Source organism: Camellia sinensis, chromosome 2 (assembly GCF_055761805.1).
Source record: "Camellia sinensis isolate YWXY chromosome 2, ASM5576180v1, whole genome shotgun sequence".
Classification (NCBI taxonomy): domain Eukaryota; kingdom Viridiplantae; phylum Streptophyta; class Magnoliopsida; order Ericales; family Theaceae; genus Camellia; species Camellia sinensis.
In genome coordinates, this window is record NC_138962.1 from 38485267 (window position 1) to 38629445 (window position 144179).

A 144179-nucleotide genomic window follows, 5' to 3' on the forward strand; every position below is an offset into this window, starting at 1 on the left:
GTATGGGGTGTCATAACGTTGTAGAGGACACTGTATGGTGGTGTCAGACCGATGTAGAAGACAGTTTATGGGGTCATGTCGGACCGTTGTAGAAGACAATGTTGTGACAGTTTACGGAGTCTTGCTGGACCCTTGTAGAAACTAACCGGAATCAATGTCGGGACAGTTTACAGAGTCTTGTCGGACCCATAAAGGAGCTAACCGGAATCAATGTCGGGACAGTTTACAGAGTCTTGTCGGACACTTGTAAAAACTAACCGGAATCAATGTCGGGACAGTTTACAGAGTCTTGTCGGACTCTTAAAAAGTTGCACCCTCAAAAGGTGTGCCCAATTTTGTCAAAAGGCGTGCCATCAAAAGGCGTGCCCAATTCATCAAAAGGCGTGCCATCAAAAGGCGTGTCCACTTTGTCAAAAGATGTGCCATGAAAAGGCGTGTCAGTTTGTCGGGCGGTAAGAGGCGCGCGATACGCGTGGCTGCCTCGGCTATTTAACCAAGACGAAGGCTGAGGCTGAGGCATACCATTCTGAAACCTCTGAAACCAACCCTTCGCTGAAAAAAACTCTGCCTCTGCGGAGAGAGAAACTGTGGAACACTTTGTTGCCATTCTGTCACCAACCCTTCCGAACATTACCAGTCTGAAATTGCTATTTCGCTGAAACACTTAGCAACCCAAAAACATGGCCTCTTCTTCCCGTCCAGCTACCCAGAACCTGCTCACGCTCTTTCCAGAACTGAACGAGCCCACAAGAGAAATAACTGGTGCGGTGGCCAGTGAACCTCAACCAAACACCTCTGGTTTTGCTCCATTGAACTTTCCGATGCGGTCGGTGGAGCAAAAAATGGCGGTGCAAACTGATATTGAGGCTAATCAGTATACTCTGAAGTCATGCGTGGAAACCATGACGGCGGTCACAAATTTGTCGAACCGGCTGCAGAGTAGGACAAATGAGGTGCAGCATTTAAATTCCCAGCTGGCTCTGCTCCAACGCATGTATAAGGATGCGCGAGCAGAGATAAGTGTGCTGAAAGCAGAAAATAAGGAGCTGAAGCGGAAGGCCACTGTGATGTTCCGATTTGGAGGTCCGCCGTATGCTGCAGTGGAGGAGTATGGAGGAGTGAACGTGCTCGGCGGCGTAGGAAACACGGAGGCAGCACCGTCAAGGGCCGCCCAGGACGGAGGAAAGAAGAAGAGATCTGCAGCAGAGTAGAGAAGAAAAATCCCACTGTGGGTGTTGGGTGTGTTATGGTGGTTTTTTTTTTTTTTTTTTTTTTTTTTTTTTTTTTTCGTGTAAAATTATGATCGGGGTTGATCCTGACATGAATAAAATAAGTGTGTTTGGCAAACTCGAATGGTAGGTGTGGTAAGGCAGAAAAATCAACTGGAATGAATTTTTTTTTTTTTTTTTTTTTTTTTTTTGTGAAAATAATAATAATAATAATAATATTAATATGGAAATCATGGAGTGGGCGGTGGTACAAAAATATTGTGTAGAAAAAGAGGGAGATGGTGGAAAAGAGAGGCCACTCATGTTATTAAAATAAATTAAGGAATTAAAAAAAGTGATATTGGTTTTGTTTTCAAAAAAGATGGATTAAAATAAATATAAAAAAAGAAAAAGAAAGTGGAGACCATGATGAAAGGTGGGAACAAGTGTGCTGGTGCTGTGTTGTAATGGTCAGAAAGAGAGATAAGAAAATAAAATAAAATAAATTTCAAGGTGCTGTGTTGTAATGGCATTGAAATATCCACCATCATAAAGAGTATCAGTGGTGCTGCATATGTTTATGAGCATTATTTGAGGCCTTTCTTTCTTAACCCACAGCAGACTGTTAACGTCTAGTATGTCCCAAGGAAGAAGGACATCTTCAGTAAGCCAGATGACATTCTAACTGCTGCTGAGAAGTACATAGAAGAACATGGCCCGGAAGCATTTGAGAAGCTTGTTAGCAAGGATAGGGAAACCAAGTTCAGGAGTAGCAATTACACGTATTTTGATGAGGACCACAGCTATTGAGCCTTGTTTGGCTGAGGGAAACACCTTTTTTCCGCTGCTGTTAGGAGTATCTTTCCGGTGGAGAAGCTGCTATGGACTATTTGGGGAGAGTGATGTCGAAAGCCGGAGCCTTGGATCTCGCCACCGGCGTCGGCGGAAAGATCGAGAAAGACGATGTTCTCTCCGCTGTCCAGAAGTATGAGCAGTATCACGGCTACTATGATGCCGAGAGAGAATGAGATGTTATGAAGATATGATGAGGAGGTAGGTATGTAGTAGACAATTCTAGCGGACTAGGTTGAGGTCCGGCGGGCGGCCAAGGCGAGGTTGCCGCCCGCCGGTGAAGCGAAAAAATATTAAATTCTTAACCTTGCTCTGATACCATGTAAGAATTTATGTATTATTGATTGATGTCTTGATTGATAGATTACAAGATGCATTAATTACAATTCCTATACAATCTATATATAGAAGAAAATGTGGTAGTAGGTGTAGTGGAGGTGATAGTGGGTTAGGTGAAGTGGAGTGTGTAGTGGAGTAGAGGTAGGTGAAGTGGAGTGTGTAGTGGAGTAGGTGAAGGTAATGTGGTAGTAGGTGTAGTGGAGGTGATAGTGGGTTAGGTGAAGTGGAGTGTGTAGTGGAGTAGAGGTAGGTGAAGTGGAGTGTGTAGTGGAGTAGGTGAAGGTAAAGATGGGAAATTCTAACAGCCCCCCGCAAACTCAAGGAGGAGAGAAACTAACCAACTTGAGTTTGGAGAGAGTAACAAAACAAGAAAATACATAAAAATAAAAAAGGATAGGAGACACTGTATGGTCGTGTCAGACCGTTGGTGAAGACACTGTATGGGGTGTCATAACGTTGTAGAGGACACTGTATGGTGGTGTCAGACCGATGTAGAAGACAGTTTATGGGGTCATGTCGGACCGTTGTAGAAGACAATGTTGTGACAGTTTACGGAGTCTTGCTGGACCCTTGTAGAAACTAACCGGAATCAATGTCGGGACAGTTTACAGAGTCTTGTCGGACCCATAAAGGAGCTAACCGGAATCAATGTCGGGACAGTTTACAGAGAAATAGATGCTATATCCAATGCAATTGGGTACAGCAGGGATATACCTACCAGTCCTCCACCAATGATGCCAAGGAGATGAATTCTATAAGGGAAATGTGTTCTTTATTATCTATAAATTAACTGCTTGATTTGTCTTATTTACTCACTATGCTGGATGACTTTGATGCACAGATCCGACCACATAATGCAATTTAATTGTTAATCCTTATACAGAGACAACTTTCTCGCTAGCATCAATATTTCAATTAGATGCACTCGGGAATTTTCTCCTCATGTTTCTGACATTCCCTGGTTTTCAAGAAGTGCATTGCTGGAACTGGGCTGGAACGCCGTGTCTTCTCCTTTAGGTTGCATAAACATACTAAATTATCCTGGGGTCTTTTGTTTCTGTGCCAACTTCTTACATGAACCCCTTTTAAAAAGTATATTAACAAACAGATTAAAGTCTATGGTTATGCATGACACCATGTTTGCATGACAATAAAAAAATTTAAAAAAAAAAAAAAAAAAAGCGTTTAATGCACAACCAAAAAAATAGGAGAAAATTAGTCCGAGAACTAGTGCCTAAAAGCCATGAAATATTAAGTGCCAACAAGGGTTGTAAAACATTGAGAAGAAGCATGCAGAATATTTGCACTAATTACCATGCTTAAAGAGAAAATATGTGCTTGGGATGAATATAACTGAGGCAATAACTCCATGTCTGACACAAATCACACACTAATGCAAAAATAAACTTTGAGCTAAAAAAGTTAGAAAAATAATTTAGAGAGAGAGTGTGTGTCAACCTCAAGGCCTTCACTGTTCAGTGCTATGGAACGTTCCCTTTGATTAGATAAGGCCTTTTCATAATCTGTTGACACTGCATTTCTTTTTGAATACCCTCCCTCTTCTTCCTTTAATTTTATCTCCTCGTCTCCATAGATGCTCCTATTGCTTTCCTCCAACAATGAAGTGGGAGTCATACCCCGTCTCCTTAATTCTTTCATAAACAATGACTCTGGAGGTTCTTCACCTGAAATTCAAAAGAAATATAAAACCCGGGGATTTAGATGCACCTTTCTTCCCACCCACACAGCCTTGCCTTTCTTCCTTTTCTTATGAGCAGAAAGAAAGATGTACACATAAATGTCTGAATTTGATGACATCAATGAGAATCACAGATTCCTTCTTTTAGATGAATGCAACAAAAATATTTTATGAATTTACCCACAAGCAACTACAAAAGAGATCTTTTCAACATCAACACTCGTAAAGGGATCAGTTTCTTGTAAGTAATACACTCAATATGCTTCAAATTCGACACCAAACATTTTCTACGAATGTCAATTTTTCAACTACTCAACTAGAACAAGAATGTGCATGTGTGCCATCTATGCAAGCACAACTAAAACCAGCTCACTTTTCTAAACAGATTATCGTAGCCTTTCCATTTTTTCAATTGGGTTCATAAGTCAAATGATTTTAAAATAAATAAAAATTTGCATAGAGTGAGACAGCTATCATGAACCAGAAGTGCAACAAAATCTTCTAGGCTGTCTTCACATTCCCTTATTCTATGTCATCAGCCGAAGAAGTTGAAGACGGTGACAATGACAATGAAAACAACAGTAACCTCTCTTTTGTTTATACAAGTGTCAATGATGTGTTCCAGAACAGTCAAATCAAGCCAGTATTTTGGTTGTTCAACCAAAATCTCTTCCTCACCACCAACGATTTGCTGAAGGTCTTTGTCAACCTCCGGTAAGAAAAACGGACATGGTGACTTCAAAAAACATGAGGACACTGACACGAAAATAAAAATATATATTTTTATTTGTTATGTAAATTAATGTTACGTTTACAACCAATCGAAATTAACAAAAAATAAAATTAATTCAATATATATATAATATAAAATAAAATAAACCACCAAGTATTTTGTCTATGAAACTATCACTCTATAGAATTTTGTCTCCAGTATTCATTCTTGAATCAATAGTTTCAAAATCATCATCCAAAATCTACGATTTTAGTTCACTTTCTATCACCTAGGTAGTTCCTCTCAAACCAACCCACAAACATAAAGCACAAATACATGTATATGCCTATTCGAATAACCCATTTCATGTTCAAGCTCTACAATCTCAGCATCCCATAGATTCCACAAACACGATTAAAAATAAAAAAATAATAATAATAATAAATAAAATGAAAAGATCGAGACAAACTTACCATTGGTTTGATTGTCACCTTCTTGAAGCTTGGAAGAAAGCTTAAGGCCTCGTCTGTAAATGGAAATTTGAGAGCTGCGATGGCTCTGAAACTTGAGAAACTTTCTACAGCGAAGATGGAAATTGAATTCCGAAGAATTGGAGTGAGAGAGTGAGAAAGGAGATGAGGTGGATTTGAGAAAATGGAGAGAAGCCATGACTGGGTTTTTCTTGGAATGGGTTCTGGGGAATTCAATTGGAATCAGTCAGAATGGGAAATCCATTTTTACGGAAGACAGTGGAGAGAGAGAGAGAGAGAGAGAAGCAACGGGGCGAGTGGCGACGAAGCGGCGGAATTTAGCCTTAATATGGGGCGTATTGTAGTGTTATTGGGTGTGGTGGTGTCTATCGTACGCGCAAGATTTTGTGGTTGCTTTTGTGGCTAAAACTACTAGCTCAAGAAAATACACGTGAAAATAACATTCTAGAAACATATCTACTTTTATATATTTTTTTTAAAAGAAAATGTGTATACATCATTCTTTTACATGTGTATAATTGAGTATAGATTGGTTGCGCTTCTCTAGATCTCAACGTAACAAAATTTGAGTGGTCTATAGGGTTTAACACAAATAAAGTTTTAATGATTTAAATTATTTATTTTATAAAATTTATTATGTATATTATCTATGAAAAAATTAATTGGATCCAACAATCACAACTTTTTTATTTTATTACATTTATATCCAAAAAATAAATGATAAATATATATTTGAAATATATTATTCATTTTTTTAGAAATAAATGTAATAAAATAAAAAAGTTATGGTTATCATATCACTCTTGTGGAGACGTAAAAAATTGACTCACATTCCATAAGTGTTAACCAAAGGCCCAACGTTCAAGTTCAACCAAACAACCCGAATCAAGAGAAAGGTTCAAGTCATTGATAGGTCTAACAGAAGAAGGGGTAGTGTCACTTGACCAAAGCTCGGGTAAAACTACTTTTTAGAAGGAGATTTGCAAAATACATGGATGCCCTTAAATTTATTCACAATTGACGATAAGGATCACAATCATTAGGTATAGATACATAGGCCTAATCCACGTAAGCGAAATAACCATCCGATAAATCTAATCGGACGAATGGAGCAATCGACAAGTTGGCCATTAAACGCCTGACATAATTTAAGCTGCACACAGCAAGGTAATCCAACGGCAAATGATCAAAACAACCTGGCCACTTGCCCGACCAAAGTCTGGTAGTAACCAGAGTCCTTAGATAAAGATGTCAATCTAACAGTCAAGGCAAGGACAATAACACCATAAAAAGAAGAATAAGGAAAAGTGAAAGAGGTAGCAAAAGGAAAATAGAAAATCTTACTTCCTAAACAAATACTATATGGCCGATCATATTTCTAACTTGATCGTTGGAGGGTTTTTCCAACCATATCTGGTCTGGAGCGATCACTAACTAGTTGGTTTCTTTTTGCAGATTAAAGAAAGAATCATCTCGTCTTGTATTCTTTGTGGAGAATCTTTTTGCCTTCCAGAACTCTAAATTTTTTACGAGCCTCATAAAATGAATAATTCAGATCATCAAAACAAGACTCATGTTGGGCCCTACGAGCAATGGCGGAACTAGGATTTTGGCGCAGAAAGGGTGTCATTAAATTAAAATTTTAATAAAAACCGCAATCACAATCCAACTTAACTTAATATTTAAATTTTTATTCGATGGTACGATTAAAAGTTAGTGTGATACAAAAATTATATTTAAATATAAGCTCAAGTTAACCGTTCATTATTTTTATTGTTATTAATTTGATTTTGTATATGACGATCATCATAATTTAAAAGATAGTCACATGTCCTCTTAAAATAAGAGAAGAAATTTATATCAAGATGTAGATACAAAAAGAGATATATTAGGTAGACAGAGAAAAAAATGAGAGAAAAGTGAATAAATAAATGGGATTTTTTGTGAAACCCCTATTTTGGGCCTTTTTATTAGGGTAAAGGATAACCCAATCAATTTTCTTTTCAAAAAGCCCCTGAGTAGGAAATGCCTACCTTAATAAGGACATTTTATAATTTCTATTTTTTTTAATCACAATATTGCCCTTCTATATATACATATCATACATTTGAAATATTTGAAATCTGAGCTGAAGATCTCGCAGGAGCGAAATCGATGAAGACGATCTCCAAATCTATAGATCTCGCAGCCAAAGATCTCTCACTTGGTCAACAATAGACGATCTTGCCGCTGACGATCGAACACTCTCAATTAAACGAGAGTTTCATTAAGATTTGTAATTGTTGATCGAGTTTTAGAAGTTTTTCTTCTCAATTAGATATGTTGATTTGTTGATTAATTTGTTTTGTTTTTGTTTATTATTTTTTTTAAAATTTTTTTTTGTAGTTTTTTATCTGATTTCATTTGACAGAACCAGAGTAAAATTTTACTCTAGTTCTATTGCTCTGTTTTTTATTTCAGATAATGAGAGTAAAATTTTACTCTGGTTCTATTGCTCTGTTTTTTGTTTCAGATAATGAGAGTAAAATTTTACTCTGGTTCTATTGCTCTATTTTTTGTTTGAGAGAATTAGAGTAAAATTTTACTCTGGTGTTAGAATGACAGTAAAATTTTACTGTCAAGAGGTGATCATTGCCAAACACTTCAACCGCCACAAACTCTGCCTTCGCTTTTTTACTTTTGTGCAGAGTAACATTTTACTTTTAAATTCAGTGTCTAACATTTTACTCGTTTTTCAGAGTAAAATTTTACTTTTGTGCAGAGTCTAACATTTTACTAGTTTTTCAGAGTAAAATTTTACTTTTATACTGAGTAAAATTTTACTTTTAGTTTCAGAATGTAACATTTTACTCTTATTTAGAGTAAAATTTTACTTTTATGCAGAGTAAAATTTTACTTTTAAATTCAGGGGATAACATTTTACTCTTAGATTCAGAGTGTAACATTTTATTCTTATTTCAGAGTAAAATTTTACTTTTATGCAGAGTAAAATTTTACTTTTACATTCATGTCTCAAGTTGTGTTTGTGACACACTGTATGAGTTGTCAATCTTTGGCAAACCAAATAGTAAAAGTTAACTCTAAAATATAGTATAATGTTACACTAAACCACAGTAAAATTTTATCAACACAAATTGACTTTTGGACTTGTGATGACAGTAAAACTTTATTTTGATAGTGATAGTAAAATTTTACTTTGATAGTGACAGTAAAATTTACTTTGATTGATAGTAAATTTTTACTGTTAATTGTTTCATATTTTCCTACTTATATGGAAGGACATTTTAGTCAATTCATGACAATTTTTTTAATTGAGGGGCTTTTTGAGTCATTGTTTAATTCTCTGGGCTTCACACAAAATAGGCCCAATGGGAGGGGCTTTTCACAAAAAATCCCTAAATAAATAGGCTTCATTTGGGAAGTGGGTTGGCTTTTTGGCTTTTTGGCTTTTTGAGTTATTTTAGTGTGACAACCCTCACCACTGATTAGTGCTAATCTATGATTAAGCATGTTAAGTGACTGATTGACTGAAATTCTGACTGATTGATTGAGTGTATTAGTTTGAATGCATGTCTATCTGTTTGACTGCTAATGATCTGTTCATGTTTTATGTTTTAAACTGCAAATTGAAAGCCTTATCGACGGCCGAATCTGGAACTGATTAGTGTTTTGTGTTAATTAGAATAAATGTGATTTTATGGTAAATTTAGTTGAAATTTGATTTGGTATGATTAAATTGGATAGGTGGTGTTTGGCAAGTGGTTTTGAAGCTAAAATAGCCACAAAAAACAAAATAGGCTATTTTAGCCATATCAAACAAAATATCACATCCAACCCGTAATCATTACACTCTTCTCTCACAAAAAAAGTCAAAAAAGCCAAAAAGCCCTTCCCAAACCAAACTTTTCAGCCCAGGCTAAAATAACCAAAAAAGTCAAAAAGTCAACCCACTTCCCAAACGGAGGCTAAATAAGCTAAATTACATTAGTTGGATTTATCTACCATTTTGCCACTTAGTAGGTCACTACCTAAGACAATGTTGAAGCTTTATTACACTTGATCACACATCACTCTTCAGCCATATTGAGGCCATTTCGAGAGAAAGAGTGAGAATAAGGAGAATTGGTTTCAACTAGGAGATTACTTGGAGAATTGGAAGATTTGAAGGAACTTGCAAAATTTGAGCTTCTATACCTTGAATTAGAGACTTGAGGTAGGAGACTCACCCTTTTAATTGTGAGTTTGAGTTGTTCTTGCATGATTCATGGTAAGGTTAGTGATTTAAGGCATGAATTAGCTTAATATGTTGAATTGAGTTGGAATTCATGCATTCATGTATACATTGTTGAGTTTTAAGGTTGATTTCATGGAAATCCTCACATGCATGTCCATATTCTAGCTTTGGTCCATGAATTCAGCATGTTTTTGGAAGGATTGACTCATTTGTTCTTGTATTAGAAGCTTTGAAGTTGGTTAAATTCATACATGTTATGTTTGAGCTTTGTTCTTGAAGTTTATTTAAAAATGGTGTTCAATTGACTCACCATTGGGCTTTGATTTTACAAATTGATCTGCAAAACATGTTATATTATGGGTTTAAAGTGTTTTTCCAGAAAATGGGCCCAAGAGGTTGAGTTTTGATGTGTTGAATGCTTGGTTTGAGCTTGGGAGGCAAATCTGGAAATTCCAGATTTTGGCTTCCACGTTCGAGCGAAGGATTCCACGCTCGAGCGACCGTCTTTTGTTCAGAGCTTCGCTCGAGCGAAAGAATGGTGGCTCGAGCGTAAATTGAAAACTCTCAGGTTTTTGGTGCACGCAGATGCACGCTCGAGCGTCTGCTCGAGCGAGGGAACCTACGCTCGAGCGAGGACTGTGTCTTACGCTCGAGCGAGCGCGAACATCGAGCGAGGATTTTCAACATCCAGTACTTTTTTCATTTTTACAGACCGCTCGAGCGAGGAAGTCCACGCTCGAGCAACCCCACTATTTTGACAAGCTCGCTCGAGCAAAGAAAGCCATGCTCGAGCGAGACCCCTGTTTTCTGAAAATTCTGAAAAGTGTTTTAAAGTGCATCTTTGCATCCTCTTTCCATCCTAGGCATTCCTAGGCCATGTTTAAGGCATCTTAATGAGGTTATTGATGTAGAACCACATCGAGTCAAGATAGGGACTAAGTCATTGATTCCCAAGTGTGTAACTTAGTGTGTGTTCATTCTGTAACTGTGTAGGGTTGGCATCCGATGACGCTCATTAGCTGCTTATGGCCCAGTGCTCTATGAGTAACAATGTTGTAAAGATATGTTTAATCATGAATATTTTCTGAATGATCAACTGTACTGCTTTCTGAAATGATATTTCTTACTGAATGAATGTTTGTCCTATTTGTAAACTGTATCCGTGGCATCCATAGCAATTTACTGTTACTGCTACTGTCACAGAGATCTTTGTCGGTCCCATGTTGAAACCACTACTGTTTACTGTTATGATGGCCATCAACTGACTGTTCGGTCTGTTAAGACCTACTGTACTGTTTGCTATCGGATGTACCACATATAACTGCTATGGTTTCTAAATGACTGATATGACTGTTTATTGACTGAAAGGACATTCATTCTTAGCCTCTTTACATAACTGTTATTCACTGAGTTTTAGCTTATTGTTTATGTATATATGTAGGTGTCCAAGCACCGGATCGGAGCTAGGAGCGTTGGGTTAAACTCCCTTTTTATCAAGCCAACCATTGTGCCTCGCTTCGAGGTTCCGAGTGCGTCAAGCCAAGGCTGCTTCGGGATGTTTTAGATTCCCCCTCTCTGTCTCTGTTTTGTATAGATTGTATGAGACTGGCACTGTACTGTTATGGTAGGGACTTGGTCCCCAACTTGAATGTCTGTATATGATGTGTGTATGTACATACTGTTTTGCTTATGAATGTGAATATGTTCAGGAAAGTCTTTTTGCATACAGATTGTCACAGCTCATTGGACATCTTTTATTACTGTTTTGACTTCCGCCAGCCCCTGTACTGTGTATTACCGTCTTTACTGTTAAGCAGGCCTTCGGTAATCACGGATTACTGGCCGGTTACGGTGCTAAACCCATAGGGGTGGATTTGGGTCGTGACATTTAGCCTCGGGCTAAAAAGCCTGGTTTGGGAAGGGTTTTTGGCTTTTTTGACTTTTTTGTGAGAAAAAGAATGTAATGATTATAGGTTGGATGTGATATTTTGTCTTATTGGGTTAAAAAACCTATTTTGTTTTTTGTGGCTATTTTAGCAAAAAAAACCCAAGGTTTGGCTTCCCAAACGAAGCCATAGAGGCTACTGTATATATATATTTTTTTCATTGTTTTTAATAACTAAATTACATTATAATATTTTATTAGTTGTTATTAATCGTGTAATAATTATCTGTAAACAAATGAACAAATTATGAGTATTCATATAAAAAGGTGATATAAAACAATGACAAAAATTAGTAACATATAACATTTCTCTAATATAAAATTTATAAGTTTTTTTTTAGTATAATTAAATATTTAAAGTGACAAATTACACAGATTTTCTTGAAAAAAACAAAAAAAAAAAGATAAAGAAAAAAGCGATACAAAAAATTTAAGAAGTTACTTTAAAAAATTACTAATCTTTTTTTTTGTTTTTTTTTTTTTTTTGTTAGAGAGATAATTGTAATTTTTGAAAAGTTGAAGGGGGAGGGGGGCACGTGACCTCATTGGCCTCAAGTGCATCCGTCTTTACTTTTGAACTCCTTAAATTCTGTCATATTAAGATCTCAACATAAAAGAAGCCTAATCCAAAATATAAATGGGTCAGGCGAATTGTAGGCCATCTGTCATCCAATTAATTGAGGTTCGGGTTGAGAAAATTTTATTTTCATCTAATTATTCTTTGTTTCAAAAAAGTCGAGTTCCGTTTAGCGAATTAAAACTTGTCTATCCCCACTTGATCAAAACTTGACTTTTATATTTAAATTATTAAACCTGCATCTATGCGTCTGTTGCATTAAAATTGTTCCGTTTAAGATTGTATTGAGCCGTCTTTTAAAAAGTGATTTATAAATTTTTATTTTTTTATTTTTTTACTTATTTCGATCATATCATCTTTTACAAGTCTTTTCATAATAAAAAAATGAATTTTGATAAAGACTTCCTTCAATCACCATCCAACACACACGTGACAGGTGGTGATTGGAGGAGAAAAAAAAAATTAAATAAATAAATAAAAATTTGACCAGTCAGAGAGAGAGAGGGGGGCCAAGGGGTGGGGGAAAAGGGGGTCCAAATCTTTTTTTTAAAAAATATATAAATAAACTTATTTGACTCTTCTCAAAGTAAGCCTAAGTCAGATTAGGTGAGTTGGGATGTGTTTTTACTCAGCCTTCATGTTATCACAAGTAACACTCACTTCAAAGTTATGTTTGGTCGTAAATTATTAGTTAAATTTTTTATTTTATCAAAAATATATTAATGTATTTGGCAAATTCGTTTCTTGTTAAAAATTCACCCCATCACCAAAAAAATTATAAAAATGATGTGGGGGGGAATGGGCCGTGCTACATCCCCCGAATTTGGGGAGCCCTAATCCCCCGAAAATTGAGACCAAGGCAAAAAATAAATAAATAAATAAATTTCGGGGATTAGGGGGATTAGGGGGGGCTTTTTTAGGGTTCCAAATCATTTCCTGGGGGGAATTAGTTAAATGAAGTAGTTTATTAGTTAAAATAAAATTTTAAAAAGGAAATAGTAACAAATTAGTTTGTTTGGCATTTTTTTATTTTTTTATGCCTTTTAACTAGTTAAATTGAGATTTTTTTATCATAAATAAATTTGTTAAATGAATTAAGATTTTTATAACAAAATAAATATTTTTTCAATAAATTAATTTTTAAGTCACATTCAAAGGACTTATCTAAAAAAAAAAAAGTCACAATCAAAGGAAACTTAGCAAGAGGAAGATGCAATGATCGTAATAATAGCTCCAATAATGAGGGTGTGAAATAGTGGACCTACCAGTGACAATGTTATTTGAGTCTTTTGTCCATGAAAAAATTGTGAGTAAATTTGCTACTTGTAATTTAATATAGGAATAATTTTATAGATATTTGCAAAGGTAATTTATATGAAAATTAGGTTGAGGTGGGTAAAGGGCCGTTATGGGCCACAGTGCGAAGGGCTGAGTAAAAAGGCCATGAAGTTACTCCGGCCCAAGAGAGATGTAAAGTTACTCCGGTCCTGAGGAGGTTAGCTCAGTCACCGTACTAAAACTTATACCGGTTATGGCACAGTACGGTTAGCTCAGTCTAAACCTTGCTAAAAGTTAGTTCGGTTTAGACTTACCACGGTTTGTACAGGAGGAACTGAGGTAAGGGCAGTAAAAGAATGAACCGAACTAAGGATAGTTCGGTCTGTTCTACGGCTAAGCATAGCCATACGTACCTCGGCCACATTGGAGTCCGACCATGGTAAAACCATCTCACTTGGTTTAAACAGTGAGGGGGTGTTGAAGGATAGGCATTATCTTTCAGGAGTATGAATCCTAGGAGGACTCTACATGGAGGAGTAAGAGTCCTACTTGGATTGTGCCACACGGAACCTATAAAAGCTCACAAACATCACCTATGGAGAGGTAACACAACTTTGATACACAGAGCTTCTTGTCTTTGTCTATTTTTCTGACTTAGGCATCGGAGGGGTTTCCGGCACACACCCGCCGGCTAGCTCACGTTTGTGTTTTCAAGGAGTAAAGCGACGACGTTTAGAGAAGCGCAGACTTGATCAACAGGATTATACGAGAAGGTTTATTTCTTTCCCTTACAATTGGCGCCGTCTGTGGGAATTACAGACTAGAACAAGACCTCTTGATCAAGTTTTTTCTCTTTAAAAGCAATGGCGCACAACGAAGATTTGCCACAGTCTGCCATCGACGGACAAACACCAGTGGGAGGTGTAAGACGCGATGACCTACCTTCTATCCCTCCCATGGCGGACTTAGAGCCACAGCGACAAAATCCCAGGAGGGATGCAAGGGGGAGGAGGCGAACTAACAGCTCCCGTCACTCTCATTCACAAAGTCCTGACAGACAAAGGCAAAGGATTGATCCTCAAGTTTTGGAGGACCGTGTAAAGGAGCAGGACGAATTAATACGACGGATGGCAGCGGACATGGAGATTATGAAACGCGAGATGAAGGGAAAAGGAGTGGCGACAGGAGAGGGGCGCAAAAACAAGACGCCCCCTCGCCGCTCGGAAGACCGTGGAAGGCATTCCACACCATCACAAGCAGAGAGTAGAAGCCTCAGGACAGGTGATACTCAGTCCAGAACCTCCAGAACTCGTTACTCCAGGTCTGAGAGAACGAGATCATTGAGGTCTTACACTGAAGGAAGTACCTATCGACCCTCACACTCGCACCAAACATCATCCAAGCAGACGGAGTTGCCAAGATCATCCGATTTGCGGATCATGCTGGAAGAAAAGGCACGATGGAATGAGAATACTAGGGCGCGCAACCCTCACAGGGTATCTGCCCTTCAGCAGTTGGCTCCTCGGACGCATGGAAGTGTCGAGGTCGAAATGTCGTTACCACGCCCTGCCTACGAACCAACGGACAAAGCGTTAGCAAGGCTACAGACCTCGCCGTTCGTTCCGGCAATTGAAAATGCGCCCCTTCCTTCAGGATTCCTTCAACTCAAATTCACCACGTACGAGGGGAAGACGGACCCCTACATACACCTAAGCCACTTCCGCCAGGTTATGGCGGTATATCGGTGAAACGAGGCTTTGATGTGCATCCTCTTCCCATCAAGCCTTGGTGACCTAGGCTTGACTTGGTTCGAAAAACTTCCAGAAGACAGCATAGCCTCCTGGGCACAATTGGCGGAGGCGTTCATCACGAGGTTCAGAACGAACACCAAAACCCCGGTGGAGATTGACCAGTTACTCTCCATCAACATGGGCGAAAAGGAGACACTAAAATCCTATAATAGTCGCTACTGGGAGACATTCAACCAGATTGGGGACTGCCCCACCAATCTCGCCATTGCACAGTACAAAAGAGGCCTTCTAGTCGGAAATAGGCTAAGGGACTCAATCACCATGACACCCCCCTCACCATGGAGGCCTTGATGGAAAGAGTGCATCAGTACATCAGGGTGGAAGAGGATGGCGCCCGTGCCAAAACAAAATCTGGCACGACCGCAGTACCAGATAAAAAAACCACAGCAAAGATCAACGCAGTAGAACGTCCGAACAAAAACGGACGAGGCAGGTGAGACAACGGAGAAGACCAGGATAAAAGATGGTTGAGAATCCGTACTGCCATAACCACGGTATTCAAGAAACCGATCTATCGGATTTTGAGCGAAATACGCGATGAGCCTTTCGTCAGATGGCCAGCTAAGCTAGGAGAAGCACAGAAAGACTACGACGAAAGATCGCGATGCACCTTCCACAAAGAAAAGGGGCACCGCACTGAAAATTGTATGCCATTATGACAGCATCTGGAGGAGTTGGTGGCAGCCGGTCACCTGGATAAATACATTGAAGGAGGGACGTAACCAGCTCCCCAGGACCACAATAACCCCAATGGAATGCTAATCGACGTCCCACCTCAAGGTGTGATTAATGTGATACATGGAGTATTCGAACCTGAGCGTGTATGCGAGCTCAGAGGATCGATCAAGAAGGCTGAGCACTTAAGAGAAGTACTAAGCGCTCAACCTACAATCAAAAAGGGGAGAACAGACCCTACGAACGTCATGTCTTTTTCAGACAAGGACTTGGAAAGAATATATTGCCCTCACAACGATGCACTGGTCGTCACCCTCCGCGTCAAAGATTACGATGTCAAGCGAATTTTGATAGACCAAGGTAGCTCATGTGAGATAATGTACTACAACACCTTCAAACAACTGAAATTGGAGGACAAGGACTTGGCACCGGCTGTATCCCCCCTGATCGGATTCAACTCAATGCCAGAATGGCCAGTCGGCAAAATTATCCTGCCAGTCAAGGCAGGAAGCGTGACGAAACAAGTGGAATTTTGGGTATTGAAGGTCCCTTCCACTTACAACATAACCTTGGGAAAAACATGGCTCCATGCCATGAAATTAGTAGCGTCATCCTATCATCAAGTAATGCGGTTCCCCAACGGAGCCGGAGTAATTGAAGAGGTCTTTGGAGACCAGATTATGTCCAAGCAATGCTTTGTCACGGTTAATGGCAGCCGCGCTGCCAAGGGATATGTTCATTCGGTGGAAGAACCTGAGAGCAATGAATTGTTCGCAAACGTTGGCAAAGTAGCTGACCAAAAAGCAGTGGAAGACTTGGTAAAGGTAGGAATAGATGATAAGAACCCGGATAAGTTCTTTTTGCTCGGTTCGTCGTTGTCTAGCACTGAGAGATTAGAGGTCTTGGAATTCCTGACCTCTAACATCAAAGTGTTCGCCTGGACGCCGTACGACATGCCAGGCATCGATCCAAACTTCATCTGTACCAACTCAATGTCCACCCATCCGCCAGACCAATCATTCAGCGCACTCGCAGATCGGCACTCTACCACGCCGAAATAGTGGCAGAAGAAGTGGGAAATCTACTAGAGGTAGGAGCTATCAGAGAGGTGCACTACCCCAGATGGATTTCCAACACGGTCGTGGTGCCAAAAAAGAATGGCAAATGGCATGTTTGCGTCGATTATAAGACAGTCAACAAAGCATGCCCAAAGGACAGCTTCCCCCTACCACGGATAGATCAACTGGTAGACCTGACGGCGGGGCACAACCGACTTAGCTTTCTGGATGCGTACAAAGGCTACCATCAGATTGCCATGTACGAACCAGACCAGGAGGTCACGTCCTTTACCACTCCAAGAGGACTGTATTGCTATAAGGTCATGCCCTTTGGCCTAAAGAACACAGGGGCAACATTCCAGAGAATGGTCACCAAGATGTTTGAGCCGTTGTTAGGAAGAACAATGGAGGCTTACATCGACGACATGATGGTCAAGAGTAAGGATGAGAATGACCATCTAAGGGACCTAGGTGAGATGTTCCAGATTCTGAAGAAGCACAAGTTGTGCCTTAATGCATCCAAGTGCGTGTTCGGTATAGGATCTGGCAAATTCCTAGGCTTCCTAGTAACCAACCGGGGTATTGAGGCAGACCCCTCCCAGATCAAAGCTACTCAGAATCTAGAGAGGCCTAACTCAGTACAAGAAGTGCAGCATCTCACCGGCATGGCAGCTGCACTCAACCGATTCATTAGCCGGTCGTCAGACAGACTACGACCATTTTTTCAAGCGTTAAAAGCCAAGTTCAAATGGGACGAAGAATGCGACAGCGCTCTGGAAAGCTTGAAAGAATATATGTCTTCTCCACCACTACTGGTCACCCCAATACCTGGAGAAGAACTCTTCCTATACCTGGCGGTCTCTCAGCACGCAATTAGCGCGGTGTTGGTCCGTACGGAAGGAATCCAACATCTGCCCATATATTATGTCAGCAAGACATTGCTGGATGCCGAAACAAGGTATTTGCCACTAGAAAAGCTGGCCTTAGACTTAATGATGGCATCAAGGAAGTTGTCGCACTACTTTCACGCCCACACCATAGTTGTCCTCACAGCTTTCCCATTAAAAGCTCTGTTTGAAAGAGCGAACTTTTCTGGGAGAATCTTGAAGTGGGCAGTAAAGTTGGGACAATTCGACATCAAGTTCCAACTCAGAACCGCGATAAAGGCCCAAGCCTTGGCAAACTTTGTCGCAAAATTTACTCCAGGAAGTCATCATATCTGCCCGGTCGACCTGACTGACATAACCGAACTAGGGGTAGAAATTGACGCCAGAATAGCTCAACCCCTGGTACAGGATACTCAATCAGACCCCATGGCAGACCAGAGTAAAAACAACAAGGAAGAAGCGAACCAAGCTACACCAAGCCAAGACTCACCAACAAATAAAGACTTGGTACAATCAGATAGCGAGGGGCAAACAGCAAACATGGACCTTGAAGAAAATACCAGCAACATTCTTGACCCCACGACATCATCTGACCCCTCCACTTGCTGGAAATTATTCGTTGGTGAGATGTGGAAGCTCTTTGTGGATGGAGCATCCAACCGGCATGGTGCAGGACTTGGCATAGTCTTCATCTCACCAGACGGCCTGGTTGTAGAGCAAGCAATCAACCTTGGCTTCCCAGGATCAAACAACGAAGCGGAGTATGAAGCACTTCTTGCAGGACTCAAATCAGTATTCTACATGAAGGCCACCGAACTAATGGTCTACAGCGACTCACAGCTAGTGGTAAACCATATTTCTAGCAACTATGAAGCAAAGGATGACAGGATGGCCAAGTACTAAGAATTGGTCATAACAGAAATCAAGAAATTTGAAGTAATAAGGATAGAACAGATTGGCAGGGAGGAAAACAGCAGAGCAGACGAACTAGTAGGTTTTGCGTCAATGGCAGATACATCCATCCCTCGCCCACTACTAATTGATTACCTACCAAGACCAAGCATTGAGGACCCCAAAGTAGAAGAGGTATGTTGCGCCGAATTAGGCCTCTCATGGATGGATCCCATCATACTGTTCTTAAAAGACGGCGTCTTACCGGAAGACAAAAAAGAAGCCAACAAAATTAGAGCAAAGTCACAACGATTTTGGCTCTCCCCATCTATGGCATTGTACAAAAAGTCATTCTCAGGACCTTATCTAAAGTGTGTCCACCCCAGTAAAGTAGAAGCATTCTTGTTCGAAATACATGACGGGGTGTGCGGAAGCCACCAATGAGGGAGATCGTTAGCCTACAGAGCCATTTCACAAGGATACTGGTGGCCATACATGCAAGCAAACTCAGAAAAATATGTGAAGAAGTGCGAGAAATGTCAGAAGTTCGCACATCAAATACATCAGCCGGCCAGAGAACTCCTACCATTGACCAGCCCATGGCCCTTTGCAATGTGGGGCTTGGACATAGTAGGACCACTTCCAACAGCGCCCGAAAACAAGAAGTTCTTTCTCGCAATAACAGACTGCTTCACAAAGTGGGTGGAAGCAGAAGCATTGGCATCAATCAAGGAAAAAGATGTGAAGAAGTTCGTCTGGCAGAATATCATTACTCGATTCGGCATACCTAAAGCCCTAATATCAGACAACGGCACCCAGTTTGATGGCAGAATCTTTAGAGGCTTTTGTGAAGAATACAAAATAGAGTTCTACAATTCTACACCAGCATATCCCCAAGCCAACGGCCAGGCAGAAGCATCAAACAAGGTCATCTTGGATGGACTGAAGAAAAGGTTAGAGAAGGCAAAAAGCAAATGGGCGGAGGAACTTCCTCATGTTTTATGGGCTTACCGCACCACACCTCGACGATCAACAGGAGAAACACCATTCTCCTTAGCCTACGGCATGGAAGCAGTAATCCTACTGGAAGTTGGCTTCCCCACAATTAGAAGCGAAAATTTTGATCCAGACTTGAATGGAGAGGCCATAGCATTAGAACTCGACCTCGCCGAAGAAAGAAGAGAAAAAGCATTGGTTCACATTGCCTCATACCAACAAGAGTTATCTAGGAAATACAACAAAACAGTACATCCAAGGCAATTCAAGATCGGAGATTGGGTGCTGCGCAAAGTGATGGGAAACACCTTAGTACTAGAAGATGGCAAGTTAGGGCCTAATTGGGAAGGACCTTACAAAGTGGTCGGGTTAGCTGGTAAAGGGGCATACCACCTAGAAGACGAGGACAGCAAAGCCATTCCTAGGCCATGGAACACTGACAATCTCAAACTATTTTATTTTTAGCTTTTCTTCAAAATGCTTGTAATTTTCTTTTTTTCCCAATAAAACAAGTAGTTTTCTTTTCAACATAAGAAGTTTTATTCTGTAAAAATTGTTTTAGTGAGTTAAGGGTATTGAAAACATGGTTGGCTGGAAAAACCAACACTCTTCCTAAGCCTAGGATAAGGATCCAGGCTGCAGGACGTTTTGGTCGGAATAACCAAACACTTTACTTTAGGTTGGCCGGAAAAACCAATCTAAAGGTTGGCTGGAAAAACCAACACTCTTCCTAAGCCTAGGATAAGGATCCAAGCTGCATGACGTTTTGGTCAGAATAACCAAACACTTTACTTTAGGTTGGCCGGAAAAACCAATCTAAAGGTTGGCTAGAAAAACCAACACTCTTCCTAAGCCTAGGATAAGGATCCAAGCTGCAGGATGTTTGGTCGGAACAACCAAACACTTTACTTTAGGTTGGCTGGAAAAACCAATCTAAAGGTTGGCTGGAAAAATCAACACCCCTCCTAAGCCCAGGATAAGGATCCAGGCTGCAGGACGTTTGGTCGGAATAACCAAACATTTTATTCTAAATTGGCAGAAATAACCAATTTAGAGGTTAGCTGGATTAAACTAACTATTGTACTCTTTAGCCGAAGAACAGGACATCGGCTAAAGAGTGGTTGGCTGGATTAAACTAACTCTTAGTACTCTTTAGCCGAAGAAGAGGACATTGGCTAAAAAGTAGTTGGCTAGACTAAACTAACTCTTGTACTCTATAGCCGAAGAAAAGGACATTGGCTAAAGAGTGGTTGGCTGGATTAAACCAACTCTTAGTACTCTTTAGCCGAAGTAAGGACATCAGCTAAAGAGTGGTTGGTTGGATTAAACCAACTCTTAGTACTCTTTAGCCGAAGTAAGGACATCGGCTAAGGCTGGACTAAACCAATTCCTAGTACTCTTTAGCCGAAGTAAGGACATCGGCTAAAGAGTGGTTGGCTGGACTAAATCAACTCCTACTACTCTTTAGCCGAAGTAAGGACATCGGCTAAAGAGTAGTTGGTTGGAAAAAAACCAACTTAGAGGTTGGCTGAATTAAACTCTTATTACTCTTCAGCCAAAGTAAGGGTATAGGCTAGTGGTTGACTGGATTAAACCACTCTTGGTACTCTTCAGCCGAAGTGAGTATATCGGCAAAAGAGTGGTTGGCTAGTAAGCTCAGTCAGATTGCTCAGCTAAGGCCGGAATAAAATATCTCGGCCGAAAAATATTATGTTTCGTTCAAGTTGCAGTTAGAAAGCAAGCATAAACAGGAAAGTAAACCGAGATAACAGTTGGAGCAAAAGAATTCATTGAAAAACACATTACAAGTGCAAGCATACAAATCAAACCAGAATAAGTGTTGAAAACAAAAGATGATTTTCATTGATCAAATTCAAAGCAAAATACAAAGGAGGGGCCTCAACCCAGTTACAAGACCAAAAGGAAAGAAGAAAATACTGAAAACCAACAACAAGAAAAGAAAGTACAGAATCAGTTGAACAGATCATCAAGATCAGCATCAATGTCAACACGAAGACCGGTTTCAGAGAATAGATCGATCGTGGTTGGGAGCTCGGTGTCTATTGGAAGCACGGTTTCAGCCATCAGGTCTTCAACCGTTGGCTCCAACTGAGCTGATTGATCGTTGGCCTGATCATTGACGACCGGGGTATTATTGGTCTCGGTGTCTTCATCATCATCTGAACCCTCAAGAAACTGTTGTTGGACGGATGCAGCATACTCCGCCAGTGAGCTCGGTATGAAGTACTGAGGAGGATTGTAGACCTCGGTCTCAGGTCCACAACCGAGCTGCACCACGGCTGCCCTCCAACCGCATTTAAAGAAAAGATCTTTAGCAGCCTCACATTGTCGCATGTAGAGGGCCTCCCCCTCCTTGAAACCTTCAGCATTTGCATTAGCCGCCTTTTTCTTTAGCTCGGCGATCTCTGCGTTTTTCTTACCTTCGAGCTTGGCTAGCTCACGCAGATATTTGTCTTTGATCAAGGCTGTAGCTTTTTGTTTTTCTGCTTCAACCGCGCTAACAAGACCGGCCAGACGACCGTTCTCGGATTTTAGCTCGGCTAGCTGCTTCCTAGCCTCTTCTAGCTCTGCAGTTTTTTCTGTCACTTCGGCCAGCGCTTGCCTTGTAGTCTTGCGAAGTTCAAGCACTCGCTTGTGAGCGATATGGCTCTTCTGCATAGCCTGCAAAAAGAGGGGGAGACTTGTAATCAAACCGAGATAAAAGTCATGCAAATTAAAAAGATCAATAGAAAAAGCTACTTACAAGCACCATGGACTTCGTGGCCGAACGAATGGCCCTTAGTTCAGTCAGGTGCTGGTGGTGCTCCATGTCTGCTGGAAGGCAGACACTCTTGGCAAGGTTAAATGCCATTAAGTGATCTTTTTCAGTGACCACTGAGTCTGTGTCCTGAATATCACGGTTTTGAAAAGTAAGTTTGGGTGCCCACTTGGAGGAGCTGGCTTGGTCGGAGTGCTCTGGCTGAGGGCTCAGTGGAAGAGTGATTTCATCTTCATCAACAGGGCTCGGTTTGGGTAGTCCGGGCACTCTTGCTGGGGCGAGATGAGAAAGGTTGTTGAGATGGAAGAGCCACCACGGTCTCTTGAGTCTGGGTGGTTGGTGGTACTTCGGCTGGATGTGTTTCGGTTAGGAGGGCCCTCACTCTGTTCCTCTTCGCCATTTCTTCTTCAACTGTAGTACGGACTAGGATGATTTGTGGCAAGGTCGGGTCCAGTTCAGGAGAGGCCTCTAGCAAAAAATCTGTTACTCTGGCTTTTCGACGGCTGCTATATCTATACGTCGGCTCAAAATTCAGTAACTTGGCCCAATTTCTTTTAGGGTATCGTAGTGCGGCGCGAAGTGTGTTTAAGTTAGGGTAACTATATAGTGACTTGAGGTGGGCTGAGTCTGCATAAAGAAGACAACTGTCAGTTCGATTCAAGAACACAAAACCGAAATAAAAAGAAGCATGCAATAGAGCCGAGGTAATTATACCGGTGGTCCCTTTATTCCAGTTTATTCGGTCACCAGGAATCTGGGCTTCTTGGTCTTCAAAGTTGCCAGAAACCCAGAAGAAATCATTATCGTTCAAGTCTTTATCCGGTGTGTCCGTTATTATTTTCTCTCGACGACGGCGTATCCTTAGATAATAGACCCAGCCATCTTCTTTTGATCCTATTGAATATTGATGAAAGAGTTCGGCTAAGCCGAGGTTAATGCCAGCTCGGCGGTTTAGCTCGGCTATACCATTTATTATGCAGTATGAGTTTGTGGAAAGCTGAGTTGGGCATATCCTAGTTTGCCTAAGGAATTCACAAAGTAAGGGATGTACAGGGAATCTTAGGCCGGTTTCTACAATGGAAAAGAGGGTGAAGGGAACAAAACCAGGGTTTCTCCAAGGTACGATGTCTTGTTCAGCTAAGGTGAGTTGGACGTCGTCAGGAATGTTATATTCCCTTCGGAATTCGGCCAGGCCACCAGGTGTTTCTACTAAAAACCTATATTTACCTATTTACTCTTAAGTTATGTATAATTTTACTGTGATAGCTCGGTTAAAAAATGACGCTGAGTAGCTCGGTTGAGCGTGCAAAGGAGTGTCTGGCAACCTAAGTCTGCAAAGTGAAAAAAGAAAGGGGTTATGCACAGATCGATGGACCGTGCGAAAAAGAAATCAAGGTAAAATAAATGAAGTCCTATCTCGGTTATACGGGTGTTAGCTCGGTTTCAGCAAGGGGTCTGTTAGCTCGATTTGAGCAAGGCATTTGTTAGCCCAGTTGAGCCTCAAGGGGCAGCTTTCTTAGTTCGGTCTGAACTTGGAAGGCTGGTTTAGCCCCTAAGTTCAGCTCGAGCGTAGTTAAGATTTTCAAGGCTTGACTTGTTAGAACTACAAATATAGCAAGTTAGCTCGGTTGGTTGGTCCGGCTAGATTAACATCAACTACAAACGACTTTTTAGTTCGGTTATACTATGATTTTGGATCAAAATCAGTATTTTTTCGGTTTATTCGTGACAAGCTAGAAGTTTTATTACACGAAATAAGGGAATATGTTTTGAAAAAACACACAAAATACATGTATTGTGAAAGCAAATACGACAAACAACAAAAACAAGGTAGGTTTGAGTAAGCTTACCAGGACAAGGAAAGATGAGAGTAACGGCAGCACAACCACAAAGCTTCTTCGAAAACAGATCGAAGAACTCAGCAAGCTCAGAAGCTCAGGAACGAGAGGGAGAGAAGAGGAAGTGAATAAGTGCAGTGCTTTGATCCAAAATGAAGAGTTTTTGTTTTGATACAATGGGATAAAGGCGGGAACTGTTTAAATTACGCGAGGTACGAGGGCGGCGTGACAGCTGCCTTTAGCCAATCAGAGCGTGCCACGTGTCATTGAAATGAGAATTGATTCAGTTGCTGTGATTGAAATGACGTTTTGACCGGACAAGCTGAGCCCGGTATGGAATTTAGTTCGGCTGAAGAGCTTAAGAGTTTTTAACTCGGCTGGAAGGACTAAAGGGGTTTAGTTCGGCTGAAAATGCATAAACTTTTTTAGCTCGGCTGAAAATGCAGAAACTTTTTTAGCTCGGCTGGGTACAGGTAATCCCTATCATGCTCTGCAGATGGAATTAAGGGGCAATTGAGAAGGTAATTTATATGAAAATTGGGCCGAGCTGGGTAATGGGCCGTTATGGGCCATAGTGCGAAGGGCTGAGTAAAAAGGCCATGAAGTTACTCCGGCCCAAGAGAGGTGTAAAGTTACTCCGGCCCAAGAGAGGCGTAAAGTTACTCCGGTCCCGAGGAGGTTAGCTCGGTCACCGTACTAAAACTTATACCGGTTATGGCACAGTACGGTTAGCTCGGTCTAAACCTTGCTAAAAGTTAGTTCGGTTTAGACTTACCACGGTTTGTACAGGAGGAACTGAGGTAAGGGCAATAAAAGAATGAACCGAACTAAGGATAGTTCGGTCTGTTCTACAGCTAAGCATAGCCATGCGTACCTCGGCCACATTGGAGTCCGACCATGGTAAAACCATCTCACTTGGTTTAAACAGTGAGGGGGTGTTGAAGGATAGGCATTATCTTTCAGGAGTATGAATCCTAGGAGGACTCTACATGAAGGAGTAAGAGTCCTACTTGAATTGTGCCACATGGAACCTATAAAAGCTCACAAACATCACTTATGGAGAGGTAACACAACTTTGATACACAGAGCTTCTTGTCTTTGTCTATTTTTCTGACTTAGGCATCGGAGGGGTTTCCGGCACACACCCGCCGACTAGCTCACGTTTGTGTTTTCAGGGAGTAAAGCGACGACGTTTGGAGGAGCGCAGACTCGATCAACAGGATTATACGAGAAGGTTTATTTCTTTTCCGTACAATATTAATAATCTTATTATAAAGAGTGGTGTTACATGCACCACTTAGTATATTAACTAATGTACAACATTGGTTATGACTTTATTATTGACTCAACTCATTATACAAATTATAAATATCAAAAATATCTTAAATTGTGTCACATCATCAATTGACACATTAATTAGTGCATTAGCCTATTACAAATCTTATTATAAGATTTTTAATACAAAGAATTTAAATTTTAAATTTTTATTTTTATTACACAATGGGTTGCTAAATGTATATGATTATGATCTAATGTATTGCAATTGGGAGGAGAAAATCAAAATAAAACTAAACTCAAATATGTGTCACGTCAGCTTTACAATATAGAGCCAGAAAATTATATCGTAATTCAAAGGCACAACGTGACTTTATTCTTGGCCAATCACAATTTATTATATCTCTTGTTGTTCTTCAATCATCTAACATGAAATTATAAATCTTACATCTTCTACCAATCACAACTCACTCAAAATATCACGTGACCGCACCCTAAAACCACCAAATAACTTCCCCATAGAGTCGCAATCAATTAGGTATATATAGCTGTAACAAATTTGTATAAATTGGCAATCACAACAATTAACACATTTGTAAGTCATTGAGAAGGCATCTGCTTACAAAACGACAGTATATTAGGTTTTAATTGTCATCAATCATAGTCAAAGTCTGCACATTTTAACAAACTTGTCAAAAATTAGTAATAATTTTTTGTTCTTTATTTCCACAAAATAATAATAATTTGTTTCTATAAAATGTTTACTTTGTTACAAAATCTGTTTTTTAAATGTTCATTTAATCTCCTTTTTTTAATAAAAAATATTTTACAAGCTAACAACTATTTTTTACTAACAGAGTCATGCAAAAATAAAGATTCACTTGAATAATATAATTTTAGCAACTCATATTATTGAGAAAATTTTATAAATTTTATTTATTTATGTAACTTTTTTTTGTGTGTGTGTGCGCACATAACTTGTGAATCTACTCTTACTTACAATTTACTCTTGCTATATATAAAATTTATTTATATAACATTTTTTTTGTTTAACTTGTGAATCTACTATTGCTTAAGTTTTACTCTTGATGAGAAAAAAAACACACAATAAATATTACTCATAAACAATAAAACACAACATACAAATTTATATGATTTGATAAGATTGTTTACATTTGTGGCTCTTATCAGTTTTATTATACTAATGCTGTGTTTGGTTGGGAAATTTAGAAAGAAAAATAAAAAAAATAGGTAAAATGAGAATAAAATATGCCTAAATTTCACATAATTTCACACATATTTTCTCTTTTCCTTTCCAAATCCCTTCTCAAATCCTCTAACCAAACATAACATAAAAGAAGAGAATAGTACGGCTCAGGCCCGAATGCTGACCTTCAAAGTTGGATTTGCGACTGTGTAATGAAGTGTAAAGTACTAATCAAGTTAAACCCAATTCTAACAACAAACTTATCTAATTGGTACTTTTTTTTTCCCTTCCTTCTGATAGATTTAAAATAACTAAAACATCCATTACAGGAGAAATAAATGAAAGCAAAATCTGATAAATAAATTATACAGTGGCTAAGGGACCAGTTTACTGCGGAACAATATTATATTATCTACTGAGAAAATGCAAACTCACTCACACACTGCAATAGGGACTCAAAGGTCCAAAGTATCACTTTGCCTCTTCTTTAAAAAATCTTACATGGATAACTATCTACCATGTCGAAGTGAATTTACTTCCTAAACAATGGTTTTCACCTGGATAGATTGGAAAACAGTAGGGGTTTCACAACTTGGAATAACATCCGATACCACCAAAACAGCACCGCCTTCCTCCACCATCCCCTTTGTTTTCATAAGATCAACAGTTTTTGAGATGTTAACTTCGATATCATCTGATAAATCAACTAGGACAGGCATAACTCCCCATTGCAAAGTCAGGGCCATTCGCGTGCTTTCATTGTTTGTGAATGCAAATATGGGAGGGTTTGGACGGTTGCGTGAGAAGAGGGATGCCATATGTCCACGCTTCGTGTACACAAAAATAGCGTCCAAGCCGAGGTTGTTAGCTGCAGACAAAACAAACAGTTATGCTTCTTTTGGATGGATATGGATCTCAAATCAAGGAATTTGATATTAAAATTCTATGGAAGTATAGGAGAGTTTGTTATTATAGATAAATTGATAAATTATTAAAATTAATAGGGAAGGTAGATTATTATAACTAGAATTCCTTTGTATGAAAGATTTCAAGTAACTACTAGTACATTATTATTTTCAAATCCATCATGGTGAAGCTCTCAAATTTGTTATTGAAATACATATCTAAATTATCAAATCCAAATGTGAGCTATTCTCCTTGAAAAATAAGCACCAAATCCTTTCATTTTAAATCAATAAATCTAAACACAAACTTTGTAAACATGAATTTACAAAAAAAAAAAAAAGGGCTCTTGAGATGGTATTGTATGAAATGACCAGATGGCTTATGTACATTTCCTTCATTTAGACTAGTTTGAAACACCAAAAGTGATGCAATTGCTTGTGAACTAGTCAAGACTGCATTGGATAACTTGATTCATGAGAGGATAATATTCTACAAAATATTAAACCCTTACCCGGAATTACCCTCTATTTTTAAACAACCAATGCATTTACTCTACTGCAATGCTATGTAGTTAATGAAGGCATGCCGAGAAAAGTTTAAATACCCATTTCCACTGCACAATTGCAAATCTGCTCAGCAATCCTGTCAGGCAGAGATTGTCCAAGTTGACGCTGATAGAGACCATTCTGTCGGTTCTCCTCACGACTCCATAGTTCCATCCGACTGCTGGTTGTCCGCAAGACAGAAAGAGCCTTCTGGCCATATGATCCAATTGCTGACTCACCAGATAACATCAGGGCATCAGCAAACTGCCGAACTGCTTCGGAAACATCTGCAACCTTATAACATCAAGGAAAATTGTCAATGAGAGAAAGGTTCGGCAAGGAGAGTCAATCAAGAAGCCCAAAGACAATTATTCACCCTATTTGGCACAAGAAATGAAATTTCGCATAGCTATTAAGTATTGTGAGGTTTTATGCCTCTTGGTTGAGAGGAAATCCTAGATTAAGTAAAAAAAGCTTAAGAATGGTACCGAGTTGATTCTGAACTGGAATCAAGAAGTTAGGAGGAAAGATTTCTTGAATATTTTTTTAACCAATCTATATTTTTAAGAAGGTAATTAAGGCCTCGTTTGGCAAGAGGCTATTTTAGCCAATTAGCCAAAAAGTTACTAAATTAGCCAAAAAGCCAACAACCTATACCAAAAAGTCAAAGATTCTCTTTTCTCTCTACTTTTTGCACATCTTTTCGTAATTAGCCAAAAAGTCATCCCAAACATACAAGTTTTTTTTACCTACCTTTTTAGCCAAATAGCCAAAAAGTTACTAAATTAGCCTGTTCCCAAACGAGGCCTAACTGTAGTACCTCAGCACGTGTTGGTGTAGGATATTCAATCATTGACTCCAGAAGTTGAGAAGCTACAATCACAGGCTTGTTGAGCTGCCTGCAAACATGAGTAATGGTCTCTTGCACTGTTGGTATCTGCTCGAGTGGAATTTCAACCCCAAGATCACCTCGTGCCACCATTATTCCATCAGAAGCCTCTACGATTTCTTCCAGTTTGTGGAGAGACTCCATGCTCTCTATTTTCGCTAGAACTTTAATGGATCTGTCAAATGAAGAATTGGGCTCTCAGTTTTTGTATATTCCAGAAGATAGGATCTAGCTAAGAACCTTGTGAAAAATGCATCCTGTTACTGTATAATTGAATGTTATGCACAATGTAAATATATTTCTCATGGAGTGTCGAAAAGCATATGCCAGTGGATGAGGCTTAAGATAGCAACAGTTGCTATGAAGCTCTTGATGATATCCAAAAATGGAAGAATCAACTTCCGTGACTATAGCACACATCAAGTGAAATAGTCAAAAGATTATTGCATGCTAAGAAAAGAAATTTTAGTGTAAAGGTGACATACGCTGATGTTTTGGTTGATAGGTGGTTCTTTAAATGGTTGACAGCATCGGCATCATTTACAAATGACATGGCAATAAAATCAACGCCTTCAGAAATTCCAAACTCGATGTCAGACCAATCCTGCAGATCATATAATACCAATTCAATGATGAGCAAAGGAGTGAAATTTTCAAAATATATCACAATATATCCTCCAAAAAAGCAATTTTTTTTATTGATTTCCACCATTTAATAAACGATTTAAAATACAATCTAAAAAAATACTAATAATAAACCATTTAAAATAGCTACGGCACGAGAGAGAATATTGAAGATCACAGAGTTCAGTACTACTCAATGCCAATGGTTGTCCAAACAAACACTATAAACGGTCTGTAATGTCAACTCATCAAAACTAAGCAACTATAATATGCACCGTGGAGATAACCAAAATTCAGAAAACAAGTGTCTGAAAATCAACCTTAGTTGATAGAGTTGGGAGCTCATGATTTTTCTCAACAAGCTTCCCTTCTCTCCAAAACCTCAATTTGGCTCGAGGCAGGAGTAATCCAGGGTCTGTGCACTTACAGCGCAAATCATTCCCAATCTTTTCTAGGACTTCAAAACTTGCCATTCCTCCATCAATAACAAGTTCATCGCCCACTATGATACCTGAGAGAGAAAGCAAGATTTAACAAGAATTTCCATCTTTTGTTTGCATTAAACTAATTTTGAACTTGCATTATTTCTATTATATACTACCTTCCGAAAAGCCTTCATAGTTTGCTTGAAGAGTGAATGGACGAGAACCCTCAAATTTCTCGGTAGTAAAAAGCCAGATTGAGCCATCCTGATTATTATACAATTATCAAAATTACATCTTTATCCCAAATTGACAATTGAAAGAGTTTAAGAGTCTATATCTACTATTTTTCCTAATTAATAACTACTTCTATATTTGTTCAATTCATATAACAAAACCAATCTGTGAGTGTTAGTCGTTTACCTCTGCTTTGACAGAGGAGGGAGCCCCATGATCAACCACATGAATCTGACTACCTTCTGTATCAATCATCACAGACACACAAAACCCTTTTTCCACATTCAATTTCTTGATCTTCCATATCACATCCCGGTGCCATTCCCTCGAGTTATGACACATATTTAGCCTCGCAACATTCATTCCACCCAAAGCCAACCTCTCCAAATCCTCCAAAGAAGAACACGCCGGCCCAATCGTGCAAACAAGCTTCGTCTTCCTCAACCCCAAAAAACCCTTCTCTCTCAACTCTCCCCCAGTCACTGCATCAAACCCTGAAAAACCCTCTAAACTCTTCGAAATCTCTACACTCTCCACACTCTGTAACGCAGCTCTGACTCCGATCTTCACCTCACAACCCTTCAATTTATCCCCATTGAAGCAAAACCTGAGAGGACTAATCGGAACACTAAAACCCCGATTCGGGAAATTCAAACCAGTGATCTTGGTGATGATTTGACGGCACAAAAGAGCTGAATCTCCAGCAAAAGCCATGGATCTGATAATGGGTCAAGGTCAAAAGGGTTGTCAAAACAGAGTGTGGTGAAGAGGTGGGTGATATTGATGCAATATAGGATGTTTGGGATTGAAAACTCCGTCGATTTTTGTGGAGTTTGAGGACGGAGTTTACGAGGGAGAGACAAGAACTAGGGTTTTAGAGGAGAGAGAGAATATTCTATTGGGAAAAAAGCGGGGCAGCCTTTGGCATTAAATTAATTTGAAACCAAATTCAAAAGGACTGCTGGAAAGGCGGTACCACCGATCTGTCCGAATTTAACGGTCAACTACCTTTTGGGTGGCTTGTTAACGTGAACCGCGTGCCGTTATAAGTCACCGATTCGTCCTGCCTACTATTTAAACAAGAATGATAGAGACCACTAATTTTGGAACTCTAAAAAGATCACTAATGACATGGTACTCAATAAAAAAAGAAAAAAATTACAACACCAAGGTCAAAACATCAAATCATTTCTGATGAGGCCCACTGCCACATCATTAGTGATAGCACTAATTAGTGCTCTCACTCATTTTCCTTATATTATTACTAGCGATCCCCACACGTTATGCATATGCACCTCGAAAAAAAAATGACACTGCGTTGGCATTTGGAAAGTTGTTATTTTAGTAGATTATTTTAATTTTTAATCATTTTAGTAGGTTTAAATTTTTGTATTTGAGAAGATGATTGAATTTTTTTATAGTTGAATATGATGTTTGTGAGAGAAAAAATGAAATGATTATAGATTTGATGTGATATTTTGTCTTATTAATTATTTTAATTTATTTTGTCTTTTTATAAATTTTAGTCTAAAAAAAACTAAAATCTTTCTTTTCGAACACCCCCTATAAAAATAATATATATATATATATATATATATATATAATATGTGTTATTTAGATAGTAAGAGTTTCCATTATTAAATCCTGTCACATATTCGAGCCCTACCTCGTCCTTCTCTTTGCCAAACCTTCACTTGATGGCCTTTTTTAATTAGGATTTTTCAAATCGACAATGCTACGTAGCTCAAATTTTGTGGTTCAAAAGTGGTTTAAATGGCCAAAACGACGTCGTTTTGAGTACAGAACAACATAAAAATGGCCAAAACGACGTCGTTTTGAGTACAGAACAACATAAAAATGGCCAAAACGACGTCGTTTTGGCCATTTGAGCCACTTTTGAGCCACAAAATTTGAGTTACGAGACATTTTTCTTTTCAAATTTTAGACTGAAGGAATCTTCCACTTTGTGAAAAATACTTTTGTGACATATTTGATTCGGTGGATTAGAGCATGCGATTGAGATTATTAATCCGTGAACCCATTTATTCTATGCTTATTTTAATATTTTGGTTTAGGATTATTAATCCAACAAATTTGTAGGATTATTAGTAATAGAAGGAGTGGGATTATTAATCCAATGAATATTAATCTAATTAGATAATGAATACCATACTAATTTAATAGGATTATTAATACTTCACTATTAATCTTGTGAATCAAACATGACCTAAGAGTAAAGTATCTTTAAATACGATGCGCTCCTTCCATAATTTTAAATTTAAAACATTTTAAATGTAAATAATTTGTTGGAGTCAATTTAGGATTTAATTGGGGCCCTCACTAATAGACAATGGGATTAATTCCTCATATTAATCAATCTTTAAGACTGGATACTGAATTGTTAAAAAAAAAATGTATTTCATATCATTTTGATATTTCAAATTTTAGGCGGTGTTTGGTGGCGTTTTCAAATCACATTTCTATCTCTTGGTTTGAGTGCTACGTTTGGTTTTAGTTTTCAAAAATTATTTTCACACCCGTGTTTGAAAATTCGTCTATCGGGTCATCCCCCAGACGTCTAGCCAGTTGATCGGAATAGTGTTTGTTTGTTTTTTTTTTTTGTATATTTTAAATAAAAAAATACTTTTTAAATTTTTTTAAATTTTTTTATGAACTTTGAATAGAATTTTGGATTGTGTCTTTGATTATGAGTTATAAGTTTTTGAATCAAATATCATATATCACATCAATTATTCCAAACTCAATTCAAAACTCTCTTCAAAACTCATAACCAAACAAATTTTCCTCACTCAAATCATAATTTCAAAACTCACAAACTCAAAATGCAACTCTATTCTCAAATCATAATTATAAAACTCTGCCAAACACTACCAAACAAATTTTCCTCATTCTCCAAAACTCACAAACTCAAAATACAACTCTATTATCAAATCATAATTCTAAAATTATAATAGAGTTGTATTTTGAGTTTGTGAGTTTTTGAATTACGATTCGAGTAAGGAAAATTTGTTTGATTATGAGTTTTGAATTGAGTTTGGAATAATTGATGTGACATATGATATTTGATTCAAAAAATTTACAACTCATAACCAAACACACAAACCAAAATTCTATTCAAAACTCATAAAAAATTTTAAAAAATTCGGAACATATTTTTTATTTAATACATAAAAAATAACATGTGCCAACTGCCAAAAAAAATAAAATAAAATTGCACTGTTCTAGTCAACCGGCTAGACTATCACGACCCGCTCCCCGTACCCAAGGGTTAAGCACCGTGATGGCCAGTAACTGAAGTTACTTTTGGCCAATTCTTGAACAAATTAATAAACACAAGCGGAAATAATATTTAAGTAAGAGTACCAAAATAATCATCTGAGCTTCTATTTTTATTACAAAATTTATTGACCAAAAAGGCTGATATTTACATAGAAAAATATCATAAAAGTGTTGTGTGTGTCTATTCCACAACCCCATGTCTAAGATTTTTCAAAAACTATTTCTGAATTGTATTGTTTCCTGAAAATTCGTAAACAGCTATAAGCACATGGCAGAGTGATAAATATTATACTGAGAGCACACGGACATAAAATTTACCATGGATAATTATTGGCTAAACAGAACTTGATATTAGAAAACAGAATATATAATACGGAAATCATTTAACATATAATACAAAATAATCATAACCACGGTACAGAACAGAACAGAACAAATGTATGGACTCAAAAGGTGGCTCATACAAACTCTAGAGGTAGCTCTCACAATAGTGTAGCACTTAGCTCCGTACAGCACTTTGCTCCACATCAGAAATCAGAGTGCTAGTGGATCTATGACAGACAAAGGGTCACAAAGTGACTAATCAGAAGCCCAATGGTTATTTAAGTCCCCCAAGGCATAGGACTTCCATGGTAGTACTTATAAAATAATTATTCAAAATACATTTTAATAAACAATTATATCCATAAGTTTTCCTTATTATATAAAATAAGGTTCATAAACTAGAAATGCTAATATAATTTATAAAACACAATTTACATAAAATAAATTATGATAATTCAAAACATACATAAAACATATAATGGTAACTCAATGTATAATATAACTCACCTTAAAATTAATATCTCACTCTTTCTTTCCACTACCAAAGACTCTTTCATCTTCCTATATTTTCTTTCCCTTTTCTTAGTTTTTTTCCCTTTTCCTTTTTTTGTTTCTTCCCTTAACTTGAACATCTCCTCCCTATTTATAGATATTTAATTTGTGAGTCTCAAGTCACCGCTCATACATGTGGCTTATCCACATGCTTCTCCATCAACTCATGCTTATTCAACATATGGGACTCACCACACTTACGTTGCCTAATCATCATCCTAAGCTACATGTTGCTTTAGGTTGTTATTTTTTATTTATTTATTTTTTTTTCTTTTCCATAAAATGACCCTAATGTAAATAAATTACACTATATTTTATTTTTCTCTTACAAAATATTTAATTAAACATTTAAGATTTTTCTCATTTATAATTAAATAATACTAATATAAAATTTAAGGAACAATTTAAATTTTCGGATTGTTACCTGGACGACTAGACGAATGTCCGAGAGGACGACCGAGTAAGCCAAATTTCAAAATTCAAATCCCGCCTGAAACGAGTTTTCAAAAGTGGTGTGGAATTAATTTTTGAAAGTTATAATCAAACACCATACTCAAATATAGGTATGGAGTCATGATTATAACTCCACACCAAATACAGCCTTTTTCTCAATGTCTTTTTTAGAATTTTCAATTTCAATCAAATTATGCATCTCACTAGGGAAATTAGAATAAAATAGGGTACTGCTAAAAGAGTGTGCAATATATGCAAGTTATGATATTTGTGAGATTGATTATCACAATGAGAGTCATAATTAAAATAAAATAAAAAATTATAACTAAATATTACATAAGGTATAATCAATGAGCTTCATAATCAAAATAATATCATAATTAATATTACAATAAATCATAACTAATACCATAATGTATATAACTAAGTAATAACTAACACTTTAATATATCATAATAAAAAATCACAAACGTTGTAACTAGATACATGATACACAAACCAATCAAATTTCCCAATAAAGGGTGTAAGGATAATCATGGGTTGAGTTTGGGACAAGTTTATAGTAATTTGCCTCCACCCTATATTATATCAAGGACAGGGCAGATTGAGAGATGTCAGTGGTAGGGTGGAAGACAAGTTAATTTTGTAACTTTTCTTTAAATTTTTTTTAATATACAATGAATTTTATAATTTTAACATAATTGCACTGACCTTTATTTTGGTAAGATCAAATAGATTAAAATTAATGCCGATACTATAAAAACACAAAGAGACACAATATAAAATATACATTTCAACGTAAAAGAGACAGATGGTAATAATATTTTTTATTTATTTATATGACTAATAAATTTCTAATGAAAAGTAGAGTAAGTGTTACATAAATTAAAACATTAAGAGAGTCCAATATAATTATATTAAATTTGTATGTTTTCTTCCAAAAACAAGGGAAATCAATGCAATTTATCTAATTTATTATTATGTCATTAATGATTTAGATAGATGTTTAAAATTAAAGCAATTTGATTCAATTTAAAAAATTTAAGGACAACACTGACAAATTGAAATTTTTAATCAAATTTCAAAAAGTCACTATCCTATTTAAATCACATCATCTTATTTAAGTCACATCACCTTTCCACCATATCACTTCAAACCCAACCCATATCTAACCCATATTTCATAAAAAGTTAAAAAATACACTTAGGTCTCGTTTGGGAACATTCTAATTTAGTAATTTTTTGGCTATTTAACTAAAAAGGTAAGTAAAAAAAACTTGTATGTTTGGGATGACTTTTTGGCTAATTACGAAAAGATGTGCAAAAAGTAGAGAGAAAAGAGAATCTTTGATTTTTTGGTATGGGTTGTTGGCTTTTTGGCTAATTTAGTAACTTTTTGGCTAATTGGCTAAAATAGCCTCTTGCCAAACGAGGCCTTATTTAGAACATCTCAAACCACCCATTACTTCAAATGCATACTTTCATGGCCATGCATATTTATTTGGAATATTTAGTTTATCATCTCTCTAACTTTTAATAATTGAAGAGGTCCATAATATATATATTTTTTATAACCTAAGATCCCTTACCCCCACACCCTTAAATCACACCCGCACTCTCTCTCTCTCTCTCGCTATTCTAGGATTTTAGATCTCTCCATAACAATCATTTCTATCATTCTCTACAACCATTGGTAGCGGTCTCAAGATCCCTTAATGTGTACCACCACCCCTACCCTAGATACAATACCTTGGGCATTGAACTGTCGCCTCTAAATGATACCATGTCGGTGCCGTTTGTAGTTCGGCTCTCACCGTTGGACGCTCAATCTCAGAACACGACCCTGTGTTCAACCTTGTTGATGTCGATCTAGATCTCCACCACGACGATTAGGCGATGATTTGGTGTGGCATCGTGGACAATGATGCAGAGAAAGAGGAGGAAGATGATGATGACAATGATTGCTCTGACAAAAATTCCGATCACTACCCATAAATTGGAGGTCGAATATCGAGGTTAGCTTTGAAAGCTCGTTGTTCACGAACACTAAATTGTATACTGTTATCTTAGAGTGAGAATACTATATATGTGTATGTCACGCTCCAAAATTTGGACAATTAAATATTAAATTAGGACTAAACCCCAATCAATATTCCATCATCCAAATCCTAGGGGTGAAACAAAAAAGCTAAAACGCCAACTAAACCATCCACCATAATCTCATTACTAACAAATACCTCAACATTAAGTGCTAATAACTAGTCAAAACAACTTAAATAAAGTACGGTTACAAACCATTCTAAATTATTCCAATATTAAAGTCATAAAGAGAATAATAAATACATAGACTAACATCAATCCTAAGCTCAATAAAACAAAAGAAGTCCAAACGACAGGTCCAACACTATCGTAAATCCACGTCACCACCGTAGCCCTAACTAATCCTGCAAAGGAAGCTCAGCTGCGCTCAAACAGAATGCACCCGAGTTGCCAAGAGACAAAACGGGTCAGTATACAGGTATACTGGTATGAGTACAAGATTTAACACCCATGTGTCTACCAGACACAAACCAAAATACATTAAATTCTTACTATGGAACAAGACAAGTAGTTCCAACCGCACCGAGACGAATGGGTAGTTTCCCGAGATATGGTGGCATTTAGTTTCTTGTCCGTACACAACGAAATATAAATTGATTATAAAATAAACAAAATAGAAATAAAAATATGGTGGGTCAGCCCTGCATAAAAAGTTAGTAAGACCCACCATCCTGCAAAACAAATAAAGTTAGTATAATTTAATCATAAGTAACTTGTTGAAAAAAATATAAAATTACACCGGTTCATACTTAAATAATTCGAATTGATCAAAACTCAAAGAACGAAAGTTGTGCAGAATTAAATTTCCTAAAAGACAACGCGCACGAATTTAACATAAACTGAACAGGTTGAGAGAAAAACTTGATATAAAAACCTAGACGGATTTTAACCGAAAAATATGAAATTGAAAACGAACAGAAACTATCATAAGATGATTTTTTTCAGAAAAGTTCAAAACATGAAAAGTGTGCAGAATAATGTTTTACTTCAGTTTATACAAAACCAATAAAAATGAGCTCGTTTCATGGGTTAAAACAGCCTATAAAATCTGCATTACCAAAATGAATCAAACCGACAATAACCAAGGTCATCCGATTTTAAGTTCTAATCGATCTTTTTAATAAAAAGCTACAATACAAAAGTTATCCAAAATCACGTATACATGCCTCTCCTCAAATTTCATAATTTATCAAAATCGTTTACTATATTTCAAAATGTACAAATCAATAAACTCATAATTAAATTTTTGTACCTTAACTCCACCACCTCGCCCCTCCTCTTCCGGCCTACACATATATCCCATGTGCCTCCCGTATACCTAACACCGCTCCGAAGCTAAACTTGCACGGGGATATCGTCCCGAGTTTGACTTACACTCCCTGGATGGTTAGCATATACGTACGTGCGCAAATCAAAGCACTCGTCTATTCATGAGAACGAGGCAACAATATATATATACACAACATCTCACACATGAGAATAAACATAACAATGCCGAACCTAAGGCATTCAAATAAATCTCATAATCCTCACTTTTTGTTATACACTCTTTCTCACAACACTCAAATACAACAACAATCCATCGAGTCATAGTGGAGTATAATGAATTTATCTATGAGTTCTTAATTAATTTTAAATTTCATATAACCATGAGTGTGATTACAACAATAAAATAAATCCATATAAAAATCCTAAATTTGACATACCCAACTAATCAAAATAATTAAATTCAATCAATAAAAACCCTAAACCTTACATACACAACTAAACAAAATAATTAAAATCAGTCAATTATCTAAGAACCCTAAACTTTACATACACCACTAGTCAAAATAATTAAAATTAATCTATCATCTTTATGTAAACATAAAATCAAACTAATATCAAACAAATAGATAAAAACAAGAATTAAACATAAATCAAGGGAAGTGAGTTTGTACTCACAATACTTTATTGAAGATCAAAGAATATTTAGAAACTACTAAAGTCACCAAAACAAAACTCTAATCTTTCCTTTTCTTCCCTCTCCTCTTTTTTCCTTGTTGCCGCCTCTTTCATTGTCTTCTTTGATTTCTCTCTCTCTCTCTCTCTGTCTCACAACTTGGTCTCTCTCTTATCCTTATGATCTCCTAAACCTAGTTGAATATTTCTATGTTATTATATATATAATAATCTAAGAGCTAGTATAACCTAATAATCTTATACTATAAACCTAAATCTCAATATATAATAGCTTAATAAACTATAATGTGCAGTAAATTTAATATTTACAACCTTAAATGCCTTAAATATCACATTAAACCTTATGTAACCACCCAATTAATAATTACATCATTAAATCCATTAAATATCACATAAAATCTCATGTAACCACCCAATTAATAATTACAACATTAAATCCATTAAATATCACATTAACTCTCATGTAACCACACAATTAATAAAGTCAAAAATAAAATAAGATAATAATAACCATAATAATAATAAATACTGACTAAAAAAAATTAAGGTCGCTACAGTGTATATATGTATATTCAATTTGTTCGTATGAGTTTGTCATTATACTCAATTTGACTACTCAATGGATAAACTTAGATTTAGACATAAATTTGAGTAGGAACATTTTTAATTCTCAATCTATTTTTGTGTATATGTTTGTTGAAGGTTGCTTGATACTTCTGTTGGAAAATTTGGTTTTATAAGGCTTATTTTGGGCCAATTTTGAGCCCAAAATTGAGTGGGTCCAAAACGTCTTTTGGGGTGGGTCCGAAGAGGTGACGTGTTCTTTGTTGCATGACAAGTCACACGGTGAAGATGGTTCATCAAAACCATTTATGAGTGAATGAGAAGTTGACGCCGTTTTTGGGTTCGTGGAATGAACAATTAAAGAAGTAAATGTGGGCTTCCTTGAAATGAGTTGTCCCACATTAAAACTTTAAGAGAGTTTTTTTGTGGGTATATAAGCTCTTGGTGTACTAACTTGGATTGGGCCCCAAGAGGCACCCTAAGTTTGTAAAAGGGAGGGGTTATGGACAAATGAAACCTTAGCTCAAACCACCACACACACCCACGCTGGCGCTGCGGGTGTAGGTTATGTGTCAGGTCGGTTCTAATATTAATTTTTGGACAAAATTTATTTGAATTTTTTCCCAAATTTCTTGCGGGAAAAATTAATTTAAATTTTGCACTTTTGAAGTTTGAATTTGAATTCAATTTTTTTGTCCAAAAATTTGTGTCTCTTTTCAGAGCCAAATTCCACAACAAGTTTAAACAGTCCAAACAGGTTGCCAATCTGTTGAACCCCGGACAGATTCAATTTCTGCTCAGACAGATTCAAATCTGTTGCAGTTTTTCGAAAAGATATAAACTGTCCAACAGTTATCTGTTTAAACTGTTATACACCTGTTAGATTCAAATTCCACCTGTTCAGTTTGAATAATTGAACCTGTTCAGGTCTATAAATAACAGGCCATTTTCCAGCAGTCACTCATTCCGAAAATTCATTTTTTTTGCCTTCATTTTGCTCTCTAGCATCCATTGTTCTTCATATTATTTTAGGAAAAATTCAAAGAGTTATAGAACACAGGGTCTAGTTCGCTGAATAAATTTGTTTGGAGTACTACTACAAATTTGTGAAGATCATTGTATCTTTGAAGATAGACGCCATTAGTCCGTAAGCATTGTAGCGGAGCGAATCTGTCTTAAGGACAGAGTGTCACACACTCGACTTAATCTTTTTATTTTTCATTCAGTTCGATAAAATAAAATATGTAAGTTATTTATTTTATTTATTTAATTTTGTTTTAATTTATTTATTGTACACAGAAAATTATTCCAATACTTCTCTGTGAAAATACACAATTTTCTCTAGTTTGATTGAAACACAGAGAAAATTGGTTAAAACATAGAGAAAATTGTGAGCAAAATCACAGAGAAATTTTTGAACAAATCAAAGAAAATTAAACCTAGAGAAATTTCAAAATACAAAGAAAATTTCAATACACAGAGAAAATCAGCGAAATTGAGCAAAAATTTCTCTATATTTTGAAATTTCTCTGGATGAAAATTTATTTAGATTGAAATTTCTTTGGAAAAATGTTGAGGGACTCCAACTCTTATGAAAATATTGTACGTCATTTATCCTATAAAATCTTAATACCAAGTACCTTAAAAAAAAAATTCCCCTATCTATTTGATCATTGTAATGCTTTACCCTTTTTTATTATAATTTTTGGGTTATTTAACTTTAATTCTAAATATTTATATGCTTTAACAATTTAATTGTGTATTTTACTTTTTCTATATTTTATTATTATATTTTTTTGCTAGCCTATACTTATCAATTTAAAAATAACAAATAAGACAAGTTTTTTATTTTTTTATTATTTTAGTATTTTTATTTTTTTTTAAAAAACGAGACAATTGAGTTAAAATGGTACCTTGGTAGTTCCGCTCTTCACCCATCAGAATAGAAAATATTTGGTGATCCGAATTTTTGTAACTCGAATGTGTTAAAACGACGTTGTTTTGAGTGTTTCGAACCATTCGAGTCATGATTTTTCAGGCCACCTAACATTGTTGCATCATAATTTCCATAAAAATAAGCTAGTAAATTTTGTTTTAAAGATTTAATTGTTCTTATTACATTCCTATTTTTAAAATTTTTTTTTTTAAAATCTCTCACTTCTTCAAAATTCAATATTTTTTCAATTTTGTTTAATTTGCAATAGAGATTATGGTATTGTGATGGGTCCCACAATTAAAACTTCCTCCATTAAGTGGGACCTATTTGAACTAGATTGTAAGTAATTTACAACTTAAAAAAAAGTTTGGTGCTTGAGACACTAAAATAAAAGAATTTGTTATTTCAGGATAAGGTGTAGATTATCCTTACTTTTTAGGATGAATAGCAACAATTATCCTAACAAAATTTCATATAATTTTTTTATGAGCATCTTGTTAGTATACAATTTTATGAATATCTTTAATCAAGGTTATTTTTTATTCGCATCCACATAAACACGATAACAATATTAATTAATAGAAGTGGTTGCAGTATCGTTATAATGAAAAAAAATCATACTAATGATAGTTTAGTGGACCGCCAATAATAAAAAATTAGAACATTAGACCAACTTCACATATTTTTATATAGATATTTTTCATATATTTATTTATTTTTATTATTTATTATGTTAAAAAAAAAAGCCAAACATTTGTAGATAGGTCTACGAAAGCCACTTTGCTTGATTACAGTTTTTCAAAAACACTTTTCAGGAAATTATATTTTTTTGTTTTTCGTGTTTTTTTTATTTTTACTGATATTTTTAATATTTTAAGTAATATTTTTTTATTTTTTAGACATACTTAACATAAATATACCTAAAAAATAAAAAATTTGTGAATTTTTTTTTAAATTCACTAAATACTAAAAATATAAAAAATGCAAAAATTCAGTATATTTTTTATATTTTTATATATTTATTAATTTTTTAAAATATTTTTTCACAAATTTTTTATTTTTTAAATACATCTAAATAAGATACATTTAAAAAAATAAAAAAATATATTTATTAAAAATAAAAATTAAAAAAATTTAATCCAAAACACTCCATCCAAATAGACTGAACGACATCATGGATGGAAGCATCACCACCAACAATTTTCTAATCAAAATGGCATTCACGTGAATAAATAAATCCACATGGCAAGGGTACATCAGTAAAATCAACCAGCACCACCTCCAAGCGGAGTTTCTAATAAATCTGCTTCCATTCCATTAATACACTCAGTTGATCACATTCCATTACACACTCTCTCTCTCTCTCTCTCTCTCTCTCAATCCTATCCAACTCATTTCATATTTCTCTGCTCCAAAATCTACAGAGAAGACTCAACTTCTAGAGAGAATCACACATAAACACAAACATATATATATATATATATATATACACAGAGTGTGTGAGAAAGAGGAAAAAATCGAATTTGTTGATTGATTTGGGAAGAAGCGTGATAAAAAACCCTAGGGAGTTGAGTGATCTGTAAACTAGGGTTATGAGGTTGAACGGAGAGATCTCGGACATTGATGAAGAAGATGAAGAGAGAGAAGCCGATGTGAACTCAATCGGTGTTGCCTTCCCACTCCCGCAGAAACTGGTTGTCGGTTACGCTCTCACCTCCAAGAAGAAGAAGAGCTTCTTACAGCCCAAACTCCTTTGCTTGGCTCGGTAGGTATTTTATTCATTCATTCATTCCTCCTCTTCCATCATTCACCTATCCATGTATGATCTATATCTGTATATCTCAAATCATCAAGTTCTGAAAATTGTAATTTTGTCTCTCATCTTCAATTTTTTGTATATAGATGTATGCAAATGCAATTTTTTATATATCTATGTTTGGTGTGTGAAATTATTTTTAGTTTTGTTAGCATCCAGTAGTAACTTAAAAAGAAAAAAAAATTACAAATACATGGAAAAGTTTAAGATTTTCATTATTAATATTGATAAAGTTTTCATTAATTTATAAAGTTTTGCCTGTGAGTTTCAAATGTGTTTTTTTTATCATTTATTTTTTTAAACTTGTGAGTAACAGTAGAGAATCTACAGTGGTAGGGGTTATGGTGTCCTTATCCAATTGTGGTTAAATATTTGGGAATTTGTCATTGATAAACTGTTTGCTTGACTTATCACTCCACTTACATTTTAATATCTTGGTATCTGGAATCTTGGGCGTTTCTTCTACTTGATTAATGAGAATATTCCATCATATATACCCCTTAAGACTAAGTTAACAGTGACAAATTAAAAATCTATTTCTTCTCTAGTTATAAACTACACTACCAATCCTTGTCCTTGCTGACTTGCTTATAATATGTAAAATTCTCAAAATTTATCTGATTACTGTTTCTTTTGTGGTTATTTGGAAATTACAAATTAGACCGCAATGATCCGGTAGATGTGCAGTTTGACTTCTGGTTCATTTTGGCATTGTTAACATATGAGAGAGAGAGTGAGAGAGAGACTTTTCAGATACAAGTAAACAAAATGTATATTACAAATTTAGTCCGATTCTAAATTTGCATTATTATTCATATGATAGAATTACGTGCCCAGTTAGTCATTCTCTCGTTCGTTCTTTCTTTCATTTGTTTGTTATTTTTTTTGCCTTCCTATGTATTACCAAAATTCACTTGCCAATTACTTAGTTCATGTATTATGATTTATTAGATTTGTGTCATATGTATGTTTATATTAATAATTTATTATGCAACCATGTACATGGTGCAAATTTTGTATGCACCCATATACGGGTTTTTTTTTTTTTTTTTTGTTTATAAAAAAAGAAAGAGAATGGTCTGTGCCCAAGATTATTGTTTCTTCTCTGACTATGTTTTGTTATACATCATTGCAGAAATAAAGGAATATTATTTGTTGACATTGACAGAAACAGGCCACTGTCAGATCAAGGTCCTTTTGACGTTGTTTTACATAAGGTTAGTGTTGATTTCTTCTAAAAAAGGGAAAAAAACCTCAGACTAATTGTTAAGAACTTCTTCTTTCTAAAACCTTGTGGTGATATACCATTTTTTTTTTTGGTGCCCTTTTTCTGATGTTAACACATCCTTTCTATCTCTTGCTTTTTTATTTTTTGCTTCTCTTTCCTAAATTTTTTTTTAGTTATTGTCTTCCCTTATAGTGGGAATAAGTTATTTTGTAATTTTTCATGTTTGACAAGTCTTATTTTCATTCCAGCTGGCAGGAAAGGAGTGGTGCCAGGTTGTCGAGGTTCGCGCAATTTAAACCCTATGATCCTCCTTTTTTTTGAATACCCCCGTATGATCCTTTGTTCTACTATCTCATTTGATGAACAGACTGTATTATTTTGTGCTATGGATTCTCTTACATGGCATTCATTTTTTAATTCACATTATTTCATGCCACTAGTGAAATGAAATTTATCCTATCTTATTCATGTCGGAGATTAGATGTCAAGTTTGTCAACTGACAATCATTGGTCAAACAACCAGATCTCTTGGGGCTTTAAAACTCATTTTTGTCGGACATAATCTGCAGAATCTTTGCTCTCTATCATGAATCATGATCAGTTCAGTCTCTCAAGAAATCAAACAAGTGAGGATTTTACTTTCTTTGATACATCTAGATGTTCGCGTGTTGCTAAGCATAGTTGCAAAAAGTATGGAATCTTTCAATAATTTTTAGGGAGCTTTTTCTTTATTTCTTTGTATCATATACTTGTTGGTTGCTTGGATTAGTTGTAAAATTGGGCTTCAGGGTGAATGAGTCCATGGTTTTTGACACTGTTATATGTATATTTTTTAGGGCGTATTATAATTTTCACCCTCCAACTTTTACCTGAAGTCCACTTTGGTCCCTAATGTTCTAACTACAACAACGTTGTCCTCGTACCTTATGGCGAATTTTAATTGCAAAAATGGATGAAACTTGACCATGCAAAGGGCGCATGGCCTGTATTATGGGACATTGGAGGGAAACATGAAATTCCTACAAAAAAAATAAAGACACGGGAAAGGTTGGAGGGAAGAGAGAGGGAAATCCAGGAAGAGAGACGGGACGAGAAGAGAAGAGAAGAGAAGAGAAGAGAAGAGTCCATACAGAAAGAGATAGCAAGAATGGAGTGTTTAAATATATATACAAATACAAAACTCTTGTATATAAACTTTTTCTCAAATTTTGACGCTCTATATGTACTCTTCAGTAATATCCTTTCTCTCACTTCAATAATAGTTCCAGTTCATTTGTTCCATACTGAAACTGCACCCCTCTGGTCATGGACCATGTCACTAGCTACACAGTAATGCAAGTTATATGAAGATCCAAGCTCCACCTGCATTTGTGAATGCAATGGGGAGAAGATTTTGCCATGACCATCTGGTGGTTCCAGAATTGAGTCAAATAGAGGTGGGCATCAATTGATTGATCCATTGGCTCTTTTGGTGGGCGGCATCTGACAAAATATATGTACAATTCTAAAGTGTACCTTATGGAATTCACAACACTGCAAGTGATTGAGATTTCATAAAATTTTCTTTTGAGCTCTCTCTATTCACTCCCTCCCTTTGATCAGCATTCATTTAAACTGATATTTCTTTTCTGAGTTGGTGCAGGCCGTCTAATATATAAAAGGGTACTAAGCTTGCAGTTATTCTGAAAATGTCACATATGTTTCATTTTCTTGACTTTCTAGCATTGCATTCGAAGGAATATTGTTCACTACAGAACCCATTTTAACAATTGATGTGTTGGTGTGTTTGTGACTTCGTATCCGTGTTCTGTGTCTGTCTCCGTGCTTTTTAGATTTTGATATCTGGAGTTTATGTGCTCACAGCTTGAGCTCGATTTTTAGGCTCGTTTTGTAATCGAGCCAAGCTTAAGTAGACCCAAGCTCGGCTCGATAAAGCTCGTGAATATAAAGAAAATGAATTAATATTTATTTTTAATAATATATCAAATAATTTTTCATTAATTTATTTTATTTTTGTGTTTGGTGTTTGTGTAAATTTACATATTTGATTGATGAAATTTATTATTAATATAAGCATTCTTTTATATTTTGCTCATAATTTTTTTTTTGTTGTTTTTTTTAATATCTTGATAAGGAAATAATTTAATTTTTTTTTAAAAACTTGAGCTCGTTTATTTAATCTAGCTTACTCAAGCCAAGCTCAAGTTTCTCAAATACTTGACGAGCCAAGCTCAAGCTTGATTATCTAAACTCAACTTGAGCTTGAGCTCAACTAATTCTGAGTAAATGAGGTTGAACTCCAAAAAGTTCAACTCAGCTCAGTTTGTTTGCAACCCTAAGGAAGTCTAGAAAGTTTCACATTGTTGTCCAACAATTGCTGTATTTGGCTTGAGCAAGTAACCCATGTTAGAAGCAAAGATATTAATAAAACATTGGTGGTAAATTATGATATCATTAAGCCTATATGATGATCATTTCACTTGCAGAATTTGCCCTTGTGTAACTGCCTAAAGTTACTACATCTTTTACTTCCAAAAAAAAAAAGAAAGATTTTGTGACTTGATATGAGTGTTCCTTTTGTTGGTGTAGTAGTTCATCCTTCTATAAATGCTTCTGCTAGTTACTACATCTTTAGTTTGAAAAAAAGAAGAAAGTGTTTTGCAACTTAATATGAGTGTTTTTTTTTTCTTCTTCCGTTTTGGTGTGATAGCTGACTCACACAAACAATTTTAACATGCAACTCCTGCTAATATAATTAGTACTCTATTTCATTTCTATACTGGATCAGACGATAAATTTAGACGGAAAAAATTTGTGTTACGGAAGTTCTTGGCAACAGCCTTACTCCCCCCTCTAGCTCAAAGTTCTTGGTTGGCTGCTGCACTATTCACTTTTAAATCCGTATCTGCTTAATTAGGGTTTTATTTGCAGTAGTATTGCTGTTGGCTTACCTCAAGCTCAGATTATATGCCTTTGTTGGGTTTGATTTCTTTATAAGATTCTGGGAGGGCCTTTGGTGAGAGAGTCTTCATTGTTCTCTTCTCTTACATTTCATGCTTAGTCCTTTTTGGAGGACCCCGGAGTGGTGTCCTTGGAACCTCATGGCTCCAATTTAGCTACCATTCTCTGTTTGTTTCATATCTTAAAGTTACTGTTGTTCCTCCCACCCTTCTAGTTCCTTTCTTCTCTTCTTTCTAATAAGCTAATTTGATTGTTCAAATTGCTCCCTAAAGTTAGTCCCTTTGTTTGGCTTGTGGATCTCAAAGGGTTAACTGTTGATTGGCCCAAGAGAACAAAAGAATCTTTGATATTTAGATTGATACTTTTGGTTGGGGCAAGGTTGGCACTGGATGGCTTTAAGGAAGGTCTTCAAGGTCTACTTAGAATATATATCGCTACGGGTTGGAGAATTTTTGTTGCTACAGGTTTGAGTGATTGAAGAATGAACGGTGTTCTGCTTATGAAATTAAACTTTTTGGCACTATAAAGGGGTTAACAAAGGCTTTTTTAATCTCAAAGGCTTTTAAAGATCAGAAAATTGAAGATAGGAAAACAAGAGGAAAAGAAGATCTTGTAGAACTGTTACTTAGCTACATCATGTAACCATTTAGGGCTTTGAAAGGTTGTTTGAAAACTCCTCTCCATCTAATAGAATGTTGCATACATACATAAAAGCAGTGGCAAAGTCATCCTTCCTGTGGTCAGAATAAGACTTTTGGATTTCAATCAAACCTTACCAAGGAAAGGGATCAGGGATACCAAATATAGCTCAAGCAGTTCCTGTATGTGATAGATTTCTGGGTACTTTGACCTTCTTATGGCCCAAGTATTGCATTCTGCAAACCCCCTTTTTGTACCTAATGGAGTCATACCTCCATTTTTTTAATCCTATTGATGTTGCTAATCTAGAGACAGACTTATGGAGAGATTCATTAAAATTTAGGCGCCATAGTAAATTTCTTTTTGTCTTAAGAACTCATAATTTGCTTTCTATATCTTCTATGCAAGGCTACTGTTGAAAATTTGAGCAATGATCACAGATCAAGAGAAATAACAATGAGAACATAACCCATGATGGGTTAGTACCCTCATTTTTATTACTGCTACCAAAAATAGTTAATTACATATTTGCTCCTTTATACATATAAATATTCTCAACACTGCACCTTAAGTTGAATTATAGATTATCTATCATACCTAGCTTGTTACTTAACTTAGACAACCTAGGACAGAAAAAAGAAGATAGAAGAGAAAAGAGGGAAAGGAAGGGAAGAACAGTCCATCAATTTTAATCCTTTCCTTCATCGATTCGATGCTCAGATGCTGTGTGGAGAGAGAGATTACATCTTTATACCAGCAATATTCTCAACAGCTACTTTTCAGTCTCAATTGGAGAATATAAGAGTTTGACTATTAACTCATTGCTTATATCTTAATTTGGCTTCTGCTAACTTCATACTAACCCCTACTGATTTTTATTTTATTTAATTTTATTTCTTACATCTTCATAAGAAGGCTACTTTGCTGTCTCAATTTGATAATGAGAGTTATGACTAGTAGCTCATTGCTTATATCTTAAATTGGCTTGTGCTTTTATACTAACCCCTGCTACATAGACCATGTTGAAGGGCTCTTTGTGATCTTGAGTGTCCCATGTTATATCCTCATAGGTGTTTGTAATTGCTCACTTGCATTTTGATGTCAAAATCTCATTATTCTTGGCGAGTATGCAGCAGCATAATATTGATGTTAGTAAGTCTGATATTCCATTGAGTAGAAATTCAAAACTAACTCACAATTTGGCCTTGCTTGTAAGATCTTTTATAGCATTTATGCAACAATTAAACTGTTTCCCTAAAGAGCTTTTAAAATGACAAGGATGAAACTTATCATGATTATTGTGAAGGAAAAAAAAAAAAAAAAACAGTTCTGATTTTAATGAATAAGTGCAATGCTATTTCATCCAATCTAGAATAGAACTTTGGAATTTTTATGGCATTGTTATATAGATTCATGCTATAGACAATCAGAGCTGGAATTTAATCTACTTAAATTATTCCTTATGGTTTGTGGTTCAAAATTTTTCATGCCTTGACAGCATACTTCTCCTATTTTTCTTTTATTTTGAAGGATTACAGGCTAAAACATCCAGAAGTTATTGTTCTTGATCCTCCGCATGCCATACAACATGTATACAACCGTGAGTCCATGCTTGAGGATGTGGCTGATCTCAACTTGCCCGAGTGCTATGGTAGTGTCTGTACCATCTTTGCTGATTTCTGATCTATTCTTATATCACTGTCTCCTCTTTATTATTTTACTTTTTCTTGGAAATAGATTATATGCGGGACTAATCGTTGTTTGCTGGAAGATGTATTCATAAGATTCAAACTAATTCTGTTGCTCATGTAAGGGAGCTTTTATGTGGTAACTTTTGCTCCATTGACCAGTACTTGAATATATGATCAATTTGTTTGGGCTTTCAACTATTGTTGTAGGAAAAGTTGATGTCCCAAGGCAACTGGTTGTCGCTGAAGATCCATTATCCATCCCTGTTGACGTTACTAAAGCTGGGTTAAAGCTACCTCTAGGTATTCCTTCTTAGTTCCTGTGCTTTCTCATTTACCGTGTAAACCTGCTGATTCAAGCTTCGAACAACTTGACTCCTAATGAAGTATAATATCCCTTAAAATTCTATATTTGTGTCACTAATCCCAATGCTGGTATACATGTGACAACCCTTAGGGGCCATAAGAACAGACCATTATGATTTGGTATTATGCAAATTTAATCCTTCTGGTAACCTGCCCCAAACTGAGATTGTTAATTGCTCTTTTGCTTCTACTTTTCCAGTCGCGAAACCACTGTTCGTGGATGGAAGTGCAAAGTCCCATGAACTATTTATTGCTTATGACGAATACTCCCTCTCAAAACTTGAACCTCCTTTTGTTGTTCAGGAGTTCATCAATCATGGTATTTTGGTTGCAGAAATGCACGAGCAGCCCTTTTTTTTTTACCCCATCCATAGCCAAAATAGCATCTTTCTAACTAGAATCCATCTTCTACTTGCCTCGTTGTAGGTGGTGTTCTCTTTAAGGTTTACGTTATTGGGGAAACAATAAAGGTAGTTAGGCGCTTCTCTCTACCAGATGTAAGTAAACCTGAGCTATCTAAAATTGCTGGTGTATTCCGTTTCCCGAGGGTTTCATGTGCTGCAGCTTCTGCTGAAGATGCTAACCTAGACCCTGCTGTTGCTGGTGAGTTTTATGACTCTCTCTCTCTCTCTCTCTCTCTCTCTCTCTCATTTCCTTTTTTCTTCTTGCTAAGCTTCTCTCTCAATTATTTTGGTATTTTATTTGAGGTTTATTGCTCATAGCTTGCGTTTAACTGTTAGAATGTGTTTAACTATGGGCTATGTTACATGGATTTGGGTACGGGTGTTGGGGCGGGGGCGGTCCATCAAACCTCAAATTTAAGGGTACGTGGTCTTAGCAGGGTTATATTTTTGCATTTTTAATATGTAATGCGAGATAAATTGGTAATATATGTAACATATAATGTCAAAGAGAATTTTTACTCATTTTATAGTAATTATACCATAATATATATATATATAATGACAGTGAAATACAAATAGGGTAAATTACACTGACACCCCTTGAGGTTTAGCCCAATTACATCCCACCCCTTGACGTTCTGAAAATTACGGGTTTGTTTGGTTTGGTTTTTAGGGAGTAATTTTTAAAAATTGTTTTGGGGAAAGAGTTTAGAATTTTTTTTGATTTGTTTGGTTGTGTATTTTGAAAGTAGTTTGGGAGTTTGGAATGATTTGGTATTTTGTTGTAATTGAGTAGATGTGCATGATAGAAAATGATTGAGAAGGAGTGAGGAGAGAGAAAAAGTGATTGATTGATGTGTAAGAGAGAGAAAGTGATTTTGAAAATTGTTTTGGAAAAATTACAAACCAAACAAGTTTTTTAGAAATTTTTTCCCAAAATCACTCTACAAAGCCAAACTAAACATAGCCAACATTTCCACCCTTGCGGTTAATAGTCTCATTTCATAAATTCCCCTACTTATATAAAAGGCAACAACTCAGAGTGAATTAAAAAAAAAAAAAAAAGTAAAGCAAAGGAGAGAGAGAGAAAAAAAAAAAAACAGAGGAAGTAAAGTAAAGTAAGGAAAGAGAGAGTGTATGAGTTCAATGTCTTCATTCCGTCTAAATAATTACAATAAGAGGGAGGTTAGTGTAATTTCCTAAACGTTAGGGGGAGATATGTATTAAACAAAAACCTCAAGGGGTGTAAGTGTAATTTACCCATACAAACACTCGACCAAGTGTCGAGTGTCAAACATGGGTATTTAATTTATTTTGAAGAGTCCATGTAACGTAGACTATGGTACCACTGCAAGTTCCTCTTCCCTAGGTCTCATGGCCACACACGATATACCTACTCGCATCAATGTCTGGGTACTGTTTGATGCTTGACTTCATTTGTGGAAAGAAGTGCGTTAAAAATGCTTTTTTTGGCCTTACAAGTTCACTTACATAAATTTAGCGTGTTATTGCAGAACTGCCTCCAACGCCTTTGCTTGAGAGACTTGCAAAGGAGTTGCGTCGTCGACTGGTAGCTTTCTGTTGTTTATTCCATTATTTCAATTTATTGTTTGCCAGTGGGTGTACTCCACGTCTGGTTATATTTTAATGATGACTATTTTTTCTGTTTGGGCATGTTTTAGGGTCTCCGGCTGTTCAATATAGATATGATTCGAGAGAATGGAACTAGAGATCTATACTATGTTATCGATATCAACTACTTCCCTGGCAAGTGAACCTGTCCTCAGTTGATATCATATATGTATATTTTTATCTCCTTCATGATGTTGTATGCAATCTTTGAACTGGAATGCTCTCTCTCTCTCTCACGCGCACGCGCGTGCGCGCATGCCCACTTTTATGTGGGCACACAAAAACACTTATAGTATGAAAAAGTGTATGATCAAGTTCACTTGACAGGGAATTTGAAAAATAATAATTGCCATTTAAAAGGCCGTATCACCTACTTTGTGCCTGTGCATTCAATGACCTTGAAACTTAGAATTACTTGGATTCAAAATCCTATGAGCAATTTGCGGATGGTCATTTTTTGTAAATGCAAAAATGATCAAAGAAAAGTACCTTCCTTTTTTATAATTGTTAAAGCAGAAAAGAAGCATGCTGTTTAGGTGCATAGGAGTGTGAATTGTTACTTGTTTAGGGCCTGGCTATTTGGTGCATCTTTGACAGTAGTTTCATCATCTGATTTGTGAGAATGCGATAACCAAATCATATTCTCCTGTCTAATGTGGACATTGCACATTTGAAACATCATGTCGTAATCATGTAATGTAGGACTTGCTAATCCTTTCTGCAAATGTGTGCTTCACTTTTGCTTGAGTTTTTTTTTCAGTTGTTACTCAACAAACTCTTTGGAACTGTTGCAGGGTTTGGGAAAATGCCGGAATATGAGCATATATTTACAGATTTTCTTCTAAGCCTCATGCATAGCAAGTACAAGAAACGGCCTGGTATTTAACTGGGAATGTATCCGTCGTGTATGATGTTTACTTGCAAGTTTAATCTTTTGAGAAATCGAGAAGGATATGGTTTTAGCTTGCTGGTATGATTTGTCATCTTGTCAACGCCTGTGTCGTGTATAAAATTCTGTTGCAGTCTTATTCTCAATGGTTTTTTCTTGCTTTCTTTTTCTTTCTAGGCAAAATGAGTTGATTTATGGTAATTTGCCTCCAACTTTCTCGGGGGCATTGACCCGATGCAATTCTCTGTAGCCTTTCTTCTAAAGGAAGGTCGATCATGGTCACTTCATCTACTCTACTTGAATTTCCTAATCGTGCAAATTCAATAATTCTTAGGAAAGTGAAGTTGTGCTCTTTAATTTTGTATTTTCTTGAATTTCTCGTGTTTATGTGAATGGAAGTTACTGTTACTGTTACTCGTTTGGTAACAACAAATCTTGGCAAGAAACTTCAAATACTAATAGCTTCCAAACCCCAGGGCTCTCTTGCCCCATTTCCGAATCCACGAGACTCTTCAGTTTGTTCAGATTTTTATTTTTATTTTTTTATTTTTATTTTTTGGATTTTTCAAAAAAATCGACAGGTTATTATTTATCTTCAGTGACTTTTTTTTAAAAAATTTATATAAATATTTTAGTTAATTTTTGTAGGGAATTTTTTTTTTTTTTTTTTAAAAATAGGAGTAAAAAATATAATTACAAATTGATCATTTGTATAACAGTAATGCTTCAAGTATATATCTGTGAGAGAGGAAGGGGAGAGGAAAAAAATAAAATAATAAATATAATATTATGTGATCACAAATCAGTTGGAGGTGGTAGGGATTATCAAAAATGAGGGTCTCAAATATTTTTCGTTATATAATTTGGTTCCAAAACCCAGGGCTCTTTTCCCCCATTTCTGAATCCACAAGACTTTTCAGTGCTCGGTTTTTTTTTTTTTTTTTTTGGATTTTTCAAAAAAATTGACAGGTTCTTGCTTGTCATTAGTGACTTTTTAAATTTATTTTATATATGTATATATATATAAATATTTAGTTATTTTTTGTAGGGAAAATTTCAAAAAAAAAAAAAAAGGGAGTAAAAAATATAATTACAAAGTGATCATTTGTATAATTCAATTCATGGTTTTACTCGTACATCCATTACTCTTCAATTATGTGTACTACTACATTTTATTTGAGATATATATATATATACACTTTTGATGCGTCTAACAAGCAAAACAAATTGATAACAATATGACAATTTTATTTTATATATATATATATATATTTAGTTATTTTTTGTAGGGAAAATTTCAAGGAAAAAAAAAAAATAGGGAGTAAAAAATATAATTACAAAGTGATCATTTGTATAATTCAATTCATGGTTTTACTCGTACATCCATTACTCTTCAATTATCTGTACTGCATTTTATTTGAGATATATATATATATATATATAAATATATACACTTTTGATGCGTCTAACAAGCAAAACAAATTGATAACAATATGAAATTTTTTTTACTAAAAACAAATAAAAAAAACCTCTGCATTTTTGTTCAGATTTTCTTTGTCATTTCAAAAACAAAAAAAAAAAATAAAAATAAATTAAAACACCTTTAACCTTTGATTTATTTAAAAATTTTCAATAAAATTACTATAATTTAAATTTTTTTTACTAAAGACATGAAAACTCATCTGGAAAATGCAAAAAATATATCAAAGTTGGTTATTTTAAAGCTAGATTTGGCAGATTCTGTCATAATATCTAGCAAAAAACAGGAGAAACCTGGATGTAGATCTTTCTGGCTACTGGTAGCTGAAAACAACATTTGCATCCTTAATAAAAATTGCATCAAATACAAAAATAAAACTAAATATTAAAAAAGATATATATATATATATATATAAAAAAATGAAAATGAAAAATTGTGGTTAGTAACATGGAGCATGATTACAACCACAAAATAAGTGATTGCTTTGTAGCGCTCTCATAAATTTAATCTGAGCAAAATATATTGCTACACATGTACAGTCATTACTTTAGTAGAGGATGATTACACCTTAAGCATTGGTTAAATACAACTTTTGCCATCATGGATATTTTATGAGAACGCTCACTTAAAACACAGCTGCTATATATACAAACAGGCAGGAAGATAAACAACAGGGATAAGCCCATTAGGTACCAGGACAATTCAAAGATATAACACATATATACACATATGTACATGTACAGTGCGGTCGAGTCTTCCAGTTACCAAAAAGGACACCACCTGTGACAAGCAAAAGTAGAGCGCGTTAAGACATGAAATAAAACCTCATCCATGGGGTGCGCAAGGTTAGCATTGTGGAGAAATAGTCTAGAGGTTGTAGAATTGGAATATATGGGCAAGAATAAAAAAAAGCTAGTGTACAATATAAAGAATCAAAACAGAAGCTGTCAGATAACATTTAGAGAACCAGACACCCTGTAACAAGGCTAGGCTTTTTTGCAATATTAAAACAATGTGAGATCTTTCTACGGCTGCGGTCTAGACTATATTAACAGTGCTAAATTCTAGTTCAAATTTCTGTTTGACTAATTCTTATGCGGTGTTTTGCTATGTAAACAAACATGACGTTGAGTGAAAGCTCCAGAGGACTATTTTTAGTGGTTTAAAATATTGCAAGTTATTTTATTTTATTTTATTTTTTGGGTAATAAGTTTGTATGAGTTTCTATTATCTGCCTTCCATGAGGTTCATTTTAAATAATAGCTTCTTTGCATTGCGTAACCACCTTCAAGAAATAGAACTAAAGAGGGCAGGCAGAAATTGAAAGGAGATCCTTACCAAATACCTGAACAAAATATGAGCTTCGTACAAATATATATATATATATATATATGAGCTTCACACGTTAAAAAAAAAATTAACAATGCAGATGCATATAACCATAAAAAAGGATCACTAATAAACTGTGATATCATACCCGACATAATTTTGGCACAAATTTTCATGCGATCTAGCTTGCAGAATCAACTTTTCGACTTGTAGTTTAACAGATAAACCATGTTCAACTTCACGAGTCTCTCCAGAGATCATGGTATTGTGGTCTACTGCAAGTTGAGTGGAGTTGGTTGATCCCAAAGAAGAAGTAGAAAAATCACGTCCTGTAAGCTTATTACTCATCCGAGCCATAACAACCACAGCACGCTGATTCAAGACCTCATTTGCATCACCTAGTTGATTGACAGCCTGCGAATAACCCCTCAAAGCTATAAGCGTAACTAACCATTAGCACATTGGCAAAATTTTTAACAAAACCAATTTTTTTAATACCTGAAGAATTTCCCTCTCTCGAGCACCCCGTTGAGGTTGAAGCAGCTCCCTATTTGGAGCAGTTTCTTCACTATTCACAACTGTGGGGACGTGAGTGCTGACAATAGTCGACATTTGTGGGACTTCATTGAAGTTGAAAAGCCGCCAGTTTATTAGAGGATCGTGAACAAAGGCCTAAAAAGTGCGTGGAACTAAAATTAGCTCCCTTGTCACATAATATTAGCTACTTAATACTTTAAATGGTTCTCTCGTCAATGACTGTCCACAAATTTTCAAGCCATAATGTGTATGTTACCTGTTCTATTTCCCAATAAAAAGTGAGACGATAAGTTTTACAGAAACATGTTCTAGTTTGATTAGAACCAAACTAGTCAAGAAAAATGTCACCGAAACAGATACAGAACAGAGAAATTATGGTACCTCCATCATAGCCATGACACTGTCCTTGTGTGTTCGGAGAACTTGCATCACATTTTCGCAAGTCAAGCGGAAGTTGCCTTCGATACCACTAACCTCCATAGCTTTAACAAGCATTCTAGTCAATCGGAAGGGAACCTACATTATCACTTTCATGTAAGACGACTTGACAAAAAGGTAATGACATAGGCCATTCATCTGCAAGTTTTGTCAGCAGTACTTAAAAATTAGAACAGCCTACCTTTTCAGGGAACTTCTCTCTGTTCATTGAAGCTTCAAAACAGTCTCCAAAATCAATGTGCAATATCTTCCCACTGCAAGATGACATAATATGAATACTTTGAAAACCTTACACTCCGTTTGTATGGGCAGAAAATATTTTTCAAAAAATATTTTCTGCATTTTCTGGCATCTGGTACAACGGAAAACAAAAGTGAAAACAAAAAGCATTTTCTATGGTCAATGGAAAATGTTTTCTAATTTTAAAAAGCGAAAAATGTTTTCTGAATCAAACGTTCGTCAATGGCAATACATTAGCACCACTACCATCACCTCCAACACCACCACAGCCACAACCACAACCACAACCACCATCACCGCCGCCTCCACCCCGCCGCTGCCACTACCACCACCACTTATGCAACTATTAGTACATTAGTTTCAAGAACACAGTCAAACATAAGAAAACATTTTCTAGAAAAAGTTTTCTATAGAAAAAGTATTCCAGAATTTTTTTCCCAGAAAATGTTTTCCGCAGAAACAAACAAAGCATTCATCATAATTAAACTACCTATTCTTTTCCAATCATAAAATACCTGGAACGATTCAGCATTACGTTACTAGGGTGTCGATCACCTAAGCCAAGAAGGTAACCAACCTGAAATATGTACCACCTATCTTAAAACACAATTTCTTAAAACATAATTCTGCAACAAAAAGAAATGAAAAGAAATACATAGATCTTAGTCATTTTACGTCATGAAGGATAGCAAGCACGCTACAAAATGGGCAAGGCTAAGTGCCAAAAACATATACATGATCAATTTAAAGATCATTGTGCTGCAAGTCTTTGATACCCAGAAGTGGGGGTGTCCACATATATAGTTGATTTCAGGTAATTGTGAGTTTCTAGATAATAGCAAAAGCTTGATTTCAAGAATATTACAGAAATGCACAAAACCAGTGACTCATAATCATCCAACCTCTGAACATAAGGATCCAAATGTGCACCAAGGAAGCATGTACGACAGACAAATAAATGGATTTAGCAAAACTGAACAAATTGAATATGCTGCTAAGGGGCGCATCTAACTAAAGAGGGATAAGTATATAATTAAATGGCATACATTTTACTTTAATATATATGTATTACCAATTTACCACTCTCAGACCGTTCCATAAGCAGGAGCCTTGTGCATGGGGTCTAACCTTTTGTATATGTATATATGTTTCTATGTATATGGAAATTTCTCAAACATAAAAGGTTCCTAAACAAGAAAAAAAAAAAAAATGGGAGCTACATCATGCTGATTTTATGGAATGACATGCTAGAAGGTCTGGCTATGTTTAGGAAGAGATTCAAACAAGTATGAAGAGGAACTAATACCATGCTCATGACAGCCAAGCTTCTAGTATAATTTGTCCTCCTGTCTAGCCAAACCTCAGAAGTGCGACTTTTCAACCAAAGAACCTATCAAGAACCAAATCAAACAACTTGAGCAAAAAACAAGAACGACATATATATATATATATATAGAGAGAGAGAGAGCACCGCATGCAGCGAACTACTCAGAGAAAACATACCCTTGCTAGGTCATTTCCTTCGGTATTTTGCAGAGCATACTCAAAGACCTCTACTTTAGCTATAAGTGGCAAATGATCATAATCTGGAGCGAAACTAAGCATATGTTTGTGCTCTTGATTTAAGATGATCTATAAACCAGAAGCTTTCATAAGAAAAAGATGAAATGTAGTAATATAGAGATTGGGTCAGGGGGGGTATCCAATGTACTTTAACAGACCTTTCTACCATCCCTGTATTCCCGAATGAGATAGTGCAGGGTATCACAATTTGGGACCCACCCTATCAATCCACTGTTTGGAGATAATGGAATGACGGAATATCTTTGAATAGCAAGATCTTTCTCTCCAGTTTTCCTAGAATTTTCCAGCAGAGTGTTCACCAATCCAAAGAGCTGGGAACACATGTAAAGTTCAATTAAAATGTCCTTGATAGAGTGATGCGACAATAAACCAGACAAGCAAAACTAATGCAGAAAATATAACCATTATATGCCTCAGAATCCTAGCAATCTTGAGAACATCATCATCCACTAACAAACATTACGAGGCAAAACCAGTAGAAAGTAGAAAAAAACCTGCATGACACGTTCATCTTGGCGTAAATCTTCATGTCCCTTCAATAGGAAAGCATAATCTTCTCCATTGCTTCCATGAATTGTCAATTTCCTAGGTCGCTGTTTAGATGTTATAACAACAAGCTGGGGCGCAAACGATGAAATTGTCACCACTGGTGAATCTGAAATATCGTAAAAGGGCACACATAAATGTATTGTGGTGAAAACTAGATTTACTCCAATAGACTTTACAGAATAGACCTTTAAAGTTAGTCTTTCCTCAAACCATGACCTAGATTTTACCTGCCCGGTATGTCCCAGGAACAGCAAGCTCCAAATTGCGGCACTCTAACAATTCGGGGGAAACAGACTAGTTATGCAAAAAGGAAAACAGGTTAATATTGGAGTAGCAACACATGAGAATCCGACATAAAGACAGAAATGATTCTTGCCTGCAGGTCTAGGGTAGTAAGAGTTTGAAGCTGCTTATCTATCCTTCTGAAGACATGATAATACAGATCCCAGGCCTGGTAAAAAAAAAACCTTCAACTTGGTAACTCCAGGTCATGACAACAGATGGGTGAACAGTTGTGAGCAGGTAACCAGGCAGAATCATATGGCCATGCAAATAAATGCACAGGCAAAATATCAACAGAAAAATGTATTGCATTTGACATATTTCACAGAATATAAAAAAGGACTTCAATTAGTTGAGGGTTCTAAGATTAGATACAAATCTAACCTTTGATTTAACTAATCAATGACAATCCATTTGATTCCACTATCCATGAGATAACCAACTAAGAATTTAGTCAAGCATGTAAAAAATAGTCTGACAGGTGAGACAAAAAAATCTAATCTGAAAAAGCTAGAAAATCTAATATGCACCAGATTTGATCATCGAGCTTGATGATTTTTCCATAACACTAATAAAGACAATGTGATTATTTTCTTCATTTGAGCAGTTGTTTAGCACAACAGAGAAATCACAAAAAATAAACGCAGAAGCAAAGGCTCCTTAAAAGAACTTAAAGAGAAGCAGAAAGCATCACAATCAAGGGCATCCACCTAGAAAGTAATTTTAAATCAATGTCAAGCACGCAACTTGTCCAAGTGTGATAAAATGATTGATGACACTAGGAAGGCGAATGGAAGAAATGTGAGGGGAAGGAGAGGTAATGGACTGAAGGCAAAGAGCAATAACTTAATAGTGCGGGGACAAGAAAAAAGTAACATTGAACAGATTAGGTCTGACCAACCTCATACCATTCATGACAAGGTTGACCAGTAATGATACCTATGACGATCATGGCTAGTAACAGTAGTAGTACCAAATGTGGAATACAATATGACAAATATGCCAATTTAGAATACAAACAATTCAAGTAAGATAGAGAACCTGAGTTGTAAAGATAATTTATACCTGAGTAAGTTCCGCATCTTTTCCAGTTTTCTTATATTTCATGCAGCACTCATAAGCTTCTAATAATTCATGGTGGTATGCCTGATAGTCATGTGAAGGTGTAATAGTTAACAAAATGTCCAAGTGGATATACAGTTTATTAAGTGAAGGATCTGGAGATTAAAAGTTCCAGTATTTATTGAAAGAGCTCCAAATCTTGATTCAACATCTGATGCTATAAAAAGATAGCTAGTTAGAAAGACACTGGCAGCAGCAAATTGGAGCAATTAGCTAGCCCCAAGTTCTTTAAAATTGTATTTTAAAATGTGGACCAGATTATGCAACAGAAGCATTTTTTTCTTTTACTTTTACTCATGGAGGCCAATTTTTTTAATAATGAAAATCAGAAAAATACCTGAATGAAAGCTGTTTCTTGTATGCTTGTATTGTTTCTCATTGCCCCTTCCTCAAGCCTTTCATGCAATGGCTCTAACACCTTAAGCATCCCCTCAATATTATGTTCACCAAAATATAAACGACTGGCTTCTTCTAGTGCCTCATGCCACATTTCGTGCCAAAGTATTGCGACCCTGATTAACTCCTGTGACACAAGTTGTGCCTTCATAATAAAAAATAAAGTGTCAGACCAACAAAAATACTGCAAAAACCACCAGCCTATTAATATTATTATTATTTTTTGTTGTTTCACCTGATCCACAAGTACACCACTATGCTGCCGAACTTTGTCAACCACTTCTTGAGCTGCAGCTCTACGTAAATTGCTTATTGATTTACAAGCCACGAGAAGAGGATACATAAGAGCCTACAAAGAGAATTGAATTACTTTAATACATCAAGTGTCAACAACACACATTATTGGGTGGCAACCATGGGAACAAAATGAAATGCAGCAGCAACCACATCATTTCTCAAGAAACTAGGGAAAGGATACTTAAATGCAAAAGAGAAAGCTAAAGAAATTCAATAATAACAGTCCCATATATTTCCATAAAAGGTATTGAGTTACAACATTTTGACGCACAAGATCAGTAAGAGCTTATAAAAGTAGAAGTAGATAACATGCATAGCATGCAAATTCATCACAAATGTAATAGTGGTTTGTTATGTCTCATCTCTTGAGTGGAGAATGTTAGTCCCAAAAGCTTAAGTTGTCAGGAAAAGGACGCAACAATGCTTATCAAGCTATCTAATACCCTCATTCATGTGTAAGCGTGGGCATTGTATGGGTCAGGCCTAAACTAGAAAAAACAAAGAAATCCTGTGCATAAAACCGACCCAACACTGGGCCTAAATGTTCAACACAAAAATCAAATAACTTTGGAGTTAAGTGGCACAAACATTTAGTTTTTGTTCCTTACATCCCAAGTTCAATCCCTTTACTTTTTTCCTCTTTCGTTATCCTAAGTTCAAACTTGATGAGTATATTTTCCCTCTTAAGTGTATTTTTTTAGTCAAAAATAAAACTAAATAAATTATATATGTGCATTTATTTAATATAAAAGTATAAAAAATATATAAATTGGGTCGGGTTGGGCTAGGCTCAAGAACTATTTTTTTTAAGTCTGTCCCACTTAATAAACGGGCCTAAAAGTTCAGCTTAGCCCCGCCCTATGGGCTTAAATTTCAATAGCAAACCCTTAAAAATGTGGGGGCAGACAATTGGGATGGGGCCTTACCCTAACGTGCAACCCCGCCTTGCAATGCAAACATCCTAACATGGAGAGAAGCATAATGCAAATGGGAAAACAAACGCAAATGGAAAGACTTGAAACCATGACCTCCAATAACCTGAGCTCTGGTAATATGTGATCACTACAAGTTTCAAAAGCTTAAGTTGTTAGAAAAGGGACCCAAAAGTGCATATCAAACTTTCCAACAGATGACAAATATGAAAACTAGAGCAAATGCTATAGTCCCAGTGACAATCAAGAAGCCTTTTTGATGGGGCATTTCCCTAAATAAGCCAAAACACTAAATCAATTCCCAAACTAAGCCTAGTTTTGAAAGAATTCCCAAAATAGGCTAAATCGCGGTTGTGAACCACGATTTCAACATTTATGCGCCTGTCTCGCGTAGATAGGAAATCTTAAAATCGTGGTTACAAAACACGCTTTTGATTAAGAAATCGCGGTTACAAAACGCGCTTTTAATTAATTTTTTTTTCTTCTGAAATCACTGTTATGAACCACGATTTTATCCAAAAAAAATTTTCTTCTGAACTCGCTGTTCTGAACTACGCTTTTATCCAAAAAAAATTTCTTCTAAACTCGCGGTTCTGAATCACGATTTTGGCCAAAATATTTTCAACACAAATTCATTCTGACACTATGACACACATATATATTTATTCAAATTCATTCTGACACTATGACAAACATTTTCAACACGTTTTCTGTCTCTCTCACACTATGCCACACATATATATTTTGTAATAAAATTGAGACTAATATTATTTTAATATATAATTTATAATATAAATAAATTTTATTTTATAAAATTGAGACTAATATTAAATATATATAATAATAATTTATAATAGCAAATAATAATCAATTATATAATTTTTGTAAATATAAATCATTTTTATATAATTTTAGAAATAATTTTTTACAAATTAAATTGAAACAACCATACATACGTATGTATATAACCTGTCCAAAAGTTAAAATGATAATTATTTTTTACCGTTAAATAATATTTATTTTTTATTTTTTATTTCTTAACCAAATTAATTTTTAATTTTTAAAAAAAAAAATTCTAAAAATCAAACCATACATAACCTAAAAATCTTTTGATAAGTCATTTTTTACGTTGGTAACTTACTTAATTATTTATTAATTTTACAACATTTTTACCATCTGAGGCATGTTTGGTAACCATTTCGTTTTCAGTTTTCAATTTATATTTACAAAAATTTAAAAAAACTATCATAAAAACTGATAATTTTTTAGTTTATAAATGGTTGTCTCAATTTGTAAATTTGAGGAAAAAACATAAATTCAAAAAATTAGTTTTTTTGATTAAAAAAATTATTGAGACAACCAACGTAATTATTTACAAACCAACGTAAACTCATTTTTTTAATGTAAATTCAAAAAATTAATTGAAAAAAAAAATTAATTGAAGAAAAATTTTGTTAGTAAAAATTACCAATTTTTTGAATTTACGTTTTTTCCTCAAATTTACAAATTGAGACAACCATTTATAAATTAAAAAAATTATCAAACAAGTTTTTATGATAGTTTTTTTAAATTTTTGTAAATATAAATTGAAAATTGAAAACTGAAAACGAAATCGTTACCAAACCTGCCTCAGATGGTAAAAATGTCGTAAAATTAATAAATAATTAAATAAGTTACTAACGTAAAAAATGACTTATCAAAAGATTTTTAGGTTATGTATGGTTTGATTTTTAGAATTTTTTTTTTTTAAATTAAAAATTAATTTGGTTATGAAATAAAAAATAAAAAATAAATATTATTTAACGGTAAAAAATAATTATCATTTCAACTTTTGGACAGGTTATATACATACGTATGTATGGTTGTTTCAATTTAATTTGTAAAAAATTATTTCTAAAATTATATAAAAATGATTTATATTTACAAAAATTATATAATTGATTATTATTTGCTATTATAAATTATTATTATATATATTTAATATTAGTCTCAATTTTATAAAATAAAATTTATTTATATTATAAATTATATATTAAAATAATATTAGTCTCAATTTTATTACAAAATATATATGTGTGGCATAGTGTGAGAGAGACAGAAAACGTGTTGAAAATGTTTGTCATAGTGTCAGAATGAATTTGAATAAATATATATGTGTGTCATAGTGTCAGAATGAATCTGTGTTGAAAATATTTTGGCCAAAATCGTGATTCAGAACCGCGAGTTTAGAAGAAATTTTTTTTGGATAAAAGCGTGGTTCAGAACAGCGAGTTCAGAAGAAAATTTTTTTTGGATAAAATCGTGATTCATAACAGCGATTTCAGAAGAAAAAAAAATTAATTAAAAGCGCGTTTTGTAACCGCGATTTCTTAATCAAAAGCGTGTTTTGTAATCACGATTTTAAGATTTCCTATCTACGCGAGACAGGCGCATATATGTTGAAATCGTGGTTCACAACCGCGATTTAGCCTATTTTGGGAATTCTTTCAAAACTAGGCTTAGTTTGGGAATTGATTTAGTGTTTTGGCTTATTTAGGGAAATGCCCCCTTTTTTATCCAAAGGGGCAACGATAGTACGCCAAGTTTCAATTTAGACTTAGTTAATGTGCTGCTGTTCACTTTAGAAGTGTGAGATTTTAGAAGCCAATCAAACATTAATAATTTTCAAATCTGCTGGACATAGGCTGTAGTCTAGTCTTAGGGTCAAGATATATTAACAGGTCTTCATGAGTGGTGTTTAGTAGGGTATAGAATAGTCTTGGTCTTAGTCTTAGCAGTCAAAGAGTTGGAAGTTTCCTATTTTAAATTCTTAGTCTTAGTACTAGAAGAAAACTACAACTACCTCTATATATATGCATGTACGTATATGTTATTTTTCAATTTTAGTAAGACCTGAGTTGAGAGAATTTAAGATTTTTTTTTATGAGACAGCTTAACAGCTGTGGGGAGCAGAGGCTAAAATCCAAAAGTCTAGGAAAGTATTTCAAGTTCTCCTCATTCTTTCCCTCAGTTTCATACTTGTTTAACCTGTAAGCAGAACTTAAAAAACACTCTTTTCAACATGATAGAACCTACTTAGTTGAGCGAAATTATTACCATCATCAAAGGCTTTCCCTTCAAAGTCCTAAGAGAGGCAAAGTTTTTCTGTCTACTCAGTTTTTTCTGTTTACTTGTTCACAACCCCATAAAAACCCCTGCTTCAACACCCAAACTCTACGTTACCAATCCTACAATCCTACAAACCTACACATTTATGCAGCTTCTAGATTTTAATTCAACAGCTAAAACGTTTATTAGTAGGTGGCCAGAATTTCTCGCAAACTGCCACTTTGAACAAGCAACTCTGAACATTTCTAAGCTGTAAGACCCCCAACCATTCTTCTACCTTATGAAACCGTAATTCACAAACTTTTCCTGGCCTTTGCACACAATAAAACAATCTACAGCCAGCATCGAGTTTCCTGGTGCTGTCACAGATCATTTATGTCACGCCCTTTTTGTAGCGCATGTTGAATTGAATGATATTCCAGCCACTGAATGAATATGCTATAAAACTAGGTCAAGCTTCAATCAGAAGTCTAGAAATTCTATTAATGTTTCAATAGACAACAATCAAGAGAGAGAAAAAAGGTCACAAATATAATAAAAACTAGGAAAGTTAAATACTATCTCTAGTTATTAATGAGTGCAAAATATATACTACAAATCTTTAACAGGAATAACAATCTCCATAAAACAAAAACTACTAATCCGTCAAATTGCTAAAAGAAGCACAGAAATATTGTATAATTCAGGAAATTAAAATTAAAGAACCATTAAAAAATAACCTGTGGATGGCTCTGCCCAATTCGCACTAAAAGTGATTGTATCAGCTCTCTCACAGCATGGTTATTTGAATGTATCCTGGCAATTATTTGGGGCAAAACAACTAACCATGTGTTGATATTAACATGTGCAAATCCTTTCTGCAGTGCCATTTGAACCTCTGCTGTAGCTCCATAGGTGAACCACAAAGTGAGAAGCCGAAGTATATCCTGAAAGGCAAAAGCATAACCCAAAAAGAAACAGCAAAGAAAGGTAAATCAGAAGGGAAACATAACAAGTTGATAAGCATATATTATTATCCTGTATAAATTACTGTCATGCATGCGCACGTTTATGTGTTTGCAACTAGTAAGGTGCAGTTTGCCAGTGTCATTTGACATCACAATCAAACTGCCACATAAATTATATAAATGAATATAACGTCTAGATAGACAACTTCCTACTTAATCTTAACAAGTTCCATTTACAGAAGTTGGGAGCCTGAGTAGAGCCAATTAACAAACAGTGTTTATGTATATTGGATGTAATGGTTGTATTGTATGAGTGTTATTAAAGGCGTGCGCCTAGGCAAAGTCCCATCCAGGCCCGAGGTTTGCGCCTTGCAGTGTTCCAGGCCAAGCGACTTCGGTACGTCGCACTTAAGGTGTGCGACTGGGCCAAGGCACAGTAAAACCCAAGGCCTACGCCTTGGTGTAGCTACAGAAGATCCCTAATCTTAAATACACATGCCAATACATTGGGCATTCAGCCCCAAATCATTGATAGAAGAAAATTTAGCCCTAGTTCCTAGTCTCCGAAGAACTCTTCGTTGCTGCTTGCCTTCGTCATCCAGTCCAGCAACTCCAAAAATTCTTCTTCAAGTTGTTGTCTTCTTCTTCTCTTCTTACATTTCTCTCTCATTCTCTTCTCTTCTTCTCTACATTGTTGTCTTCTCTACTTCTCTTCTCTATGTTGCTATCTTCTTCTTCTTCCATCTTCTTATGTTAATTCTCCGGTCTCCTTCTCTTTCTCATCTTCTTTGGATTGATCTCCTCCCCCCCTCCTTGTTTTTCTTCTCCCCTCTTCTTATTCATGTTTTATGTTAAACTTTGAAATAATGTTCATTTGTCTATGTTTAAATAATACTGTTTGTTAATATTTATATTTTTAAATATTTAATATTTTATTTTGCTTATGTTGCTCCATAAATTATTTGCTTATATTAAATTATATATATATTTTTTTCACATACAAGATGCGCCTCACTTCAGTGAAGCCTGCACCTCACCTTGCACCTAGGCCCCAAGAGACCTTGGCGCCTCAGTGCGCCTATTGCCTTTAACAATGTTGTGAAAAGCGCGCCTAGGCACCAGGTGAGGCGAGGCGCACTGTTTGTGCCTGTACAGGTCCCAGGCAAGGCGACTTGAGGTAGGCTCACGCCTTAGCCGCGACTTGAGCCAGGCGACAGAGGCGCAAGGCGCACGACTAGGCGCGCTTGATTTATTAGCAGCTAGATCTGATCTAACGGCTACGGGGGTGTGTTCGAATGGCTCTTAACCACAGAGGATTACAACTCATGTACAATATGACCAAATACGACTGAAATGAACCCTGATCTATGTCGTTTTTCCTCTCTCGCCTTGCATTGGACTTTGACTTTGACTTCGACTGGGCTAGTCGATTCGACTTCGACTTCGCAGGTATGCTTCACCATCTTCTTCTTCTTCTCCTCGTCCTCCTCTTCTGGTCTTCGACTGGGCTGTTTTTTTTTTTTTTTTTGCTTCGACCTCTTCTAGTCTTCTGATCTCACTCTCACTCTTTTCCCCCCTTCTTCTTCTTCTTCTTCTTCTTCTTCTTATGACTTCGACTTCGACTCTGTTTTATTTATTTTATTTCTTTTTCAATTATGCCTTTGAGTCTGTTAGGAAATAAAATAAATAAATAAATAAATACAAATACAAAATAAATAAATAAATACAAATACAAATACAAATACAAAATAAAAAATAAATAAATACAAATACAAAATAAGGTGCTACTGGTCTGATTAATTACGACAAAATAAGGTGCTGCTGGTTTGAGTCTCTGATTCTGATTAATTAACTAAAAAAAATATACTGAAAAAATTTATAAATAATTAATTATTTACAAATAATTAATTAATACAATGCTGCTGGTCTTTTTTTTCCTTTATCTGTTAGGGGAAAAAAATGGATTCTGATTCTGATTAATTAACTAAAAAAAATACACTGAATTTTTTTTTACAAATAATTAATTATTCACAAATAATTAATTAATACAATGTGCTATTGGTCTTTTTCTTTCCTTTATCTGTTAGGAAAAAAAATTACAAATAATTAATTCATCACACATTACATTACACTGAAATGATTTTCCATTTATTAAATTTGTTGTGCAGATTGTAGAAAATGACATCGGAAAGTAATAGAAAAGATCCAGCGCGGCAATATGCCCATTTGGTAGAGGAAAATAATTTAAACAAATTTGAGAGTAATTTTTGTGGTAAAGTATCAAATGGAGGTGTTTTGAAGTGTTAAGACATATATTAGTATTTGTTGGATATTTATGTTTTGGATGTTTAGTGCTTATGTTTTTGTTTTTGTTTTATTTTATTGAATGTGGATTATTTTATCTTTGAAAATTGGAATGTTATGTAATATGCACTTTCATGGCTTTGAGAATTATTTTATATTTTGTCTTGAATCTTATTACTTTTTATTTTTAAAAAAATTGTCTTAGTACTATAAATGATTAGTCTATGTTAATTTTTTTATTTTTTACTAAAACTGGGCGCCTTACTTCAATAAAGCCCGAGCCTTGCCTTGCGCCTAGGCCCCGAGAGACCTTCAGCACCTTAGTGCGCCTTGAGCCTTTAAAAACACTGGCCTTTAATAACATGGGGTTGTATACGGTTACATACCTGTAACGACCATATGGTAATGATTTTGTTGAACGGTGTTGAACAACAATTATGCTACATGTACTCTTTTAAATGTATTAAGCACTCGTGATGGACACTTGCGTAAAAGTATGAGATATGTATCTGTTATGTGTTGTTCGACATTTAACCAGCAAGCACAAGTCAAGTTTACCATAAAACTATGCAGAAAACTATCATTTCCTGCATGAAATGCTCTATAGCATCTTGTGAGCAACATTTTACCCAATAAAATAAAATAATTATGTTAATATAAACATTTGTGTCGCTGTATCCTGGACATGGGAATTAGAAAATCGGACAATAAGACACATAATCACACCAGACTCCATGTAACATAGCCAAACACTAATAGAGCTCGAAAATCTCTATGTAATGGTCATTTTTTTAAAAACCAATCCGTTCCACAAGCTCCTATCGATACAATATAACCAAAGAAAACTAATTAATTAAACCGCTATAAACTGCAACAGATATTTGACATTATTATTTTTTTTTTTTGATAAATAATAAAATTTTATTGAAAAAGCATCAAGATGAAGCATTGAATACAAAAAACCGAAGGAAGAAAACAAAACTCACCTAAACAATTACATCATCCAAAAAATCAAAGAAAGTAAATAGATCCGGATCAACTTTACACTCCAACTAACTATGCAAAGTAACTAAGAACCTGTCCTCCAACCATCACACCAAATGCTCAATTTCTTGGAAAATTCTCATGCTCCTTTCCAGCCAAACCAACTACATCAAACAAAAAGGCACCAACGACTACACTCGTCGTCGACGCCACCCAATCCGAGCCCCCCTCCAACTCCACAACATGTCCACAATCACCTTTGGCTGCACCCACATAATCCCGAAAAGAGAACAAGCCAGCCCCCAAAGTCGTGAAGCAACCGAACAATGGAGAAATAAATGATCAACCGACTCCACATCAACACAATACAAACAACGATGGTCTACTAACACATGCCCTCAACGAACCAAATTATCAATAATAAGATTTTGGCCTAAGGCAGCCGTCCACAAAAAGAAAACTACCTTAAACGAAACTCAAGGTACCCAAATCCTCCTCTAAGGAAACACACCTCCCACCTCCCCCCACTAAACTCCGATAAAAGGATCGAATAGAAACCTTACCCTTAGCGTCCACCACATTCCAAACTAACGCATCTTCCCCCTTACCCGATATGCCCAAACCATATAGAAAACCGAACAACTCCCCCCAACTAACTTACTTTCCAATCTTGAACTTCACACCAAAGCTAAATATCCCAAACCACCACCTCTCACCCCCCAAATAAGAAGCAACCATGGCCTCCCGATCCCTAGCAATGTTAAAATTCAAAGGGAATCGCACCTTGAACACCATCTCCTCACACCATCTGTCCTTCCAGAATCTAACCTTCTCCCCAGTGCCAATTCGAAAATTCACCCTTTCCCAAAACTCCCCCCTCCTAACCAAATTCCTTCCACAAGCCCCTCCTATGAGACCCCATCACATCCCGTGACCGCCAGTTCCCCTCACCAACCCCAAACTTAGAAGCCACCACTCTCCGTCATAAGTGATCCCGCTCTCCAACAAACTGCCACAACCACTTCCCTAACAAAGCCCTATTAAACTGTACCCAAACTCTGTACCCCCAAACCACCTACCTCCTTGGGGTGACAAATCCAGTGTTTTCTGAAATCCTCTCCTCCACCCCCCCCATAAAAAATCCCTCTAAAGTTTCTACGGCCGCTCAGCCATAGGGACGGGAATAACATGCAATGATATAAAGAAATTCGAAATACTGCACAACACACTTTTAATTAACATCAACCTTCTCCCTTTCGACAAATATTGCCACTTCCATCCTACCAAACGACCTTATACCCACTCCACCACCCCATTTCACACTCCTTTCGCCTTGAAACTAGCACCCATCGATAGTCGCAAGTAAGTCATTGGTAAAGTTGCCACCTTGCAACCTAACACCGCTACTAACAGTAGCAACCTCCCAACCTACCCCACCGAAATCAACTCTGACTTGCTCAAATTAATCCGTAAACCCGAAACTGCTGCAAAACAAATCAGAACACATCGTAAGAATCCCAATTGCTCCACATCCCCATCGCAGGAAACCAAAGCATCATCCACATATAATAAGTGAGGCACCCCAATTGTTGTCCCCGTTTGTGACCCAACCGCGAAACCCTTCAACAAACCTTCATGCACAACCCTGGACAACAATCTACTAAAAGCTTCCATAACTAGAATAAACAACAAGGTAGATAATGGATCCCCCTGTCGAAGAGCCCGAAAAGTCGGGAAAAAAAACTTGCCAACAGACATCCTCACTATGGATACACAAAACTTCATCCACTGACACCAGGTTGCCCCAAAACCCATCCGATCCAGAATATATAACAGAAATTTTCAATTGACATTATCATAAGCCTTCTCAATATCCAATTTACAAATCAAACCAAGTCGCCCTACCCGAAAACGAGAGTCAACACACTCATTAGCCTCCAAAATCGCATCCAAAATCTGTCACCCTTAATAAAAGTATTTTGAGATTTATATACCACATCCTGCAACACATCTCGAAGTCTATTCGCTAACACTTTTGCCATGGTCCCAGGTAAACTAATAGGCCTGAAGTCCTTCACATCCTCAGCCCCCCCTTTATTCGAAATTAAGGCTAGAAAGGTCGCATTAAAGCTCCTTTCAAACTGCCCAGTCGGGAAAAAGGCCTCAAACACTGCCACCACATCCTTCTTAACCACACCCCAACATTACTGGAAAAAGCTATGGTGAAACCACCTGGACTCGGCACCTTGTCACCACTCATCACCATCAAAGCCCTGCTCCAGCCCCTCCCTCTCCCCTTCAAAAAGAACATCAAACAGGAACCCATCCAGCCCCGACCTCCATGCCCCATCTTGAACTCGAAAAAGTTGCTGATAAAAACCCACAATGCCTCCCCTAATCTCCTTCTCAATAGTCAAATCTCTCCAATCCACACGCATTTGTACAATCTGGTTGACCCTTCTATGGCCATTTGCCATCCTGTGAAAAAACTTGGTATTTCGGCCCCTATACTTCAACCATGACCTTGGTATTCTGGTTGCCAAACGAACATAGTCCTGCCTTGTCGCCTCCCTTCTAGCCACCTCCGCTTCTAAAAGCCCACCAAAAACCTCCTACACAGCTAAGGACTGAAGGATAGTCACCACTTTCGCTTTCTGCGCCTCTGCTGGACCAAAAACCACCTTATTCCATTTTTTTCAAATCCCTTTTGGTAAATTTAATTTCTAAGCCAACATATGGTTGGGAGTTCCACTAACCATATAGTTACTCCACCACCCACGAACCTTGTCTAACAAGCCCTCCGATTGCAGCCACATATTCTCGAATTGAAAAGGCATCAACCTACTCCAAAAGCCTCCACTATCAAGCATAATAGGCCAGTGAACTGACACTAGACGAGATAACCGACTTTGAACAACCTTCGAAAAATGCTCCTCCCAACCACTAGTAACTAGAAATCTATCAATCCAGGACATATGTTAACCATTAGACCAGGCAAAACTCCCCCCATGAAGAGGCAAATCAACTAGGTTCATCTCATCAATGAATGAACAGAACGCCCGAATTGATCCCTTAACCCTACTACTCTCCATCTTCTCTACCGGCCATCTAACCATATTAAAATCGCCCCCCTACACACCACGGCTCTGACCACCAATGCACAACATCCTCCAACTCGCCCAAAAAAACACCCCTTTCTAAATTTCGAACCGGCCCGTACACCGCAGAAAACACCCACCTGAAATTGTCTTCCACACAAACAAGACACCGAAAAACCTCCTAACTCCTCACCCTCTTTCACCACCACTCTCTTATCCCAACAAAGAAGAACCCCTCCTGCCGTGCCCACCGATGGTAAGTATGTCCATTCCACAAACCAACCACCCCAGACCTCTCTCACCATATCTCCTTCCAGCTCCTCCATTTTCGTTTCCTACAAGCACACCACATCCGCTCACACTACGAAGCACAAATCTGACTGCTAGTCGCTTGTCCCTCTCATTCAAGCCGTGCACATTCCAAGATAGCACTTTTAACTTCATTTTAATAACAGAAGACCTCCTCGCTCTCTCCTTGGGCCCTGCCCAACTGTCTCCCCTCCATGGTCATAGTTGATAGAACACTCCAAATTTCGAAGCTCCTATAGCCCTTTACGTTGCACTACTGCCTAAAAACCACCCTCCTTCGTTGGAGCCCCTTGCCTCCACGAGGCTTCTATTGATGTGAATAAGCGCAGAGCCTTAGTTTCATAAGCTTCAAAGGATACACACAGCAATTAACTTACCTCGCTGATCCAGCTTAGCACCCACACCGAAACAGCTTTTTCCGAATGAGCCTCCATCCCACTCAGATCATCCCTACGATCGATCCCACCTTGAAGCCGATCGGGAGAGTCCTCCCCATAGCTAGTAGTGGTCAAACTGGCAAGAGGGTGGACCACAAGAGACAACTCCCTCACGATGTGCCCAGGAACTGGTTCGTTCCTCTCAACCCTTTCTCTCGCATCATACGCTACATCTTTTTGTACTCAGATCCGTCCCATATCAATATTTGTATCAAATGACTAGTTCAATGCCTCATCGTCGTCCGACACGTACCGTGAGACACCCACCTCTGCCTCGCGACCAAGTTCTGACGTTGACGGTACATCCTTCTTGCCTTCCTATATAAGACCCGAGGTCGAGATCCGACCCACCTGGGTTAGATCCACAGCCTGAAGCAGATTATTAAACACTTGGGCCACTGGGGTAGTTAGCCCAAATCGGCCTTCTACACCCTTCACAGGAAGGCCTAACTCCTCCAAGCCCATCCCCTATGCCCCAACATCACTTTGGCCCGGTCCTTCCTCTGACCAAATCGGCTACGTATATCTCCAATAGCCACATCGAATGGTAATTCTAGTTGGAGCACCCCTACCAGAACCACGAACTTTGATTTGAACACAACCTAAAGGCCCCTCCATCGTCATCGCATCATTAACCTCCAGAAAGCCCCCACATCGATCACCTATCGCACGAAACACCTGCTCCCTGCAAAGATGAAGCGGGAGTCCCAACACCTATACCAAAAAACTCTATGTCCGTGATTGATTACTTCCCCTGGCACATAAAGCCTCCGGCAACCACCAGTCAAAGCTCAAACCTCGACCGTCAACTATCCATTTGCCTTCCAGAATTCTGATAGCATCTACTTTGGATGGAAAAGTAAACAACACATATTGTCCTCCGATTGCCTTCACCAGCATGCCTCCATTGACCTTTCACATTCGCTTTACCCACGCCAAAAGGTGAGATAGCTCTATCCCTTTCTCCCCTAGTTCCCCCACTCTCCGCACCAAACAAAACTCCAAAAAGGAGACCTAATCGGTGCCAAACCCCTGTCGCACCACCACATCATCCCCCCCAGCCCCTAGGACGATCATCGCCTTCCCAATCGGCCATTGGTTACCTTTCCCCCCTCGTTGTTCCTCCCCTTTATTGATCCAACTAGAAATCCATCCAAAACCAGAGCAGCACCTTCCATCCATCCCCGAACAATGATTGTGGGAGAAAAATTTGACAACGACGCTCGCCCATGCGAACCACAATCTGAACTACAGCCCCACCTCCTCCGGTTGAAGCCTCCATACTTTGCTGCCCCCCATAGACTGACCCAGGAACACCCCAACAGTGTTCAACTTGGATGCCTTTCGCATCTGGTCCGCTACCCATTTTATCTTTGCACCAAACAACTCGATAGATCTGCGAATCCCTTGGCCGCATTCAACAATATCTACCCGTCGCCGACCTATCGCATCTACCAGCCATTTTTCCCAAGAAAATCAGTCTCAGTGAAGCCCCCCCGACTCCGCCAAAAACATTCCTTCCGAGAAATACAACAGATATTTGACATTATAATTCACAATATAATGGAGGAAATGCTATCAACCATGATGAGATTCGTTAATGATCAATGCTACTTAGAGTAAGGCAAATACTACTGCTTTTATCTTGAGGCAAAGCGCATGTGACTTGTCTCATCCCAGGTCATAAACTTTACAAGCATAACTTTGCACAAAAAAGAGCATCAAAGGAGATAAAAACTATACCCCTGACATGCCATTGTTTATGCTTTTCAACTAACAGATCCTCCTCAACTTCAAATGCACTCTTAACTAGGGATAGACACAAAAATTCACCACAAGGAGGCCATTATTGTACATGTATCTCATACTCTTTTTTTTTTCTTTTTTTTGATGAATGTACATGTATCTCATACTCATACATATGTATATAGAAACGGTTGTATAATATATGCAAGACTTAGGGAGGCCTTAAAGCACCTGAAACGATAACATAGATGAAGTTGGCAAATAATTGATAGAAGGATAAAAAGTGCATTTAGATGACTTGGCATTCACATAGGAATGGTGGAGATAAAGAGAAAAAAAATAGATTCAGCCAACGCATGCTATGACAAGTTTATAACTAGTTAAGTCTGCATCCAGGATGACTATACTGCATCTAGTTTCTAGATCAAGGAATATGATTTACCTGCAAACTTTCATCCACTCCCTTGGCATTAGCTGCACATGCTATGGAGTGAAAGTATCCAGTGACTGCTGCAACAACAAAATGCGCTGCAATGGCAGGAAAACCTCTTAAAGTATAATGAGACATCACTGCTGTATTGAACAGAGCCCACTTGTGCCATGCTTTTGCCCACTTTGACGCATACTGAGTGGCATTCTTGAATGCCTCCATGATCTCTATGGAGATTGAAGATGAATCATCAGAAACACTGGTGACACATAAAGAGAGATCCTACCCAGAAGAGAAGAGGGGAAAAAGAAAAGAAGAAAATTCATTGCGTTGAGTACCTTGTATAGAATCATCATCCAATCCTGGAGAAAGTGCCCACTGCCAAACTCCAAGTGTAAGAGATACACGAGCAAGGAGTGGAACATTTGCAACACCCTTTAAACCAGTCGGTGTAACTGGTTGGAGATTTGATGATGTTGAAAGCTCCATGGCTAGATCCTATAATGCAAAGATAGCAACCCAAAAAGTAAACATGTAAGCAATAAGAAACAGACAGTACAGCATATTCATTGCATACTTCGAAACCAAAATTGAAAACTTCATTGCAAACCTGCAGTCTAGCGAAGGCATCCCTACGCTTATGATCCTCTCCAAGTGACCATTGGTATTTTAAGTAAGCTAGAATCACTTGAGGAGGTCCACGATACCGTGTATTTGCAGGGCATGTTTCTGGGTCAAACTGAATCACGAAAAGTAAAGTTATTAAACCATCACACAAGTACAAAAAGTAAATTGTAGATGAAAGAGCATCCCCTTTGGTTGACAGAAAGCCACTACTGACCGGTAAAATTTTAACTAGAGTGGATCTAGCTTGGTTAATCCTGTTATTTGTTCTACACAGAGAAGCAAACTTAAGCCAAATCTCAAAATCTTCTTTAGGAGGCACTACCAGTGCCCTAACAGCCAAAAGTGCTTGCCAAACCTGCACTTTCAAGATGTCAAGCATTATGAAAAGGGAGAAGCACAAGACTCCTACACCTGAAGCATATTTTACGCCGTAATAAGTTTGATTTCAGCACAATATCAATAAAAACAAATGAGCCAAAAGCATAGTTGTCAAATCAGGATTCGAATTGTTAATCGAAACGGCCTCGTACCAAATCACAAATTGTGAATCGTAAAGATTCGGTCACTTTTCCTAAATTACTTGGAAAAATATATCTACACACTTGGATGTTAAATATACCTTATGAATATGAAATATTTAAACTTAAATTAATGAAAATGTTGTTTTGAATGATGATCGTGTAATTCAATAGGTAAGAAGTTAACAAAGGTTCCTATGCAAGATTACCATCTTACGTTTTCTTTTTTTTAGATATTTCTTGTCAACCATTCATAATAAAGACAGTAAACAAAGACAAACTCTCAATTTCCAAAATAACAATAATTTGACAATAATATTAATATTTGAACAATAAGTGTACATACTTTTTCAAGTAACAATGACCAAAAAAAAAGTATTATTTATGATCTTTTATTTTAAAGTCTAAAAAATTTAAAATGTATCATTGACCTCGCTCATGTAATATGCAACTATACTTAGGTCTCGTTTGGGAACAGACTTTTTTAGTAACTTTTTGGCTTTTTGACTAAAATGTGATGTAAAAAAAACTAGTATGTTTGGGATGACTTTTTGGCTTTTTACGAAAAGATGTGTAAAAAGTAGAGAGAAAAGGGATAGATTCCCTTTTTGGTATGAGTCGTTGGCTTTTTGATTTTTTTAGTAACTTTTTAACTTTTTGGCTAAAAGGGACACTTGCCAAACGAGGCCTTAATTTAATAAAATATCAATAGATAATTCATGGTGTAAGTTACTTTAATCTTAAATATCTTTAAAAGATATATTGTGATTATTCAAGGGAAAAAAAATAAGAACAAGGGTTAAAAACATGTTGGGTCTGACTGAATTTGATTGGATCCGATTAAAATCTCCACGATCACTAAAATAACAACAAATCATGTACATATATTAGTCATTTTGGTACTAAATGCTATTAAAAGTTATATTATGTCATTTTCAATAAAAAGTAAAAAATATGTCGAACTGGATAGTTTCAAGAATTTCATGAATCACAAAAAGTGAATCGAATTGTGAATCGATTGTGAATTATGGGATTCACTTCCAAAATAGATTCACCCATAGATTCATATCTATTTTGCAAAAATTGTGAATCGAATCATAAATTGAATCGCGAATTATAAAATTCTGATAACAGAGGCCAAAAGTCAACACCAATTTTGTGAAACAAACACTATACAACCACAATGCCACAAGTACATTATTTTGAAGTGGATGCAAGTATGTCTGCATTTGCAAGAGCATATTTTTTACTTATGTACAATACTAATTCAACCACATCATTGGCACACTGTTTTTGTTGGCATGTCTAAACATGGTTTTGAAACCCTCATGAGCATATATCGGAACTTCTATGGTTCAAGAATTGATTGACAGGACACCTTCACCTGTCTCCCACCTCCTTCCTTACATTTATGAGGAAGCCTTTGCTATTATAAAGACAAGAGGAGCATAACTAAACATATTACAATCATCACCATTACAGTTGTCCAGAAATCAACTGCTCCATTTATAAATCCCAATGCCTAGAGACATCATATTAAAGCACCAAACAACCAATTTCAATATCCACTCAACAGGATAAGTCAAACAACACATCTTCACTTAAATGTTTTTTTGGGTGGAGACGAGGGAAGTGACCTTATTGCAGTTTAATTTACCAACTCCCGAGCTAATTAAGCAGTTGGCCATAGATCTATACTTTGACCATGTCACAAACTGTCTTCCAATTGAAACTATGCCCAGATCAAACTAAATTTGTCTTCTCCACCTATGTTGTTGAGCAAGAAGTGCCTCAACTTGGTAGTGTAACTCATCTGCCTTCTGTATTTTAGTCCTACAAGTCTAGAGTCAATTGAAACGTTGTGAACATGCCAGATTTCTACCTCATCCGCTCATAGTTATACACATTAAATATCATGTTTTCCACATACTCACGCATATATATATATATATATATATTCTAGAGAACTTTATGTAACATCTAGGCATCATTATATAAACAAAAGTACTTAGAAAAAGAATAAAAACAGCAAAACTTATGTGGGGGAATGGATGAATTGCCTCAAAATGGAATATATAAAAAACTAATAAAGCATGGTGATTTTACTGGAAATTGAATTGCCAAATATTCATTCTTAAAATGTACAGTTCAAAAAACATTAACTACATTGCAAAGATGCTCCCAACGAAACAAAATTATAGTATTTAACAATATAAGAGTCGGCACATTTCACCAGTACTTCACACCAGTACTAGCTTGTTACATGTGCATGTAGTAGCATATCATTTAAGTCACATGCCCAACTTGCAAATTCTGTAGTTAGGAATTTTAACCTTCTATGGAAACTCTTCAATATGCCTTTCAAGGCTCCGAAAGCATATTTACCTCTACGTTTCGTTTGACACCTTTTATGCGATCAATCCACATATTGCGAATAAGCACACGCCGCCCTTCAGCAACAGGGTTTAGAGGAAGAGTACAGTAATCTATGATCTGTTAAAACACAAATTTTCTATGCTTATAAGAACTTCACTTGAAGCAGAACAGTCACTTCAGAAAATAAAATAAAGCTGACCTCCTCTAATTCTGACAGCTGCTGAACACGAACCATATTGCTGTACGCACGCTCATAGCTCTCTAGAACCTTAAGCACAAAAATATTTAAAGATTAATTCATTATAAGCTGCTTTAGAAATTGAATTTTTCAACATTCCCAGTTTCACTGAATATTTATAAAAACAATATTCAACAAGATCCTGTAATCAACTTTGCTTAAACCATCATGTTCAGCAGTAAATTGCATAAACTTATTATAGCTGTCTTCCATGAAAAACTAAAATATTTATCGGCAGAATATTCTGGTTGTTGGTGTCTGCTCTACCATTCTTATATGTTTTCCATTTTTCCATCTATAATTAGCTTTGCTTTGTCTTTGAAAGATCCCCTGTCCTGCCTGCAGCACTTTCCAATACTATTTTAGCATTGAAAAAATGGATTGGGACTTATCAATTAATGGTCCCTGCTATCAGAAAATCATCCTTGTATTACATGCCTTATTTTTTGTCCAAGGTTTGGGGAAGAGTCAAAAGGTATTCAAAAAAACAACATTGTGAATTTTACAATTGAGTTGTGCATCAAATGGTGAGTCAAAATCTCTCTCAAACCCAGTGTGCCAAGATCACAATAAAAGATAAATTAACATCAGCAACCCAATCAGACTAAGCCCAAATGAATATAAAGAATGATTCTTTGATTAAAGATAAGAACGAACAGGGGGAAAAAAAATATAAGCATTTAGACTACTAAAATGATCAAATCAAATAAATTTTGCAAATTAGTAAAATCATAGGATCAATCGAAATTGGGTCATGATTCTGAATACGGATGTAGTTAGACTGACACCTATGTGATCTTTTAGAAATTCACATACAGATGTATAAGGAGTCGGGACTCACATTCTACTGGTTCCCTATAGTTAACGAGTGCATCTAAAGTCATCTAAATTTAGTTACCATATCAGTTGAATTGAAAAGAAAGACTGTACACAGTGCACAAGTCTCACGCATAAGTGTAGGAGTAGCAGTTAGGTCTGATTTCCCTGACCCATGCCACAACATATCAGTTTAATTATGTATTGTTAAATGCACATGAACAATTACAGATGAAGAGCAAGACAATGTGAAATAATAAATTGAAACATACCTAATTTCTTTTTCTTCTTTTAAATAGTAACAAACAAACCATTTCCCTAACATCCATACAGGTTCAAAAAGATAAAATTACCAACTCTGTTATCTTGCTGCATTAACATCAAAGAAATTAGAGCATCCACCTACTGTCTAATAATGCGTTTACTAAGTTAATCCAGCATTCCAAAAAAAAAAAAAAAATTTGATGATTTTTACTTGTCAATGTAAACTTTACTATGGTCAATGACCAAAAATTATTGCAACAAAATAGAGGGGTAAAATTGGCAACCACAGGAATATAGAAAGATAGAATGCAATCATATGTGAAGGAATAAGAAACTAACCAACGCAGCAAGCTCGGTAGCTAAACATTTCCTTGCTCTCTCAACAAATTCGCGTGCTTCATCATACTGGAGATAGAGTACCAGACTTTGATGAATAATTAATAAACCTAATTAGAAAAACTAACATAAAAATAGAATACCTTTGCGTTGTAAACTAGTAGGACAGCCCTGAAAAATGTGCCATTACTACTTCCATCACCAGTAGCAGCAGTGTTTCCCAAAACCCGCAGTTTGGTTTCATCGCCATCATCCAGTCGAGAAACGTATTCTGCCATCTGATCCCACTCTCCCATGTTCCACGCAGCCCTAGCAGCCTGGAACAACCATGTCAGATGCTTAGAGTAATTCCAACAGCTTCCCTAAAGCTATTTTTTAGCCATTTTTAAGGAGTTTTATTCCAAAAAAACCGCTCTCCAACAACAGGCCATTTGGGTTTAGCCAAATGTAGCTAGCTTTCCATGTTCCCTAAATAATAATATAATATTATGTACAATATTTTGGTATTGTTAATTTTGGTTATTGATAGCCATTTGCTGACACATTTTGGTTGAAAAACTCAATGCCCTCTGGACATCTAGCTCTCTTGTTAATGTGAGTTGTGCTATTTAAACATCAATTAACATGTAACTCTTGCATTGAAGCCGTTTGTGTTCTACCGATTCAATTACTATTTGAAATAATTAATGATGTCCCCCCGCTTTGAATAAAAAAGGGTAAATATGCTTACTATATGTTGAGGTTGGATACTGCCATTACAATCAAATTATAAATTTTTATATTTGAGTTAGAAATTAATAAAAAATAATATTTCAAAAAAATAGAGAAAGAATAAGGAGTAGTGCTGGAGTAGCTTCATGAAAAAGTGATTCCCTAAAATAGGGAACTCACTTTTTAACTAAAATTTGGAGAAGGAATATCAAGCCTTGTTGGAGTTGCTCTTAGGTAAGAGTCTTAAGAATATATTTAACAGCCACCTAATGCCAAAAACAAACCAGTGGTGCCATTTCCAGTCGAGCAGCTGGCTCAGCAGGGGTCCAATATTCCTTGCATAGGTTGTTAAGCTCTTCCCAACGAGCCAATGCAGCAAGGCATCGCATACGTCCTGAAGAACACACAAAATGGAAAAAGTACAGCCATTAGCACAACAAATATAATACTAAATTTTTTTAAGTTTTTGGAACTACAGAATGATCTGCAACACACGCACACACAAACATGACCATACTCCTATGTTACGACACAGTGAAGAAGGTAAAGCAAGTGTGCATTCCTTCATGATCTGCCGTTTTAGAGGTCATTATGAAAATCCATGCCCTCAGAACTAAGAGTTTGCTCTTCAAATTTTTTTCTAGTTCATTGGGTGATTCCAGTATGGTCCTTGTACTGTATAGCTGTTCACTCAAAAGATGCAATTGGTAGACATTCTGAAAAGTTCAGGTGGCAGTGTCATTGTGTCTCGTGGTGTCTTTGGAGGGAGAGGTTTTAAGGGGCAGAGATGTGAGTGCACAGGTAAAAAACAACATGCTTAATTTATTATCCTATTTGGCTAATTAACAGAATCTTTGTTCTGCTCCTTACATCCATAGAGGACTTGTCCTTTGTGAATGGGCATAGCTTTTATTTAGCCGCATATAGATTGCTGCCACTAGTTATGCCACGTTTGACGATTGCAACATCTCTCTATTTTGGTGCACTACAGGTTTTCAGTTACTAGTTAAGTCCACAGGAGTGATGACAATTGTGAACAAAGTGGATCTTCAATCCAGTTAGGAAGTGGGTAGATTGGTTGCAATCAAAAACAGCCTAAGGTAACAAAAAAGCATTATTACATCCTAAGCATGTCTTGCAAAGTTTCTTGCACATAACTAGCATTTATCAGCTGATGTATATGTCCCTTTTTCTTTTCTTGCTTTTGTACATGGAGGCTGCTTAGCATCTTTTTTAAATAAAATCTTGACTACCTATCAAAAAAATGTTGACTCATATTTAGAGAAGAGCAGTTAGACAGCAACATAAGAAGTAACTCAAGCAGACTACAACGGCTTGTGCAGGATTTGAAGAACAAGCAAGGACTGGAGGAAGACCGAAAAGAACACAACCTGAGATGGCAAGATATCACAAATTCACCTATAGTTTACGGCCCAAAATGGCTCATTGGCAAGGAAGTATTCATAAAATACCAACCCTAAGTAAATGGAATCATAGCTTAGCTGAGCTCAGTTTATTAAGAAGCAGGCACCAAAAGAGCTGCACACTTTGGTTATTCCAGAAATCATTATGCAGCCAGAAAAATATGCTTGAGAATTAATCCATTTAACAACTTTATTAAAAATGAGAGTTGCATCCAATTTAACATTAAAATGGTGGGATATTTATTCGCTTATTTGACATTATTATCCCAAAGCATTCAAGTCTCAGTTCACAGATGTTTGGTATAAATGTTTCTTTCTTCTGGAGATATGGCATCTCAAAACGTCTGCAAGAGATGGAGGTAATTGCACAAAAACAATTAAGCAAAATAAATTTAAAAACAACCAAATGCTTTAGGTTAATACAGACCTACTGTAGCATCCAAAACAAGATGTGGACTCAATGCTTGTGAGGCTTTGGCAGTGTATGCCTTAAGTGCATCATCCCACCGCTGCAATTTCTCATACCTTGAATAGTACAAGCTAATGTGAGCACTCTAATTGACAACATTACGGGAAGACAATTCATAATAACAGAAGCAATCCAGGAAATGCCAGGAAAGGAGCCTCTAGATACTTATATAGTAGAAGCAAACTTTAAAGATTGGAGTAATTAAATAATCAATAATACCATGATTCCTTCAGCTGAACATCCAAATTTTGTTGGGCATATGTCAATATTCCAACTGCAGCCTAAAAGAAACAAACAACAATGACATGACATATCCTAAAATATGGTGACATAAAGACAAACATTGCAAAATAACATCATATGACGAACTCAGCAGAATTCAGTCTTTTGATACAAATAAACACCTCATGCTGATGTAATTGATTGTTTATATGTATGAGCGCTTCTACTACGGCAGCAGGGTTTGCATCCATCTTATTGGAGAGTGCTCCTTCAAATTCCATTTCCTTATAATGCAAAGCCTTCGCAAATGCTCGACACTGAGATGAGAGTACGCAAGTAAAAGCCATTAGTGTACAAGAGGAAGCAAGATAGTTCTGAAGGCTTCAGAAGCACAATACCTTCTCAGCAAGAGCTCCCAGGAGACGGATGTCTATAGGAAGAGGTTTTTCATCATGTTCCATGAACTCTGCCTGTAAAGATATATTTATGAAGAGATAAGTGAAAATGATTCATATCTGTAAAAATAAGAAGAGCCTCACACAAGATAACTAGCATTCATAGATAAGAGATCAGAGAGTAGTTATCGTGCATAGATCAGCCTCACACAAGAGGTTTTCTTGTGTTTCTCAGCATCTCATTTAAGTTTAACTAGCATGCATAGATCAGAGAGTCGTTATTGTGTTGTAGAACCGTCAGCAAGATAAAACTAAGAGCTTGGTTTGCGCTAAAAGAGGTGTGGCAAATCAGGGTGCAACATCTCATGAAATCAGAATTCCCCATGGAAATTGAACAATAGAAACCAAATTGAAATAAACTACAATACATCCCTGCATTAAAACCAACAAGAGGGTTGAAAGGAGTCAAGGACAATATCAAAGAGGGGTATCAATCAATTGACAGTGATGAGTGCAGCTTCATTATATGACTTCCTCAAATTGTCTGTCCTCAAGTTTATGAAAATAAAGATCTTTTATCAGGCTTCTTTTGCAAGTATTAGACAAACTCTTTGATATGTTAATTCCATCCATCTCAACTCTTTCTTTAATTAAATATTTATCACGGTTATCATTAACATCATTGTAAATCTTGTATTACTCTTACTCATTATTATGATAATACTATTGTATACTTAGCCCCCTGATTTTATCAATAACAGAACCACCTGATTTATAAAAGACACCGAGTTAGGAACTGAAAGAAAAGTCTGAACATGCAATCCACAAACCCTATCTTGTATTACTCTTACTCCTTATTATGATAATACTATTGCAATAGATGCACCCAAAAAAACTTTTATGGAAGGCATACGTATCCGATTAATAATAAAATCCACTCTTATCCACCTGATTTTATCAATAACAGAACCATCTAGTTTATAAAAATCACCGCGTTAGGAATTAAAAGAAAATCCTGGACATGAAATCCACAACCCCTCCGCCCTCCCCAACAAAATATAAAAAAGAAAAATAAAAATAAAAGAAAGAAAGAAAGAAAGAAAGAGGAAAAAAGAAGAACAATACCAAGTTAAGAAGCGTTGCAAGAATTTCGGGAGGAATGTTTGGAGATGAAAATGCCATCTCTAAACTCCGAACTAGCTGTCTTTGACTGGTCTCATTCAGTTGTGACCAACAGCTTACAAAACCAGCTGCAAACAACTCCCGCCCAACAGAGGGCTGCAAACACTAAAAATCAGAATCCTCTTACTCATATTCCAGACAGATAAAGCTACAATAGAACAATAACTCACACCTGCAACTGCGCAAGCCGAGCACAGGTTCGCAAAGCTGGAGACGGTGATTCCTTCAAAAGTTCAATGCTAAAATGCCTCATCCATTCAGCCCAATCTTCTTTTGTACTGCGCTGAGAAGCCTCCCCAGCAGTGCGTAATCTACCATCATTTACCTGTATAAAACATTTAAAAGTCAAAAAGTCCTCTTGAATCCTTCAGTATGGGGGGAAAAAAGACTCAAAATAGGAGAATTAACATTTTAAGCCACACTGAAGGTTCAAATATCTACATCAATGTGCCTTCATTAAGTTGCTCATAAGGTGCAAACCTAGCATGAAGTGCTTGTTCACGTGCCACGAACCATACATTTCTTCCATGATTATGAGCTTGCTTACATGTAGGGTAACTAGTATGCATAGTTTTAATCATAATGCATGATTATGTTTTTTAGAGCTTAAATTTTTTTGCCTTTATCATGATGTGTTAACTTTGGTTTTTGTTGCTGAAAATTTCATTCCAGAAGCATAACAATTGTTTTCAATTGGTGATTACTAGTACTGAGTAGATTTGCACAGTTGAAGTTTATTGCTCCTAGACTTTAATCAAAATGGCCTTTTCAATTATTTTGAAGTTTCTCAAACACTTTATTTTTCTATTTTTAGGGCTTATGTTAATCTCTTTCATAACCTTGACTTTTCTGGATAATATATAGATACATGTTGAGGGCTTACAAAAATAAAGAAAGTCCGATTAAATTCTTTTATTTTGTTTCCAAATTGTTTTAGCATTAATTTCATTTTCTTTTTTGATAATTAAACGAAGTGTAAATAAATTTGTGCAAAAATGAGGGCACAAGCTCTGTACAAACAAGCAATTCAAAAAGATAGAAAGAAAAAGAAAGAAAGAAAAGAGCTCTGTACAAACAAAGTATATGCATTGAGCTCCCCTCCCATGGATGTCTGTTGAGTTTAACAATTTGTTTTGTTCTAGACATCAAATTACCCCATAATATATTGTAATCTTATTGTAATTGGCTAATTGCTATTATGTAAATATCATTGTGTATGTTCACATTATTAGGCTCAAAGATATATGGAAAACATCAAAAGGTTAAAGAGAGTACTTTGAAAGAAAAGAAGTAGGAATGATCCTTGAAAATATTCTAAAGTTCTTCTGTAACTATGATCTGAATTTAGGTTGGATTTAGAAGCCTTTTGTTTGCAAAATTTGATGAAATGTGCTGGTAAATATGGCAAGTGATTAAAATTAGAATCCCTTCCATGAACCAAAAAAACTTATATAACTTTCAGATAAGTACAGAAAAGAATCAGAGGATTGTTGACTAATATGGTAAGCCCCTTGCCTGCTGGACAATCTTTTTCGTACCTTTAGTTTATAGCCTCACTTCCTTAACTTGCTGCAAGTTCTCCAAGGCTTCAAGAAGGGGAGTGAAGTGAAGAGCTGAGGATAGATATGAAAGAGTATGGGGTAGGATTGATAGTTCTAGGACCCCATATATCCTATATTGGTGTCAGCAAAAGGTTTTATCCTAGAATTAGGTAAATGGTCAAATCCAGCTCACGATGACATCCAATCCCACTCTTATCCTATCCAACAACCAAACAGAGCCTAATTGACATTGAATATATTGCAGATGAATGTGATCTCACATGGTTTCTTAAGTTTCTTTTCATTGCTTTTGAGTTTAGTAATTTTGAGTCTTACAAACAAGATAAGTCACATTAGAAAGAGTTTCAAAAACTTTTTTCCACTTATCTTGCTTTCCATTCTTTCCTGTATCTTCATTTTTTTCCATCTCAATCTCTTAATGTCCCATCCCTCCTTGACTCACCACCCCCAAAATAAAACTTTTTTTTCACCTCAATAAAATTTATGATTCTGAAGGACCCAAAGCCATTGAGGACATCACTTTTTTCAAGATGTCACATGTGATGTGAACACAAGATGATAGCTTAAGGGGCACAGTTAGAACCAAGGGAAACTTGAAGCAAAATGAGAAAGGTCCGGTTAGCTGTTATGCTTGCAAGTTGCAACTATGAGGAAACAACAAAAATTGCTGACACCAAATCAATAATAATAATTGGTGGCGAAGCAAAATGAACTAGGTCTGGTTAGCTATGCTTACAACTATGAGGAAACAACAATAATAATTACTGACACTAAATCAGAAACAAAAAAATACCTGATGGCTTCTAAGTTGTCTGTGCACATCAATCCCATCATCATATGGGTCATGCTCCACATCATTTAAAGGGTCACTAATAACCTCAACAGGAAGACGTCGACTTAATCTTTGAGTAGTAGAGCTCCCCAGGATGAGAGGTTCACGTCTCTGCAAACGCCCTTCAATTTCTTCAAATTCCTTGTGCTGAAAACAAAATTCCTTTTACTCTCAAAACCTTCAAATGCACCAGTACCCCAAACAAAGAGATCATAATAAAAAATGTAAATTATTGGGAAGAAAAAAGGACCCGTAAGCGATGTTTCAGCAGAAGTTTATGAATTGATGGAATGAAAATAGTGAAGTCTTCCCCAAGGGCATGAGCTAGACAACAAAGTGCATCAACAGCATCTTTACGGAGCTCATCATTTTTCCTGAAAATTAAAATTGTACAGTTGAAACAACAATATATGTCTACGTAAAATAATATTAATTGAATCTGGAAAGAGTCCTAATTTCCCAGGGGGGCTGGAAATAAGATTATAGTGAAATCTGCCCAACATCTAAATCATCCAACCAGAAAATACTAATGCTAGTGAAATCTGGAAAGAGACCTAATTGTAAGTTCAACCATACTTCATGGTCCGCACTCATTTCTGTTATTAGATTTTTCCTTAATACTTAATTATAAATATATGTATGGACATAAAGAAAAAGGCAACCAGGTATACTGTACAGATCAAGTAGAGATATGTGCACATCAGATGGATATGTATTAACGCATCTTGAAAAATGGAACATGTACAAATGGCAGCCAGTTTTTCCTTTGATATTGAAAATTGAAGAAATAGGAAACAGACCCATCCAAGACTAGCTTCAAGTGATGCACAAGGGCTGATATGTGACCAGTGACCTGATGAAAAATGTAGGCAAAGGGAAAACAGTTAATGCATGGTTCATGCATATCACCACTATCTTTCAACCAGGCTTATAAAGTGAGCAAAGTAAAATTGCCTACCTGCACACGAGGGATCAATCTTGTCAGAGTTTTTATAGATGCACGTCTTATATCCACCGAAGCATCCACTTTAAACAATCGTATGAGTGCAGGAAGTAGCAGATGCATATGTTCATCCAATGTCCCTAAAATGTCAACTCATGTGAGAGGTTTTCATAAAGGTTGTATGTACATTTAAGCAAATGAAATGAGGCATTCCACTAACCACCAAACACTTCCAGTGTGTGGAGGATATCAAGGACATAAGTGTAATCATTAAAGCGTTCAGCATCACTGAGGACTTGAATACAGCATGGAAGAATAACAGGAAGATACATCCTGAATTCATCATTGAGGGCCAAGCATAGTTGTTCCACTAGATGCAGAACCTAAGAACAAAGTCCAAAAATATGAAACTACCAGTTGCACAAACAAAATATAAGAGCAATCAATTTGCAATATAAGATGCAGGTAGTTTTCCGCAACAGAAGCCACACTTACAGGAGATCCATGTACAGGACGATTAGCAGCTGGCAAACTAAAGGATGACCATAATTCAGATATCAGCAAAAGCAATGCTGGCAGATATTTCCTAATATGCTGCAAATGTCCACCCAGAATCAACAATGCTCCTTAAAAGATCACAACAAACACACAATGTGAAAAAGAACACACAATTCCATATAATAACAATTTACCTGGCGCACAATAGAAACCAGGGTTCCAAGCTTCCATGTTATAAATTCCTTCAGACCATCTTCACATGTACGAACAGTGTGAAAGAGATCGGGCAAAACCTACAGATAAAAGAGGGTATGTAGAAACAAGAATATTCAACCGTAATCCAACCCATCTATCATACTAAAGCAGTATATAATTTAGCACAACCAAATGTAAAATTAAAATTTCAGAAAATTCAATTATTATTACATTCTATTATGTTCAAATATTCCACTAGTCCTTTAAATACTTTGGGAATCTATCCATCGATGGTGTGTGACTGATACAACAATCTCTTTTTTTATAAGCATAAGTTTATTCAAAAAAGGCGTCACGAGAGGAAGCCACCTATTTACAGCATATACACTATTTTTATGTAACAAGTTCAGACATTCATTAGTTGACTCCACCCAAGATTCTCCCTTTTCACGATAATCAAAAATACCATAATTTCCCCAGAGGGTCAAAACATATATTCCCTCCGTAGATATGAAAAGTACATCAAAAATCACAGGAGGGAAGTTCCACAGAATGTTCAAGAGAGAAAGAACAGTTTCACATGATATCTGATTCCTTCAAGTTAATTACAAAGGGCTCAACGATTCAATATTTGTTAAGTCCAAATTAACAACAAGATTAATGTACTAACCTTAGGCAAGTATGGGACACAACCAAGACCCATTGACTAATCTCGCAAAAACAAATCAATAAAGATGTTAGAATTCAAAATAAACATTAAGGAATTTTTTTTTAAGGAACTAACTAATATTCCTAATGATTAAACAAACCTTGAATATGAACATAAGAGATCCAACAACTTTTTGGTGGTAACTAGATAGTGAAGCATCTCTAAGGATCCGCATGAGAGAATTTATAGCAACCTGAAGAAGTAGATAAATTAGATTAAGCAAGAATAAAAATTCTCATATTTAAGTTAAGTTTTACCGTTGAGTAATAATCTTCTGATGTCGCAAAAGATGGCCAGAGGTCCTTGGGCAATTCATCCTTAGACTGGATGTGTTGACCTGCATCACTGGCTGCGCAAGTAACTTCACCATGTGAACCTGCCAAGCTTTGTTGATTGCGCTTATGCGCATGAGGATCCAAGGCACCCATAATGCCAAGAACCTAGTGGGGGCACCATATACTTTCAGCATAAAAAAGAAAAATCTCAAAGATAACTAAAGAAGTCTTTTTGGTGCATAAACTACCTTTAAGACTTCTCGTCTGGTAGACCATGCTAGTTCACCATTCAGTAATGTCAAGAGTAAGCCAAGCAACAGTGGGTACTCTTTATATGGAGTTATGACATACCTGTCAAATTATACCACCACAAACTTTTATGAGATTCATATATAGGGTAAAACACAAACACAGAACTAAAAGCATCCCTACATTTGCCAAAGTAACCATTCCTTTACTTGATATAAGTTTGTGAGAAGTACTGCACTGTTCTTATAGTAAAAGGACATGCCTAACATTTTCCTCAACTTGAGGCGCAAAGAACATCAATGACTGACTACTAACAAACTCCAAGAAATTGACTTCTACCAAATGTCATGTGAAAATATTACGAAGTATTTCCCTCAAGGGCCTGTTGACTACCTGACTGGTGACACCACCCGATGATCCAATTCCAAAAAAACACAACAGTTTGACTTCACTTTAATAGGAACGTCTTACTGGGGAATTGTGATAGAAGATGTTATTCATGTAGAAGCCATTGGACTTTAATCCACTCTCCAAAGGTTGCCTACTATAGCTTCACCATGCCCTTCGCCTATCCACAGTTGGGCTTTAGCACCTATAGGGCTTATCAGCCTCTGGCCTATGGAATTGTACGGATCATAACCATGACAAGATGTATATTAATTAGGTCAAAGGTATCATCCTTAAAAGGTCAATTAGTGCCTCTGTTGCCAACTCATTTGCAAGCATATTACCTATCAATTTGGTATCTCCAAGACCATTTGTCAGATAATGGAACCACATCTGTTGATATATATACTCCACAGCTTCTTAGCAACCTATTGCCTTCCCATCAGAAGCCCACTCCTTGCCCTTTTTTGGTCCAATAGCATGGTATACATGATCGGGGGTAGAAATTGCCCTGCCCTGCCAATGACCCCTCATCCCACATGAAGGTGTAATGGATGTCAGGACTCTGGTATGACTACCCAAAAGACTTCACCAACTAAGCTAGCTAGCAACTTCACAAGCTAAGGCCACCAACTAAGCCTCCCAAAATTTTGAGCTACAAACTAGATCATCATAAGAAGAACCGGGGCAAGCAACTCCCCATAGCATTGTCGGTGTACAAAAGAAGATTGACTCAACCAATATACTCCTGGTTGTCATGTAGTTCCCTCCGTTCAAATGGCTATCAGGAGAAAAAACACTCCAGGATAACAGATCAAAGAACTTGATGGACATAAAGACAAATCCCAACACATCTCTGAACTTGTCAAATGACGGGTGATCGAGCCTATGATGTGTTACTCAACCTGCAACAATTCCAATGGAAATTCCAAGAGCAGAACTTACACTGAAGGCTGCAACTCATGTAATTCATCATGGGACTTCTGCCTCTACAACCAAAATGAGAGGCACCCATTGGTGTTAAAGAGGGTACTGGTTCTTAGAAGCTTCCTAAGTTAAATTACAATGCATTGACTAGCACAATTAATGCAAAATGGGTCAACATGGATTACCTTATCAGAAATTTATGTTGACAAAACTTTGTTCTTTTCACCCATCTCATTAAACCAAATACAAAGTTGACAAAGTCCCACAACATATTCCATCTAAGAATACAAGTAATACAAGATCACTGTACAATAAGTTAAAAGTACATAACAAACTATATCTTGGGCTAAGATGTTACAATAGGTCCCAAGTTGCATTACCTTAGCACAAGGCTTCTTCTTGAGATTGAGAAATGTGCCTACAGCAGAAAATGCCACCTCTTGCTTCTCTTCATAAAAACAACTAATTTTTTTTATGTCGAATAAAAGTTAGTTTAGTGTAACAAATTTGGAAAGGGAGAGGCCATTTTCGCAGCCTTCTCCTTCTCACACCAACAGATGACTAATCGGCATCTCATCTCTCTTTTTTTCACATAGACTTTATTAACAATAATTCTATCTACTAACTAGCTTAGCAATTGCATAATATATATTGTAAAAAATGTGCAACCAAACCCCCACATTTACTACTTCAAACCTCTGATATCATAGTCTTACGATTCGCAATTCAATTCACGATTCGATTTGCAATTTTCACAAAATCAATATGAATCTATGGGTGAATCTATAATGAATCGCACAATTCACAATTGATTCACGGTTCGATTCACTTTTTACGATTCATGCAATTCTTGAAATTATCGTGTCTGACATATTTCCAACTCCTTTTTTTTTCCCCATGTTTTGGTTAAAATGACATAATACAACTTCTAATAGCGTTTAGTACCAAAATAACCAATATGTACTGAACCAGTAAACCTATTCGAAGGACAGAACTTATAATTACCAACAATATCCAAAACTGACTGATACAAAAATGAGAAAGTAAAATTGTAAAAGGATATAGCAAATGAAAATGAAAATGAAACAGATGAAATACATGACATACCCCGTACTTTGTACGACCTGACCAAGAGTGGCAACAGCCACTTCACGTTTTGTGGCAGCAGCTCCATCCAATAAAGCATCAACAATAAATGGCATAAGTTCAGGAATGTACTGTCTCATTGCAAAACCACCCTGAACCAGTAAAAACAAAAACAAAAAGTTCGGCGAAAGAAGGAGCACAACACCGTTAGCAGTGTCAGTGTGTAAAATAATACAAAATTCATCTAAACTATGACAAACAGAAATCATACCATCAAAATATACTTTATTATAGAAAATTGAGAATAATAATAGATTTTCAATTTCGCTATCAGAAAACAATTTGCACATCCCCATACAATGCACTGAGCACATCCTAACAACTACACACACATGCAGTGTAAAAAGTTGAATTACAGAGTTTATAGTTTACACACCACTCTAGCAAGATCCCCAACCGTCACAAGAACTCCACTTATAACTCCACTATTAGCATTCACCCCAGTTCCCTCAGAGAGTTTTGCCGCCAGTGCCTGAGATTAGGTATGAACTCAATGATAAAGGGCGTAAATTAATAAAGTAGATAAATAATTTGATGAAGAAATCATGAACCTTGTGTATTGGAGCAATATATGGGAGTATTAACCGTTCACAGTTACGAATTAAGCAACCCAACAATTTAGCACTTTCTTCTCTGCATTTGCTATCTGCACTGTTAACACATATCCAGATGATACACATCAGAGGTTCTAGATGATATGAAAGAAAAAGGTTTCCACCAATATCAGTTATAAATAGTAAATAAACTGCGAAGGAATATCAGTAACTAGAACACTATCACTCTAACCTCTGTTCAAGATATGTCAACAACTGAATAAGATGGCGACGAAGTGCTGGAAGAACATATGCTGGATTCTTTTCAGATAATCTTCCCACAACAGAAATTGCATATTCCCTTACTTCAAAATCCTATAAGAACAAAGCACAAAACATGGAAAAGGTCAGCAGACTGGTAAAAAAGGAAAATGAAAAGCACATAAGCTTTGGGCAAACAAAAGCCCAACCTCAGGTCTGTAGCCGAACCAAACAACATCCTCCTCAAAAGTAGGACGACATGGCAAGGACACAGTAATGTGTAATTATATTTTACCATATACATAACTATATAATGCACAGAAAATTGAACTTAAAAAGAACTTCAATTTTTGTGGGGTAACGATATACATATATATGTGTAATTTATATATAATGAAAATTTAGAGATGGGTATACATATTTATTATGCATATGTATGCATTGATTATATTTATATATGATACAGACAAAAACAATCCCAGCCACCTCTGCCTATGATTTCATTAATGCCAAATCACATTTCTCTTTCCTCCCTCCTAGAGTCTGAACCATCATTGACCTCTTTGTCAGTTTTTCTTTGCCTCTATTGTCAAGAAATTGGGATTTTCTCATGGCTGTGAAAAATATACATTTGTGTATATAAACAAATATATACATATCCATATGTCTATTGTTTGTCTTTGTGAGTAATTTGTGTAGACAAATGGGTTTACACTGGGAGATTTTGATTTCCAAAATGGTAATGTTGATTATTGGTTTGAAATAGTGTTTAGAGACAGATAGAGAGACGAGTGTTTAGTTGTGGGTATCAATGAAGGAGATGAGAGAATTATTTTGTAGTGGGATTGTTGGATCCATGTATAAGAATTTTATTTTATTCTTTTACTGAAACAAAGGTACAATTGGTATGTTTAAAAAATTAGTGGAGCACATCTACTCTTTCCGTCTCCATATGTTAATGTAGTGTGCGGAGGGGTTGAATCTGAAACTTACAACTCAAGCAGAAGAGAGGCTGTTATCTTTTAAACCACACGGGAGGATTAATTGCCATAAACTTTAAGGCCCCGTTTGTTTGGGGTTATAGGGAGGGGATTGGGATTACTAATCCCTTGGTATTACTAATGGGGTGCTTGTTTTGAGAGATGGAGAGGGGACTATTAATCCCTTGGTATTAGTAGTCCCCTTGGAAGGGGAATTGGTAAGGAGGAGATAGAGATGGTATTAGAAAAATAGTAAGGGGATTAGAAATTTTTTTATTTTTTTTATTTTTTATATATTGGGAATTTTTTTTTAAATATTAATGTTTAATTGTTTATATTTTTTTATTTGTTTTATTATTTTATATAAAAATAATTTAACAATTCCTCACTATTAATCCCCTCACTATCAATCCCTCCACTATTAATCCCCTCACTATCAATCCCCTCCATTATCTCTGAAAACAAACGGGACCTAAGGGAGGTCAGTGTAATCTACCCATATTTTTAGATATAAACTTTAAAATATCTACATTAAAAATAGCCTAATTTGGAACATGTAACTAGAAAATTATATTGTAGACTATTCCCTTCTATATTTTTTACTTGACAATTTATTATTTTTCCTATATAAGTCTTCATTGCATGTTCTCATTTGCACAATATGTGTACAATGTCAAATTTTCTCCTTCCCCTTTTTAAAAAAGAATGTGGTTCAGACCAACTGGATGCAATTATTCCATTCACAAGGATAAGTGTTGGCCTCATGCAGGTATTACTTAACCATCCACAACTACAAAATATATTTTCTGACTTATGCACAAGTATCCAAAAAATGTAAAAGAGTGAGCAAGAGCGTCAAGGAATGTCCAAGAAGTGCTGTCATGTGAACCAAACATGGGTCCTAGGCATAAGAAATTGTAGATGAGCTTTTAATGCCATCATTTGGACTAGAAAGATAAAAAGGTGGGAGTAAAGGCTTTTTCTTAAGGGATGGAGACCAGATGTGCTATGTGATGTGTCCACGAGAAATGAGTTATTAACTGATGTCAGCTAAGATAGGGGATTGGTTTATAGGGCCAATTTGCTAGTAGGGGGGATGGCAATGGGAATTCTTGTTTCATAGGATAAATGGGTGGTTGAGAAGGAGAAATAAGACTTTTTCAAGTTATGTCTATTCAAATGTAGAGGATGGTTTTAGATGGGATTTTACTAGGGTGTCAGCTTGATGGACAATAGGTGAAACAAGAGTTATGGAAGAAGTCGAAACGCATTTGCTTCAAATGAAAAGCCAGGTGATAGATTGTGGGAGGCTTCAATGTTGCTATCCCTTTAGAGATGTGAAGCAGCAGTTTTAAATGGAGTTTCCAAACCTAATTGACAAGCTTGACCTAATGGATCTTCTCTTGATAGGTAAAATTTTAACTTGGACAAATGTAGGTATATGTATACGAATTTCTTAAGTGGCAAGCTAGATCATCCACTCCACCTCGCATAGCCAGATCCCCTCTACGAATTGCACAAACTAATCAGCTCGACGCCTCACTCACCTCACCATGACTCTGCTCAACTCCAAACTCACACCCTAGCATTGTATAGCCTACCAAGGCCGAGTACAAGGCCAAAATTCCACCTAGGTTGCTGCCTCTTATCATGGATAGCTTGAGCAATCCATGACTCCATGCGGGATCACCTAGAACTTGTGGATTGGTGGTTACAACTGGGGGAACATCAAAGTTTCTCAACTTAACCTCCTCAAGGTGGCTCCACTTTGACTAGTTTTAGACACGAGAGAGGCATCTGTCAAAAACTAAGTCATGTGACATCATGAAGAGTGAATCACACCTACCCACTACAGCTCATGTAGTAATTGCAGTTGACTGAAATGGGATCAACCACCTACCCCCAACTAGCATGAGACATTGTGTAAGGGTGAGTTGGATTGGATCCCATAGCTCAACTCCCCTATAAAAGGAGATCTCCCTCTCCATCCACCCTAACTTTCTCCACACATAAGAGAGTCGTACACTATGAAGCACAGTACTCCAAAAATGTACTGGTACACAGTCTAGGAAAGTTGGGTACACCATAGGTACACGGGGGGTACTCCATGGGTACACCGGGGCAAAAACGAAATTTCCATAATTTTGTTAGGGCACTGGAGCAATTATTTTTTGCACATTTTGAAAAAATTTAATAAATTTTAGGTGTTTTGTAATAATAAAAAACATAAATGAATTAGGTATTACAAACTTGTGTTGCACCGTATTCGTTCTCGACTCTCATTTGAAAAACGACAACTCAACTCTCGATTGAGGATGACGGTGCTGGATGATGACGAAGCTCGAGTGTTCTGGGGAGTTTTTCTTACTTCCTCTTCTTCAATTTTCACTTGAGATTTTTGTTTCTCTTTTGCGCAGCAACCACTCATGGAGCTAACGACCATCCGACTCCCAACACCTGATTTTTCTCTTTTCCAGTGAGTTTTCTTAGCTCCTCTTGTAGTTGATCTCCTCTTCTTCGATTCTATGCCTTTGATTCTTCTTCCTTTTGTGATCTTTTTTTTTTTAATACATTTTTTTCCACAACGACTGGAATTTAATGCAAGTCTACAGCCTTCTTCCTCTTTAATCATCTTCCAAAAAAAAAAAAAAAAGGTAATTTGGAACCACCCACTCTTTACTGTTATTGAGTAACTTTGCCCTCCATTACTTACTGTTGTAATAGACAATCAAAATTACATAAAATTTAAAATCTAAGAAGACAAGAGAAAGGAACAATTAGATGTTAGGGTTCGTAAACAACTATATTTATTTCATTGTTACTTTCATAATATTGTTGTTTATTGTTATTTGAATATTTGATTTTCATATATAGTTATTTTGAAAATTATATACTCAAATGAAGTGAAAAAATTCACAAATTATTGTGTTAATGGTTATAACAAATATGAGTTTATCAAGAAGTATAGGTTCAACTACGCCAAAATCAAAGTATAGGTTCAACTACTGCAAGTGTCCCTTCTATTGTGTTAATGTTGATTTATTTTTTGGTTCTGTAATTTCTCTTTTTAATTTTAGTTTTGAATTTTGATTTGTAGGTTGGATGTTTAGTTATAAATTAAAAATAAAATAATATTGGCGTATCACAGCCGTACCCGTACCCTATTTTTTTAGATTTTAGCATATCAGCGCACCCATATCATACCCATACGAGTACCCACGCGTGCACACGTGCTTCATAGGCCATACAACAAAGGTCCTATCTCATTGCCATGCTTTACACTCTATGGCTACCTCAGCTCTCCCCCTCTCCACCTCTGGTGGTCCAGCGCCATCGTAATGCCTACCAAAGTTTTTAAAGATGAATACGTAATGTGAGATGTTTTAGCCATCATGGGGCAAGGCGTAAGCCTCAAGGCATCGAAGCATAACCGTTTCAAATTTCAAATTTTTATATTTAGTAAACAAACTAAATAATTTAAAATAGTAAAAAAATATTACAAATTAAATATAAATGTGTAAACGATTTTATAGAAAAAACTATAAAGCTAGCAATGCTTTTCAGGACCGAGTATTTCCTTACTTGGTCTTGACTAAGAAATTGAACAAGTTAAAACAAACTTAAAGAGGTTGAACAAGAATTTAGGAGATGGGATATGCAAAAAGTTCCGACCTCCAAAGATATTCTTGTGTTGGACAAATTGAAAAACTTAGATTTTGTTGCCTATGTGCTTAATGCAAATCTTGGCAGTGAAACAAAGCATAAGACATTTACTGGTGTGAGAAACCTCCCTTCAACCCAACGAGTAGATTTTGGCAACATTGTATACAGTTGGGTGTCAAAAAAGACGAATCCAAACCTCAATCAATTTTCAAAATTTTATCAAGTCTTTTGAAGAGAAAAAGATGTGTAGGCGGGTTTTCTTTGTTTGCATATGCTTTTGTTTGTGACATTGGGGAGCATCCCCTTTGATGACACTTTTTGAATAAAATTTTTATTATTATTTGAAAAAAGAAAAAGGGGTTCAAGGCTTGGCATCCAAATTTAAAGACATAAAAGCAAAGGGCTTGAGGACAATAAAATTAGAAGACAACAATAGGAATCACCTAGAATCCATTCAGCATTAGATGTAGGTTCAAAATTGCATTCCACAATCCTTTAAGAGCATAATTTTATTTATTTATTTTAGATAGATAATTTGAGAGACTCAAGTCTCTTTATTGGGAAAGTCCAACCTGTGCTGTTGGTGGAGCGTGAAACAAGAGTAACCTAATTAGATTAGGAAAAGGAAACAAGAAAATTAGTGTTTGGTTAGATTTGGACTCTAAACTATTTCCTTATTGGTTAAGATTTTTTGTATCAGTTTAGGTTTTAGTTTCCTTATTAATTTACATTTAGGAAATTAGGATTAAGGCTAGCCTTATAAATACACCCATGTAGCTCTATATTTTTATTCATTTATTAGTTTTGTGATCTTAGAGAGAGATACACAATAGTGAGAGTGAGAAATAGATCATTGTAGAGAGAGAGAGTTTGCGAGATTGTGAGAGACTTTCATATTGATCTTAGTAAATCCGTAGTGACTCCGTGGATGTAGCCGGGATTTGGATGAACCACGTATATCTCTTGTGTTGCTTTGGTGAGTTTGGTTTTATGTTCTTTTACTTCTCTATTCTAGATTCGTTATGTGCGTGATTGTTTGCTCAAGTCCCGAAGTTTGGTATTGATCACATATACCATAACAACCTAAGCCACAAGGGTGTCCCCCTAGGGGACTTCAAAGAGCACAATTTATGGTCCATTTCAAAAACCTATTCTTGATTGAATTATATAACACAAATATATATATATATATATATATGCAAACCTCTTCATACTCCAATATGTTTTTTATACTACAACTTTAGAAAGTATAGGATTTGGAACTAAATGGCAAAACCAATCCCAAGACCACAGATAAAAACCAAAGAACAAAATTTGACTGGGAATATGATCCAAGGACAACTAATACAGTACATGCCCACAAAACATGCATACCAAACTATTGTTGACTCCTCAAATGTAGAAAACATGATAAAATTAAATTGGCATCATACAAATTAAAAGGCGATAAGATAGGACTCAGTTTAAAACTTATAACGCAAGCTCCCACATGACCCATAAGAAATCATACCTCATCAGCCTTATCCTTCGACTCAAATCTAATTATTACTGTGAAATCATACCTCATCATTTAATGCCGAAAATATAGCACTCAAACTATCAGCCTGTGCTAGGAAATCATCAAAGCCTCCATTGCCATGTAGAGAGGAAAAAATCGAATGCCGAACAATGACATCAGCATCTGCCACAGCTGCAATAAGCAGCTTTTCCACAATCTGCAGAAACAGTAATGCCAATGAGAATCTTGTTAAATATTTGTAATAATTTCTTTTTAAAGTTGATTTTATATTTTTGAGTGGTGTAGAAATGTAGAAGCCCCTTATTAGGGGTTCACTTAAGGCCATGAAAACTCAGGGCCAGCCATGCACTCATGCAAACTTCAAATGTGGGACGGGGTCATTACAAGCTCCAAATGCCCTTTATCCAGATGCCCCTCCTAAGATACATTTCATATGATATGGAGATCACCATAGAAGACCAATCTCACCACAAACCTCCATATTTCAGCTTGACCACCCTCCTCCAATATCTAACCCTCTCAAGTAATAACTCAAACTCATCTCCCTACAAAAAATCTTTGTTTAGCTTCTCTAGTGCCTTCGCAACTGCGATGGGAATAGTGAATAAGACATAAGAAAAGTCGACAAGCTTGACAGAGTGCTTTCAATCAAAATGAGCCTAACTCCTTGAGAAAAGTACAGTTTCTTCCATTCCGCTAACTGCCTACGAAATCTTTCGATGACAGAGTCACACACATGCCTTTCCTAATAGGACTTCACTCAGTCCCCGCACTTAATTTATGCTTACTGGTGATTAGGCTCTTGGACACCTTGGTGTCATAGTGTAACTGTGATCAAGACCAAATACATGTAGAGGTTCTATTTTTTTTTTATTTTGAGAAATAAAATGTAAAGCATACGATTCTTCAGCATCATTACATTGTTAGGATGCAGTTCTATGTCAGCATTTACCAGCAATAAGAACTTGCTAATCAAAACTATGTCATGTGCAAGCAATAATCAATAGAATTCTCTCTCATACATGTCGTGTTTACTTATTCACAATTAACTCACACAGACATCATATCAATATATATAAATGAGGGCATACGTGTCTGCATTTGGGGGGGGGGGGGGGGGGGGGGGGTCAAAACTTACATAGCTACAATTTCATAACTTAAAAAGACTTTAGCAAGCATAGATCTAAGAAGAATTGATTGGTCTAAAGACTACTTTGCACACACCCATATAGAAAAGGGCAGCGCACAAACATTTGTGAAGTCCGTGCCTTGCTCCTGTATATACATAATTACAATTAAATCATTTTTTGCATTGCCAATATACTAACTTAAAAGTAAAATCATTGTATATAACATATCATGAATGAATTTTACCTGCATAAAATTGTTTTTTTCCCCAATTAGAGGACGTATCCCCGGAGGCTTTTCCCAATATAAGCCTTTTTTACATTATATTTCCAAAACTAGGCCAACTTCTGACGGAATTCCAAAACTAAGCTAAAGCGCCATTACTATTCGCGCTTTTACTGTTAGGAGGCCAAAAGTTGATGAATAGTGAAATCGCTATTTTAAATCACGATTTTAATTAAGAAAACGCTGTTCCAAATCGCGCTTTTAACATAAAAAAATTTCTGAAGGAAACGCTATTTAAAATAGCGCTTTTACTGTGCATATAATAATTTTTTTTTTTTTTTTTTTTAAAAAACGCCATTTGAAATGACGTTTCTACTATTGATTCACCAACCAAAGCCAACACACACTGACACACACACCAATGAAATAATATAATTTTTATAAATAATAATAATTTATAATAATTAATTATATAATTTTTATAATTTTCGTAAATATAAATCATTTTTAGGTTATGAATGGTTTGATTTATAATACGTATGTAAGGATAAAAATTTTTATAATCAAAAATAATTTTTTCAATTTTTATAATCAAAAATAATTTATAAATTATCAAAAATAATTTATAATACGTATGTATTATTTAAATCTTTACATTTTTTATTTAAAATTTTTTACAATAAACCGATCTTCACATTTTATAATACGTATGTATTATTCAAAAATAATTTATAAAAATTTATAATTAATACGTATGTAAATAATTTAATACGTATCTTCACATTTACATTTACAGTAAACCCATCTTCACATTTACATACGTATGGTTTAAGGGTAAATTTTTTTATAAATGACTTAAATGATAAATCAAACCATTCATAACCTAAAATTTTTTACCCTTACATACGTATGGTTTAAATAATTTATAAAAATTATTGCCATACGTATGTAAAAATCGATTATAAAAATTGCAAAAATTGATTATAAATTTTTTTATATATAATAATAATTTATAATAATCAATTATATAATTTTTATAATTTTTAAAATTTTTTTAATTTTTACAATTTTTACAATTTTTTTACCCTTTATTTATAATAAAGGGTAAAAAAATGATTTATATTTACGAAAATTATATTTTGCAATTTTAAAAATTACAAATAATCTAAATGTGAAGATGGATTTACTGTAATAATTTTTGAATAATTTTTGCAATTTTTATAATCGATTTTTACATACGTATGACAATAATTTTTATAAATTATTTAAATCATACGTATGTAAGGGTAAAAAAATTTAGGTTATGGATGGTTTGATTTATCATTTAAGTCATTTATCAAAAAATTTACCCTTAAACCATACATATGTAAATGTGAGGATGGGTTTACTGTAAATGTAAATGTGAAGATACGTATTAAATTATTTACATACGTATTAATTATAAATTTTTATAAATTATTTTTGAATAATACATACGTATTATAAAATGTGAAGATGGGTTTACTGTGAAAAATTTTAAATAAAAAATGTAAAGATTCAAATAATACATACGTATTATAAATTATTATAAATTTTTTTATAATACATACGTATTATAAATTGTTTTTGATTATAAAAATTATTTTTGATTATAAAAATTTTTATCCTTACATACGTATTATAAATCAAACCATTCATAACCTAAAAATGATTTATATTTACAAAAATTATAAAAATTATATAATTAATTATTATAAATTATTATTATATATAAAAATTATATTATTTCATTGGTGTGTGTGTGTCAGTGTGTGTTGGCTTTGGTTGGTGAATGAACAGTAGAAACGCCATTTCAAATGGCGTTTTTAAAAAAAAAAAAATAATAATTATTATATGCACAGTAAAAGCGCTATTTTAAATAGCGTTTTCTTCAGAAATTTTTTTTATGTTAAAAGCGCGATTTGGAACAGCGTTTTCTTAATTAAAATCGCGATTTAAAATAGCGATTTCACTATTCATCAACTTTTGGCCTCCTAACAGTAAAAGCGCGAATAGTAATGGCGCTTTAGCTTAGTTTTGGAATTCCGTCAAAAGTTGACCTAGTTTTGGAAATACAATGTAAAAAAGGCTTATATTGGGAAAAGCCTCCGTATCCCCGTACCTATATCTAATTTCTAGATCATTTTCTGCCAAGTGTATTGTAAAATTGGGATACTTCGTGTTAACATGTATTCCTCCCTCTTTGGTGCTTCTTAATAAACTAATTTCACTTATTAAAAAAATGGCTCAAGTAAATTTGCTGCTGAATAGAACAGGCCCAAAAAAGTCAAGAAAACCAGAAGAAAACTAAAATAAAACAGCAATCATATTAAAAATGAACAAAGACAGATAGTTTAAAATCACACCTCTTCAACAAGACACCGTCGCTTTCCGCCTGTCCGAGTGGACCTACTAGAACTAAATTGGGCAGAAGCAGTGCCAGAAAAGGAATTTGCTACCAATCTGCAGCAACAAATGGCAGCATCTTTTCTGGTGGCTCCATCTTCATCTTCCAAATATACTACAACCGTATCCCTTGCAAACTCGAGAAGATCATGTCCCTAAAACAAATAGTAGTTCCACAATGTAATGAAAGGGAAAAAACAAGTGGCATACCGTAAAAGACGAGTATACAAACCTTGAAATTAAAACGGGCAAGAGTTTGCAAACCAAGTTGCACTAGAGCAGAACCGCTGAGTTCTGTAACTTGTGGAGTGGCATTTATCACATTTCCTCGACTCATGGCAACAGATGGCCTAGATTGGACATAATTAGATTTTGGAAGAACCTCTTCAATGCACTTCCACAACCGAACTTGAATGGTAGGAAGTAATGATGGGATACTGAAATATCCAATATTATCATAGGTCAAAATCCTCGAATGGAATTCATCCCAGAAAAATGATTAACAGAAGTGTTTCCAGAAATTCTAGCCTACCTGACAGTTATTTGCTCAAGAGCTTCCACTAGCGTAAAGGAAAGACCAGCAGAAAACATAGCATCCAAAAGACCACGGACATGAGGTTCCATAGCAGGCCCCATTGCTTTTGCAATGTTTCCAACACAAGCCAAAGCCTCAAGTGAGGGTCTCCCTCTACGAGGAGCAATCTACAAATACAAAATGTACCAGTTCAACAGAAACTTGTTTTCTAATGAATGAATACACAGGAGTTAATAAAGAACCAAAATTGGGGCAAGGAGACCAGAACAAACCAATGGCACAGATAACATACCGCTTCACGTAAATGAGATGTTATTGTCGGCAAATAGTGGACAAGTTCACCATCCAAAGCACCAGCCATCTCCCCAAGAGCAACAAACCCGCTGGCGCGTTCGGCAGGTGTTTTAAGAACTACAAAAATATGATCCATGCATATCTGTACAAGGAAAACCATTTTCATAAACACATAATAAGGGCAAACAACACCAAAGATAAGTAAAAAAATGTCAGACCTCCAACAACATAATAAAACAGAAAGCTAAGTTCACAAACCTGTAAATAGTTCGAGACAAAACGATCACGCAAGAAATGAGCAATACGAGGTAGTAGCGAAGTTATGCTGAGACGAACAAGCCGATCCCGGTGCTCTAGGTATCTGAGAACAATTTCTGCAACTTCCCTGTACCTTGACATCATGAACTCACCCGTATTCCTGCCCAAATGGAACTCGATTCACATCCTCAATTAGAATCATAACTCAAAAGTTAACAAACTGGTGCTTGGTGGGTACTAATGGTTAGAAATGGTACTAGCATATTCAAATCAATTACTACTGTTGTTGCCATTGTCGAAACTACATGAACTCAAGAAGTAAACACGCAAATTTATATGATAAACACGTGGTACTTCTCACAACAACATTGCCAACAGGTTGAGAATATTGCATACTATCAGCACAATCATACCATAGCCGTAGAGAATAAGGGCACTATAGCAGCACAATTATACCATAGCCATAGAGGTACCATCAGTGGAACTCCATGCTTGTTATTCTTAACAAATGAAAAAAACTAGAAAAAAAACTTTTACCATGATTATTCAATGACACATACTGGAGAAAACTAGTTTTATTCATTCATAAGTAACTGGAAACAAGGAAAAGTGCAAATGATGATGATAAATCCTGAATGAACAATCTTTAGACTAAAAGATGAATAACCCAATAAGCTAGAAGCAGCATGCAAAATTTAGCGAAAGGAGAAAAGGAATGACAAGGAAAAAATTACCATGACAAGGAATAAAGGCCTAGAAACAAAGGCTAAACAACCCGATGATTTGAGAAACTAATAGACCACAGATTTTACTTTATGCAAAAACAGACTCAATTCCAGGGGAAGCTGCACAAGGAGCAGGTTGAAGTATAATTCCCTAGAACTCACCACTTACAAAAATCTATTGATAATTCGATAGTTCCACCAAAAGTACGTAATAAAGGTTGTTTGATATTGATATTAGGTGAGCATTATAGTTCTAGAGCTTCCACAAAATGTTTCTACCAGATAACCTATGAGAGCTTAAACCTAAGTCAACCTGGGTGTTTGTTTCAGCTTTTCAGAGCTAACTTATAGCTTTTAGCTTTGAAAAAGTTATTTTGGACTGTTTGGTTAAACTTATTTCAAACAGTTTCTGATTCTAGCAGCTTATTTTAACTCAAAAAAGCTGTTTCTGAGAAGCTGCTCACCCCTTGCTTCTGATTATCAGCTTCTGCTGTGGACATGTTAATTTATGGTTATACTCTTAATTTTTTTTATTTTTTATTTTTTTAAAAATAGAAAAAGACCCAAATGGACTATAGATTATTATTATTATTTTTTATGAGAAATGTAGACAAACAAAAAATAAAAATTAATTGAAAAAGCTATTTCACAGTTTATTTAACAAATACTACTCAGCAACTTAAATCTATAATCCAACAGTTATACCAAACAGATCAACAACTTCTGATTAAAGTCATAATCTATAATCTGTTAAGCTATAATCTATAAGCTGTTTTAATAGTTACACCAAACGGGGCAGTATCCATACCTATTTTGATAAAAACTTTAGTACAAAGATCCATTCTTTGTACAAAACGGACAAGTTTATAAGCAGTGACAAAATCATGACAAAGCAACCACAAAAAAAAAAGGCCAAAATATCAACTAGTTACTTCTCACTTGCTTGGTTTTACACTGACGGCACCAAATGTTCATATATAGAACATGCATTACAAATTCTAGAGTAGTTTCCATTTACCTTGTTGTAATACCCAATAAATAGAATAGCAATACAAAAAGTTCCTAAGAAATACAAGCAACCAAAAATATCTGCATGCAAGAATTTTAGGCGAAATCAAGCTGAAAAACCAATACTCATTGGAATAAACAACTTTTAAGTCTGCAACAAAATGCAAACCAACATCTCAACCAACCTCAGAAGCTCGCCAACAGCAAGTAAAGAACCATGTATGCTATGAACAGGAGCATTTTTGCCCAACCCATCTTGTGTAGCCTCAAACATACGATAATACCTGTCCAAAGCACAAGAAAGATAAAAATAAATAAATAAGCTCTCAATGAATTAACAAAATAGCAATAGAATGAATGCCCAACCAAGCATTACAACATTTTTTTACTAACGAGCGAGCATGGGAAACCACTTTTTATACAACTTGAACGAGTATTATCTAAACACGTTACTAGATTTATTAGGATCTTATATACAAGGAAAGCAAACCAAGCACCATATACAAAAAGAGTCAAGTTGATTCTTTACTAACAACCACGTCTATATTGTAATGCCAAATCACCTCCCTTGATGGATACAATTAGACACGTAGCCATCAAAATTTGACTCAAATGAACCAAAGGCATAACTTTATATTCTGATCTGAGTTCGTCAAGCATAAACATGTGCATTTAAAGGCCACTTGATGTTCACATTGCTCAGGAAAATGTAAATTAAAAAGTGAAGGAAAAAAAAAAAACTACGGGAAATTACAACCCAAAAAAAGGTTGGACTCTTGTAACAAATCAAACCCCAAGTTTTTAATTGCTTCAATTTAAACCGTGATTTTTTTTATTCAACCCAGTTGAAACCATCCATCTATTTCTGTTAACTAGACTAATGAACAAGAATAATTTTGGAAATTTAGCACTCTTCTTCCACTGCATATTATATGCATACCTATTCTAACACTTATACTCTATATATTGCATATGAAGCAGTCCATTACATATACAATATATACATATCGCATATTGTATATATATATTGCATATATATACAAAATAGTGCTCTTTCTCCAATTCATAAAAATCAAATCGTGTGTGGGAGGATGATACATAAGATCCAAATTGCCATTAAAGAAGTAAACCCCAGCATTGAATTGAATGTTAGTATAAGCAGTGAAGAAACCCTCCAAGAATGACTCATCATTTTTGTCTCTTCAAACAATAATGACTCCTTTCATCTTATAGTAACTCCATTCTATTGGGTCAACATAGCCCATAATTATCTCTGGAAACACAGCAGGAATGTTGTCAAGATTAACACGATACTTCATGAATCAATGATTTGGGAATGGAAAGGGGAGGAAGCGGAAATGGAAGTGGAAGGAGAGGGGTAGGTGGTAGGGGAAGGAGACAAAGGCAAAGGCAATGGCAGAAGCAAAATGGGAAATGGAAGATGAAGGAGGAGGGGGAGGGGAAAGGGGGGCACAGTAGGGAAGGAGAAGGGACCTAGAGATGGCGAATGAGGAAGGGTGGCTGTGGAAGGGAGAGGAAGAGGCAAAGGTAGCTGTGGAAGGAAGGGGAAGAGCGTGGCCTGGGAATGGAAGGGATGAGGGGTATAGTAAGGTTGATCTAGTGTGTTAGGCCCGTGACAAACTTAAAAGCTGGATGGTTTTGATTTAGTAGATGATTAATAAATGATGATTTTGATATTGTGTGGTCAAGTTTAAAATTAAGTCAAAAAATTAAATAAGATAGTGCCACTTGTATTGCAAAAAAAAATAATAATATTTGTTAAATTACTTCACAGCAGTGGATGGAGAATTATAATTGTTATATAAGCTTAAATTAAAGTTCAAATTGAAGAAATTAAAAAATTAAGGTTTGATTTGTAAAATGTGTCAAATTCAGGAGGGGGAGGGGGTGCAATTCTAGGAGTGATTCGTAATTCTTCTTCTCTTTTCTTCTCCTTATGTTCCAAAATAAGCTAAGCTACTAATCACAAATTCATAGCCCCAAAACAACCTCTATTTCATCACCAAAACATAGACTCTCAAGCCTAATAAACCACAACCATTCTTCCTACATTTTATCCCGTAATGCACCTAAACCCTTAATACTCACTACCAAAGAATCCAAACTTCTTAGCAACCATGGACTTGAAATTCCAACAACATCACACTATAAAAACCTATAGCCAATTCCAACCTTTGTCCATATACTAACCCTACAACCTTTCTTCTACCTTTGAGATTCCACCTTACAAGCTTCTTAGCCCATCCTAAAAACATCCATCCAAGCTAGAGAATTTTCCATGAAAGTAGTTCAAAAACAGAGTTACAATAGATAAAATAATCATTAAACAGGTAACTTCAAACAAAAAATGTAACAAAGATTGATATCTTTAACAATACTAAAAGAAATATGTATATTAATATTATCAATTGCAGCCTAACAATTTTCGCACAATCATTTTTTGACAATACCAAATTTTGTTTTTAAAAAAAAAATGTATCCAAACTAACCACTGTACACGCCAACGAGTTTCACGCTTTTCAATAACACGAAGGCAAGCACGCAATGCCTCTACAGCCCGCTCTCGAATGGCTAATGTTGGATCCCTCAATGCAACCCATATAGCATCCACAAATTCAGGTACATGAACATTGAAAACAGTCGAAGCATTCTCAGCCATTTCCTACAACAAAGCCAAAACCAAAAGAATTATTTCCTGTGAGATGGAAATCATCACAATGTAGACAACAAATATTTCCAAAAACAACTAAATTAACTATAACACTAAGATAGCCTTTGAGCTTATAAGTTGGGAAATATTCCACCTTCAATAGTCTCTAATGCAATAACAAAACATAATTTGGCAATGAAGAAGCAATGAAAAATTTCTTACATTGTAAACTTGAAATTGAAAAAAAAAATATGTGCTTAAAATAACACAATAGAAACAAATATAAAAAAAAACAAACAGTAGAAATTTATGTGTATATATTTATTGAGAGAATATATGTTGTATTGTGCTAAAAGCATCAATTGCTAAATAAGAACTAAAAACAGTCAAGAATGGCCCCTTTTTCTCTAAATAAATAAGCTCTACATAAACAAGAATTACCAACAAGGCAAGAATGAACAGGACTAAAGAACTACAACAATCTCATAAATGTGATGGTATATTAGTTTAAGATGCACAGCCACTTCTAAGAACGTGTTTTATCTGTAAACATGTGTCGAACACCAACACTCATCGAACACTCCAAAATAGATATAAGACAAGCATCCAAACTTGTCCAGTTTTTTTTCCCACTTTCAGACATGCTTTGGACACTTGGGGAACCGACTTGTCCACCGTTTACCCACATATACACATTACAAGTTTGAAAAAAAAAAAAAAAAAAATTAATCAAAGAATAAAATGAAAAAAAATGAGGATTTACGACCATTGATGCTGCCTTCCTTAGATTTTTAAATTTTAGAAATTCTACAACCCAAAATTTCAAATTTGCTTATGAATAATGATTTCTAAAATAGATATTAAAACTCTTAAGCCACACTTGATTCACAAATACAGGGTGGGATAGGATTAAAAATCCCGCATTTTATTCAAACTATCTAACTCAATGACAACTAATCCTGAGGGAGCCTTTTCTCCCACATATGCGAGATTGTTGTCCTAGGGGAGTGTGGGGTAACTTATTCTAAGAATCTAAGATAACACTTTTGTTGCAAAATTCCAAAAATATCTTCCTCGGGACGGGACAACTTATCCCTGGATTGTAATCACGGGATAACTTATCATGCCTAATCTTGTCTGTAAATCAAATGTGGCCTTACTTTCCAACATGTAGAATGCAAAAAATTCTCCCTATTTTGATATAATAAATATTAACGTATTATAATGGGAAAAATGAAGAAATAATTATTATTTTCATCCATACATGTTAAAATATATATATTATTTATTTGTCATTGTGATCATGCCATGTTGTGCCTTTTCTTTTTTCAAATTGTTGTGTCAGTATGTCCATATTGTGTCATATCCATATCCCGTTTTTGTAGTCATGCTTCTTATATATTGGCTTAAAGTACAAAGCTTTAAAAACACCTTAGACAAAAATTGTCCATAACAGCATAAATGTTGCACTTACTTTCAAAATTAAGACAGCGGCAAAACGACGATATTCTGTTCTTTCACCATGAAGCCATCCAAGAGCATTTTTCACCTGAGGAACCAATAGATTTTAGATCCTCGTAGACGCAAACTACATTGCAAATAATGGAGGAATAGCACAACAACAAACCTGCCATTCCACTTCATCTGCTGTCATTGCCCCACCAGCCCTAGCCAAATGGCCAAGAACTTTACTAGCAAGGATTAAAATTTCAGGATCACGCTTCACCTCGAATACATTTCGCATGTAATTAGAGAACCTTGAAACCTTGGAAGCATTCTCACCAAGTGACACGTCTATCAACTCATCAATAGCCCTTAATGCTCCCAAATTTTCAGCAACATCATTACTCTCTAACAGGCTAGTAATCCGATCATACAACTGATCCATAAAACGAAAAAAGGCTTCTCCACTAAGATCACGAGCTTCTTCCTCTACATGTTTCTTTAAAGCTAATGCAGCACCATCCTATCAACCAAAAAAAAAAAATACATATAAATAGATAAGCGCATGGCATGACAACAGAAAATTACTTAAGTATAGAACAAATCAAAAATACAAATTTGCACTTTCAAAGGATTAAAAAAGCACCAACCAGTCCCATCTTGATACATAACCACAAACAAAAATCAAAATAGAAGAAGCAGCCTAGGCAACACAGCTAATTACATATTTGGTGACTTTGTACACAAATAGAGATGAAGTTACATATGTTTCGAATGCAAATTGAAGAAAGGCAATCAAAGAAAAAGATGGTACACAATAAATCATACTCTCAGCAATTAGTTGATGTAAATGGGAAGAAACCAAAAACAAATAAAAAACAATTCATTATCTAAAGAAAGGTACAGAAAGATGGTGAATAAGAAAAAGAAAATGCTAATAACAGCCCTTTGGGGTGTCAATAACATGTATAAATGTGTGAATAATGTATTGAAATGTGTTAAAAGTGTATTGAATGTGTAAAAATGTTTTGAGATCAATATAAGTTAAATTGAGATTCAAAATTTTTTTCCCTTTTCTTCTTTCGACCAATAAGGAAAAAAATAGAAACCATGTTTTCTTTGGGCGTCAACTAAGGGTTTTGGCGATATATTTTTCACTTGATTACGCATACAGTAAATGGTAGGTTGTTCATTTAATTATACTTCAGGAAACCATAATTTCCAAGTTCGACTCTAATTCAGGGAAACATAATTCATCTAAAAAACCACCAAGCCAAGCACAACAATCAATAGATTCACCATTCTCTCAACTTACACGGAAACTGGTATTCCTTCCATCTAAATTCTACCTGTGGCCAATAACTAAACTTCCAACTTAATTAATTTCACTATAAATTAATTACTTAACTAATTAAACATGTAATCTCAAAACCAATACAAACACCAACTCCATCTTTCACAAACACACAAACAAACTTAACAATTATAGTTCTTCTCAGTCCACAGCCAATAAAGTATCAAAAACAATAATCTAACAAAACTTATGATCCAAACAAATAAGCACATGCCACTACAAAGCTGACTACATCCGATTTTTACTCGGCAACCAAACAGTTCAGAAATGAAATAACCTTGGGAGTGCCTCTGGTACATAGGTCGGCGAGGACGCGGTTGAGCGCATCCAAGTTGCTGCCGCCGGTGCCGGCGGCCGGACCACAGAAACGAATTATTGATTGCGCTGTGCTCGTCATGGCATCCCCAAAACCCTAGCCAATCTTTCACGCACTGATGCCTCTGGATCTACAGATATATATATATGTGTGCGCGCGCGCGCGCGTGTGTTTACATATAGATACAGATGTGATGAGTGAGAAGCCCTACTCTGTTGCTTCTGTAATTTGGGGGAATTTTCCCAAACTAAGCCTCTTTTACTTCTTATTTTTCAAACTAGATCTAATTTGGACGGAATTTTCAAACTAAGTTAAAGCGCTGTTATAAATCGTGATTTAACTGTTTGGAGGCCAAAATTTAATGAATAGTTAAGGTGCTATTGTGAATCGCGAGTTTAATTAATAAAACGCTGTTCGGAATAGCGGTTTTAAATTATTAAACGCTATTTCTAATAGCGCTTCATTTTGAGAAAACGCTATTCAGAATAGCGACTTCACTGTGCATCACCTTTGTAAATAAAACGCTATTTCTAATGACGACTTCATTGTAACTAAATGAAAACGCTAATTGAAAAAGCGTTTTTCACACTGCTATAAAAGACGAACCCCGTCATTTGCATTCATGTTTTTCACACTTACATTTTTCGTCTCTGCTCGATCTACAGACTCTCCATCTCTCACTCTTCATCTCTCACTCTCCATCCCCCTCTGCTCTCAGACTCACTCGATCTCGCTCTGCTTCGGCTCACTATCGCTCTCCCTCTGCTCTCTGCTCTCTGCTATCACCCTGATCTCTGCTCTCTGCTCTCTCCCTCTCTCCGTGGTATGACAGTTAACCCTAATTTTATGTATTTATTTTTTGTGTTTGTAAAAATGTGATGTGTTTTAATTTGCTGTGAATGTTAGGGTTTTATATGTGAATTATTAAATATGTTAGGGTTTGGAATTTTTTGGGTTTGGAATTTTTTGAATTTGTTTGTGGAATTAGGGTTTGTGGAATTTTTTGAATTTTTTTTTGAAATTAGGGTTTGGAATTTTTTGAAATCAGAAATTAGGGCTTGGAAATCCGAAATCAGAAATGTGAATGCTTTTGAATTTGTGGAATTTTTTATGCTTTTGAATTTTTTGATGTTGCTTGTGAATTGAATATTTGGGTTTGGATTTTTTACGCTTTATCAGTGTGGTTATGAAATTAGGGTTCTAATGATAATTGTTGCTCGATATCAGATTGTTCACACATCCTTTTAGAATGACATTCTAGGCTTCACATTATTAAGGGTTCTAATGCTTGTGAATTTTTATGCTTTTGAATCATAAATCAGGTTTGGAATTTTTTTAATTTTTTGAATTTTTTAAATAAATCATAAATATGAGAATTGAAAATTGAAAATTGGAATTATGAAATTCATAAATTCATAAATCATAAATATGTTAATGTCATATTATGAAATTCATATAATTGAGAATTGAGAATTGAGACTTGAAATTATGAAATGTTTATATTTTGAAATTTGAAATCAGAAATTAGGATTTTGAAATTATGCTTGTGAATCAAAATGTTTATATTTTGAATTTTGAATAAACCAACTTATATTTGTTGAATTGGAAATTGTTTTTTTTTTTTGCTTGTTCAGAGGAATTAAAAGGAAATTAGGATTTGACATTAGGGTTTTAAAAGTAATTTTTTTTAATTAAGAATCGTGATTAAAAAATCCGAAATTCATATAATTGATAATTGTTAATGTCATATTATGAAATTCATGTAATTGAGAATTGTTGAATTGAAATTATGAAATGTCTATATTTTGAAATTTGAAATCAAAAATTGGAATTTTGAAATTATGCTTGTGAGTTTTTTTTTTTTTTTTGGGCTTGTTAAGAGGAATTAAAAGGAAATTAGGGTTTGAAATTAGGGTTTTAAAAGTAATTTTGTTTAATTAAGAATAAAATTTAAAATTTTGAAATTCATATAATTCATAATTGTTAATGTCATATTACGAAATTCATGCAATTGAGAATTGTTGAATTGAAATTACAAAATGTCTATATTTTGAAATTTGAAATCAGAAATTGTAATTTTGAAATTATACTTGTGAATCAAAATGTCTATATTTTTTTAATCAAATTATGCTTCAGAAATTGTTAATGTCTATATTTTTTGAATCAAAATGTCTAATTTATACTAAATGTAATTATTAAACAAAAAATATTTAATTTTGAATGTATTTTATTAAAAAAAATTTGTAATTACTTCAAAATAATAAATAAAAAGATCATGTTCTCTGAAATATTTAATTTTGACTCTATTTTATTCAAAAAAAATATTTTTATTGACTTGAAAATAATATATGAAAATATCATGTCGTCTCAAAATATTTAATTTTGACTCTATTTTATTTAAATAAAAAAAATTTGGTTTAATTTCGTTTGGTTTATTTCACTATATTTGGGGTCAGGCACCCAGAATATGATTAAAAAGTTAATGAGCTGAATTTGTAATACATATAATAGCATTATAGTACAAATTAAAATTTCCTTTGAAAACTTAAGAAAATTTGAAAAAGTTTTTGAAATAGGGATTGAACGAAGTGACTTATCGCCACTTCCGCTTTGTGACTGTCCACCACCATTGAAAAGGAAAATCTAAACATTATGTTTTAATAATTTTTATTTTTATTTATATAATTACAAGTCATTATTAGACTAGTTATAATATATGCATGAAAAGAAGCTTAAACTATTTTAATTAATAATCCATAGCAATTTCGTAGGTAAGAAGGAAAAAAAAAAAAATGACACTTTGATGGGTAAGCCTGTGTTTCGTAATACCAAATAATTGGTACGGATGGCCCGATAGATTCACATGGATAACTATTCAAAATTTAGTCCATACATTTAACCACCAACTTCAATCTAATTCTCTCTAATGGGTATTGAACGAAGTGACTTATCGCCACTTCCGCTTTGTGACTGTCCACCACCATTGAAAAGGAAAATCTAAACATTATGTTTTAATAATTTTTATTTTTATTTATATAATTACAAGTCATTATTAGACTAGTTATAATATATGCATGAAAAGAGACTTAAACTATTTTAATTAATAGTCCATAGCAATTTCGTGGGTAAGAAGGAAAAAAAAGAAAATGGCACTTTGATGGGTAACTCTGTGTTTCGTAATACCAAATAATTGGTACGGATGGCCCGATAGATTCACATGGTTAACTATTCAAAATTTAGTCCATACATTTAACCACCAACTTCAATTTAATTCTCTCTAATGGGTATTGAACGAAGTGACTTATCGCCACTTCCGCTTTGTGACTATCTACTACCATTGAAAAGGAAAATCTAAACATTACGTTTTAATAATTTTTATTTTTATTTATATAATTACAAGTCATTATTAGACTAGTTATAATATATGCATGAAAAGAGTCTTAAACTATTTTAATTAATAGTCCATAGCAATTTCGTGGGTAAGAAGGGAAAAAAAAAAAAGACACTTTGATGGGTAAGCCTGTGTTTCGTAATACCAAATAATTGGTACGGATGGCCCGATAGATTCACATGGTTAACTATCCAAAATTTAGTCCATACATTTAACCACCAACTTCAATTTAATTCTCTCTAATTTTTTGCCACTATAAATTATCTCTCTAATTATTTTTTTGTTTTTGTATGTTTAAGAAAAAAATGAGTAAATAAATTAAATTTTTTTTCTTATTTTTCAGAACAAATGAGCTTTTGTTTTAATTTTATAAGAAAGCCTCTATGACCTCTACAAAGAGGACGAGGGTTACTAGTTCACATAGGAAATAACTTTGTCATTAAGGTCCCTAGGCACAAGTTTGAGCAAATCAAATTAACTTATATTGTCCATGAATCTGAAGAATTGGATCACCAGTTTTAAAAAATTAATAACAATGTTTGCAACTTCTATTTTATATTGTCCAAATCAATCGCGTTCTTTCAACTCAATGGAAGAAATATTTAATTATCTACAAAACTTACACTATGATTTAAGATGTTTGTATGATTTGTCCAATTTTGTCCAGTCTCACTGCATAACAAAAATTCTTCATACAATGAAGTGTTTTTTAAATGTGTGATATATTTGTCTACCTTATGAAAATACTAAAAAATAGATCAAGATTTATGAAAAGAAAACAAAATACGTGTTTTTTAAATTGGTCCCGCTTACATGCGTACAATTAAATCATTGCCTAAATTAACGGTTGTGTAGAGTCGTTATTATTATTTATTTATTTATTTATTTATTTTCAGTGAATGCCTTTTACAAATTGATCATATTAAGGGAGGGATCATATGAAGTTATTGCTGCAATGTGATTCAAAATTTATTTTTCGCTACTAATTCAAAAGAATTAACACAAGAAGTATACTTGTTGTGATGTTTTTTTTAAATTAAGACAAGAGAGCAATGACAACAAAGAACATTCACGTAGAGAAGATAAGAGTCTTCACATAGGAAGTAAACGAAAACTCCACGTAGAGATGAAATCTCAGCTGTTGTTTTATACAAATAAAAATAAGTGAGAAAAATGAGAAAATAAACAGTAATAATCAAATTGAGACACAAATATACAGTTGACAAAATATAAATTGAATTAATGTTTCACCTCTATAGTTCCTTTAACCCTGGAAAATATAAATTGACAAAAAATGAGAGAGTTGATTTTGATAGGAAAATGTTACTTATGATATAAATGTGACTTCTTGAAAATTTATTGTTCTTCTTTTAATGTTTGTTTTAGAAGTAGAATTTGATATATGTATATTGTTGATATTTTAATGTTTATTGTTTCATTGAAGCAAGTATATGGCAACCGTTCCAATTATCTTCTACTGGGGGGGAAACATAATTCGGGATCCCGATGAAGGTGTGTCATATGATGCTGAGCCGAAAGGGATATATGGGGTGCAACTTGGCACCACACTTGGCAATTTGGAGAAGATGTTTATGCCCAAGGTGGCAAGTTACGAGGAAACAGTCCGATTGATCTTCAAATGTAGATATCCTTATCGCCAGTGGCAAGCAACCAGCAAATACAAAATATTACCGATAAATGACGATGAGGCGTTGAACACCATAATAAGTATCGGTGGAAGTTTCCAACCACCTAATTGTTTGGAAGTGTACATTGAGAAAGAGATTGTACACAATCTTCCGAATATAACACAGATGGATCCTCATCCGTTCACTACATTGCTGACACATGGGATTGACACGATAGCGTTTCAGTCTCCTATGTATGAATCAAATGAATGTTATGCAGCTGGCTACACACAACAGACATTTCATAGCCATGGTGGGGAATCAAATTCACGTGGTGGATACAAGACTGAATTTCACAATAACACTGAAGATGTGCCCACCTACAGCCATCATACCACTCTAGTTGAAGTTGCTGGTAATATGGTTGAAACGGTTAATTCTATGCAGTTTGCTGACAGTGACATGTACGGTCCTGATGTCGCCCTAGACAATGATGAGAATGAAATGTGTGATGAAGAAAATGTATTGGGCGGATCAGATGATGATGATGATGAAGATGATGCCGACGCTCCCATTGATATTCAGAATGCCCCCATTCCACCTAGACCTGAAATCCCTTTCTATGACAACATTCACATGTGTTGTGATTTTGACATTAGTAACCGCGATGCCGTTTCCCGTAACCGAATCTGGAATGCTGAAAATCCAGAGTTGGACAAAGGGATGGTTTTAGTTGATAAGAAGCAACTCGTACATGCTGTGAAATTGTACCATGCAACAAATAATCGAGAGTATAAAGTCGTAACCTCCAAGCGAGACGTTTGGGTGTGTGCTTGCAAGCATGATTGTAGATGGTGGTTGCGTGCATCTCTTAGTAGGATACATGGTCTTTTTGAAATAATGCAGTACAGGGGTCATCACCATTGTTTATACCCACGAATGAATAGAGATCACACAAATATTAACTCCAGTTACATTGCTTCTCATCTTTTAGGACAAGTTGCAGTGAGTATACAAAATAAATGTTTACATTTATATACATATTTGTTTGTTTAAAGTGTTCACACAAAAATAATCTAACTCATAGGTATTGTCGTATGCAGAATGAACCTGATATGCCCATTAAGAATGTCATCGAAGATATAAAAAAGACCATGAACTATAGTATATCATACAAGAAGGCATGGCATGCAAGGGCAAAGGCAATTAGAATGATATTCGGGGATTGGGATGAATCATATAGGATGTTGCTTAAATTCATGTATGCATTACAAACATCTAATCCTGGCACCATTGTGCAATGGAAGCATAGATATACCGGAAATACAACCATTATGCCCGTCTTCCACTTTGTTTTTTGGTCTTTCAAACCCATCATCGATGGATTCAGACATTGTAGGCCTGTTATAACCATAGATGGTACATTTTTATACGGGAAATACACTGGTGTGTTGCTTGTAGCAACGATTGTCACTGCCAATGGCAAAATATTACCGCTTGCATTCGTTGTTGTCGACATGGAGAGTTTGGAGTCTTGGTCGTTCTTCATTGCAAATATCAAGGAACATATTGTCATGGATCGACAGGGAGTGACTTTGATATCTGATCAAGCTGAGAGTATTTTAGCTACTGTGAGGCGGCATTGGCTGAATCCCTCGCTCCAATTTGTTGGATATCATCGGCACTGCCTTCGACATGTTTGTAGTAACTTCAACACTTAGTTCAAAAATAAGGAGCTCAAACAACTTTTATGGAAAGCAGGGAGTGCTCATCAACGACGGAAATGTAATGGTTACTTACAACAAATACAGGCTATTGACCAAGAAGCCATCAATTGGGTTTATAAGATGAATCTTGAGGAGTGGGCCCTTTTGTATGACGGTGGACATCGGTGGGGGGTATTGACCAGCAATGATGCAGAGTGCTTCAATAGCATCTTGAAAGGTGCAAGGAACTTACCTATCTCAGCTATGGTTGAATTTACATTTCGGCGGCTCGTAAAATATTTTGACGAGATGGGAGCCCAAGCTGAAATAGATGTACGAAATGAGTTTCAATATCCTAGAGAGATGCAAAAAACTATTGAGGATGGCATAGCAAGGGCAAATACTTTCAGGTTGATATCATATGACGGGTTAGTTTGTAATATAAATTAAATTGTTGTTATTATGTTGTCAAGTTAAGTACACCTAAAAACATGAACTTGATTAATTTCTATTACAATTTTCTGATAGGCCACGCCGCGTGTTTGAGGTGCAAACATCTTTTCGCCATGGACAAGGTCGCAATACACAAATTGTGCGGATGAATCAACCCACATGCAGTTGTGGAAAATATGAGATACGACACTATCTATGTTCTCATATGCTCGCTGTAATATCTGAATGCGGTGACAATCCATTCGAGTACGTTGATCTAGTATATAGGCTTCCTGTATACATGAGGGTTTGAGAAACTAAATTCAATCCAATACCGCATCAAGATTATTGGGCTGATCTGCAGTGGATCTTAATGCCTAATGTACTGCGTCTGCGAGAAGTAAAACGGGGTCGTGCATCTATGTCTCGTATTCCGAATGAGATGGACGTATCAGATAGGCGTTTGACCGCTCGTTGCAGTGAGTGCCAGTAAACAGATCATGACAGGCGAACATGTCCTGCGCGAGTTGGTCGATGAAGACTATGTAATACTTACATATTGTAATAGATCATTTCTTAATTCTTTATTTGTAATAGATAATTTTCTTTTCTTTTGTAATTCATTATTTGTAAACGGGGTCGTACATTTAAATAGATAAATTTTTATTTGTAATAGATCATTTCTATTTTGTAATTCTTTATATATTGTAATTGTTTGATTTCCTTGACAAAATTTACAACTAACATACTAAACAAATAAATTAAACTAAATGACAATGCAAAAACATTTAACTATACCATATAGGCTTATGTTTTTTATTCTCTACTTGATTGAAAATGTCTATTACAAAATTTTAGTTAAAATCACATAGTTTTTCTACCATTTGAAGATTTTAATAGTTTGACTGATGCAAGCATTTTGTACATTTACAATTTCTGAACTAGATGTACGTAATTTACAAATTTTATACTTTATTGGAAAAAAAAACCTTACAAAATCAATAATGAAGTTTTGTCAAATATGCCATAAATGTAATGAAGTTTTGTCAAATATGCCAAAATCAATAATGAAGGTTTGGAAAAAAAATTCTCATTCTGGTTTTTTCGCAATTATTTACGTACGAAAACTATCCACATGTTACTGGTCGTTATTAAGCTTATGTAACTGAGACCGTAAAATGATTTTGTAAAAGATTTCTATATTAGTTATAGCGTACATAACGATAGGTTCTGTTGAATTGCTTATCATATTTAATGGCACATAATATGCAAACTTTAGATTTTAGTGAATTGCTTCCATGTTAATGGCACACAAATTGATACTTTTAAAATAATCGACCACACAAATTTGATACTTTTTCAAGTCGTCATGTACTGAATAATTTGAGTTTAATTGTTATAGTTAAATTACATGCTCACCAATACAGTTTTTAAAAATGTATTTGTTTTTCAACTGTACAGGCTTTATGGCACATCTACCTGATGAGGTCCCACTTTTGAGTCATCCACATCGGGCTGACAGTATATGGGAGGACCCGGTATGCAATAACGTTTGTTGGACTTTATGTTTACAATGAAAATACCCTGCATTTTGTTTTATATTACGTGATAATGCTATAATTTAAACTACTCATTCTGTTATGTAGGACCAGGCACACACCGTGGTAGCATGCCGGCGGGGAGATTCCAGCTTGTGGGAGCATCCACTGGACCATAGAGTCTTGCAATGTCTACTACGCGCGGGATTCTATGGTGTATATCGTATAGGCCATATCAGACTGGACCACCCACTCATTACTGCTCTCGTCGAGAGGTGGCGCACAGAGACTCATACATTTCATTTCCCGACCGGTGAGGCCACCGTCACATTGCAGGACGTATCTGTCCTATACAGTCTACGGATTGATGGGCGAACAGTTACTGGACCTGACCCATCATTGACGAGGGAGCAGTGGATAGCCCTATTTGCTGAGTTATTGGGAGTAGCACCTACACCTGCAGGCTTACAGGCAGGTAGAGTGAGGGTGAGGTGGCTGTTCGAGCAGTTTCAGGGCCATCTTCCAGATCATGCTCTAGATGAGTTAGTACATCAGCATGCCCGAACAGATATTCTGTGGCTTATTGGGGGGTACTTCTCCCTGATAAGTCACAGAACCTGCTCAAGCTGATGTACTTGCCACTATTGAGAGACATTGACGTGATCGGCCAGTACAGCTAGGGCGTCGCGGCTTTGGCATGCTTGTATAGGATGCTATGTCGAGCAGCTCAAGTGGGTGCGAATCAGATTGGAGGACCCCTTGTCTTGCTACAGGTTAGTAAGAATTTTATTACATGTCAATTCATATTGTATGGCATATATTAGTATTGTAATTGCGTTCAAACTATTGCAGATTTGGGCGTGGAAGAGATTGATTCGCATTGCGCTGTCTAGGCGGCAACTGGTTGCTCCTGGTGAGGTTCCCATCGGCGAGGGAGACATGCAGTTGTCGGCCGGACCTTGAGGTAGCCGGTGGAGGGTTGACATGGGCCACGAGGTCGTATCGACCCACGTAGTCGTCGTGTATAGAGACCAGCTTGACCGGATGATAGACGACGAGGTATCAAATTTAAATACCTAAATTTTAATTGTCATATGGAGTGTATATGTTCATGAGCGATTTTTAATAGACTTGTCGTTATTGTAGTTTATCTGGCAGACTTATGTTGAGGTCCTCGATACGCTCCCAGACTATTACCGACTATGTGAGGAGATATGGATGGCGAGAGTGCCACTCATTTGTTTTGACGTGGTTGAGTGGCATCTCCTTGATCGTGTCCTCCGACAGTTTGGTCGGGTCCAGTCCGTGCCGGATCGGTGTGACACCGAGTGGCAGTTGCATGCGACTGATAGACGTGGCCGAGCCAGCACTGACTGGAGTGTGCATCATATGCGATACATACAGTTGTATGATGCCCGTCGCGACACTATTGTACAGGCTGAGTGGAGCGATGGGGTCCTCCCCTCTCTCGACCCTTACATGTTGTGGTATCGGCGACATACACACTTACTTGTCGGTAATCCGAGCCACCTGTCTGAGGCCGGATATCAGGGAGTTGGGCCTTCTCTCAAGGCATTGGTGAGTATCATAGTATGTGTCAGATAATTGTTAATATCATAATTGATTGTTTTCAGTCAACTATAGCCTAATATATCTGATTTTTTGTTCAGGTGGTTCGAGTTGGGAGGTCATATCACTTGGCTGAGGATGCCCTTTTCAGACGTGATGGACAGCTTGGTCTGCAGGCCCTTGCAGAGATCCGAGAGTTATTGTACGAGGGGATCCAGTATGCCCATCGGGTAGATCGTTTGCATTTTGGGGACTACGGTGCACACAGTGCAGCAGCTGCTCCAGACACATCAGTCCCGTCCACGTCAATGCCTCCCACTTCAGCGCCAGCCACTGCAGGTCATTGGACTTCAGTCACCCCACTGCATTATACCCCATACATTTCTCCAGATTCCCCACACGTACATCTTACCTAGCATGCTGACCCTGACCCTGATCCTGATTGTACACCGCCCCGGTTCATGCATGATGTTGTTACCCCACCCACCCAGTTACCACCTGCTTTTTTTGGGAGTACTTCGACCGCGCCCCGGTTCATGCATGATGTTGTTACCCCACTTACCCAGTTACCACCTGCTTTTCTGGGGACTATTTCGACCGCGCCCATGAGTACACATGATGCAGTTCTCATTGACATCTCCCACGTTGATGATGAGGCCGATATTGAGCCCTCCTCCAGAGCGCGAGGGAGAGGCCGAGGTTATGGTCGTGGGGGACGTCGCGGCCGAGGTTGGGGTGCGGGCAGAGGCAGAGGTCGAGGTCGAGCTGCAGATCGTGACACAATTGTACCAGATGAGGGAGTTTCACAGCTCACAGCAGTATCCGATCTGCAGGCACAGACAGGATCAGGGGCAGCAGATACAGGAGAGAGAGGGTCACACTCACAAGCGCCACAGGCAGTCACTGGAGGGCCACATGCAGGGGAGGGAGTGCTAGATATTCAGAGAGTCTACCGCAGGAGATCGAGGAGGGAGGTCCACAGTCGGGGTTGTGGGACTGAGGGCAGGTTAGGGCATTAGTGGTTGTGATATGAACTGTATAGTTTTTCTTTTTTTTTGGTAATTGTTATAGTTTTTGTAAATCAAACTTGTATAGCTGATGTAAATGTGTCATACTTATTTACTCGCAATTATAATTTCACAATTTTTTATTCTTACTTATATTGATGAATCACACAAATCTCTTTCACATCTCTACTTCTCTCTCATTATCCGTAGTCTGTGCATTATTTATAGTAATTTACGATTTTTTCTCAATTTTACAAATTGAGACAACCATTTATAAAATTGAAGTTTAAATAAATTTGAAGAATTAAATTATAAATCCTAAACCCTAAAATAAAAATAAATAAGGTAGAGTTTGGTAACGTTTACGTTTTTTGTTTATGTTTACAAAAAAATTAAAAACTGATTTTTGTTTATTTTTAGAAAAACATAAATTACAAACGCGTTTAGTTTGAACAAAATGTTTAAACAACCCATAAAAACATAAAATAAAAAATATGTTTGTTCATGCCTAAAAAATGTGTTTGTTCAAGCCTAAAAACAATTGAAATATCTCCTTTCATTGATAAGTCGTGGATAAGCATTACAAATTCATTACAACATAAATAATTTGGTCATTCATCCAAACAATTTCATTCATTATCATCATCATCTGACATCTCAATGTCAGATTCATACATAATATCCATGCTCCACGCGTAGTACTGGTGTGAATCATCCATTAACCCATCTTCGGCACGCTCATTTGCGGTCTTCATTAGTATGGACCTTTGCAAACGTTGGGTCATGCGATTAATTTCGTCGCGGATACGATGCAATGCCCTTTGCAATAACTGTGGAGTGTCAGTTGGCATACGCATGGCTAACCGGCGAGGAAATTTAATATTAACTTCACGACATAATTCAACGAGAACGTTTGCTCGAGTTATGCGAAATTCCTACTCAGCTCTCATGGTATTGACGGTGCCACGTGAGTAACGCAAATTTGGTTTTAATGGGTATTGAAATTCATCTCCATCCGCAACCCAATAGCGACCCATTGCTGAATATAGATCAACCACTGTATATTTCATGATGATATCGCTCGAAATAGCTGTAAAACTTTTGTTGTGGTATGATGCCATATTTATACCATATATACACATGGTAGCTGTATGTATGAAATTATTGTAAACAACTATGACAACTATGTATCAGAGTTGTCACGTCAACTTTGATGACCTGAACAACTATGCATCAACTTGATAGGAGTTGTCACTTCGACTTTTATGAATTGCATAATTTATTGTTATTTGAAAACAAAAAGTAACAAATTTGTGAAAAAATATTTCAAGAAATTAATAAATACATGAAAATACAAAAAATGTACTAAATGCTTGTATTTTTATTTTTTTTTTATATTTTTGGTATTTAGTGAATTTTTAAAAGATTTTGTTTAGAATTTTTTTACTTTTTAAGTGTATTTATGTTAGGTGTGTCTAAAAAGTAAAAAAAAATTGCTTAACATATTAAAAAAATTAATAAAAGAAAAACACGAAAATTAAGAAAGTAGAATTTTCTGGAAAATATTTTCTGAAAAATAAAAACAAGCAAGCTAATCAACCGACTAAACGTCTGAATTAGTCAAATTTCTCTGCCTGAAATTTTTTTGAAAAAATAAATGTGAAATTATAATTTAAAAATGCAAAACAAACACCACGGCCGTAAAATTGGGTAAAAATGTAATTGACAAATATAACTGAACACAGCCTGAATTTTGACTACAACATTGCATTGAAATATACTTATAATTTTAAGTACTAAAATATTTTAATTTATTATAATATTTTGTCTCAACCAATTTATGAGCATTTCCTGTTGGATCACATGCATGCCACTGACCTTATACAGTGCATTCGGCTGGCAGGACTCGACTTTTGTCAAGTCATGAACGAATCAAAGGCCTGTAGCATCGGCTGTTGTGCCGCAGATGGTGTCAGCCTGGCTACTGTAAAAATGTAACTTTACCTTTTTTCAAATGGAAGTTGAAAATTAAGAGGTTGTTTGGGATGATCAAAATAAGTGTATTTTTTCCTCACATTACAATATTTTTCTATAATATATTTTTCTACCCATTGTTCAAACCACTTTTTCTACAATATTTTTTACTTTTATGTATTTCTTAATTTGTTATTTTTTAACAATTTTTTTTTACTTTTTACGTGTATTGTAATGGTTATTAATTTATTGTTATTTTGTTCTGACACCCCCTCAAAATTTGTATGAATTGCATAATTCCAATGGGCACAGTAGGTAGGTATGTGACTTTGTGCAGCGATGTATCTGACTTTGTACAGTAATACGGTGATGCATGTGATTTATGCAGTGATGCAGTGATGCATGTCACTTTATGTAGTGATGCAGTAATGCATGTGACTTTCTGACTTTGCCATGCTTCCTCACATTACGTGATGCATGTGACTTTCTGTAGCGCAACTTACATGCTTTGTTTTTTCCTCACATTTCAGAATTCATCTAAGTCACATTAAAACGACTATGAAAAGAAGCAGAAAATGCTATTATGTTGGTGAAAAAAACATGATGGACGGTTGTGTAATAACAATGAAAATGGGATGACTGTGAAGTTCATTAAGTGAAAATAAGATAAAATATAGGCTGCAAAATTCCAATCGTGTTTACATATCAGGTGACCATTTTATTATTTTGGAAAAAAAAACAGCGATTGTTTTGTAGGTCGAAGTGAGTTGGACGGTTATGTATTTACTTGCATTTTGTTTCATAATTGTTTATGAATAATATTACTTTAAAACAAAGAAAATTAAAGCCGTTGTTTCATTTTCAGATTTCAATTAAAATTTTTTTAAAACACCTATACGTATTGAAATCGTCAATTCCAAGTGACTACTTACTGTATTACAAAAGTAAGCATGACAAAATAGTTTCATGTGGCGATGTGACAACTCACTGCATTTTGTTTTATTTGACAACTCACTGCTCAAATATGAAGGGATTGCATTCTGATTCTCTGGCCTACAATTATGATTTTATCTGACAACCACGTCCGTGACTAAATCACAGGTACACAAAGTCACGGGTACTCAAAATTACATGAAATGAATAACATAAAATAATATCACGTGTATAACTTTGTCCATAGTGCCCTAGTACGCATTATCGTCATCAGATCATCTCTAGTTAAGCCCCATTATGATGTCTATAAATACCCCAGTATGATGTTTGTTGAAGTCATAACAATAGTAATATATCTACAATTACTATTATTATTAAATTTTGTATTTTATCAACAATGTCTTCAAGAGGTGCAGAAAGTTCACGCCGGCAAAGAAATCTGAAAGTGTGGCTGCTACCTCCATTTACCTATGACTACAAGAGCGAAAAGTACTCGAGTCCGAAGGATTATTATGCTGGTATCCGAGCAGAATGGGCGTTCAGGGTAACGGAGCAAGAAGGATTGTATAATGATCTACGTAACTTTGGGGCACCGGTACCTCATCGTCATTCATTGACCATGGCTAGACGAAATGTGAGTGACTATGAAAAAGCAGCAGAATTAAGAAGGAGAACAACAGAATATTGATGCGGAGATGTCGACATTTCACGTTTCAGCTAGCCACCGAAATGGCAGAAGCAAGCAACAGAGATTTGACAGTGATTGAGCGAAATAATGTCTTAAACAATGAAAAATATCTCTCTGACTACTACATGTCAGATGAGAAATAAGAAATCAAACACCGTTATCTTTCATATATGTTTGTATGTACGTTGTGTCGTATGTTCGTTACTGGAGTGTAAGACAATGTTGTTGTTCATCTTACGTACGGATCTATTCCAAGTATTTGTTTTATGAACCTGAAGTTTATGACATAACTACATTTATAGTAATTTACAGCTATTAGTTCATGACTTTCTTTATTGAATTGCAATGAGTTAATGAATGTTCTGGATTAATGAATGGATTAATGTGCAGATCAATTATGTGAATAATGAAAACACATAAAAAAGAACAGGTAGCTCGGTGAAAAACTTTCCTTAATTGCGCCTCGTTAAATAGGGATCATCTATGTAAAGAATTTCAATCTCCATCAGGAAAGAAGAAAGAGTCACCTTCCAATTCTTGTAAGTCCAGTACAAATGATGACTCTAGTAAGGAATGGGGGGTTGACAGAAAACTAAACTTCGGGGGCTGGACAAACAAGCTCAAACCCAAGTGGTTGGTCCAGTTGGGGGACTAAGTTTAAAACCCAATTGGTTTTATTTGATTTGGTTGGGATGAATCACAATTTAGAATTAATTATACCCAAACAGATTGTTTTCTGCACATTTTTGAAGAAATTGACGATTCTCTTAGTATAGAAACTAGAATTGTTATCAGTTCTAATGACACTGATTTGTTAATTTTCGGATTTATACCCAAAGAGAACAACACTTCCGACATTACTGTGTAACACCAGTTTTCCAGACAGATTTGAATGCACCACTTTTCTGGACAGATTTGAATGCACCATGATATTCATAAACATTGTTGGCCAAGTACTCCTACGTAACCCACGTTTCACTCACAAGATTCACCATTCTTTTAAAGTTGATTTCAAAAGTTGAGATTGTAAATGTTTCCCAAAATATTACAAATCGAATATTCAAAAGTTGATTTTAAAATAATTCCAAATGACAACAGAAATTCAAATAGTCATACTTTTCCCGTTGATAGAAATAGTAGGTCGTAACAACGAATGATGCATAGCTAAGTGAAACACAACATTGCCTACATAAGCTTCATTTTTTAAAACATTGAGTAGTCAAATCGTGGAGAGACTTGTCATTGCGAAGCCATGTGACCTGGTGCATAGGCTTTGATTTTCTCGATATTTTGCTTGATTATTTGATACACAGTGACAACTCATCTCTTATTGATATATGTGGGATTCTCAATTCAGAAAGTCACATGGCAACAGTGAATTCACTGATTTACCTTACAGTGAGCATGCCTTTATTTTGTCCGTATATGCAGATGGATTGTCAAGTCATGTGACTTTGTGCACAGGCTTTGGTCAAGTTGATGTTTTGCTCGATTTTTTAATTACACTGACAACTCATCTCTTATTAATATATGTGGGAGTCTCAATTCAGAATGTCACATGGCAACAGTGAATTCACTGATTTACCTTACAGTCAGCATGCCTTTATTTTGTCCGTATATGCAGATGGATTGTCAAGTCACGTGACTTCGTACACAGTATTTGCTTTTCTATGTTTTTTCAGTCTAGTGACACTCATACCTTGTTCATATATGTGGGATTGTGATGCAGAGTCATCTTTCTAAAGCCGTTCATAACCAACTATATAAACGGCTAAAGGTGAAGACACAACCTTACAACTCATTTCGCTCTACGAAATTGTCATTTATTTTTTTAAAAAAATTAGCATGGCTACATGGTTCATGGGAGGGAGTGGGAATCGCAGAGGTGGTAGGAACTTGCCAAGGGGTGACAGTTCACGACGAGGAGGGGGAAGGGGAAGTGGCAATGCTGAAGATGAAACACCATTTCCTTTGTTAGATGCCTCTTGTGCTTATCATGATAGGTTTGGGAAGCGACATTTTGTCATGCCCAAATACTATCGAGATCCATGTGGTTTGGTGGAGGATCCATCAGATAATCAAACAGAATATGGTTTAGCAAACGCTAGACTTCTGAAGTGGCCTGCACTATTTATAGAGCGAGTGCAAATGAAAAGATTATGTCAGGAAAATCGACTGAAGGTGCCAAAAGCACGTTCTGTTGAGATCCAAAAGGAAGATCCTGATAATGTTGATCGACTATGTGAAAGACTACAACGTGAGATTTCTCAAATGCGCCGTAGGTTAGCCCGCGATATGCAGCTATACATAGTTAAGAAGGATGCCCAGAAGAACAAAACAAAACCAAATGTTGTGGCTATCAACGGTATCATGGAGGATCCTGAGCTTGTCTCTGATGCTGAGCTTTCGGATTATTCAGACTCTGAGCCACCTGCCGATTTAAGCGCGAATTAGGTGTTAATGTCTACACTTCGGCAATATTAGGTCATGCATTAATATGTAATGTTTGTGTTAGAGTAAGTATAACTGTTATGTTATGTTTATTTTATGTTTATGTTTATGTTTATGTATTGTGTCTGTCAAATGTTGCGGCTATTAATATGCAATATTAGGTCATGAATTATGTGTTTGTCTGTCTAACTGTTATGTTTATGTATTGTGTGTTCAGTTCAGGATGTCCAGGATGTATATAATATGTGTTCAGTTCATGGCGTCCATAATGTATTTTTGTGGGAGAATTATGTCTGTACTACCTATGTAACTGAAAACTATTACATTTGCAACTTCAGTTATGCTGTTTTCATGCTTGTATGAGTATTTAGTAAATTAATGACTTCGTATATTATGTATTAAGATTTATTACAAAAATGTTGACAAAATTTATTTTAGGAGCTCTCGCTGTGGCCTTCGTCTTCTTGGCCTACTCCGCGGTGGTCTTCGCGTCTCACCCTTCGTCGTTGCTCGTCGAGCTGCACAGTGTGTGGGTGTGCTTCGGACTGTAGAGCATGCATATCACCTTCTAACCCATAACAAAGACGAAACAAAAAAATAATTTTTTTTAATGAAAACGGGTACAACACGGTTTTACTAATCTGGTTTTCTGAATTACATTCTCACCTTATAACCCAAAATAAAGACAAAAGGATTAATATATATATATATATATATATTTAAATGAAAACAGCTTTCGTAAAGGCAAAATAAATTTTTGAATAACACCTTCTAACTCAAAACAAAAACAAAAGAAAAAAAAAAATTTTACATGAAAAACGACTTTAGTAAAGCAAAAAAAAAAAAAAAATATTAATTACATTATCACCTTTTAACTCAAAACAAACACAAAACAATAAACAAAAAAATTTACATGAAAACGACTTTAGTAAAGACCAAAAAAAATTTTGAATTACATTTTCTAAACCAAAACAAAGACAAAAGAAAAAATAAAAAATTTAATATGAGAACAGCTTCAGTACAACCAAACAAAATTTATAAATTACATTATCACCGAAACAATGACAACAGAAAAAAAAATATTTACAAAAAAAAATTAAATCTAATTTAAATAAACAGTGAAAATGTGGTTTCAATCCATGCTTACAATAATGAACAGTGAAACCATGACTTTTGTAAATGAACTTGATTGGCTTAATAATATCTAAATGAATATGATTTTAAAATTATATATATGAAAAATGTTATGTAAAATAAATATATGAAAAGAGATTTTTCTCATATTATGTAAAATTTCTGAATTACACCTTCTAAACCAAAACAAAAACAAAAACAAAAGAAAAATAAATAAATTTTAACATGACAATGGCTTTAAAGCCAATAAAATTTTATGAATCACGTTATCACTAAAACAATGACACTAGGAAAGGGGTTTGCAGTGAAACAGTTTAAACGCTATTCTAAATAGCGTTTTATTCACAATTAAAATCGCTATTTACAATAGCGTTTTATTCATAAGTGAACTCGCTATTTGTAATAGTGTTTTCTTTATTAAACCAATCAGAAAATAAAGCGCTATTCAGAATAGCGTTTTATAATTGAGGTGGGAAAAATAGCAAATGAATCGCTTTATAATTGAGGCTAACATCGCTATTCCTAACAGCGTTTTATTAATTAAACTCGCGATTCACAATAGCACCTTAACTATTCATCAAATTTTGGCCTCCAAACAGTTAAAGCGCGATTTGTAATAGCGCTTTAGCTTAGTTTGGGAATTCCGTCAAAACTAAGCCTAGTTTGAGAAATAGGAGGCAAAAGAGGCTTAGTTTGGGAAAAGGCCCGTAATTTGGAGGGGCTCCTCGATGGAGTGTACATTTTATAATAAAATAAAAATTAAAGATAAAAAAAAAAACTTTGATTTTTTAAGTTTTTTTTTTTTTTTTTGATTTTTTAACTTTTAGATTGAAATAATTAGTTATCAAACGATGAAAATATACATAAAAATGTCACAATACTTGTTACAAATTGCTTGTCTCTGATTGGAGATTTTGGAAGTTATTTTGAAATAGATAGAAAAAAATTATGTGAGATTATATGAAATGTAAATATATTTTATTCATATATTTTTTTATTTTTATTTTTAAATTTCTTCCCAAATCTATCAATCAAATACAACGAAAATGTTCTAATAAAGAATTATAAATTTGTAATCAATCATAAAGCTTGATAAATTTATTTTTGTAATTTTTTTTGGGTACATTTGTGATTAATATTATGAAAATTCATAATTATGTGGTTTTAGGTTTTATTTGTTTGAACTGCAAATAATTTTAATTCAAAATATACTATGAAAGCATTCCATTGTAACCTACTAATTATTGCAATTTAAGCTAATGAATTTAAGATATTTAAAATAATTATTGCAATTTTAAGCTAATGAATTTAAGATATTTAAAATAAGTAATTATTATATTATAATTTTTAGGGTAAATTACAAATACATCCTCTGAGGTTTGCTTGAAATACAAATTGTCCCTATGATTTGAAAAATTAAAAACATTCCTTATTAGAATTTTTTATTTAACAGAATTAACTAAAAAAAAAAAATCATAATCGCTCTCTTATATAATAATAAAATTACCTAAATTATTAATTGAAACATATTTTTAACATCATTAAAAACAGTTAATTGACTTGATGATTTATTAATAAAATAAGCAATTTGTTATGAAGTTAGAAATTTCAGATGGTGGAATGTAATTTTTAAAATCACAGGAGGCGATTCGTATTTTAATCAAATCTCAAAGAGTGTATTTATAATTTATCCTAATTTTTATTATTTATTAAAATTTCAATTATATATTAGTTCGGTACGTGGCCATTTGATAGCGTTTGTTGCTAAATCTGTAAAAATATAAATTTTTATTTTTATTTAAAAATATATATGTTGTGACACTTAAGTATGTTGGCCCTGTTTGGTAGAGTTGTGGGAAAATGATTATAGATATTATAGCTTAACAGATTATAACTTACAGCTGTGAACATAAGCTAGTAACCTTTTGATGCAGCTGTGGGATTATGAATTTAAGCAGCAGAGTAGTGTTTGGTAAATAAGTTGTAAAGTAGGTTTTTGCTGTATAATTGCCATTTTTGCCCTTATAGGATATAAAATTTGTGATTTCATTTATAATACATTTTATATCTTTTTCTTTTTCTTTTTCATTTTATTTTATTTTCTTTTCTTTTTCACCTTATTTTCTTTTCTTTTTTTTTTCTTCTCTTCTTTCTTTGTTAATTTTTTTTAATTTATTACTTCATTAAAATTAATATTCATGTTCTAATTTATATTAATGTTGTGATTTCATTACATATTATTTTCATATATTCATCAATTTTTCAATTTATATCAACGTATCAATTTTTCCAATTTATTATTATTATTTTTCATATATTATTATTCTTTATTATTATTCATTTTTATTATTTTTAGTAATATTTCATTTTTTCTTTATATTAATGTATCATTATTATTCTTTATATTAATGTATCAATTTACATATATTCATCTATTTGTATTAATGTATAAATTTTTCCATCAATTAATATAAATTACATATATTCATCAATATTATTTTTTTCCATCAATTATTACATGAATTACATATATTAATATTATCAATTATTATTAATTTTTCCATTAATTACATATATTCATCAATATTCTTATTAATAGTATCAATTAATATAAATTTTTTTCATTTTTCATGTTCTCAATTAATTAGCATCAATTATTATTTTTTATTCATTAATTATTTTGTTTTTTTTAATTAAAAAAACACTGAAAAACCTAAAAATAAAAAAATAATGAAAACCCTAGCTCCGACGGGATGAACCGGCACTAGGGTTTCATTCAAATCCACAAAAAGAGTGAGAGAGAGCTAGGGTTTAGATCGCGATGGTTCATCCCGCCGGCAGCCCCTTTTTCTCCTTCTCCTCCTCCTCATCTCACTATCGGCATCGATCGCGATGGTTCAGATCGCCTCCTTCTCATCTCATTGCCGGCGTCGATCGCGAAGAGGCAGACAGACGGGTTCACGCTGGTTCAGATCGCGATGGAGAGCGATTGGAGAATAAGGGGGAGAGAGAGAGAATAAACAGAGCTCGGTCGCCGAAAATCGCCCTAGCTCACCGGAAATCGCCTCTCTCGTTTGTGTGAGAGAGGAAGAATGAGTGAGAAATGGTTTATATACATGGCACACTTGTAATAAGCATTAATTCGGAAGGGCATTTAAGTCATTTTACACTTCCCATTTCAGCTTCTCGTATAAGCTTCCAGTATCATTATGGCATTCAACTATGTAGTTTCGGTAGACCCATAATATACCAATCTTCTCTCTCTAAAAACCTCCACCTCCGAGTCTCTCTTTTGGCCGGCCGACCGCCGCCTTTGGCTATGGCGGTCGGCTGGCCCAATTCTTTTGTGTGTTTGTGTGCTGGTTTTTGTTTCTAATAAACTTGATTCCCACAATTTCTTTCCACTTTGGTGTCCTTTCTTTTGTTTCATCATGGGGTGCCTCGGTGTGTTTGTTTTGTATCAACAGGGGTGTTTATATTGTATCAACGGGGGGTTGTTTAACAGGGTGCTTGGTTTAAGGGTCAAAACAGAGTAGAAGGAGGTCGGTTTTGGACCGGAATAGAGGTTAGTTAGATTTGGTTGGATCTTCATTCGGGCGCTCTTTTGCGAGTGCAAGTTTGAGGGATGAGCTCGGTTTCGGATCTATGGAGTCTGTTTCGGTGCTTTGTTTGAGGGGAACTAGGGTGTTGAAATTGATCCAGATCTATCTAAGATTTCATTCGAGCGCTCCTTTTCGAGTGGGCGTTTGAGGGGTGAACTTCATCCAGATGTATGGTGGTGTCTCGGCGGTTGTTCGTTGTTTGGGAGCGGAGCTGGGTGTGGAGTTTTATCCAGACAAGGAGCTGTTGGCTATGGAGTTTTTCCGGCCAATGAACTGTCTCGGTAAAGTGTTGTTAGGATTGGGTGAGCTTGTAGATAAAGTGGCAAAGGTGGGTTTGGAAATCCATGGTTGGAGGTGTTTCCGGCCATAGTTTCAGTCAAAGGAGCTTGACAGTCTGCTTCTGCCGGGGTTGGGGCTTTGTGTGGGTATGGAGGCTATGGAGTTTTTCCGGTCAAGGGAGTCTTTCCAACCATGGAGATGTCCTCGGCAGGAGCAGAGGAGCGTGCACAGAAGCGTGCAGGAGCAGAGGAGCGTGTAGCAGGTGGGCGTTGGAAATTGGAGCAGCATAGGTGATAAGTTTTGTTTCAAAAATAGCAGGTGGCTGGCTGGCTTTAGGAATGCAGTACCATAGGCGTGGCTGTGTGCAGCATAGGCGTGGGCAACAAAGGCGTGGAATGCAGCAGCATTTGGAGTGCAGTAGGTGTTTATAATTATTGGGTTACGACCTTGGGTGTTAGAATAGGTTTTTAGCGGTTTGGGTGTTTTGGTGGGTTGATTTTGTGGAAATCTTGTATTTTATTATCTGTTAAGTCCTTCTTAACGTTTTTTCATTTTAAAAAATAAATAAATAAAATAAAATCGTGAGGCCAAGGGGTTGGTTGTATGGTTGCGAGTAGCAGTAGTAGGGGTATTTTATACTTCTGAATCTCTCTCAGTGCATTTCATCTTCCTGTACCTTTAATTTCATGTTGATTAATGAAATTTTCTTTGCTGATCAAAAAAAAAAAAAAGAAGCACCTCCTGAGGTACTTATAAATTTAAGCTGAAAATAGTTTAATAAAAGCTATAATCTATCCCTTTAAGTTTTACCAAACACACCAAAATAACTTAATTTAAGCTAAAATGAGCTTTAAGCTGCTTTTAAGTGCTACCAAATGGGGCCGTTGTTTTCAAACCTCACATATGTATGTTGTTTTTCGAACCTCACATATCGTAATAATATTATTATTGATTATAGATGGATGGATAAAGGCAATGATAGAGACCACTAAAAGTGGTGTTCTAAAGCAACCACTGATGATGTGACATTCACTTTTTTAAAAATAAAATAAAAAACAGACACAACAACACTATGGCAGTGGATGTGGATGGGACCTACTGCAACATCATTAGTGGTGGCACTAATTAGTGCTCTCACTAATTTTTCGGATGGATAATCAGCTACACATGTTATATTATAAACAAAAATATAATATTAATAAATAAATAAATACTTTAGACACTTCTAAAAATTATCATTAATGATGTGTTTGACAAGTATTAAATTTTGATACAAAAATACTAAAGATTTCAAAAATTCTATCAAAAGTTTTACCAAATGTCTCACATGGGTATGAGATATACACAACGTGGGTCTCACACCCCTATAAGTAAGAACTTTGATAGAATTTTTGGGGTCTCTAGTATTACTCTTAAGGATGTAGCATTATTGTAATAAATATTAAGATAAATTACAAACACACTTCATGAGATTTACTTAAATTACAAATCAATCCCTATAGTTCTAGAAATTACATTATGCCCATAAGGTTTATAATTTCATAACAAATATGTCATTTTATTAATAAATCATCAAGTTAATTAACAGTTTTTAATAATGTTAAAATTTTATTTTAATTAATAATTTAGATTATTTTATTATTTTATAGATGAACAGTTATAAATTTTACTTTTTTAATTAATTTTATTAAATAAAAAATTCTAAAAGGGAAGTATTTATAATTTTTCAAACCACAGGAGGTAATTTGTATTTTAAACAAATCTCAGAAGTGTATTTATAATTTATCCTAAAAATTAAAATATGTTAAGAGTGGTTTAATTATTTAGAATTGTACCATAGTCGTTAAATATCTTTTTTAATTATAGTCGTTAAATATCTTTACTTTGTGTTGATTTAGATAATCACATCAACACGATTGAAGTAATACCATCTATCAAAAGTGGAATACCATCTATCTTTTTTAATTATAGTCGTTAAATATCTTTACTTTGTGTTGATTTAGATAATCACATCAACACGATTGAAGTAATACCATCTATCAAAAGTGGAATACCATCTATCAAAAGTGGTTTAATGATTTAGAAATATACCATAGTCATTAAAGATATTTGCCATGGGTTGATTTTAGAAAATCGTCTATTTTTTTCGTCAATTGTTTTTATTGATTTGTCAAGTTGGTAATTCAGCCAATCAAACCAACCAAATGTAGGCAACCTTATAGAATTTTAGGTAAATAACAACCAAAAAAAAAGAAAAAAACTTACAATTTTGGCCGACCTTATAACAAAATAAATTCTCAATTTTAAATTTCAATAATTTAAATAATAATATCTTGATTTGTGATTTAAATTGAAAATAAATTAAAATATTAAAATTTAAATTGACAATAAAAAAAAAATTGATAGTTATTTTGATACAAGACCCAAATCTTGAGTTTTTTTTTTTTTAAAATTTACCTATATATATTTTATATATGAACAAAAATCAACCTATTTTCTATTTGTTATAATCATCCAATAACAAATTATTAGATAAATATGATCAATGTAATAACACGTTGTATGAGAGGGTTCAAGAGCGTCATTGGAAAATTCAAAGATTTTTGAAGAAAAATTCAAATTTTCTAGAAAAATAATGAGAGACTTAAATTCTTCAACAGTAACAACTGGGAATACAAAAGCAAACAGATGATGGAGGAAAGAGATTGGGTGAAGAATAAGGCAAAATAGTTAGAGAGAAAATAATGGCAAAGCTCTTCCATAGATCTCCTACTTTCACTCTCAAGGTTGATAATGGAGAAAGAAAATTAGTTATTTCCCAAGATTCATCTCTTTAAAATTCATCACTTGTAAAGCTATGGGTAGGTACTATTTATAGACACCTCATGATGTAGGATGGAGCCCATGTGCAAGACACATGGGGAATATTCTCTGTAACAACTTTGTCCGATGAGGTGACCTCTCCGAGGATGAAGAAAACCCCGAACAGAAGATCAACCTCTCGGCGAACCCTTATTCTTAGCCACACCTAACCAATGATCCCCAATCATCTTAACGGGTCAAGGGCGGTCTTAGAGGACGTCCTACTGTAGAAGGGTCAGGGGTAGTTTAAGAGAACACTCTGCCGCAAATATTGCCAAGTCTCAGGAACCCCCTAGATCATGCCACCTCAACCCGGGTATAAGCTAGTTTAACCGAAAAGTGAATTTATCTTTGATCACTGTCCTCGGGATCAGGTCCTTTGTTCGAACTCTATTACGCCCATGGTTATGGTGCGTAGATCCCAGAAAGCTTTGAGTCGACAAGTGTTCTGGGACTCATTAACGGAGCGATTTCTAGATTGCGATCGAATCTGTTTGAAACCCGAGTGCCTCGAATCTATAGGTTTGCTCAATATCCTTTCGAGTTTGGGCCCGAGTAAGTTTCTAAGTTCGTGGATCCGAACTCTTTCGAGACTTAGAGCAATCTAGCCCATTTGATAGCGATAAATCTGGGCCCACCAATATTGGACTTTTTAATTTGGCCCATTAATTTAGTGGGCTCAAATTAACTCCTCTTACATTTTGTCCTTTGCATGTATGAGAAATTTTAAATTTCTCAAATATGTATATTTCCACTTCTTCGGCCATGCTTTGCATCACGCCCTCGAAAATATTTTGTCCTTATGTGGCTTTTGAATAAGATTGATAACTCATCATAATTTATGGATAAGATTGCCAACTAATATTGATAGAAGGATTTTTTTTTTCTTTTTTCTTTGTGCCATGTTTGGCTAACATACTTTTGTGCCATTAATTTTTTTATTTATTTTTTTCCACTCAAAGTCAAAGGATAACAAGAAATCTATCATTATTGTGAAAAGGCATCCGGGCCACACATTTTTTCCTATAAAGCATTAAAGAATCACAACCTTTAATTCTTTTTCTTTATTCAATCAATTTTTTTTTAACCCACGTAATTTTTGAAGACCACCAAACATCTTTATTCAATAACACTTATATTCATATATAAATATATATATAAAAAGTCAAGGACAAAAAGCCCTTCATCCTTATTTACCTTTTTGACCAAATCATATTCTCAGCATATTCCTTTCTATAAAACAAATTGAGACCCACTGTTTTGGTTCCGTGAAATTCGAAACCCATTTGTTTGTTTTGTAAAATCAACAGCTCAACATCTTCATTTCTGTAACAGTAATGCTAAGTATGATGATAAGTTTTTCATGAAAATGATCATGAAAAATTTATAATTTTTAAATTACATTTAGAATAAAACACCACACACTAATCAAAATAATCTAAAAATTACAAATCTTCCATATTCATTTTCATAAAATTATTTTCATGAACCCTAACATTTCAGCACACCAAAGCTGCGTCTTGCTCATACATCTCATTAAAGACCACTGCCGCTACTATGATTGGTCGACGCCGATACCAGCTCCACTGTGATAGCACTGCTGCTACTTGCTGGACCCGCCGACATCCTGTCCCAGCTCCGTCTGCTGCAGATACAGATTACATCTTCTTTAATGAACCAGAGCTTTGTCTATTTGCTCACTGCCAGCTGCTGTAACTCCGGGAACTGTCATGTGAGTGCGACCAGTCAACTCGTGCGGCCTGTGTGCTTTGCGTCTGACATTTGGTGACTTTCAACATCACCGCCGGCCCAATCTTCTTTAGCGTTTTGACCTAGGGACACCGTTTCTCAGCCCGTCGGCTCATCTTCGGCTTCAATTGCGTTGCTTCTGTGAGCGTCATTCTTAGCCTTAATTCACTCCGATGTTGTCCCTTGCTATCTTTCTTGGTCGGCATCGGCCTTTGTTTGCCCATTTTTGTTTGTGCTAGTTCAACCCCTCCCCAAGCTAGCTTCATATATTTTTGCTTCTCCAAATCTGGTGATTGTTAATTGACTCAAGATAGATATAATTTCTTTATTGTACAACCCATGAATCTTTGTTGTTGACCATTTTTATGAAACCAATTTGAGTTACTAATCTCACATAAGTTGAGTTACTAATGCTTGAATGTTGTTTGAACGTTATAGCCTTGAGAATAGTTGCACTTGATTTTTTAGAGAATATGAGATACTTGTTGAATTTTTCTAATTCCATTGAAGAAACTTGGGTTTTGTTGATCTTATGGACGCTTGAGAAATAAATAGTTGATTCCAAAATTTTGTGTGATCGTTGTAGCTTTATATCGGCTTGAGAGGAACCAGCCTGGAGAGACAAAACCTTGATTGTTGCATTTTCATGAACTTGGTGAGATGAGTAGAATTGTTGTAGCTTAAGTAGATCATTATTATTTGTTGATGTTGCCCCATTATAATAATGCCTGAATCATCGTCTAAAATTAATATTGCTCATCTTATTTATCGGTTTTACTATTTTAAGCAAATGAATTCTTGATCGAAATCTAGGACCCTGGGGCCCTCAGAACCCACACTAACAAAAGTAAGGGTTGTCTCTCAGAAGTTTGAACGGAAGCAAGGCTGTCCCTCAAGAGTCCGAAAGTAGCACGTGTGACGCCTCAAAAGTTGGGAACATCAGATAATATATTAACCATTAAATACAGGGTTTATCTAAGGTAACAAGAGTAGGAAACGTCACTAATGATTCATTTGGATAATAACCAAGCAAAATCCCAGGAAGGTCGGAGGAGTCAAAATAGCCTATCTTCAAAGTCCAACCACCTTAGATAGCAAAGTTACCTTTTCGACAGATCTTGACAAGGTATTAACACAAGGCCTACATGAGTTGACGCAGTATAAGGATATGTTATATATGTTATATATACACAAATTACAAATCATGTCTCAAATACAACATGGGATCTATCACTTACAACCTCAAAACACGTTTACAAACTAGTTTCTAATCCTCTTAGGGTAGCTGTACGTCCTCAAATGCTTCAGCTTTGCCTTCGACCGGTTTAATAGTCTTCAATACCTGACATGAAACGCTATAAGTTTTGAATGCCCAATAAACGCACACACACTCCGTCCATTTTTCCCAATCCAATACACCATCATATTTATAGCAAGCAAGTAGTGAAGCATGATATTCAAGTCAATAACAACAATTTCAATAATAGAATAAAGGAACGTGTCATTCAAATAGATAACAAAGGTTATAATGTTAGTGATTAGTATTCTAAAAATCTCCTAAAGAGATTTCATCCTCCCAACCACAAGAATTGGACACCGGACTATTCGGAACTCCCCCTTTTGCTGTTTTATTACAGAACTAACCTTGGATACTTACCAACGGTTATATACCGCGTAGCGCCAATCGCAGGGCCTCAAAAGGGACATCGAAAAGAAAAAAAGTTTTATCTCCTGAATCCAACCTTATCCTTCCAAAAAAGTTTTATCCTCCTAAATGTCTCATCCGAACCCAACCTTATCTCGCCAATCAAACCATCATAAAGAGTCCGAATACGTCTATTCCATTCTAAGGTTTACGCGATAACCGCTTGCGCAAGCCTTAACCTCCAATTAAGGAGCACATCCCATCAATCCATACATAACACATTATCATCTCTTCATTATTTAAGTGATCAAAAGCCCAATGCCATCCCAATTAAGATTTCCGTTTGGATTAATGTTTTAAGTCAAGTTAGAATAAACTTAACAAGATAGTAATATCCACATAAGCATGAGCATCATTAAAATGAAGAAGATAAGGAACATAACCATAACACATGCAATATCATACTAAGACATGATCACGTACTAATAAGCATATTCATGAACACAATAGCATAAAACACTCATGCAAAACTAAATTTCCAGATTCAATACCATTTAAAGATTAAAATCAAAACGGCTATTTCAGATCTTTCCCGAACCTAGCCTTTATATGGTTCGTATAGAATTTAATCTAGTTTTCAGAACATGTTTCGGAAATGTGACAGCTTTTCTAGATTTTTAGTTATTTAAGAAATGTTCCAGCGCTGTCCAAATTCATCGCCCGTTACGAAAATTGGAGTTTCTCACAAATCGCTCACTCGTTTTCAATGAAACCAATTTTGTTGAAAGCTAACTCCTTAAGGAAGATTTTGACATAAAATGGAGGTCCCAAAGATTTTTATACATGTTTCTATAAATTTCAAAAGTTGGATGAAAAATAGATTTTTTTGGCACAGTTCTTGAAAATAGAAATTTGGTGAGAAAAGAGGTCAGCTAGGGAAAATTTTCCACTTATCTTGTGATGAAAACTTGCTAAATAATATGTATTAAACCCATAAATTTAAGGTGAAAGTGTGTCTTTGGAAATTTTGAGAGTTTGATATGGAAAAAGGTAGTCTTATACCAATTAAGAGAAATACAGGAATGATAGAATCAAGGCTCAACTCCTTTCATTTTTAACACAAGAATACCATTAGAACACATCCAAAAATACCATTTTAAACTTCTAATAACATGTATTTGAAAAAGGAAAATGAAAGAGAGAGTTGTGTTGTGGCTTACTTGATTGCCTAATGAAGTGTTTGCACAATTGTCTCATATTTTCCTCTCTTCTACTACCAAAGTTCACTCTCTTCCTCTTCTTTCTTTCTCTCAACTGAATGTGTAGGTGTGTAAGTGTATGAGATGTGTAACAAGTGGAGGGTGGTAGTGTTTTTATAATAAAATTGGTGTAAAATGTCCAAAATGCCCATTGGTTGGAATGGAATGGAATTGAGATGTATTTAGTTGGAATGTAATGGAATAAAGGATCATTAGGGAGCCTAATTATGTATTAAGGCATGATCTAGTTAGGGTTAGGCTTAAGTAGAACTAAGATAGTTACAAGTACAAGACAACTTTCCTTGATTTGGGGGTACCATGATACTTTTTCTATGATTTAAGGGATTTGTCTCTAAAGTACCTATGATTGTAGCCTAGAGAGGATGATGGTTGGCCATGTGCTAGATTTGGGGAGATTTTTTTGTTGATTTTATATATAGATATGAAGATATTTGTGTATAAAATTATTTATTTAAGAAAGGTACAAATATATATATGTATATATGTGTGTAATGGTACTAGTTTGGGGTCAAAATGTGATTTAAGAAAAATATGTGGGCATTGGGTTTAATTTATGAATTGGAACATTTATTTTAGAGTAGAATTAAATTAAATTGGGGTTAGAGAGTCTAATTCGGTTTGGATTTCTTGTTTCGAACAAAAACGTGATCAACCAACGAACGTGATAAAGACCAGAAAGCCTAGGGTTTCCAAGTGGTAATTTCATATTTAGGGAGTCAATTAAAGTATTAGAAATTATTTCTAAGTTTTCGAAATCGATTAGGGTTTGCGGGTTTTAGTTGGCGCATGTATTTTGATCCTAGAGTTGCAATTAATTAAGAAACTGAGGGATTTCAAGGAAATAATTTAAAAGTAAGGGACTTTTAAGAAATTAAAATTTTTAGAGACCTCACACCCTACTTCGGCAAGAAAGATCCCTTCTGGTAGGCAACCGAGTCTCAAGGGCTATTCTTTGAAAGTCAGAATGAGAGAACATACTTTACTTCAGTAAAAAAGATCCTCAAAGCTAGCACTGATGGAAGCGAGGTATATTCTTCGAAAGTTTGAATAGGAGCATACACTCTACTTCAACAACAAAGATCTTTGAAACTCGTACTAATGGAAGCGAGATCTGTTCTTTGAAAGACTGAGTGGGGGTATACACTCTACTTCAGCAAGAAAGATCTTCGAAGCTCGTACTGATGAAAACAAGGGTTGTTCCTCGGAAGTCCAAATGGAAGCAAGGGTTGTCCTTTGGAAGCTCGGGTGGAAGCACACTCTTTTCTTTGGCAAAAAAGATCCTTTCTGAATGGCAACTGCAAGAAAGATCCCTTTTGGCTGGCAACCGAGTCTACCAAGCTTGTACTAACTATAGCGCCTGACTTTCTTCGCGCGCCCCCCTTTTGGAAAAGGCGCGAATTGGTCGTCCTACAGTTCGGACTCCTGTCATGGTTCTGAATCTAATCTCATAAAGTGCAATGTGAGACTGATAAACACCAAAGAGTCCAAATCTGACAATTGGTTTTGGAAAATCAATTTTGAATAATAATAATAAAAAAAGCGCTAAACATGGACTGCTTTGCCAGATTACAAAGTCGCCACCTAAATATTTTGTTTTGGGAAATTTAGGAAACCCTGACTCGTGCCAAAGGCCACGTGTCCGTTATCACCAAAGTTGCCTCGGCTCGGGAACTTGGGTACGAGAAGGGAAGGTCCTCAAATGAGCACCCTCGCTCGCCCGATCAAAGATCGACCTTTACTAAACATGATATATTGTTTTAAAAAACACATGTGTTCTTATTCCGATCTAACTTTACTATGTGATGCGCACAGCATACAAGTATAGACTTAATCACGAGAATTGGAACAAAACAACTCATGTTTGTTTTTTTTAAAATGGTTTGAAAGTGCTATTCGCAAGTAGGCTAAAGCGCAGATTTGCCACCCTCAAGTGGAC

At 35.6% G+C, this 144179-nt stretch overlaps 5 protein-coding genes across 11 annotated transcripts in view; 1 reads left to right on the forward strand and 4 right to left on the reverse strand.

Annotated features, from left to right (window-relative positions):
• The window catches only part of LOC114293077 (uncharacterized), an 8184-nt gene extending 2490 nt beyond the window's left edge, over positions 1-5694 (reverse strand). The window contains exons 1-2 of the mRNA XM_028237104.2: positions 5284-5694; positions 3858-4084 (exon numbers count right to left, since the gene is read on the reverse strand). Of these exons, the coding sequence (XP_028092905.1) occupies positions 3858-4084; positions 5284-5479 (423 nt within the window). The 5' untranslated portion in view covers positions 5480-5694. The remainder of the gene's footprint in view (positions 1-3857; positions 4085-5283) is intronic.
• Positions 5695-21493: 15799 nt separating this feature from the next.
• Positions 21494-23059, reverse strand: LOC114293081 (uncharacterized). The gene is made up of 2 exons (XM_028237109.2): positions 22418-23059; positions 21494-22335 (listed from the first exon to the last, which is right to left on the reverse strand). The coding sequence occupies exons 1-2, from the start codon at positions 22523-22525 to the stop codon at positions 21625-21627; spliced, it is 819 nt and encodes a 272-aa protein (XP_028092910.1). The 5' UTR covers positions 22526-23059; the 3' UTR covers positions 21494-21624.
• A 3953-nt stretch (positions 23060-27012) lies between these two features.
• Positions 27013-31422, reverse strand: LOC114293075 (pyruvate kinase isozyme A, chloroplastic-like). The gene is made up of 7 exons (XM_082914174.1): positions 30562-31422; positions 30318-30405; positions 30037-30227; positions 29578-29696; positions 29024-29267; positions 28263-28497; positions 27013-27620 (listed from the first exon to the last, which is right to left on the reverse strand). The coding sequence occupies exons 1-7, from the start codon at positions 31087-31089 to the stop codon at positions 27292-27294; spliced, it is 1734 nt and encodes a 577-aa protein (XP_082770300.1). The 5' UTR covers positions 31090-31422; the 3' UTR covers positions 27013-27291.
• An 11314-nt stretch (positions 31423-42736) lies between these two features.
• Positions 42737-53526, forward strand: LOC145819976 (inositol-tetrakisphosphate 1-kinase 4-like). 7 transcript variants are annotated; one of them, XR_014360820.1, is made up of 11 exons: positions 42888-43330; positions 44517-44598; positions 44858-44890; positions 49740-49860; positions 50108-50200; positions 50463-50582; positions 50690-50866; positions 52169-52237; positions 52350-52434; positions 53094-53269; positions 53366-53526. XR_014360820.1 is itself a non-coding variant. In XM_082914175.1 (10 exons), exons 1-10 carry the CDS (start codon positions 43158-43160, stop codon positions 53183-53185), a joined length of 1032 nt encoding a protein of 343 aa, XP_082770301.1. In that variant the 5' UTR covers positions 42737-43157; the 3' UTR covers positions 53186-53526. The 7 variants fall into 7 exon arrangements, 3 of the variants coding, with proteins under 3 accessions (XP_082770301.1, XP_082770302.1, XP_082770303.1); XR_014360818.1 differs by having other exon boundaries at positions 52182-52237; XM_082914175.1 differs by having other exon boundaries at positions 42737-43330; positions 52182-52237; positions 53094-53526.
• Positions 53527-55123: 1597 nt separating this feature from the next.
• LOC114280712 (serine/threonine-protein kinase TOR) lies at positions 55124-112746 on the reverse strand. The gene is made up of 57 exons (XM_082914178.1): positions 112337-112746; positions 110890-111228; positions 110737-110811; positions 109102-109274; positions 106777-106875; positions 104859-105018; positions 104599-104742; positions 104304-104473; positions 104004-104208; positions 103732-103926; positions 100038-100190; positions 93825-93946; positions 93590-93689; positions 93415-93510; positions 93000-93130; positions 90578-90680; positions 90312-90494; positions 90155-90247; positions 90016-90051; positions 89345-89443; positions 89148-89246; positions 88873-89035; positions 88668-88792; positions 88510-88562; positions 87960-88083; positions 87671-87856; positions 85488-85640; positions 85259-85411; positions 84137-84208; positions 83921-84055; positions 83736-83797; positions 83475-83572; positions 81908-82017; positions 81056-81229; positions 80916-80981; positions 79458-79526; positions 79268-79375; positions 76579-76719; positions 76348-76476; positions 76076-76235; positions 75750-75964; positions 66202-66408; positions 61381-61494; positions 61087-61290; positions 60693-60773; positions 59722-59796; positions 59573-59639; positions 59291-59451; positions 58934-59107; positions 58716-58844; positions 58519-58602; positions 57728-57789; positions 57154-57226; positions 56916-57050; positions 56496-56669; positions 56146-56411; positions 55124-55448 (listed from the first exon to the last, which is right to left on the reverse strand). Exons 1-57 carry the CDS (start codon positions 112454-112456, stop codon positions 55430-55432), a joined length of 7416 nt encoding a protein of 2471 aa, XP_082770304.1. The 5' UTR covers positions 112457-112746; the 3' UTR covers positions 55124-55429.
• Positions 112747-144179: the final 31433 nt, after the last annotated feature.

Excerpts from the sequence above, each read along its gene's own strand:
- LOC114293081 (XM_028237109.2), bottom strand. The coding sequence starts at position 22,525 with ATGGCATTTAACCTTGCCAAGAGTGTCTGCCTTCCAGCAGACATGGAG. Across the intron at positions 22,336-22,417 it reads CCACGAAGTCCATGGTGCTT|GCTATGCAGAAGAGCCATAT; the intron begins GTAAGTAGCTTT and ends CTCTTTTTGCAG.
- LOC114293075 (XM_082914174.1), bottom strand. The coding sequence starts at position 31,089 with ATGGCTTTTGCTGGAGATTCAGCTCTTTTGTGCCGTCAAATCATCACC. Across the intron at positions 30,406-30,561 it reads CCTCCTCTGTCAAAGCAGAG|GATGGCTCAATCTGGCTTTT; the intron begins GTAAACGACTAA and ends TATAATAATCAG. Across the intron at positions 29,697-30,036 it reads TCCCAACTCTATCAACTAAG|GATTGGTCTGACATCGAGTT; the intron begins GTTGATTTTCAG and ends TATGATCTGCAG.
- LOC145819976 (XM_082914175.1), top strand. The coding sequence starts at position 43,158 with ATGAGGTTGAACGGAGAGATCTCGGACATTGATGAAGAAGATGAAGAG. Across the intron at positions 44,599-44,857 it reads TTGACGTTGTTTTACATAAG|CTGGCAGGAAAGGAGTGGTG; the intron begins GTTAGTGTTGAT and ends TTTTCATTCCAG. Across the intron at positions 49,861-50,107 it reads CAACTTGCCCGAGTGCTATG|GAAAAGTTGATGTCCCAAGG; the intron begins GTAGTGTCTGTA and ends CTATTGTTGTAG.
- LOC114280712 (XM_082914178.1), bottom strand. The coding sequence starts at position 112,456 with ATGACGAGCACAGCGCAATCAATAATTCGTTTCTGTGGTCCGGCCGCC. Across the intron at positions 104,474-104,598 it reads CATCTCATTTACGTGAAGCG|ATTGCTCCTCGTAGAGGGAG; the intron begins GTATGTTATCTG and ends TTGTATTTGTAG. Across the intron at positions 57,051-57,153 it reads GAGAGAAGTTCCCTGAAAAG|GTTCCCTTCCGATTGACTAG; the intron begins GTAGGCTGTTCT and ends GTGATAATGTAG.